A 144,179-nucleotide genomic window follows, 5' to 3' on the forward strand; every position below is an offset into this window, starting at 1 on the left:
AATGTTAACAAAGAGAGAATCCTCAGGGCCACAAGAGACAGACAATCAGTGACCTACAAGGGAGCTCCCATAAGGCTGTCAGAAGATTTCTCAACAGAAACACTTCAGGCCAGAAGGGAGTGGCATGAAGTTCTCAAAGTAATGAAAAGCAAGAACATGCAGCCAAGACTGCTCTATCCAGCAAGGTTATCATTCAAAATTGATGGTGAAATAAAGAGCTTCCCAGACAAAAGAAGGCTAAAGGAGTTCAGTACCACCAACCCAGCACTGCAAGAAATGCTAAAAGGCCTGCTGTAAGAAGAAGAAGAAATATAGAGATTAAGGGACATAGGCATAAAGGGGGAAAATGACATTAAACAAGTACATACCAATAATAACCTTAAATGTAAATGGATTAAATGCTCTAATAAAAAGACATAGGGTAGATGAATGAATAAGAAAACATGACCTGTATATATGCTGTCTACAAAAGACCCACCTGAGTGCAAAAGAATCACACAGAATGAAAGTGAAGTAATGGAAAAAATTAATCCATGCAAATAGAAACAAAAAAAAAGCGAGAGTAGCAATACTTATTTCTGACAAAATAGACTTCAAAATAAAGACCATAACAAGAGACAAAGAAGGTCACTACATAATACTAAAACAAAGGATCCAACAGGAAGATATAACTTTTATAAACATATATACACCCAATATAAGAGCACATAAATATGTAAAAAAATTGGTGGACTTTAAGGGAGAGATCGACAGCAACACAATCATACTAGGGAACTTTAACACCCCACTGTCATCATTGAGTAGACCATCCAGACCAAAAAATCAACAAGGAAACAGAGACCTCAAATGACACACTAGACCTAATGGATTTATTTGACATATACAGAACATTTCATCACCAAGCAGCAGAATATACATTCTTCACAAGTGCACATGGAAAATTCTCAAAAATAGACCACATGTTAGAACATAAAACAAGTCTACAAGTTCAAGAAGATTGAAATAATATCAAGCATCTTCTTGGATCACAATGGCATGAAACTAGAAATCAACCACTATAAAAAAACTCAAAAATATTCAAACATATGGAGGCTAAATAGAATGTTATTAAACAATGAATGGATTACCAATAAGATCAAGGAAGAAATCAAACACTTCATGGCAAAAAATGAAAAATGAACAGACAACAACCCAAAATCTGTGGGACACAGCGAAAGTAGTCCTGAGGGGAAATTTCATAGCATTACAGGCCTACCTCAAGGAACAAGGAAAAGATCTAATAAGCCATCTAACACAACAACTAAAAGAACTAGAATGAGAGCAGCAAGAAAAGCACCAAGGAAGTAGAAGAAAGGAAATAATAAAGATCAGAGCAGAAATCAGTGACCTAGAGACTAAAAAAATATATACCAAAAAATCAATGAAACCAAGAGCTGGTTCTTTGAAAAGGTAAGTAAGATTGATGCACCTTTAGCCAGACTCACCAAGAAACAAAGAGAGAGGGCCCAAATAAATAAAGTCAGAAATGAAAGAGGAGATATAACAACTGACCCAACAGAAATACAAAGTATTGTAAGAAAATACTATGAGCAACTATATGCCTACAAACTGGACAACCTGAGTGAAATGGACAAATCCCTAGAAACATGCAATCTTCCAAAGCTGAATCAGGAAGAATCAGACAACCTGAATAGGCCGATAACAACTAATGAAATTGAAGCAGTAATCAAAAAACTCCCAGCAAATAAAAGTTCAGGACTAGATGGATTTACAGGAGAGTTTTACCAAACATTCAAATGAGAACTAACACCTATTCTCCTCAAACTATTCCAGAAAATTCAAGAGGAGAGAAGACTCCCAAGCTCTCTTTATGAGGCCAGCATCATCCTAATCCCAAAACCAGATAAAGACATGACAAAGAAAGAAAATTACAGGCCAATAACCCTGATGAACATAGATGCTAAAATCCTCAACAAAATACTAGCAAACCAGATCTAGCAATACATTAAAAAGATCATACACTATGACCAAGTGGAATTTATTCCAGGGATGCAAGGCTGGTATAATATTTGCAAATCAATAAATGTGATACATCACATAAATAAAATGAAGGACAAAAATCATATGATCATAGCAACAGATGCTGTAAAACAAAATCCAGCACCTATTTTTGATAAAAACTCTCAGCAAAGTGGGAAACGAGCAAACATACCTCAACATAATAAAGGCCATATATGACAAATCTACATCCAACATCAAACTCAATGGTCAAAAACTAAAACTATTTCCCTTAAAAACAGGAACAAGACAGGGGTGTCCACTTTCACCACTGTTATTCAACATAATACTGGAAGTCCTTGCCTCAGTCATTGGACAGGAAGAAAACATAAGTCTTGCTGGTTTCATTCTTTTTCTTTTTTTCAAATTACAGGAGAAAGTTTATTTAGAAAGTTACAGAGGTAGTAGAAGTGAGCCAGCTGGACATTTCAAATATAAAGTATATAAAAAGTATTTTTATATTTTATATAAACCAACATATAATTTGGTTGTCTTTTCCTAGTAGAATATATTATTGATAAGCATAAGAGAAATTTTCAATATAAAAACTGACTTAACAATGAAATTACGCTTATTAAAGAAATTTCTGAGAAATATGGGGAACTACCAAGAAATGGCTTCTCTGGTATGTAAACAGGATGGCTGGTGACACTGATATAGATTGCCTCCTCGTTTCCCTGTGAATATGCTTTTAAATAGTTTTAGTTTTATTATGCAGACTGCACGATTTAATGATAATGATAGTAGTGATATTCATAACTTATTTGTACCTATAATGTACCTTATATATTATCTACTTTACAGGTAAGCTTTGGATTATCTGTCTAAAGTCAAAATATGAAGAAACCAAAATTCAAACTCGCCAAAAATGACAGAGAGGAAGTGGTGTTAAATTCAGTTTTGTTTTCCATGCTCATTCCACATCACTACGCCAGTCTAATCGATCTGAGAATATCTTAGCTTTAATATAGGAAATGTATGAATAGTATCTGTAAGCATCTTCTACTGTAAGTTACAAACTTCCAAAAGACTTTCAACACAGAAGAGCCTGGTGATAGAGCTGCCAGTGACAGTGAACACTTGTGACAGTTTAAAGTTTCAAATATTTTTGTTTTGTTTTTTCTTTAGATACAAAAATTCTGATTTATGCCAGAAAATGCCCAGTGGTGAATATAGCTATTTACTTTGGTAACTGTACATTTATTGCTATTCTTTATCTTCTATATTGTTATGATTTAATTTTGATGGAGTTTTAAGATCCCAAAAGGTGTTCCCTTGTGTGGTGTTCTGGAGTGTTAATTACATAAAAGTAAAACAAAAAATATCACTCGTTTTAAATGCCAAATGTAATGATTTTTAGTAGTTTTATCTAGTTGTCAGCCATCAGCATAAATCAATTTTAGAACATTTTTACTCTTTCCTCAGAAGTCCCCTTATAACCATTTGGAATTAATTGCCATTCATAACCCCAGCCCCGGGCAACTACTGATGTACTTTCTTTCTCTATAAACTTGCTTTTTAAATACATTTCACAAACATGGAATCATAAAATATGTGATTTCTTGTGGCTGGCATCTTTCACTTAATGTTTTTGAGGTTCATTCATGATGTAGCCTGTGTCAGTAGTTTGTTCCTTCTGTTGCTTAATACTGTTGCATTGTGTGGATATATCATAGTCTGTCCATTCATCTATTGAAGGACACTTGAGCTGTGTCCAGTTATGGAAAATTATAAATAATGCTGCTATAAATATTTCTCTGTAAGTCTTTGTGTGGGCATAAGTTTTCATATCTCTTGGATAGATAGATATCTAGGAGTGGAATTGTAGGGTTTTATAGTATTTGTATGTATAACTTTTTGAGAAACTGCAAATCGGTTTCTAAAGTGGCTGTGCAATTTCACCTTCCCACTAGTAATGCATAAGAGTTCTCCTCTCTCCCTTTCCTTGTCAACATTTGCTATTGTTTGTTTTATTTATTACCACCATTCTATTGGGTGTGAAAGGTTACATCACTGTGTTTTGATCTGCATTTTCCTAATAATTATATTAAACTTAGTTTATGTGATTATTAGCCATTTGTATATCTTGGTGAAATGTCTACTCCTACCTTTTGTCTATTTTTGTTGAGTTACTTTCCTTATTATTGAGTTTTCAGTGTCTTATAAATATTTTCTCTCACTCCACTGCCTTTTTCTTTTACTTAATTGTGTCTTTTGAAGTGTAAATGTTTAGAATTTGTTTCGGCTTCAACTTATTAATTTTCTTCTTTAATGGATCAGGCTTTTGATATTCTATCTAAGACTCTTTTGCCTAACCTAAGGTCTCAAAGATTTCCTTCTATATTTTCTTATAAAGAGTAAATAGCTTCCACATTTAACTCCTACATATAAATTTGTGATCCATTTTGAATTAATTTTTATTTATGATGTGAAGTGAATTTTTATGTAGGCTCTGCATGCTGTTACCCAATTTTCACAGCATCATGTATCAGACTATCCTTTTTTTCACTGAGTTGCCTTGGTACCTTTGTCAAATATCAATTAACTATAAATATAAAAATTTATTTCTAGACTCTCAGTTCTTTTCCATTGATCTATGTGTTTATACTTCTTCCAGTACCATCCTGTTTATAATAACTGTAGCTTTATAATGAATTTTGAAATTGGGAAGTAAACATCCTCCAATTTTATTGTTTTTAAAAAATTGTTTTGGCTTTCTGGTGTTTGAATTCCCATGTAAATTTTAGGATAGGCTTGTCAGTTCCTACAAAAGAGCATGTTGGAATTTTGTTAAAGATTGCCTTGAATATATAGGTCAATTTGGTGAGCAGTGTCATCTTAATAATATTGAGTGAACAAATACATGAAGACAGAATGTCCCTCCATTTATTTATATCTCCCCTAATTCCATCAGGAAAGTTTTATAGTTTTTTCTTAAAATCCTCACCCAAGGATATGTTTTTATTGATTTTTAGAAAGAGGGAGGGGGGAAGAGAGAGACAAAGAGAGAGAGAAACATTTATGTGACATCCTTAGCTTGTCTCCAATCTGGGCCAAAAAGCATTTAGTCTTTAAGCATTAAGTGTGATATATGCTGTGAAATATTAATAGATGCTCTTTATCAGGTTGAGTATTATTCCATGTTTGGTAAGAGTTTTATGATGACTAAATGTTATTTTATCAAATGCTTTATCTACATTTATTGAGGTGATCATAGGGTTGTCTTTTATTCTATTAATATGATGTATTACATTGATTGAATTTTAGATATTAAACCAACCTTGCATTAACAGTAATTTCCACTTAGTCACAGTGTATGATGGTTTCTAAATGTTGGTTCATTTTGCTAATATTTTCTTGAGGATTTGGGAGGTGATATTTTTTGAGATATATATAGCTATTATTTTCTTGTGTAGTAAATTCTTAAAGAATTAACAATAGCCTGTCATGATCCATTCATTTTACTTATAAAGGTTTACCCAAGAGAGAAAAAGCTTATGTTATTCTAAAATATAGGTTTTATTATTATTTAGGCATAGCAAGACCAACAGGTAAGGAGATGATTGTCATTAACAAGGTATTCTGTTATACTCACAGACCCCAAGAGAAATAGAGCACACTGTGCTGGCATTTCACAGACACATGGACCAATGGCAGAGTAGAACTTCTCACAACTAGGCCTGGACAGTTCTCCCATCAAATAAAATGGTCTTCTCAGCACAAGGTGGGGTCAAGGGGAAGAAATGACCCTTACCTCCAGAACCCAAGGCAGGGTAATGAGTACACAGTCTACAAAAGGTTAAGATAACTGGGCTCCATTCTGAACTTTGCTCTTGGGAAACAGCAGGAGCTTAGTCAAGTTAGTGCACTTTATGCAGTAAGTAAACAAAGTGAACATGCACAGTAAGCACACCAAGCACACATATTCAAAATGCAGAGGCACTAACCCAATCATAGGGGTCAGCTGTGTCTCAGGTGGGCCTGGCAATGAAAAGGGACTGGGATTTACCCCAGGAGTCCTTTGCTGTAGTTCCTGAAGCCTTTCCCCTGAAAACCAGCCTTAAGGCATTATTCTTTCTTTTTGACCCTGCCCAGCGCCAGTACCCTGAGCCAGACCCTGCATGGCTCTGTGTCTGGAAGACACACAGGGTGGAAGTGAGTGCTCCCAGGTGTCTCTCATCTGCAGACTCCCTGGAAATGCCTGGGATGGAGAGGCTGAAGGGTTATTGTGAAGTCTGGCTTCAGGGGAACAAACTTCTCCCTTTTGGAGCTGGCTGAAATGGCAATGAGGAATGTCCCCCAAAGGACCCCATTGTGGGTCAGTTATCACTTCATGGCCCAGAACTGAGGCCTGATCCCAGAGAGTCAAAATTCTGAATCAAAGGGAATTCCCAAGAGCAGTTCAAACCCTATCACCTGCCCTCAGACATCAGGCCATCTTGACCTGTTAGATGGGGCTTCCCTCTCTCAACAATCCCTCTTCCTAGGCCCAAAGTTCCCCGCACTGCTTCATGGATGCAGAGGTTTAAATGGTGCTTACCCTGAGATCACATATGGGTTTTTCTCATCATGGGACATGGGGCCTGTCTGGCAATCATAATTCCCAGGTATCTCTAATTCTATGAAACCCTGATCATATATGAAATGGCCATAGATATCTTAAGAAATCTGGGGCCAAGATCCCACAAGTTCTGGGTTTAAGGAAATTAGAAACATTGTTCTGGAGAAGGAAGGACCTTGACAGACACTGTGTCCACCAAAAGTCTTTAATTTGGATCTGGAATGCCTTCAAAATCTTAAGAGAACTAGGTTTGATAGTCATGTGATCTTGATTTAGGATTTTAGCAACTCTTTCCTTGAGAGAAAAGGACCCTGACAGCCTGATGTGTCCCCCAGAAGTTCCTCCTGTCACCTGGTTTATCCTTACCTGGTCCAGATGCAAGAAACAATTAGAGCGAGCCTGAATGCCATTAACCTTGGCACATGCCTGCCCAATTCTCACCCAACCCACCTGTCCCCCAGACGTCCAGGTACTTTAGGGCTGTGTGGACAGGGGACATCCCCTTCTTGCGATCTATCCTTCTGAGACCAGCAGTTCTTTGTACTGCACTCCCAAGGCAGAACATGAGGTGTTTTACCCAGACTCCTGTGGCCCTTTGCTGGAAAGATACACAGGTCCTCTGTGTCAGCCAGTTCTCGAGGAAGTCTGTCTTAAGGGGATTCTGTAGCACTGCCCTAGAAGCCAAGGCTAAGGAGTTCCCTTCGGATCTGCCTTCAGGGACACAGATATCTCTGTTTTGGAGCAGTCTAGACCATGGCATCATGGTGTGTTTCCCTAAAGTCCTTGCCCTGTGGCCCAGCCTATCCCTATGTGGTTCAAAACTGGGGAATAACCCCAGGAAGCCTGGGTGTTGAGTGGCCTATCAGGGGCATGTGCAGTTCCTACCCACACACCTGTCCTGTGGCTTCAGGTCCTCCAGGGCTGTGAACAGGGGATGCCCTCTCCTTGCAAGCCATCTGTCCAGGAATGTTCCATTCACCCAAGCCTCTCAATCACAAAATAGTCTCTTCTCTTGAACATCTAGGTGGATGCTGCTGGCCAGAGGTCTTTGTGTCCCTGGGGGATGGAGTGTGGAGTTTCCCAGTAAGGGAAGGACACCAAATCTTCAGAGTAGTCTTTGTGGCTAAGGTTGTGTGTGGAAGGAGCAAGTCTGGGTCCAGATAGTATGGCTGGGGGAGGATGTGCTGGGATGTGCTGAGCATCTGGGTTGGCTAAGAAGCTGGTAGAAACGGTTCTAAATCCTGTCACCAAAAGGCATCCCAGATAAAGCAAGATTCTCGGGATTTCATAAAAGTGGGTGGGTCAGAGAGTCTTGTGATGAGCAACACTTGGGTGCTGTTTGCCTGAGACCTCTTATCTCAAGCATGTCAGTAAGAAAGTATCTCATGAAAACTTGGGAGCAAACTCAAATCCATGCTGAAGCCTCCCTACCTAGTAAGAGTCACAGTGAGGCAGCACCTCCCCCAGGGACAACACATGTTGTGGGTACAGTATTCTGTTAAAAGGGCAGTGTAGCGGCAGGTCCGCATGAGGCCAAGTCTGGTAAGTGCACTGCGCATGCGCCTGTTGTGAGTGTCTATGCTTAGTGGAGGTTCAGAGCCCAGGAGCAACACCCAGGCTTCATATTTTGGTTCCTAAGGAACCAATCCAAAGCCAGCTAAAGTCCATGATTTTGACAACCCAAAAGTTCTTTCCATTCTGAAATCAGAAAGACTAGTGTTGTCCAGCTAAACGACCTCTCAAAAACAAAAAGAAGAAAGACCAATTTGTAACCTACTTTTGTTTCTATGGTTTCAATGCTTTCAGCTTTCATTGTAAATGCTGTCCTCAGAACTACTCATTCTTAGGTAGTCAATTGTGTTGGGTAGCATTCAGTATCTTTCTTCCAAGTAACTGGAAGGAAAGGGGAATTTTTTGGCAAAGTGGAATATGTGCATGGGCCACATTGTTTATAAATTGGCTTTGCCACAGGTTCAGTTATGCAGAAATCAATTGATGGGGACAAACCCTGTGCATTATTTCTAATTTATTATGACTGGAGTTTTATTGTTTCTGTTGAGTCTCTTCATTCTGCATCTATTATAACATTTACATAATAAAAAGAGAGGCAGTAACAATAATCTAATAGTAAACAACTGAATTTTAGTATGTGATGAAGGCAAAGATCAAAAGGGACAAGCCAATTAAAAAATACATTACAAGTATGTTCATAATTCTTAACTAAGCAATATGTGTTTTCTTCTTTCATCAACAGTGATCTGCAATTTGTGATAACTTTAAGCAGAGAAATTGATAATCTTAGTAAATTTCTGATCAAGAAGTTCTAATTTCTCTTCAGGCCAATCAGTTCTCATTGGGGCACATCATTAGGGGGTTTTAATTCTATTTCTCAGCACATTTGATCTTCAATATCTGTGTTATCATAGGTTTATTCACATCAAATAGAATGACATTGTCTATTAATTCAGTATTATGTCAAATTCTTGTGACATTTAGTAGTAAATTAGCATCATTACAAAACAGTTCAGTTAAAATGATGAAGGAATTTTTGTAACTTTTCCCATATGTCATATGTTATTATTGGGCTTGGTAGACATGATAAGCCAAGTCGGAATTAGTTTGGTGTCCCAAATGGTTTGTGGACACATACATTCACTCTTTTAATTTTCATAATCTGAAAGTGAGATAAGTTCTCATTACCTACTTTTATTTTAATATGGCCCATCTGATTTTTATCAGAATTACTATAGTGTCTTTTAATATTGTTCCAATTCCTTTTAGCTAAAATTGGGGATCATAATTGAGGATTTAATTGGGAGGCCAAAGCTGTGAAGGCATAATAGTGTAGGTTATATTTCCCCTTTAGTAAATTCCAAAGGTCAGGAGAGGGGTGCATAAAGATTCCATAAACTAGTTTCTTGTGCTTCAGTAGCCATTATGGTGGGTATTGTTTCATAGTTTCCATTCAAATTAACATAGTCAATAGCCTTTGTTGTGTTAGAGTGCAACATATTCCCATAACTGGGTGTAGGCATTATTCATTACAAGCTGTTGTGTCTGATTTCCCCACCAAATTAAGGCCTCATTGTCCTTTCAGGATGCTCCCATTTTTTCCCTTCCTCCTGAAATAGTGTCCTTTAAATTCACTATGCAAGGTAAATAACTCTTGTCTTCTGCATGTCTTTCTTCACCAATTGCTGACTCAACTTATCTCAGAATTCCAAGCTCTGCTCCAATTTTTTCTAATATGTCCCTTTTATTTCCTTTTGGAGGCCAATGATGTTTAATCCACAAACATGCTGTTGCCATTGAGTGGTTACAGCTTCAGAGCAATTAAGATATAGTTTTTGAATGCAAAAAGTGTTGAGCTCCCCATATTAATGTGAGGTGGGCAGAGGCAACTCCAAAAGAGGCATCAGGTTGAGTATTGCAAAAGGCCTCCCATAGAAGCCTTTGTCATAAGATAGGTTGGGCATTAATGGGAACATCATTCACCAAGTAATTCTGGAAATTTCCACAGAGATAGGAACTCGTTGATTGTTTTGTGGGTACTCAGCCATATGAGCATGATTGGTAGGTATAAGAGCAAGATATGTTGTGTCGGATTGGGCAAGCTTCCACAAGCTTTTTTTTTTTTAATCATGCCCAGGTACTTTTCTTAGCTTTTCATTGTCTATTCCTAAAGCTATGCAGTAGTCATCTAAATTAGATCCTATAATTTTACCAGGAGAATGATCAGAAAGATATTCCTGGAGATATTTGCCTAGGATGGTCTTTTCATAATAGATATACCTAGAAAAGTAAATTCTAAAAGTTATATTAATAGTAGGAGAGAGTCAGCTGCTAACTAATAAAGAGTCAGTGTCATCATCACAATGAATAAGACAGTGTCTTCTAACAAATGGGAAAGATTAGCAGGCTCCCAGGCTAACTTTTCTAGCTTAGTAAGAAACTGTATACAGTTTCCCTAAAGATATAACAGGGAAAGAGGTATAAGAATTTAAATAGATTTCATTTCCTGTTATTATTTTATTTTATACTAGCTTATTCATGTGTGGGTATTATAGATATGTGAACCAATATTATAAAGATAGTTATAAATATTATTAAAATACAATTGACAAAGACTTATGAAATATAGCATTAGGTTTCTATAAAGTCTTGAAGTTCAAACTTTTAGTGGGTCAGGTCTGGAAACATGAGACAGCTCATTATTCAGATGTTGTGTTTTATTGTCCTTGGCAGTTTCCTTGGCCCTCTTTAATTAAAGATACCTCTCAGAAACAGAAACTGTTGACCATCCTGGATTTGGTGCCTATTTTAAATGAAAAACATGACTCCATGAGTTTACATCCTTTAATTTAGCTGAGCATAGATTCATTATTTAATCCATGGTCCCTTTCACAAGGTTGTAGAGAATTTTTTATTTGATGTCTCTTACAATAAACAAAATCTCCATGTTGTAGTCTGTGATCTTTTAAATCTCTGTCCCTTTTAGTTAATTGGATATCAAAAGAAAAGAAATCTAATGCCTAGGTTATCCTGGTAAGCTTGTTGAGAACCCTGTAAGAAGGCATCAGATTGATTTTCCCAAAAAGGTTTTCATATGTAAATCTTTGTTTCTTAAAGCTGCCTGGTTATACCTGGGACTATGCGTATCTTTCTTAAACAGGACATTCCAGTCAATGTGTGCAAGACCTATACATTGAAGACTGTAAACATTCTGGGGGGAAATTAAAGAAGATGTAATTCACAGAGAGATATGCCTTGCTAATAAGTCGGAGAACTCAATATAATTAAAATCTCAAATCTCCCAACGTAGATATATAGATGCAAGGCAAGCCCTGTAAAAATCCAAGCAGGTCATTTTGTAGAATTTTACAAACACATTCTACAGTATATTTAAATATACAAAGGACAAATGGTTCTGAAAACAATTTTTAAAAATCATATCTTTATTGATTTCAGAGAGAAAGGAAGGGAGAGGGAGAGAGAGAATTGAAACATCAATGATGAGAGAGTCATTGATCGGCTGCCTCCTGCACGCCCCCAACTGGGGATAGAGCCCATAACCTGAGCATGTGCTCTGATCAGGAATCAAACCGCTATCTCCAGGATCTTAGGTCGATGCTCAACTGCTGGGCCACCCCTGGCCAGGCCTGAAAAATAATTTTAAAATGTTTAGAGTACTAACTTTTACTGATTTCAAGTTCTAATATTACTGTGTATATTACATGTGTGATTTGCATAAAATATTTATAAAAATCTGGAAAAGATGAAGGTAGAAAACACAGAATCAACATAGTAAAGAAATAAGTAAACCAAGAATTAAAAGACAAAACTTTTCCTATTCTAAATTATTTTGGTTTATGGAACTAAAATACATTGTGAAGGAATTAGTATTTTAAAAATTGGTTAGTTGATTTCAGTTTGTTTCATAATATGTGTACAGATACTTTATAAAAAGTGATTAAAAGTAATTTATAAGCTATCTAAAACCATGATTTTCAATGAGTGTACTGCAAGAATTTTTAAAACATGCAATACATGACTATTTAGTCAGGAGCACTGACCTCTTTTCCCTTACATTGTCAAAAAGAAAATGACAACAGCCAGCACAACAATAGCTGTCCAGTGTGAATGAATGAAAATTATACCATTTTTTTGTCAAGCTTGGCACAGAATTTCAGTAATTGGTTTATGTGCCATGAGATGAAAAGGGTTGAACAGTGCTGCTTTAAGTTTTTCAAACCAAACCCAGGGAAATCAGTTACAATCTGGAACTTGCTCACCCCGTCACTTTAATAACCTATTTTAGAAGGTCTAAAACTTTTGTCAGAATTGCTTCAGACACCTAGTAATTTTGATATAATTTTGTAAGTTTGGGTGTTAAAAACAACAACAGGAGACATTGTATTTGTTTTCAGCTACAAATCATGATATTCCAGGTCGTATAGGGAAAAGCACCCTCCCACTCCATCTCCACATGGTCTACTCTGACTTCCTTGTCTCTCTACTCTCTATGCACATTGAAAACCTGTGCCCATCATTTTAATTCTTTGAACCTACAGAGTTCTTCCATCATTTGCTGTTCCCTATGCTTACAAGATATTTATTTACCTTCTCTCTTCATGGGACTGGCTTCTAGATAGGTGTTTATAAACTAGCATTACAAGATAGAATTTGCATGTCTATTTAGTATTGAAATGGTACTTTAATAAATTATTGGTTCTCATAAAGTAAGGCCAGGCTCTGCTTACATGCCTCCCTCCCCTGATCACCCCCTCCAAGGGGTTGCCATCCCTCTGCCCATCTTCTCTCACTGCATGGCTTCCTCCACAGCATCCAGCACCTTTCACACTTCTTTATCACCTTGTTTTCCTGTTATTGTCTTTCCCTTACTAGGTGATAATTTATATTCATAGGTCCTTTTCTGTACCTTCACTGCCCTATCAAAGTGCCAAGCATTACACCTAGCACACAGTGGGCCTTTGGCAAAATTTTGTGGAATGATAAAGGAATTCTGTAAGAGTTTTTGAAGATGGTAGCAGATTGAGTAGAAGCTACACTGACACTCTCCCAGGACAAAACTGGAATTACAACTAAAATACAGAAAAACCACCCTGAATAATCAACTGCAACTGAAGACTAGTTGGAGAGCACCCTCATAACCCAGGAGGAAAAGTGGAGACTACATAGAGACTGGTAGGAAGTGTGGAGGTGCAAGAGGGCTGTCTGGACTCCCACAGGCAGCAGCTGAAGGTCCAGAGGGATATCTCAGCTGTGGGAGGTTCCCACTGAAAACTCTGGGGTCTAAACCCCAAGCTGGGCTCCCCAGCCCAGAGCACCAGAACTGAGAAAGATGCCCACATAACATCTGGCTATGAAAAGCAGCAAGGATTCTGTTTCCCAGGGAGAGAGAGCTGGAAATGCAGGCATCCTCTTAAAGGGCCAATGCACAGTTTCATGTGCATCCTCGCACCTTGGGCTCTGGCAAAGGGAAGGCAGAGTGGACTAGAGCAGTGTGAGGAGAATCCAGGGGGGCTAGCTGTAGAAATAGATCTCAGAGGGCACCCATCTGAACACCAATACTGAGTCACCCCCTCCCCCCATACTGGCAGAGGACGTCTTTCTCAGGCAGACATTTACCTTCCAAGTAGATTTTTCCAGGCGGGGAAGCAATTGCCCCACCCTGCTGAAAAACCTCTGGCCCCACCCCCTTGGAGTTTCTATGGCCTGAAGCTCATTAAGAGACTGAATAACAGCCACTGGTTACTTTGAGTCTTTGCCTGGTTTTCTTCTGGACCCAGGGCTTGAAAAAGCAGACCTTGGTGCACATCTTGGTCCTGTCCAACACACCCAGCCCCAGCAGAAGAAACCACAAGCTGTGGAGTGTAGAAAACTTCAAACAGGGTACTCAAGGCCAGTCACAAATAGTGTCTGACATTGGTCTGCACCAGAGACCATCCAAAAGAATGTGAGTCCTAGCAGATCTACCTAATACATAGAAACAAATCCAAACAGGCAGCAAAAATTGGGAGACAAAAAAACAAAGCCCAAATGAAAAAACAAAATAATTCTCCAGAAGATGAACTAAATGAAATAGAGATAAGCAATGTATCAGATATAGAGGTCAAAATACTGATCATAAAGATGCTCAACAGCATGATAAAAGATATAGAAACTATGAAGGAAATTAAGAATGACATAGTAGAAATAAAAATTTAAAAATTTAAAGGGACAAACAGCAGATTAGGGGAAGCTGGAGATTGGATCAGTGAATTAGAAGACAGGATAGAAAAAAATCAATCAGAGAACAAAAAGAAAAAACAAAATCAGGAGGACAGTTTAAGGGAGATGTGGGACAGCATGAAATGTAACAATATTCTTATTGTAGGAGTGCCAGGAAAGGTCTAAAGTAAGCAAGGGTTAGAGAACCTGTTTGAAAAAATAATGGCAGAAAACTTCCCTAACTTGGTAAAGGAAAAAGTCACACAGATCCTGGAGGCACAGAGAGTCCCAAGCAAGAAGAACCCAAAGAGGCCCAAGCCCAAACACATCATAATTAAAATGCAAAAAATCCAAGACAGAGAGAATCTTAAAGGCAGCAAGAGAAAAGCAAGCTGTTACCTACGAAGGAGCTCCCATAAGGCTGTCAGCTGACTTATCAGAAACTCTACAGGCCACAAGGAAATAGTATGAAGTATTCAAAACAATGCAAAACAAGGATCTGAAACCAAGACTACTCTATCCAGCAAGGCTATCATTCAAGATAGATGGTAAAATAAAGAGCTTTCCAGACAAAAAAAAAGCCTAAAGGAATTTATCACCCCCAAACCAGCATTGCAAGAAATGTTAAAGGGACTGCTGTAATAAGAAGTTGAAATAGAAAGAATGAGAAACATAGGCATAAAGAAATCAAACGGCAATAGATAAGTACCTATCAATAATAAACTTAAATATAAATGGGTTAAATACTCCAATTAAAACACATACAGTAGCTGAATGGATAAGGAAACATGACCCAAATATATGCTGTCTATAAGAGACCCACCTCAGAACAAAAGACTCATACAGGCTGGAAAAAACAACAACAAACTTCTAGAGGACTTTAAAGGAGAGATCGACAGCAATACAGTCATAATAAGGGAATTTAACTCCCCAGTGACTTTACTGGATAGATCTTCCAGACAAAAAAAATCAACAAGGAAACAGTGACTCTAAATGACACACTAGATCAGATGGATTTAATTGACATTTACAGAACATTCCACTCCAAAGCTGCAGAATAGGTATTCTCCTCAAGTGCACATGGGACATTCTCAAAGATAGACCACACATTAAGTCACAAAACAAGTCTCTATGAGTTCAAGAAGACTGAAATCATATCAAGTATCTTCTCAGACATTTACACAATGGCATACTATGCAGCTATAAAAACAAAGGATCCCTTACCTTTTGAAACAGCATGGTGGGACCTGGAGAGTATTATGCTAAGTGAAATAAGTTAGTCAGAGAAAGACAAGTGTCCCATGATCTTACTCATATGTGGAATCTAATGAACAAAATAAACCAATGAACAAAATAGATCCAAAGACGTAGAAGCATGGAACAGACTGGCGAATCTCAGAGGGAAGTCAGAGATGGATGGGTAGGTGGGGAGAGATTAACAAGAATTTATATGCATATATGCATAACTCATAGACACAGACAATAGTGGGGTAAAGGCCAGGAGGGAGGGGTATGGAGTGGAAGGGGTCAGTAGGGAGGGAAAAGGGGACATTTGTAATACTTTCAAGAGTAAAGATAAACTTAAAAAAAAAAAAAAAGAATTTAACCTAAGGGTGCCCCTTGACCTAGTGTCCAAGGCTCAGAATTACCTGAGAAAACTGAAACTGATTATAAATCAGTGCTAGGTGACGTTAAGAAAAAAATGAGCCCTGCTGGGAGTGGCTCAGTGGTTAAGCGTTGACCTAGGATCCAGGAGATTGGGGTTCGATTCCTGGTCAGGGCACATGCCAGGGTTGTGGGCTCAATCAATGACTCTCTCATCATTGATATTTCTGTCTCTCTTCCTCTCCTTTCCTCTCTGTGAAATCAATAAAGATATATTAAAAAAAAAAAGAAAAGAAAAAAATGAGCCAGTAGGGTGTGGCTCAGAGGTTGAGCATAGACCTAGGATCCAGGTGGCAGTTCAATTCCCGGTCAGGGCACATGGCCCGGTTGTGGGCTCGATCCCCAGTGGGAGGCATGCAGGAGGCAGCCAATCAGTGGCGACTCTCTCATCATTGATGTTTCCATCTCTATCTCTCTCTCCCTCTCCCTTCCTCTCTCTGAAATCAATAAAGATATATTTTTTAAAAAAAGAAAAAAATGAAATGTGATTGTCAATGCTCTGAATCTTTTCCTCATCAGGCTGAAGGAGCATATAGTAGGGCCTCACTCTCTCTGCACTTTCTCTGGACAGGGTAGCCTTGTGGGCAGCCCCACAGCATTATGTGGGGGGAGCCCCACATGTGTACACAGCCCAGTGGGTACACAAAGCAATACACTGCAGTGCCCAATGAATCAATCTCCAGGTAGAGAAGCCCCTCTTAGGCACGCTATGGTGCACTCCTATTCCTGCTTCATAGGAGGGGTGGCTTGGACATTATACAGTGGCCTACAGGCTGGCCAGAGAACCTCTCCACGTGCAGGGGAAATGTAAGCTATGGCACTCACTGGTTCCTCTGATCTGGATCATTTCCTCAGCTCTGGAGAGCTCTCTTGGTTTCCCAACCTTGTCCAGATGATTTCTCTCTTCCCCCTCTCTTTCTCTCTTACTCTCTCTTGCTTGTTGTGCAGAAGTTGTTCAATTGGCTTTCAGCTGTCACTCAGGAGGAATTGCTCTAAATATAAGTGCACATTCATGTGTTCTTGGGAGCGACAAGCTCAGTGTGTACCTATGCCACCTTCTTTTTGTTTTGCCTTTTTAAAATCCCTGTTTTTATTCCCCAGTAACACTGCATGGGTGGCTACCCTCATCTGTGTGTCCCAAACTGCAACCCTTTTTGACCCCAAATAAATACTTTTCCTTGCTTGATTATTACCTCCAGACAGTTTAGGTTAACTGCATTATTTTATTTACTTCTAATTAAATTAATGATGATTCTGAGTTCCTATTCTATTTAGTTAACAAGAAATACAACCTAAGTTTTATTGTGGGGAAAGGGGATAGGAGATCTCTCCTCCTAGTGCAACACAAGATTCAGTAAGTGTATATGTTGCCTGGGAAAGAAGGTCATCCTGTCCATCCTGTTGCCCTTGAGTTGACAAGTCCTTGTCCAAATCTGCATAGTCATTTGGAATCAGAAGACTTATTTTCCAAAGTATGACAGACCATGGCATCACTGACATGTGTCTGATATTTATTTTGTGTCAGCTATCTGTTGCTCATAAGGGTTGATGCTTTAAACCATTAAGTTTAGGGTGGTGTTTTACAGAGCAATAGTAAATGAAACACAAGAGATGCTGCAAAGGTCTTCGAGGGGCTTTGGAGCCACTGCCTTCTTGGCGCTCCATGAAAGTGAGTGCTTGTTCACTTCAGATGTCCTGCTACTCCAGGAGTGGGGTGTGGGGCCCACTTCTCTTGGGGCCTAGATTCCTTTACCCTTTTGATTTACACTGGAACATGCATTTATCATAGTTAGTCAGTATGGGCTAAGCTAATGCAATAAACAAACAAACAGACCTGGCAGAAACACTGTAACTGAGAACCAGCTCCAATGGTGGTGTTTCCTAACAAGACACTGAGCCTGCGGTAGAGGGGGCTCAGGTGAAGGGGTGTCAATGGGGGAAAAGGGGGAAAAAGTGAGGGAATACTTTAAACAATAAAGATAAATTGGGGGGAAAAAGAGTCACTAAGCCAAAACCACAAGTCAAGCAGCTAAAGCATGCTCAGAGGAGAGAACTTTGACTTCCAGCTGCACCCAGAACCAAAGTTTCACCTCCCTCACAAAACCAAAGGATTGAGACATGACTGGAACTTCCACACTGGAACCCTTTTAGGAGCGAAGGGTCCGATGTGTAGGAAGATTCTTCGCGGATGCTCTGTACCATATCTTCCCAAAAATGGTAAGGTCCCAAATGTCTCCAATCCAAATGCACCACCAGCACTGCCGCACACTAGCTTGTTACCCCTAACCTCAACTTCTTATCTTTTCCATTAAAAACTGTTAATTAAAAGCCACCGGGGAGGATCAGTTTTAAGTGATAGCTCCCCATCTCCTTGCTTGGCACCCTGAAAAATAAACAGCTTTAACGTCTCCATTGCAAATCTTGGTGTTCAGTGTTTGACTTTGCTGCATGGGGTGGGCAGGCCCTCTTCTGGTTACGTAATAATAATACACAAAGTTATTTACCACCTTGATTATTATGCAAACAACAATCATCAGATTAGATTTTTTAAGTTTGTAATAGTTAAGGAATTTGTGACCATTTTTCTAAATTGTGACAGTCAAGTTTTCTTCAAATAACTAACAATCTAATAAATTCATTATTCAAAGCTTTTCTCTGCTGAAAAAAATTATGAGAAAGACAAAATAGTACAGAAATAAACAAATTAGATAGAAAAAGCAGATCTTGAATTAAATTTTAAAAGAATTTTTTTTCAAATAACTTAGTTTACAACCTTATACAAGAAAACAACATAGTGCTGGTTACTGCTAAATGCAGAGTGCCAGGCATGGCAGCAAAGTTTACTGAGAGATCTGCTGAAGGTTTCATTTACTGCAAAATATACATAATCTGAAAGAGGGGTGAATGCTTCAAGAATAAAAAGGGCTTGATTTGTTCCAGTGAAAATAATAAACTTTATTAAAATGCATATTTACCTGAATATCTTGAACAACTTTTTTCTAAAAGATTTTATATGGTGGTAGTTGAATGGGTAGCTCTTCTCATCAAGTTTCTAAATTCAAGACGCAACTGTTAGCCAGTCAGTGTGGCTCAGTGGTTGAGCATGGACCCATGAACCAGGAGGTCACTGGTCTGATTACCTGTCAGGGCACATGCCCAGGTTGAGGGCTCGATCCCTAGTAGGGGGGGTGCAGAAAGCAGCCAATCGATGATGTTTCTCATCGATGTTTCTACCTTTCTATCTCTCTCCTTTCCTCTTTCTCTAAAAAATGTATTTTAAAAAAGAATCAACTGTTAAACTATATGCTATTTCTAAATGGCAAAATGACAAAATTTCATTTCCAATATTCAATTATAAAACTCTGCCTTCTTTGGGCAACTGGGATTTTCTGTTTTATTTTAATTTTTAAATGAAGCTTGCTTGATTTGCTTATCTGCACGAACAGCTTTAATAAGCCAATAATGATAAAGATTTAGAAATAAAAATGCAATGTAACTTTTAACTTCAGACTTTAGAAGCTGAAGTTTATTATTTTATTGCCAGACCAGCACTGAGTGGACATGTCAGAGGCTCAGGTCTATTGACATTGTGGACTGCATAATTCTTTGTTGTCAGGGACTGTCTTGTGCATTGCAGGCTGTTGAGCATCAGCCCTGGCTCCAGCTCTCTAGATGCCAGCAGCACCCACCCAGCCCCGCTCATGACAACCAAATATGAAGGAAAAGTCACCCGTGGTTGATGACCTCTGCCCTGTTGTTATTATTGGGAAACTGACCAAAAGTGAACCTCTCAGTATATAAAAAATAGATACTTATTACCTAGCACTGAGAAAAAGAGGTTCCATGTTATACATCATGTTGCCTGTTCAATAAAATAAATATTTCACTGCTCTCCCTGAAATATTTACTAAGGACTCCATGTAAAAGAGCATAAGAATTTTTTAAAAACTGGAGTGCTCCTCCTACTGGGTGGCTCAGTTGGTGAAGCATCAGCCCCTGAACCAAAATGTGGCAGGTTCAGTTCCCAGTCAGGGCACATCCGTATGTTGTGGGTTCAGTTGGTCCCTGGTTGGGGCGAGCACGGGAGGCAACTGATCGATGTTTCTCTCTCACATCAATGTTTCTTTCTCTCTCTCTCAAAAATTAATAAAAAAAAATCCTCACATGAAGACTGAAAAAAGTTTGAATGCTCATTTGACCCAGTCTGTGCCTCCATGAGATTATGGTAAAATGAGGATTGTAAACATGCATGTAACCGAAGCAAGACAGACAGTAACGCGTGTGCTCACAGGCAGGGTGACGGGCAACACAGGTGAGAGGGGTCGTCTTGTCTTCATAGGTCTCTCTGTCTGCCTTCTCCCCACTCGCCCATCGCCCTGTCATTACCCTCCACGCACACCAACCCAACCACATTCCTCTACAGTTACTTAGCCTTGTCTCTTTCACAACTTAACACGAGGACTCAAAGCGCTTACTGACTTAACTACGAAATTCTCCTTGTCACATAATCACCTACTCTCAAGTTAGATTTCTTTCTCTCATGTACACTATTTTTAATACATTTCAGGTCTGCTCAAAGCACGGCTATGACTTCATGGCCTGATCACTTTAACAATTGCCATGATGATAACAGTGAGTAAATCTCAGAGAACAGTTTGAATGTGTGTTGACAAGAAAAAAATCAATCCTTAGCGACAAATGACATAAACTTTTTACTTAAATACAAACTTTCCAGTCATCTCAAAGTGTTTATATAGGCAAGGAACTCAGTGTAAGTCATTGGCTGCCCCTGACATTAACCTTTCTGACTTTTGCACCTCACACAATTTTCATCTCATGCAAAAGCTGCCCACGCATTGCACCTGGTAATAGCCTCATTTGTACAGATCTGTTATTCCAGGACAGGGGGACCCTAGAGTCCTGACACATTGTTAGGGCCCAAAATAGAGAAAGCAATCAACATGTTTTCCACTGTGTTCTTCACTTGGCTGGAAAACAAGTGTCTTGGCTCAGGTGCTATGCCTGAGGCAGGAAGGTGCCCCAGAGCTGGAGTGAGAGGAAGGATGGGAGCAAAGGGAATCCAAGCCAAGAAGTGTCTCTAACCCACAATTAGGGTGCAGACTTTCTCCGTGAACTCTCTATATACCTTCCTGTGCACCTCTCACCACCTAAGTCTGACACCACAGCATGCACAGCGCAGTGTTTGTGTGGAGGGCAGGCTCTTAGGCATTTGCACTGGGGTGATGCTTTCTTCTCTGGCTAAGGTCTGCTAGCTCCTCAGGCAACCACAGTCTTCTTTCAAGTTTTATATTTTTCTTTTTTTCCCTGCGAGGTGAAAATGCCTGTGATGCCCTCTCTGCTTTTCCTCCTCATGTTCCTGTACCTTCCTGTCTCTGTGTGCCAGTGGGAACAATCCTTATGCTTTTTGGGAATAAAACCAGGTTTCCACAAGGACGGGGACCTTGTCATTAGTGGGTTTTTCCCAGTGTTTACATATGCTCACGATCAAGATGAGCAATGGAATTATTTTCGTTATGGTCCAAGTCCAGAGGTGTTTTATGACCAGTAAGTACCTGATTTCAAAAACATGTTTTCATATGTGTCCTGAAGCTGATAAAAAGTAAAGGCAGACTTATGTTGCATGTTTCTTTTTCTCTTTCATGTCCCCTAAGAGGCTTCTTTCTATCCTAGCAGAAGAGGGAAGTGACTATCCTTCCTACCTTGAATTCTCTCTATTTAGCACCAGAGTTACACCTTTGGCTGCCACTGGCTCCTGAGTGGACTTGGGGCTGAGCGATGCAGGAAATCTCTGCCAGAAACCTCTGTGCCTATCCAGACGTCCTCCTGCTTGCTTCTCACTGCAGGTTACAGGGAAATCTTCAGAGACTAGCACGAGTGGCATGAGGTGATTTAGAGAGTCCGTTTCCTACACCTTGGCAGCTCTGAGCAGAGGCATTATTTTACACTGTGTTGTATGAAATGCATTCATGTGGGAACAGAGATGGCAGCAGGCTCTGTTTCTCCCCTTTATGTATTTTTTGTTTGTTTTAATTGATTTCATCATTTCATGATCTTTTAGTTTCCTTTCCTTATATTTTTTCTCATCTAATGGCATAATATGAAAAGCACTTTGCAGGTTTATGCAGCATATGTTTTTTAGTTAAAGAATGATACCCTGCTGTTGAGAGCAAAGCAGTAATCAAAAGAACTATACTAGAAGAATTGTTTTTTTGGTATAATTGGGATATAAGATCAGTTCTTTTTTCTTTTATCTTACTACGTTACTCCTTTTAAAAGAGTGAAGGGTAGACGTGAGAGCCCAAGACAATGTGTGGCTCTCTCTTTAAAGTATGTGACTGTTAATGCAGGGACACAGAATAGTTCTTAATAGATAAGGCTGGATGCCTTAACATATTATAGGCTCACCTTACATATCTAATAGATGGAATTGGGTTGTCTATCCTATATATTAATGTTTCTCTCATGTCACAATGTATCAGGCCATCATTTAATATCTGCACCAGCATGGTAACAGCTGCATCATTCTTAGAATAATCTATACATGGACCTTAAATATGACTATTTTAACATAAAGCTCAGTGATTACTATCCCTGTATCTGTGCTTTTAATGAATTCTATAATAAATTCCTAGAGATAAAATACTGAGTTAAATTATTGGTATATTTTTAAGGCTTTTGCCTTGTATCACAAAATTTACTCCAGAAAAAATGTCTCAATCATATTTTCCTAAATTAAATTATGAATTGTTTATTTCTTACACATTTCAATTGTAGGAAAATTAAAATTATTTTCAAAATTTTAAATATGGTAAGTAAAAATCATATTGTACCTTTTAATGCTGCATTTATTTATTTATTTATTTTTTTGAGTGGAACAAAATGTATTTAACATACAATACTTAAAAAAAATTAGCCTGAGAACTTTTATCTCATGTAGATTTTGTCAGCAACAGAAATCCCCAATTTTTTTAAATTTTATTTTTGTTTAAAATATTACAGATGTCCCTTTTTCTCTCCAATGACCTGTTCCACCCCTTCCCATCTCCCTCCCCAGTCCCTCTCCCCACCATTGTCCGTGTCCTTGGGTTGTGCATTATATGCATATAAAGCAGCATTTTTAAAGTTGTACTTTTTAGTTTAACATGAGGCTGATCATATTTTTGCAAGCTTACCTTTTTACTCTCATTATTTTGTGATTTTTTTCTTGCTCTTTGAACTTTTTTCTACTGGGTATATGTTTTCTGCTATTTACTTTTTATATAATAAGTATATCAATTATTTGTCTAATACATACACACCGAATATTTCTTCACTTTGCCATTGTCTTTTGAATTTGATTATGATGTTCTAACATGTAAAACATTACATTTTTGTTACTGCATCTCTTCATCATTTTACTTTTTTTCTACCTTCAGTATCAAGCCTTTTACATTTGAAGGTTAACTAAATAGATACATATGTTTTATTCTATTACTTTTTGTTTTAGAATATCTATGCAAATATCTATTTCATCTGTAATTTGTATTGGCTTACATACATGACAGAGTTATAACTTGATATATTTATCTATATACCATTTCTATAAAAGCCACTTCTGTCCTAACTTATTTGAATGCAATATTCATCAAAAAGAAAACATTTAGTCCACTTCTATGCATTTACTTCAGTTTTATGAATATGTCTATTTTGGTATTGTTGCCACGCTTTTATTTATTGAAGCTAGTTATTCCTTAGAATTTCTGTATTTAGGAAGGCAGATCCTTCTCATTTTTATTCTTTATCACAGTTTTATTTTTTCATATAAATTTATCATTCTTTATTGATAATCAAACAAATATTCAAATTGAAATATTGATTACAAATTTCTTAAGTTTTTACACATAAATAAAACTGATCCAAATGTTTTTTCTGGTTTATTAGGTTTTCCTTAATATTTTAAATTAGGCTATTCTAACGTCTTACTTACATATAAATACTGCTGTATAAAGCTTTTCTGTAACTTTATTTTTACTATTAGCATGCTTCTAAAAACTATACTATTTCTACACTGAATGAAACACTGAAACTAGTTTCAGTAGTCTTTTAGTTTGTTTGGTGTGAGTGGTCCAGATAAAAGATGATAAACTTTTATCATCTGCAGAGAGTAATCATTTTTGCATTTTCATATTTGGTTTTTATGCTCAATCATGTATTTTATAATAAGATCTCATCATGTTAGTGATGTTAAATGACTATGGTGAGGATATATTTATCAATCTTTTCCCTAAACCTAGAGAGGTGTTTCTACAGAAATAGTCCTACCCTTTTTTCTGATCCCAAACACCTTAGGGGTTGGCTTCAACCCTGACGATGGCAGTGGCTCACTAAGGCCCAGAGTCTTACTGAGTCTGAGGCAGAGGGGCCTGTGCAGAGGAGTGTAATTAAAGTTGACAGTGTTCTGCTTCTCCAAGGCCAGAGTTCTCTAACTACTCCCCCCACCAGGAGAGCAAGCTCTAGACGTTCAAGCACAAGTTGACATGAATAAGGTTCTGAGTCTGAGGTACCTATCGATTTTTACATATTAATTAAATGCATCTTCTGACATGACTGATTTCTGATAAAAAAGATACGTTGCATTTTATGCATAATTTTCAGCATTTGAAATGAACACAGATTTTTCCTTTTGGACCTAATGAGTTGATTAGTTATTTAATAGAAATCTACCATTACAAATCTTTGCTTTTCCAGATTGAGCCGTTTTGGTTTCAGGTTTCAATTTTCTAAATTGTTATTTAGATATTTAAAAATTTATATTCAAAACTTGGCTAATAACTTGGATAGTGATGTTTGAGACATGCCTTAGTAATTATCACTGCCCAAAGGTGGCGTATCAGAGCTCAAGGATACCCAGCACCATATCAGGTGGCCTGGGCTTTAGTTCCAAAGCAGTGACTTGCGATGAGGATGACCTGTATCAGTGGTGGAACCAGAGATGTCCAATTCAGAACCATCTATGTGCTACATAGGATGCAGATACAAAATGATAGAAAGAAGCTTTGAGCAGACAGTAATTCTTTGATTATTTCAATGGTTATTGAGTGGGTGATAGGCTTATTTAAATAGACAAATAAAATAATCTAAATTATTTTATGCTTTAAATGTTTTTGTCTTATTTTGTTAATTTAGTCTTTGTATTAGTCAGGGTTCTTCAGGGAAACAGAACCAATAGTATTTATACAGATACACAGAAAGAGATTTTCTGTGAGGGACTGGCTCAAACAATTTAGGAGGCTGAAAAGTCTCATGATATTAAGTTTGTAAGCTGAATGCCGAGGGAAGCCAATGGTGTAGTTCTAGTTCGATTCAAAAGGCATGAGGGAGCCAATGGGTTAAGCCTGGGTCTGAAAGCGCCAGAACCAGGAGCACAGATGTCCAAAGTCAGGAAATGGATGTCCCAGCTCAAGCAAGAAAGGATGTTCTCTTTCCTGTGTTTATTTTTGTTTGTTTGTTTGTTCTGTACCCTCCCCCATGAATTGGAGGATGCCCCCCTGCATTGGTGAGGACAATCTTCTTTACTTAGCCTACTGACTTAAATGTTAATCTTTTCTGGATACTCCCTCACAGAGATACCCAGAAATAATGTTTTACCAGTTATCTGGGCATCCATTGACACAGTCAAGTAGACACATAAAATTTACCATAATGATCTTTCTGATTAGTGTTATGGCCTATGTATTCTGCTTTCATCTCTTACTATTTTATGCTTTTTACCCTCATTCTTACATTGTGGGTTGGGATAAATTTACTGATGTACTTTTATAATTTGAATTTTATTCCTTGCCTTCATGAATTTTTTTCCCTCTGATCCATCCTGTTTTTATTTTCTCTCATAAAATAGTCAGCTCTGCTCAGAAAAGCTATTTCAGCAGGCAGGAGGTGTGTGTATGAAGGTGACTGCTGTGAGGATTCGTAGCAGTTGAAGGGGGGCAGTAACATGCTTTACTTGCCCCAGGTAACCCTACTTCAAGGATTCTTTAAAAAGATCCCTGTTTATTTTCTTGCTATTTTTGACAAAATAATATCCAAATGTATAGAAAATTTTTATGACTTTCTCTGAGTTAAAATGTTGAAGACATGCCCAGAAGTCAGATCTCAATGATTAGAAAATGTTCCAAAGAATGGCAGTTTCGCAGCTCACATTGTACAGTGGGAATCAAAGGAGAAAATGGAAGGAAGTTTAAAGGAAATCCATCCGTGGGAATTAAGGATGTGGGAGAAAGCAAAGTGGGCAAATCTGTAGAACCGGATAAAAAGCAAAATGCAAAAACACGTATTTTACATGGGAGGGCACAAGGTAGTTAACATGTAACATTTACAGTACACAGAGATGGCACATAGACAACAGGGTAATGTGAGGCACTTTGTGGTCTCATGAATCTGGTGTTCTGGGGCCAGAGATTTGCCTTGGAGGGTTCTGGAAAGCAAAATTACTCCCACATTTTAAACAGATGCATAAGAACTATGGACAGGGCTCACTTAGGGGAAAGGTTCATCTTTGCTAAGGAAGCTGTAGGCCTGGGATGTGAATACCTGCCCTGACCTGTTCAGTAGGGGATTTATGGTCAGACCGTCCTGTGGTTACTTTCAGTCACTGAACTTTATTATATAGGTTCACTATATACTCCTTTTTTATTCACACTATTCACTTGGTTCTTTTTCTAATTTATCAAACATATATCTATTTTCTATGAGCCAAGCCATAGGCCAAGTGCTAGGCTTAGAGCAATGAGGAAAACCACTTAGACCTGCCCTCACATAACTACTGCAAGTCATGAGTTGAACACCTGCTCTAAGGGAGGTAAGATCATGCCACAGATGCATGCCAGAATTAAAGGTACAGGTTTTCCATCATTTACAACTGCCAGTGAGATTTCCCTGAGGAAATGGTAATAAGACCTCGTAATTTAATGAGGCAAACATTGCTTAGTGTAAAGGCAAACGCCATTTTGAATAAATTAAATTCTGTGTTTGTGAAAATCAAAGGCCAAAGAGAAATTAATCTAGAGAGGTAAATAGAGCTTAGCCATGAGGGGAACTGTAAAAAGGTTTAAATATGCTCATATCTACTTAAGAGCAATGGTACACCACGAGATATGTTCATCTAGAAAGTAAGAGGGATTTACAGTCACCTGTATGATTTCAAAAGATTGTTCTGATTATGAAAGGAAATTTGAGAGGTTAATGAAGAGTGACAGAAACAAGTAAGGCAGTCATTTCGTGAAGCCTATTGGGAGTTGATGGTGACTAAGTGGTGACAGTGGAGGTGGGGAAAGTGGAGAATTTGAAATATTTCAAGGAGACACAGTTTGGATGGATTAGGTATGGGAGGGAAAATGAGGGAGAAAGTACGGTTGAGAATTTTGTCTTCATATGTGGTTTATTTAACTGAATTTATACTGATTGGGAACACCAGAGAAGAATAGATTTGGGGAAGGGAAATAAAAATCACAAAATTGCCTTGTTGCATCTAATGCCAAATAAGCAGTTGGATGTATGAGTCAGACTTTCATGAGAATGGCTTAGTCTAGAGTGAATATATATGAGTTGTTTGTGAACAGATGTTAATTAATGTCCATTGTAGAGCAACAAATATTCATTCATGATCATACCCAAAGCTATTTTAGTGGATAGGTTAGAGTGAGCAAGAACTGACTAGAGGTTAAGACATGGCACAAGTGAGAACAGAGGGCTTTTAATGTGTGCAAAGTGTGGCTAGAAAAGAGTGTAATAGAAATGAGTTTGAGGTGGTAGCTATATAAATAACTTGAGCATTTAAACTTTTACTTTCAACATTTGTTAAAAATAATTTTAGACTTAAGGAAATGATGTATTAAAACAAATAACCATGTTTGTACTTTTACCTTATAGTCTCCAAATGTTAATATTTACTGTTAAATAATATGTACTGCTTTCAGCACCCAGTTTTTGGGCACAGAGATACTAAAACCGTCGTATTTTCCTACATGGTAAGAGTATATGGAGCATTCAGGGCCTATAAAGCATGTTTTGTTCTAATATTTGGGCTTTGGCACTGGTTTCTGAAACAGGGTTTCTAAATCCTTTGGCATTTCCTGGGTGATAGGATCACATTTTGTTTTTATGAGGCCATACATGGTGGGCACCTAGGTGGGGGCTGGTCACCGAAAAGACCAAGCCATACTTAAAAGCTTGGGACTTTCATCCCCATTCCCTAACCTCCAGGAAGAGAAGAAGGGTTGGGAAATGTGTTAATGATAGATCATCCTCACATGATGAAGCCTCCACAAAAATTCCAAAGGTATGGGGTTCAGGGAGCTTCGGGGCTGGGGAATTAGATGTGCTGGAAGAGTGGTTTACCCAGAGAGAGCTTTGAAGCTCCACCGCCCTTCCTACCGGCCTCGCCCTATGAATCTCTTCTATCTGAATGTTCATCTGTACCCTTTATCATTTCTATTTATAATAAACTGGTAATTAAGTAAACTATTTTCCTATGTTCTATGAACCACTCTAAGAAATTAATAGAATCCCAGGAGGCATTCATAAATAGCCAAAGTAAAACCAATGAATCACTAAAGTAATAATAAATACTGTAATTTATTGTAAATTAAGAGCACTTAAACTTGGGATGAGGCTCAGAGACATGAGCAAAGTAGGCAGCTTTTATACCTTTCAGACAAAGAAACAATTATTTGTAAAAAAATGACAAAAGAGTTTGGGCTTAGGGTAGCAAAATGCTGAATTGTTAACAAAATTTGTTTAAACATCTTTATTGGCCCTGAATTCTCTATTTCTGCAAGTCAGGATACCTCACTTTCTCTTGTTGAGAGGAAGGGAGAGTTCTTTCCACATGCCTAATTTCTTTCCTAATTTCAGGGTATACAAAGGAGGCCTTACTGTCCTTTTTGAACAGGCTGTTTCTTAAGTATCTTTATTTCAAATTAATCAATATGCCAAAGTGGAATATTTTGGGGTGATCTGCCATGTATCCCATCCTCAGTCTTGCAAAATAAGCTAAATTAACATTTGTTTGTATAACTAACCTGACTTTGTCTGCCCAGGGAATTTTCAAGGCTGGTCTCTGTCCTTGACTTTAACACTCAATATACCCTTCTATCTTTCTGAGGACGAAACAAAATAATTTCTTATTCTTGTGTTAAAAATACTATGAGCATCTATACTTTATTAAACTTTATGGACAAACACATTTTCCCATCTTTGTGCTAAAGAATAGTGAAAGGAATCATACTTTCCTACATTTACTGAACAATACTGAGAACAAGCCAAAGTAACAACTGCTTGTTGCAGGAAATAACTGCTCCTGAAAAAAAAGATAATGAACTAAAAGAAAAATTTACTTCTTAAGACCAAGAGTTTACTTAACAGCTATGCCTTCACACCCTTGCCTTGCAGTGTCCAGTAATCCAAAGCTGTTACATCATAAACTCTGGTTAGTACTGGCTAGTTCTGTTTCTTGCAAGACCCTCCTTAAAATCACATAGCTCAGTCTCTAAAAGCCTATAAATACCCTGCCTATGTTTCCCTTTTTGAAACAAACTACTAACTATTTGGGAAGGTTGTGTTCTCTCTTATGTGGTAAGTCTATTTAAAATTAGCTTTTCTAATAAACACAATCTAGTGGTCTTTGGGGGGAGTTAACAATGTTACTTCTAAGGATGTCAAAGAACCTTTAAGATATAACTAACTTTGATGTCAGTGGAATTGCTTTTAAATTCAGGCTTAGTCTCTGTCTTGTGTATAATCTTTCTCAGGAATTATTACCGTGTATAAAGTGTGAACATTTATACTTACCAAGAAGTAAACTTGAGAATATCACATGTAATATTTTATGTAATATTAAGCCTACCGTAGAACCTGGGAGTTATTACACTAAAGCATTTCCATCACTTTAAGATAGTCAGAATTTAATTTTTCCACTAAAAATTAGAAACAATAAAATCATTTAATAATTTTATTATTCTATGTAATATTTATTGGAATTATGCATATACTTCAATTACTGGAAAGGGAGATATTTAAAACCTGAAATGAGGCTCCCTAAAGTAAAAAAAAAAGGAAAGAAAAATTAAACTTAGCTCTCCAGCAACCTTGCTTTAGGTGTTTTTATAATACAAAATATTTTTAAGACCATTATATTTTGAGAATTTTCATTATATGATAGACACCTGCAGACAAAGATAAAGTCATTGTCCACCCCTCATATTTTTCTCAGAATCACTTACAATGCAGGCCTCCTCCCACCACTTTCCTAAGAACCCTAAAATCTGGGTTTATCTTCCTGATCTATGAGGTTAAACCAAATGATGTTTAGACATCCCATTTTCTGAAGTCATTTTCCCCAAAATATGTTCTCCCTCCTTGCTTGCCCTGCCTGATCCCTTGCTCTGCAGGATCTCATATATGGACTCTGACCTTTTACCGCAACATCCTCTCTTACCTCGCGCTCACTTCCTACTTCAGTTTCTGTCTCAGCTACCCTTTGAAAGTTATTTCTTCATAAACAAAATGAACAAATACCTTTAAAGTCTTACCACCAAGTGATTCTATGTTCAACTCAACCCATGCTTAATTTTCAGCTTTTAAAATTGTATCCTCCTTGGATGCTGATTCATCAGCCTGATACTCAGCTAATTCAGAGCCTGCTGAGCCCCCATCCCTCATTTCCACACACTCAGGTCAGACAGGAGATGGAACCACCGGATACTGGATGGGAGGCGCGAGGGTCTATCCTCTAAATGCCCATTTTTCTGCCTTAGGAGCTTCCCCAGAGGCACATGCTTTGATCTGCATTTCTAATGGTCTCCTCCCCATGCAGGTTTCTGTACAAGCACTACATTCATGTTTTGGCTTTCATTTTTGCCATCGAGGAGATCAACAGGAACCCACTTCTCTTACCCAACGTGTCTCTGGGATATCACATCTACAACTCCTACCACAGTCATCAGAGGACCTTGGAAGGCCCAGTGCTTTGGCTGTCAGGAGGGAGAGAGGAAATTCCTAATTATAACTGTGAGAGTCAGAGCAAATCTGTGGCAGTTGTTGAAGGAATTACATCAGCATTTGTTCTTCAGCTGGGGACATTACTGGAACTCTACAAATTCCCACAGGTGAGATAGGATGGGGAGGGTCAGAGATATTGCATAGTTGTTTTTTCTGTTGTTATAAGGCACACCAACAAAATGCAGCTCAGAACTGTCTTTGATAACCCCAAACATGATAGAAGATCCCTTCTGCTCTTAGGGCTTATTTGGAGTAAGGAGGAGACAGCATGGGAAGCTTAGGCCACAATGAGACATTGCCTGATGACTTAGCCATGCCAGTTCTGGGAACTACGCATCTGAACAATTACTTTTCTGATTGATTTCACACAAAGTTAAGGTGATAAATTATAAAGAATTAAGTAAGCAAATTATCTCCTCCCTTTCCAGAAAAAAACCCTTCTATTTAACTTTAAAAAAGCAAAATAATTATTGCTTTATTATTTAATATTATGCTGTTACTATCTAACTAGTATACCTTTTTAAGACTTCCTATCATGTAATTCTTTTAAAAGTTGTACCCTTGACTGATAACCAGAAATGGACTTTTACCAGCCTTATAGAATTAAATAATAGCTTGTAGAAAGATCTTGTGAACTGGGATTTTTCTTTTTTTGGCAGAAGAAATCTCAACGTTTGCAACTGTATTACCCTATATAATATTAACTAGTATTTTATTTTATATAAAAATTTTATTTTAACTTGTTTTTCCCCAACTGAATATATGTATCTTTATTTATGACCATTTTATAGACCAGGAATTTGTCTTCCAGAGACTTTCCTCATTAATGAACTGAATAAAACCCTCATCAAGAAAAACTCTGGGAGTTGTTCCATTACCCATCTCGGTCACTCCTCTAGCAATTCACTTAAAGCTTTGAATTTTTCCTAGGAGTATTTTATTGTACTCTTCTCTCTTAAATACCTTCTTCTGAACATAAAATGGATGATTTTTTTTTTCCTTCTCAGATTAGTTATGGTCTGTTTGACCCTTTACTGAGTGACAAAGAACTACTTCCATCTCTGTATCAGATGTCCCCCAAGGACTCATCTTTGGCTCTTGGTATGGTGAAATTATTGCTGCATTTCAGCTGGACTTGGGTAGGACTGATTGTCTCAGATGACATGAAAGGTGAGCAATTCCTCTGGGAGCTGAAAGAAGACATGGCCAGAGAAGGTGTCTGTGCAGCATTTACAGAGAAGGTGTCTACTGCTGAAAGATTTATTCCCTTTTCAAATTGGGTGGCCATGCCCAATATTGATAACCCATCAATAAATGTGACTGTTGTCTATGGTGATACTGACACACTAACAGCCCTGACCATTCTGATAATGCACAGTTTGGATACCTGGAAAGTGTGGATCACCACCTACCAGTGGGATTTCACCACAAATGGGGAAGTTTTCCTGCTTAATCATTTCCATGGGACTCTCATTTTATCGAAGCAGAGCAGAGAGATTCCTGGCTTCAGACAGTTTCTTGAGACAGTTAACCCTTCTAAATATCCAGAAGACATTTTTCTTAAAAAACTGTGGCGCTTTTCCTTTGATTGCTCTTTGTCTGGTCCTGACTGTGAAACACTAGAAGACTGTCCACTAAATGCTTCAGTGGCTTCTGTGCCTTTGCATTATTTTGACATGAGTACATCTGATTTTATTAAGACTACCTATGATTCTGTGTATTCTGTGGCCCATGCCCTCCACGAAGTGCTTCTTTTAAAAACACAAGTGGAATCTGAGGAAAATGCAAACCCACTGGTATTTTATCAGTGGCAGGTAATTATGTTCACTAGTGCCCTGTAGACCTTGAAGCCTTTAGATTCTTGAAACACACAATCATAGATGTGACTTTGTTAAAACTTTAATAATAACTCAGAAAAGCACATTGATTTTATATCCTGAATTATATAAATATGTGTACTTTCCTGAGAGATTTCAGTTGTGGTGAGTATACGTAGAAACCGTCATCAAATGGAAGGTGTCTAAGGCTAGAGGACATCTTGTTATATTCTATTTAAGAGTGAAATGTTTACTCCACATTTCCAGCACTTGTTTTCAGTCTGATTTCTGTAAACCTACATATTGATTCTCTAAAATGACCATGAGAAAGAATTCAGTTTTTCTCTTTTCTTTTTTTCTTTATTTTTAATGTTAACACAATTGCAGATGACCTCATTTTATCTCCTCTACCCGTCCCTCTGGTCATTATCACACTTGTCTGTGTCCATGGGCTATGTATATATGTTCTTTGGTTAATTCCTTCACTTTCTTTTTTTTTTTTTAAAATGTATCTTTATTGATTTCAGAGAGAGGAAAGGAGAGGGAGAGAGAGAGATAGAAACATCAATGATGAGAGAGTCATTGATCGGCTGCAGCCCGCAACCCGGGCATGTGCCCTGACCGGGAATCGAACCCTGATCGCCTGGATCCTAGGTCGACCCTTAACCAGTGAGCCACGCCCGGCCCGGCTCCTTCACTTCCTTTCATCCAGTCCCCCAACCCCTTCCCTTCTGACCTCTGTCAGTCTGTCCCTTGTATCCATGCCTCTGGTTCTATTTTGTTCATCAGTTTATTTTGTTCATTAGCGTCCACATATAAGTAAAATCATATGGTATTTGTCTTTCTCTGCCAGGCTTATTTCACTTAGCCTAATATTCTCAAGGTCCAGCCATGTTGTTGCAAGGGTAAGGTTCCTTTTTTAAGGCTGTGTAGTATTCCATGTTGTAAATATACCACAGCTTTTTATCCACTCATCTGCTGATGAGCACTTGGGCTATTTCCAGATCTTAGCTACTGTAAATAATGCTGCTATGAACATAGGGGTGCATATATTCTTTCTGATTGGTGTTTCAGGTTTCTTAGGATATATTCCCAGAAGTGGGACCACTGGGTCAAAAGGCAGTTCTATTTTTTATTTTTTGAGGAACCTCCATACTGTTTTCCACAGTGGTTGTACCAGTCTGCATTTTCACCATGGTACACTAGGGCTCCCTTTTCTCCACATCCTTGCCAACGCTTGTTGTTTGTTGATTTATTGATATTAGCCATTCTGGCAGGTATGAGGAAATATCTCACTGTGATTTTTAATTTGTATCTCTCTGATTTTTAATGACATTGAGCATTTTTTCATATGCTTATTGGCCATCTATATGTCCTTTTTGGAGAAATGTTTATTCAAGTCCTTTGCCCATTTTTTAATTGAATTGTCTTCCTTTTGTTGAATTGTGTGATTCTTTATATATATTTTGGAAATTAGCCCCTTATCAGATGTATCATTGGCAAATATGTTCTCCCATATATTGTGTTCCATTTTCATTTTGTTGTTGGTTTCTTTTGCTGTGCAGAAGCTTTTAGTTTAATGTTATCATATTTGTTTATTTTTTTTTCTTTATTTCTCTCGTCCTAGGAGATATATTGGCCAAAATGTTGCTTCCAGAGATGTCTGAGATTTCACTGCCTATATTTTCTTCCAGGATTTTTATGATTTCATGAATTACATTTAAATATTTTATCCATTTTGAGTTTATTCTTGTGTATGGTGTAAGTTGGTCGTCTAGTTTCATTGTTTTGAAGGAAAAAAATTAGTTTTGAGCTTTTACTTTTTCCCCAGCCATCTCTATACTGACTATAATGTCTCTTTTAATTCAAAATAAACTTAGAGATATCAATTGCTATTTCTATTTTACATATGAGAAAATCTCATGTTCAGGAAAGTTGAGTAAGATTCTTTTTTTTTTTTTTTAATTTATCTTTATTGTTGAGAGAATTACAGGTGTCCCTTTTCCCCCCTCAATTGATCCCCTCCACTTCGCTCCCTCCACCTTCCCAGGCTTCATTCCATTATTAACTGTGTCCATGGGTTATGCATATAACTTCTTTGGTTAATCTCTTTCCACTCTCCACCCCCCTTCCCTCTTTCCTCTGAAATATGATCGTCTGTTGCATGCGTCAGTATCTCTGGATCTATTTAGTTTGTCAGATTTCTTTGTTCAATAGCTTCTTCTTAAAGAAGACCCTTCAACTTTTCCTGTAGTGCTGGTCTGGTGGTGATGAACGCCTTTAGCTTTCTCTTATCTGTGAAGCTCTTTATTTGACCTTCAATTCTAAATGATAGCTTTGCTGGGTAGAGCAATCTTGGTTGTAGTTCCATGTTTTTCATCACTTTGAATATTTCTTGCCACTCCCTTCTGGCCTGCAAAGTTTCTTTTGAGAAATCAGCTGACAGTCATATGGGTGCTCCCTTGTAGATAACTAACTACTTTTCTCTTGCTGCATTTAAGATTCTCTCTTTGTCTTTAACCTTTGGCATTTTAATTATGATGTGTCTTGTTGTGGGCCTCTTTGGGTTCCTCTTGTTTGGGACCCTCTGTGCTTCCTGGACTTGTAAGTCGATTTCTTTCCCCAGGTAGGGGAAGTTTTCTGTCATTATTTTTTCAAATAGGTTTTCAATTCCTTGGCCTCTTTCTTCCCCTTCTGGCATCCCAATAATACGAATGTTGGGCCTCTTCAAGTTGTCCCAGAGGCTCCTTATAGTATCTTCATATTTCTGGATTCTTTTTTCTTGTTGCTCTTCTGGTTGGGTGTTTTTTGTTTCCTCGTGTTCCAAATTGCTGATTTGATTCTCAGTGTCCTGTACTCTACTGTTTTTTCCATGTAAATTATTCTTCATTTCAGTTCCTGTAGCGTTTATTTCAAATTGGTACTTTATTATACTATCAATTTTCTCAATTATTTCCCTAACCATCTGCTTAAACATTCTTATAAACAAAATTCTGAACTCTGTATCTGTTAGCTTGCTTGGATCTATTTCATTTCATTCCTCTTCTAGAGATTTCTTCTATTCTTTCCTTTGTGACATGTATCTTTGCCTCCACATTTTGGCTGCTTCCAGGTGTTTGTTTCTGTGTATTAGGTAGAGCTGCTATGTCTTCTGGAATTTTTAGAATGGCTTTGTTTAGTAGGTTTTCTATAGGGTCCAGTGACTCAGCCTCCCCACTCACCCTGAGCTGGGCCTTCTAGGTGCTCCCCTGTGTGGGCTGTGTGCACTGTCCTGTTGTAGTTAAGCCTTGGTTGCTGTTGGCGTCCCTGGGAGGAACTGACCCCCAGGCCAATCAGCTGTGAGGACCAGCTGCAAATACAGCCAAAGATCTGCTGTGCTGAAGACAACCTTATGGATCAGGATTTACTTCAGTGGAGCTTTGGTGTTCACCAAGTGCGCCCCTTGAGTGTCGCTCGTGGATGTGGTAGGGTTATAATCCAGCGTGGTCGAGTCTGACCAGGTGCACTGTCTCTGGGGCCTCCCGGGAGGTGCAAAGTCAGCCTATGCCAGTGCCTTGCCCAGGGCCACCCAGCATGAGCTACACAGCAAACCATAGTTGGCAGCTACTTGTGCTGGGCTTTGCGTTGTCCAGGAGAGGCCCAGCTATGAGTCAATGCAGGCTGCTGCTAGTGCCAGGCCTGGGGCCACTTATCAAGCCGTGTGGGGCCAGCTGCTGCTTATTTGAGAGATTTTAGGAAAGTCCTAAGCATGAGACTTGAGAGGCCACTTGTATAAAAAGCCCCTGGAAATGGCCTGGATGAGCCTGCAGGTGGGGAGGGGCGGGGCCTCCGGGAATCACGGGGCGGGGCCAAAGGCGTGAGTCAAGTGCTGGCGATTCAAACATGGCACCTGCCTGCCGCTGTGTGCTGGGAGGACTCTCCAAAGGAGCCATGGCCTCTGCTGGCTCTTCTGCCTGGGAGGAAGTGGTCCCTCCAGTTCTCGTCCGGATCTCAGGCAGGTCAGTTCCTCCCCGAGTGTCCCAGGTCCTTTCAAGCTGCTGCCCGGCGCTGGGCTCAGAGGGAGCATCCGAGTGAGTCCATGCCGGGCCCTTTAAGGGGAGCTGCTGGGGCTCCCGCAGCCTCCGAGACCCTCAGGGACAGTCCCCGCTGGTTTCACAACCCTGAGTTGTGGGGACATCTCTTCCTGGCCCTGGAGCCCTGGCCTAGGGGCCCGATGTGGGGCTGGGACCCCTCCCTCCTCCAGGAAACCCTCTCCGCCGAGATTCCCTCCCGAGTTTCAACCGCGGCACCAGGCATGGGCCTGCAGCACGTGTCTCCGCCCTTCCCACGAGTCTCGGTTCTTCTTCAGTCCCTGGTTGTGGGGCTTCTGTGCAGCCGGATTTCAGGAGGCTCTGAGTGAGGGTGGTTCTGTATTTATTTGTGACTTTGATGTGGTTGCGGGAGGTGGCAGGTGCAGCTGTTCCCTACGCCACCATCTTGTTTCTCGCTCTTGAGTAAGATTCTTAAGACCCACTGCCAGTAAATTGGTCACCAAGAATTTAAAATCACATTTTCTTTCTCTACATCAAATGTGACATTAAATTTAGGTTTTTTGTTCTCAACAATGAGGGAATGATGAAATTCCAGTTAATATTTAATTATATAATCACATAAATATATGCATGCTTTTTGTTAATATTCACATTTAGTTTGATCAAGAGGGAGTAATTGTGCATATTTTGCACTTGTGGCTATGGAGGATAAGAGATTTCCCCAAGGTCATGCATTCAAAAAAATCTCAGAATCAAAAGGTTTAAATTTTTTTTCCTTTTCTTTCTTTAAATTTTTTGGTTACCAAATAATTTTTTTAAAATTACTCTTTACTACATCCATTTTAGCTTCACCAACCACTGAGAGTCATTCAATTTACCAACAGTATTGGAGACCAAGTGACCCTGGATGAAAATAGAAACTGTGTTGCTCAATATGACATTCTGAACTATTGTAATTTGCCTTCTGGTCTCCAACATCTGATGAAGGTAGGAAAATTCGTCCCCCAGGCTCCACATGGTCAAGAGTTAACTATACACAAGGAAATAATAGACTGGGCCATCGGATTTGAAGAGGTTAGTCATAGTTTTAAAGATGGCATTTTTACTGAATATAGATACCAGACTAGACTTGTTTCATGAAAATAATTTCATCCCACTGGATTCTCTACAGTTTTATGCATATCACACATCTCATGTCTCTTCTTATTTACTATTTCTCAATGATTGTCCATTATAAAGAAAAGAAGACTTATTAAACTACATGAGAATAATAACAATAATAGCAAACCATTATAAAGCATCTATTGTGTGTCATACCTTGTTTTAATGACTTTATGAAAATTAAATAGTTATTCAGAACAATCCTATGAGGCAAATGACACTATTATTTGTATTGTTTACATGAGAGATGGATTGCAAAGAAAGGTGAAGTAAGTTACTCACAATTACACAATTAGTGATACAGTCACAATTTGAACCAAAGAAGTCTCCTCTCATAATCCATGATTTTAATCACAATACTGTATAGATTCTCAAATTTTTTATTTTATTTTTACAGTTTTATCATTTTACTCTAGCAACTCAGAATGACTTGGTTTTCTGTAGTCAATGCTATCTATGAATATAAATGTTTGTATATTTCATTTCAAATTTTTGTTTTTTTAACATTTATGAATTGTCTAGGGACTTTACTTAAAGTTGAATGTAAGTGCTGATAATTATTATCTTTGCTTAATCATACTCCTTTAAATGAAATAATTTTGTATTTTATCATTATTTTCTGTATATTTCTGATAACTCCCTTCCATTATTAGGTTACTTTTAAATTCTTTTATAAATTACAATTTTTGTATCTATGAAAGAAACCCATGTGATTGTCTTCAATGACTTGTTAATATGGCCTATAAATTTATTTATTTATTATTAGCTTATCCTTGCTTTCCTGGAATTAACTAAAATTGATGAAGATATATTTTTTATTTTATTTTTTTTATTTTTCAATCACAGTTTACATTCAATACCATTCCACACCAGTTTCAGATGTACAGTAAAATGGCTGGAAAACCATGCAATCTACAGAGTGGTGCCCCTGCTACCCCAAGCACCCATCTGGCCCCCTACCCTGTTATCTCCACATTATGCTGCAATCCACATCTCTGTGGCTTTTCTGCAGTTACCCATTTGTACTGCTTAATGTTTTCACCTTTTTCACCCAGCCTCCCTAACCCCCTACCTCCTGAAAGCTGTCTGTCTGTTCTCTGTATCTATGACTCTGTTTCTATTTTACTTGTTTCTTTATTTTGTTCATTAGATTCCACATATAAGTGAAATCATATGGTATTTGCCTTTCTCTGACTGGCTTATTTCACTTAGCATAATATCCTCTAGGTCCATCCTGCTGTTACAAAAGGTAAGAATTCCTTCTTTTTGTGTAAATGCACCACTGCTTTATTAATAAAATCTACTTTTAGAGCAGTTTTAGTTTTAAAAGTATTGAGCAGGAAGTACAGAGTTTGTGTATGTCTCCACTGTTCTCCCCTCAGTCATTTCCCCTATTATCAACATCTCTCATTAGTGAGGTACATTAGTGACAAATCATTAACTAATATTCATATATTATTATTAACTGAAATCTACAGTTTAAATTAGAGCTCTTTCTTTGTGTTGTACAGTTTAATGGGTTCTGACAAATTTATGATGACATGTATCCACCATTACAATATCAGACAGAATAGTTTCACTCCCCTAAAATTACCCTATGCTCCATCTGTTAATTCCTGCCTCTCAGCCATGGTGTATTTTTAAAACATTATAGTATACAGTCAATATTTATTTAGGGTATTAACATCCATATTCTTAAGTGGAAATGGCCTCCAATATTTCTTTCCCATTCTATAATTTGTTTTGTTATCAAAATTCTACTAGTTTCTTATATTTAGTTGACATATATTTATTCTTTTTCTTATTTATTAAATGACTTAAACTATTTCTTAAATATTTTTTATTATTTAGGTATAAAACCATGTGGTTCTCCTGTGTATTTTATGACTCTATTGTTAGAAACTAACTCTAGTTTAAATCGCTGTTTATTTTTAAATTTTATATGTCTTCTTGGGTTCATTTATATGTACTCTAAAATTTTATATAGGTTTATTATTTTGTATTTAAATATTTTAGTTTTACCTGATGCATGATTTATTTGAAAATGTATTTAACTTTATGAATTCATATGGGTTTGAATTTTTATTATTGATTACTAATTTACATTGTAAATAAAAGAATTTTTCTTTTTAGCCAGTAAATGCTCAGTTTTGTTAAATGGCCCATGAGTTCTACAGGAGAAACAATAGTTACTAACGGGGAATCAGAGTTGTCTGTATGGTTATTAGATCAGTTGTGTTTATTGCGTTGCTGCAATTGCTTCATTATTTCTTAAATTATGTCTAAATAATTTTTTTAGTCATGAGGGAGTTATAGTAATATTTATCATCATGGAAGTAGATTTGGCTATATGTTCTTATGGTTCAACTCTACAATTAATGTTTGAATTGGCATGTGTGCAAGTCAGGACAGATGCTTAATCTTATTATTCTGTGGAGTTCAACTAGTGAAATAGTCACCAATTTAATTTAAATATTTCAATTGTACCTATATGTCTCAACATTTAGCCCATAGTCACCATTTATTAGTACGTTATGTGATCTCTGTATCTAAATTATACAAAAATTGCCCATGTTACTATTTCTAAAGATATTTCTATGACTCTTTATATGTTCGGTAACTCGTGTCATAATTATAATATGAATAGTTATATTTTTCATTTCTTTTAAAATCTTCCTGGTTGATTTTGATAATCTCCCAATTCCTGCTTATGATTTCAATATCTTATTTTATTTCCTTAAAGATTTCTTTAAGACATTCTTTTCACTTTTTTTCTTTTAATCCTCACAGTTTCACTGATTTTTAGAGAGGAAGGGAGAGAGAGAAAAAACAAAACATCCACGTGAGAGAGAAACATCGATTGGTTGCTCCCCGCATATGCTCCCCTGGGGATCGAACCTGCAGCCTTTTGGTGTGTGGGGTGATGTTCCAAGCAACCGTATGAGCTCCCCGGCCAGGCCCACTTCCTGAAAGACCTTTAGCCTGCACATGTTATATTCTGTTTCTGAAAACTGCGAGGGCTACAGTGAGTGTGGACCTTACTCTTTCATTTGTTGTCTCTTCTGCTCCTTGGTTATAGTGCTGTTTCATCATGAGGGAGGGAGATCTGTTTTGCATCAGTTTCAGTGCTGTTTCATTGATGGTTCAGAAATACCTTTAGGGATAATCCCTTCAATGCATTTGCCTGTGTATCAACCAAGCATTTAAGATGCTAATAATCAAAGAACATTCAATTTGCACACGTGTGGTTTTTCTTGACTATAAAAATGCATTAAAATTTAATTGAACACCAGTGCAAAGGCAAGCCTGTGAATAAATACTCCTGAGAAAAGAAATTCTTCTCCTTTGCCATCCAGACTCTAAATTAAGACTGAAAATGTATCTTGCCATTTATCTCTGCTGGAAGGATAATGTTCTTCTAGAACATTACTTACCAAGGAATGCAGCCCTTTGATAGTTTTAGATCTATGAATTACATATCTCACTTTCACCTCCACATTGATCAAGCCCAAGGCCTGTCCTCTGTCTCCTCAATTTGGACACTAAAATCTAAGTTTCCTGATTAACTTAGTTGGTACATGTCAAGATGGTTATAACTCTGGATCAGCTTATGTCCTAGGCTTCTGCTCCTTCCCTCCCTCCCTTCCTCCTTCCTTCTGTTCCCTCCCTCCCTCCCTTCCTCCTTCTTTCTGCTCCCTCCCTCCTTCCCTTCCTCCTCCCTCCCTCCCTTCCTCCTCCCTCCCTCCCTTCTTTCCTTCCTTCCTTCCTTCCTTCCTTCCTTCCTTCCTTCCTTCCTTCCTTCCTTCCTTCCTTCCTTCCTTCCTTCCTTCCTTCCTTCCTTCCTTCCTTCCTCTTTCCATCCTTTTGCTGTGGGGCTTCTCTTACATTATTGGACCTAGGCTATGTTATGTAAGCTCTTGTTGTATTTTTCTATCATTTCTAGGTGTCTCATGTTTTGAATATATGATTTAATTATTGCCAGTAAAAAAAGTCTAAGCTAGTTTTTAAAACAAGATGTCCTGAGGTCAGCAAGGTGATGAAATAGGTAGGTGGTCACTGGCTTCAGTCTCTCTCACAGAAAAATTAGCTACAACTATCCACAGACAAGAGGCTGTAATAAAAACCCCAGGACCTGGGAGTGAGGCTGAAGCACCTCTTGAACCACACACACACACACACACACACACACACACACATACACACATAAAATCACATTAGAAGAATAACCATTAATTTATTAGCAAGGATTAACTTTGACTACATCTTCCCTTCCTCAGGCCAGTACAGTACTGCAATTAGAGGAACACCTCCCGCAAAACTACCGTTTCTCCTGTGGGAAAGGGGAACTCGAGGTGGACATCCAGCTTTCTCTGCATTCTGGAGGACCTCCAGGAAAGTCCACGGCCATGTAGCCTCACAGAGCTCACTGGGGTAGATCAGCCAGGAATGGAAAAGAAGGCAGATAGGAGCAATGAGTATGTAGGTGTTGGCAGACAATATTTCTGTTGGCAGTTTTCCTAGAAGAAAATTTAGGGGAAAAGCTCTTTGACATCGGTCTTGGCAATGATTTTTTAGATTTAACCCCAAAAGCACCAACAACAAAGCCCAAAATAAATAAGTATAATTACACCAAACTAGAAAATTTATGCAAAGCAAAAGAAACAACTAATGAAATTAAAAGGCAACTTATGGAACGGGAGAAACTACTTAAAAAAACAAGAATCCAATAAAGGATTAATATTTAAATTATAGAAGGAACTGATACAACCTAATGACAAAAAAAAATTTTAATTAAAAGTGGGCAAAGGGACCACGCTGGCCATTGTGACTCAGTTGGTTGGAGTGTGGTCTGGTGCACCAAAGGGTCGTGGGTATGATTCTGGGTCAAGGCACATACCCAGGTTGGGAGTTCGATCCTTGGTCAGAGCTTGTGCGGGAGGCAACCGATCAGTGTTTCACTCTCATGTCGATGTTTTTCTCTTTCCCTCCCTCTTCCTTCCTCCCCTCCTCTGTCTAAAACTGGTGAGAGCTTGTCCTTGGGTGAGAATAAAAAAAAAAAAGGCAAAAGAACTAAATAGATATTTTACCAAAGAAGACAAACAAATGACTGTGAGGTACGTAGAAAGGTACCCAACATCACTAATCACCAGGGAAATACAAGTCAAACCAGAAAGAGATATCACCTCACACCTGTTACTATGGCTGTCACAAAGACGACAAGAGATAACCGTGCTGGCGAGGAAAGGAAGCCCTTGTATGCTGTTGGTAGGACTGCAAGCTAGTACAGACACCATGGAAAGCACTACTGAGGTTTCTTAAGAAATTAAAAATACAACTACATTATCATCCAGCTGTCCGCTTCTAGGGTATATATCTGAAGAAAATAAGTCCACCATTTCAAAGAGATATGTTAACCCCCATGTGAATATATATATGTGTATATATAATATTTTATATATATTGGAACATTATTTCATCATAAAGAGGAAGAAAATCCTGTTATTTATGACAACATAGATGCAACTTTAGAGTATCATACTAAGTGAAATAAGTCAAAGAAAGACAAATATTGTATGATCTCACTTATATGTGGAATTTAAAACTCATAGAAAAAGTGTGTAAATTGGTGGTTATCAAAAGCTAGGTAGTTGGGGAAATGGGAAGATTTTGGCCAAAGTGTAAAATCTCAGTTATGAGACAAAGAATTTCTGGGGATCCAATGTACAGCAAGGTGGCTGTAGTTAACAATACTATGTTGTAAAGTTTACTAAGAGGTTAGATGTTAAATATTTGCTTAGATCTTAAGTATTTTCACCACAATATATTAGATCTTAAATACTCGCATCACAAAAATGAGGTAACCATGAGGTGAAAAAGAAAACACAACATACCAAGATTTTCTGAATGCCCAGTGTTGTTCCTGTGGTACTAAAGATAACATCATTATAGATTTCTTGTGCAATTAATATATGGCTTTTAATCACCTGGCTCATTAATTTTATGGAGACATAATTTGATTACTTAGATACTTGCCTTTTATACAGAAATATGATTTTATTTGTATCAAAAACAGTATTTATGTGTCTACTTAATTTTAATTTTCAGTATGCATATTTTAGATATTTCTAAAAGGTATTATACCTTATTAAAATATTCCAACTAAGATAACATTATTAATCTACAGAAACTATATAAGTCATCTATGCTAAATGTATTAGCAACATCTATCATCACTTTATTTTCTTCAGGCTCCCCTCTCTGTGTGTAGCACAAGCTGTGGTCCAGGATTTAGGAAAACCCCACAGGAAGAAAAAGCTGTATGTTGTTTTAACTGTATCACGTGCCCAGGGGCTGAAATTTCCAATATGACAGGTAAGAGTCAACAACAGATTCCTCTCAATCTGCTCTTCATTTTCCTCACTAACGTAAAAGTTGGTTAGAGTTTGGGTTTGGCTCAGAAAATGTCACTCCTTCCTTCACTTAATCATCCATTTGATCCCCTTTTTAACATTATAATTAGTATAACCCATTACCCTTGTATCCAGGGTGTGATGGGATTGTGTGACAGACAAAAAGCTGCTTGCATGGGGCACCTGGGCTGAAACCACAGGGGACGTGCCATTTTTGCTAACTCCTCACTAAAGCGAGCAAGCAGTCATGAGTCTTGCTGTATTCTGGAGGAAGAGACTCCAAGATGGAAGCAGCAGAAGTACAAAGGGCCGGGGACAGGAGTTTGTGTAGTTGAAAGTAAAGCAGGCCGGTTGGTGTGGGTGGTTGGAAGATGCAGTTCAGAGCTACTGTGGTAGGAGGTGAAATCTGGGGTTTAGGAAGATATGTGGGTTTTGACTTTAAGTGTAATTAGAAGCGATTGGAAGGCTTGGAGTATGGCAGGTAAGTGATCTGACTTGATATTTAAAGAACGGCTGCCTGTTCCCTGCAAAGTAATTGAAGGGGAGGGGATTTGAAGGCAGGAAGTCAGTTCACAATATTACCATAATTCAGTTAAAGATACAAAGTATTTTGGATCAGATATGAAAAGTGGAAATGATAAGAAATGATTGATATCAGAAAATATTTTGATGGGAGAGGCAATAGAATTCACTAATAGATTTGTTTTTTGTGAGAAGTGAAAGATCGTGGTTTTTAGCAGTGCAACTTAATATCTCATGGGCAATCTAATGAGAGTTTGAGATGCTTATGTAAAAATGCATTTATGTCATGGTCATTACAACATTTATACCAGAAACAGTTAAAGCTCCTGTGTAAAATTAATGCTTTTAGGGTATAGCCTGGAAAATAGATATTTGAAATTTCTTGAAGAGTATAATAGTTTCACTGCCAAAAAATAATTATAGTACAAACTTCTATGCCAAAGATGAGAAGAAATCATATTTCCATACAAAAAATAAGAAAGGTATGGACATGGCTAAACTGGAATTAGTGCATTCACAGCATCCTGAAAGTTTTTTGAGTATGGAGCAAAAGTGTGACCTAAATTGGCAAAAATGATCATTTTTCAGTTCTGTGCAAAAAGGAAGCACTGCAGATCCTTAGGCAATGAGTCTCTGCTCTTTTTCCCCCCAGATTCTGATGATTGTACAAAATGCCCAGATGACCAGTATCCAAACAGTGGGAGGAATCACTGCCTCCCAAAGGCTGTAACCTTCCTGGCTTATGAAGATCCACTGGGGACAGCACTGGCCAGCGTAGCTCTTTGCTTTTCTGTCCTCACAGTTGTGGTTCTTGGGGTCTTTGTGAAGCACAGACACACCCCCATAGTTAAGGCCAATAACAGGACTCTCAGCTACATTCTCCTCATCTCCCTCTTCCTGTGTTTCCTCTGCTCCTTACTCTTCATTGGCCGACCCAACACAGCCACCTGTATCCTCCGACAGATAATATTTGGAATCATGTTCACTGTGGTTGTTTCAACCATATTAGCAAAAACTATCATTGTACTTTTGGCCTTCAAGGCCACAACACCAGGGAGAAAGACTAGGTGGTTTGGGGGATCAAGAATATCTAGCTCAGTCATTTTCATCTGCTTCTTTATCCAAGCAACTCTCTCTGGAATTTGGCTTGGAATTGCCCCTCCATTCATTGATACTGATGCGCACTCTGAGTATGGACACCTCATCATCGAGTGCAATAAAGGCTCTGTCATTGCCTTCTACTGTGCCCTGGGATTCATGGGCTCTTTGGCCCTAGTGAGCTTCATCTTGGCTTTCCTGGCCAGGAACCTGCCTGACACCTTCAATGAAGCCAAGTTTTTGACCTTCAGCATGCTGATGTTCTGTAGTGTTTGGATTACCTTCCTACCTGTGTACCATAGCTCCAAGGGGAAGGTCATGGTGGCTGTGGAGATATTCTCCATCCTGACTTCCAGTGCTGGGATACTAGGCTGTATCTTTGCTCCCAAATGTTATATTATTTTAATAAGGCCAGATAGGAATACCCTGCAAGGCTTAAGAGAAAAGACCAAATTTTCGCATTTATGAATATTTATCTCTGTCTCTGAAAAAAAAAGATAAACATAAAAATAAACCACATCTTTTGCATGCAGATCATACAATGCTATATTGTCATATTTAATCCTGGCTTATTAGTCCTTCATCTTGCAACCATATAGTAATCGAGTGAAATGTCAATAACGCATCATCAAGTTTTGTGAATATAAATATTAACTTTGATGTGTTCAATTTAGATTAAATCTATTGTTAAGTTTAGTCCTTCATTATATGCATAGTAACCCTTTTTTTCTTTACCTTTATCTACTATTTTGACCTAGACACTAGTCTTAAACAAAAAGTATTGAAGCAATCCTTCACTTATCAAATTTCATTTTCTATCTTTTTTCTAATCATTGACACAGCACACAGATTTATAATTTTTATTAGGACTTATTATCATATGTTTATGTGCTTTCTTCTGACAAACAAATATAAAATCATAAAATTCATCTGAACTTATATATCTTAATTGAGGGATATAAGGATTTAATATATTTTTAAATTTATCATTATTGTTGAAAGTATTACATATGTTCCCTTTTTTCCCCATTGATCCCTTCCACCCTGTACCCCTCCCCCCAGGCCTTCACTCCACTATTGTCTGTGTCTGTGAGTTAGGCATATATGTATATAAATTCTTATGTTAATCTCTCTCCACCCACCCCACTCCAGCCTTCCCTCTGAGATTCATCAGTCTGTTCCATGCTTCTATGTCTCTGGATCTATTTTGTTCATTGGTTTATTTTGCTCATTAGATTCCACATATGAGTAAGATCATGGGACACTTGTCTTTCTCTGACTGTCTGATTTCACTTAGCGTAATACTCTCCAGGTCCCACCATGCTGTCTCAAAGAGTTAGGGATCCTTTGTTTTTACAAGTACTTAGTATGCCATTGTGTAAATAAATGTCTGAGAAGATACTTGATATGATTTCAATCTTCTTGAACTTGTAGAGACTTGTTTTGTGTCCTAACATGTGGTCTGTCTTTGAGAATGTCCCATGTGCACTTTAGGAGAATGTATATTCTGCAGTTTTGGGGTGAAATATACTGTAAATGTCAATTAAATCCATCTGATCTAGTGTGTCATTTAAAGTCTCTATTTCCTTGTTGATTTTTTGTCTGGAAGATCTACCCAGTAAAGTCGTAGAGTGTTAAAGACCCCTATTGTGACTGTATTGCTGTCGGTCTCTCCTTTAAAGTCCTCCAGAAGTGTGCTTTTTTTTTTTTTGGTTTCTGTTTTTCCCCAGGCCCTGTGAGTCTTTTATTCTAAGGAGGGTCTCAAGACTCAGCATATATTTGGGTCTTGTTTTCTTGCCTATTCAGCTACCCTATGGTTTTTTATTGGAACATTTAATTCACTTATATTTAAGGTTATTATTGATAGGTACTTATCTATTACCATTTTATTTCTTTATGTCTATGTTTCTCATTCCCTCTATTTCAACTTCTTATTACAGCAGTCCCTTTAACATTTCTTTCAATGCTGGTTTGGTCGTGATAAAGTCCTTTAGCCTTTTTTTGTCTGGAAAGCTCTTTATTTTACCATCTGTTTTGAATGATAACCTTGCTGGATAGAGTAGTCTTGGTTTCAGATCCTTGTTTTGCATTACCTTGAATACTTCATGCCATTCCCTCCTGACCCCATAGAATTTCTGATGAGAAATCAGCTGTTACCTACAAAGGAGCTCCTTTGTAGGTAACAGCTTGCTTACGTCTTGTTGCCTTTAAGATTCTCTCATTGTCTTGGATTTTTGGCATTTTAATTATGCTGTTCCTGGGTGTTGGCCTCTTTGGGTTCTTCTTGCTTGAGACTCTCTGTGCCTCCTGAACTTGTGTGACTTTTTCTTTGACCAGGTTAGGAAAGTTTTCTGTCATTATTTCTTCTAACAGGTTCTCAATATCAGCCTTTTTCTTCCTGTGGGTGGTGTAGGTGGGTGGGAGGTGTCCTCTCCTGGATCCCGAGGACACATAGTGAATGAGGTAAAAGCCCTCTGACAGGTCCATCTTGTCAACCCCTAAGTAGCACATTCATGCTCAAATTTGCATAGCCATTCAGAGGCAGGGGACTGGCTTCTGCAGTGTTGCAGACTGTGACATTGGCAACTTGTGTCTGATATTTATTTTGTGCCAGCTACCTGTTGCTCATAAGGGTTGTTGTTTTAAGCCATTAAGTTTGGGTGGTGTTTTACAGAGCTATGGTAAATGAAATGCAAGATATGCTGCAAAGGTCTTCACAGGGCCTTGGAGTTGCTGCCTTCTTGATGCTCCGTGAAAGTGAGCGGTCCTCACTTCAGATGCCCTGCCACTCCAGGCAGGGAGTGTGGGGCCCCCTTTCCTGGGTCCTAAGCTCCTTCATCCTTTTGACCCACTGGAAACTCATCATATTCATTACATTAAGCCATGATCGGTTAAGCTAATCAATAGTGCAACAAGCAAACACCTAACCAAGAGGCTAAACACTTAAAGTTTATTTATTTCTTGATTAGTATGCAAACTACAATAATCAGATTAGAATATTTAAGTTTGGAGTAGTTAAGGGTTTTGTAACATTTTTCTAAAGTTTGAAATCAAGTCCCCCTCAAATCTCTAAACATCTGATAAATGGATACATTTATGACTCAAAGTTGTTCTCTGCTGAGGAAATTATGAGGAAGACAAAACAATACAGAAAAAGAACAAATTTGATAGAAAAGCAGAAATCAAATTAAATTTTAAAAAGGAACATGTTTTTCAAATAAATATCTTCTCAATTTTATACAAAGAAACATTATAGTGTAGATTACTGCTGAATGCAGAGCACTTGGCATGGCACCAAAGGTTAATGAGAGACCTGTCAAAGGTTTCATTTACTTTAAAATACATATAATCTGGAAGAGAAGTGGATGCTTTCAGAAGAAAAAGATCTTGACTAAATCCTGTGAAAATACAGACTTTATTAAAATGCATATTTATCAGAATGACTTGACCAATTTCTTTACCCAACTTTATTTAGATAATTGAGTGAGTAGCTTTTCTGACCTAGTCTCTATATTCAAGGCCTACTCTTAAACTAACTACTTTGCTATTCCAAATGGCAAAACAAACAAACACCTCTTGTTTCAAATCTTCCAATAAGAAATGCATATTCTTGCTTGGTGAGATAAATGAGAGATTTTAGTTTAGTTTAGTTTTAAAATAAATTCTGCTTAACTAGTTTATCTTTATTAGCAGCATTCATAACCAAATTCTAAAGATTCCTAAATAAACGTACAAAACAATTTTTAATTTTAGACTTTTTAAGCTGAAATTTATTTTATTGTCAGCTCATCACTGAGTGAACATGTCAGAGTTTCACAACCTCAGCTCTATTGACATTGTGGGCTGCATAATGCTTCGTTGTCAGGGACTGTTTTGTGCATTGTAGGATATTCAGAGCATCCCTGGTTCCACCCCACCAGCCAAACTTATAAAAACTAAAATATCTCTAGACACTGCCAAGTGTCCTCAGGAGGTAAGATCACCCCTGACTGAGAACCACTGGCCTGATGTTATCATTGACTAACTGACCAAGCCCAAACCTCTCAGTTTATTGAAAATAAACACTGACTAGTTAGTCTGGAGGATTAAATATTATATTATCTGTTCAATAACAATACATATTTCAATACTGTCCATAAAATATTTAACAAGGGCTCTAGGGGAAAGAGCATACGACATTTAAGAAATGTGAATGCTCATTTGACCCAGTCTGTGCCTCCATGAGATTATGGTAAAATGAGGATTGTAAACATGCATGTAACCGAAGCAAGACAGACAGTAACGCGTGTGCTCACAGGCAGGGTGACGGGCAGCACAGGTGAGAGGGGTCGTCTTGTCTTCATAGGTCTCTCTGTCTGCCTTCTCCCCACTCGCCCATCGCCCTGTCATTACCCTCCACGCACACCAACCCAACCACATTCCTCTACAGTTACTTAGCCTTGTCTCTTTCACAACTTAACACGAGGACTCAAAGCGCTTACTGACTTAACTACGAAATTCTCCTTGTCACATAATCACCTACTCTCAAGTTAGATTTCTTTCTCTCATGTACACTATTTTTAATACATTTCAGGTCTGCTCAAAGCACGGCTATGACTTCATGGCCTGATCACTTTAACAATTGCCATGATGATAACAGTGAGTAAATCTCAGAGAACAGTTTGAATGTGTGTTGACAAGAAAAAAATCAATCCTTAGCGACAAATGACATAAACTTTTTACTTAAATACAAACTTTCCAGTCATCTCAAAGTGTTTATATAGGCAAGGAACTCAGTGTAAGTCATTGGCTGCCCCTGACATTAACCTTTCTGACTTTTGCACCTCACACAATTTTCATCTCATGCAAAAGCTGCCCACGCATTGCACCTGGTAATAGCCTCATTTGTACAGATCTGTTATTCCAGGACAGGGGGACCCTAGAGTCCTGACACATTGTTAGGGCCCAAAATAGAGAAAGCAATCAACATGTTTTCCACTGTGTTCTTCACTTGGCTGGAAAACAAGTGTCTTGGCTCAGGTGCTATGCCTGAGGCAAGAAGGTGCCCCAGAGCTGGAACAAGAGGAAGGGATTCCACTGGATGGAGCAAAGGGAATCCAAGCCAAGAAGTGTCTCTAACCCACAATTAGGGTGCAGACTTTCTCCATGAACTCTCTATATACCTTTCTGTGCACCTCTCACCACCTAAGTCTGACACCACAGCATGCACAGCGCAGTGTTTGTGTGGAGGGCAGGCTCTTAGGCATTTGCACTGGGGTGATGCTTTCTTCTCTGGCTAAGGTCTGCTAGCTCCTCAGGCAACCACAGTCTTCTTTCAAGTTTTATATTTTTCTTTTTTTCCCTGCGAGGTGAAAATGCCTGTGATGCCCTCTCTGCTTTTCCTCCTCTTGCTCCTGTACCTTCCTGTCTCTGTGTGCCAGTGGGAACAACTCTTATGCTTTTTGAGAATAAAACCAGGTTTCCACAAGGACGGGGACCTTGTCATTAGTGGGTTTTTCCCAGTGTTTACATATGCTCACGATCAAGATGAGCAATGGAATTATTTTCGTTATGGTCCAAGTCCAGAGGTGTTTTATGACCAGTAAGTACCTGATTTCAAAAACATGTTTTCATATGTGTCCTGAAGCTGATAAAAAGTAAAGGCAGACTTATGTTGCATGTTTCTTTTTCTCTTTCATGTCCCCTAAGAGGCTTCTTTCTATCCTAGCAGAAGAGAGAAGTGACTATCTTTCCTACCCTTGAATTCTCTCTATTTAGCACCAGAGTTACACCTTTGGCTGCCACTGGCTCCTGAGTGGACTTGGGGCTGAGCGATGCAGGAAATCTCTGCCAGAAACCTCTGTGCCTATCCAGACGTCCTCCTGCTTGCTTCTCACTGCAGGTTACAGGGAAATCTTCAGAGACTAGCACGAGTGGCATGAGGTGATTTAGAGAGTCCGTTTCCTACACCTTGGCAGCTCTGAGCAGAGGCATTATTTTACACTGTGTTGTATGAAATGCATTCATGTGGGAACAGAGATGTCAGCAGGCTCCGTTTCTCCCCTTTATGTATTTTTTGTTTGTTTTAATTGATTTCATCATTTCATGATCTTTTAGTTTCCTTTCCCTATATTTTGTCTCATCTAATGGCATAATATGAAAAGCACTTTGCAGGTTTATGCAGCATATGTTTTTTAGTTAAAGAATGATACCCTGCTGTTGAGAGCAAAGCAGTAATCAAAGGAGAACTGTACGAGAATACTTGCTTTTTGGCACAATTGGGATATAGGGTCAGTTCTATTTTTCTTTCATCTTAGTCTGCTACTCTTTTTAAAGGAGACAGGATAATAGAAGGTAGGCTTGGGAGCCCAAGAGACAATGTGTAGCTCTCTAAACCATGTCAATGTCAGTTCATGGACACTGAATAGTTCTTAATAGATAAGGTTGCATGCCCTAACGTATTATAGGCTCACCATTGCAGACCTTGTAGATGGAATTGGATTGTCTAGACTGTATATTAATGTTTCTTTCATATCACAGTATATCAGACAATCATTCAATACCTGCACCAGCGTAGTGACAGCTGCATCATTCTTAGAATAACCTATAGATGGATCTTAAATCATTACTATTTTTAATATACAACTCAGTAATTACTATCCTGGTATCTATGTTTTTATTCATTTTATAATAAATTCTTAGAAATAAAATATCTGGGTTACATTATTGGTGTTTTAAGGTTTTGTTCTGTATCACAAAGTTTACTCCAGAGAAAAATGCCTCAATCATAACTTCCAAAATTAGATTATGATAGTGTTTCATTTCTTACATTTCCAATGCAGAAAAATTAGAATTATTTTTTAAACATTTTAAATATGCTAGGTAAATAATCATACTGTACTTTTTCATGTTGCATTTTTAAAAGTTGTATTTCTTAGTTTGACATGAGGGTGATTATCCTTTGTACACCTTTTTGAAAAATTATTTTGTGAATATCTTATTTATACTCTGACCCTTTTTCTACTGGGGTGTGTGTCTTCTGCTTTCAGTTTTTATATAACAAATGTAATAATTGTTTGTCTAATATATGAGTATGTAAATATATATATAAACACCAGATATTTCCTTACTTTGCTATCATCTTCTAAATTTAATTATGATGTTCTAACATGTAGAACTTTACATTTTTGTTACTGTATCTCTTCATCATTTTACTTTTTTCTGCCTTCAATATCGTCTTGTACATTTAAAGATTAAATAAACAGAAACACATGCTTTATTCTATTGCTTATAGGTTTAGAATATCTATGCAAATACCTATTTTATCTCTAATTTGTATTGGCCTTCACATATGATAGGGATAAAACTTAATATACTTATCTGTATGCCACTTCTTGAAAGGCCAGGTTTGTTCTCATTTATTTGAAATGCAATATTTATCATGCAGAAAGTTTTTAAAGTACGTTATAGTCTATTTCTACAAATTTTGTTCATGTGTATCAATATGTCTATTTTGATTTGGTTACCACACTTTTATTTATTAAACCCAATTATTTATTAGAATTTCTGTATTTAGTAAGAATGATCTTCCTCACTTTTATTCTTTTTTCATAATTTTATTGTTCCAGAAGAATTCATCATTCTTTACTGATAATTTAAAAAACTTAAAGTGAAATGTGGATACATTTTCTAAATTTTTATGACTATAGACCTGATCTAAGCTTTTTCTTGGTTTATTATGTGTACTTAATATTTTAAATTAGGTTATGCTAACTTTTTTTAATAATGTTTTTTATTTACTTCAATATTTCTAAATACTATTATTTCAACAAGTAACAAATATAAAACATTGAGATATTTACATCTTCATTACTAAATCTTTGACATCTGGGGCATATTTTACACTTGGAGAGCATCCTAATTTAGACCAGTCACCTCTCAAATGCTCAGTAACCACATGTGACTATTATGTTGGACAGTCTAGCTTCAGCAGTTTCTTTAGAGGGTCTGTGACTAACAAGCCTCGTGTGTGTGTGTGTGTGTGTGTGTGTGTGTGTGTGTGTGTGTGTCTAACACTATAAGCTGGTGTAGCCCGCAGAATCACTTGGCTGCTATGTGGAGCCCTGGACAGACAATTAAAGAGAGCTCAGTGACTACTGCATTAATCCAGATTTGAAAGGAGACTAAATGAAAGGAGATGAAATGATGGAAAGGAAGGGACAAAACCAGAATGGTCTAGTTATCAGCTGGTGAACTTGATCTTCTGTTGCTCTTTCTCCTTAAGGGTTCTAAGATCCATTATTCACACTCATATTCTTACCATCTGCCTGTCCATGCACTAAGGCAAGCCTCAGAAATGGGGGGAGGGGACTGGTGGGTGGATGACTATGGGCAATCAAGCCTTCACGAATGGCAGTGGTGGTCTAGTTCTGGTAAGGGCACCACCTCAGTCTCCCAGCCCACTCAAGGGAAACTTAGTTGCCATTTTCATCTATAGAAGTAGTGTTAGTACTAGTGAGACCAGGAGCTACTACTTGTGAGGTGAACATTCTCTACATACAAATCAAACACATTTGGAGACATACTGATTTAGGCAATGGGAATAATAATAGATTTTTACTCTGGTACAATAAGTAGACCTGAAGTTATTTAACTTAATTAATTAACTGGCCTAGGATATTATTATCTTTAAAACTTGTTTCTTATATTCTAGATAATAAATTCGCACTGTGTACTAATGCATTAAAAAAGTAATCCAATAGAAGGCAGAAAAATGGAAAAAGAACAGATGGGGAAAACTGAAAACCAATAGCAAAATTATTACTTTAAACCTAAGTATAAAATAGTCCAAATTCCCCATTTAAAAAAGATTTGTCAGATTTGATAAAATTGAAAACCAACTATATACTCCCTATAAAACATATGCTATAAATAGAAATATAATTTAAAAGTAGATGATTGGGGGAATTATATGCTAACACTAATCAATAGTGTTAATACCAGACAAGAGAGATTTCAGAGCAAAGAATAATACCAGGGATAGAAAACGGATGAAATGTGAGGTTATTTGGAGAATTAAGTGAAATAAAACATGTGCCCCCCTAGCACAGGTGCTGGTTCAAGAAATGTTAATGAGGCTCAGTGGTTAGAGTGTCAGCCCAGGGACTGAAGGGTCTCGAGTTTGATTCCGGCCAAAGGCACATATCTCAGTTGCAGCCTCCATCCCTGGCACCAGTTTGGGTGCATGCAGGAGGCAACCAATCCATGTGTCTCTTTCACATTGAAGCTTCTCTCTCTCTCTCTCTCTCTCTCTCCCTTACACTCTCTCTGAAAAGCAATGGAAAATATATCCTCGGGTAGGGATTAAAAAAAAAAAGTGAGGATTAAAAAAAAACAGAAGAGACATTCGAGCTCTCTCTTTCCATGAGCTTACAACAAGGAAAGGTCATGTAAGCACACAGGGGGGGAAAAAAAGTTGTCTACAATCTGGTCAAAGAGCCCTCACCAAGAACTGAATTTGCTGACCCCCTAACCTTGGACTCTAGCTTCTAAAACTGAGAAATAAATGTCTTCTGTTTAAGCCAAAAAAAAAAAAAAGAAAGAAATGTTAATGATAATTTTTTGTAGTTTAATAAAATGAAAAATGCTAAGCAAAGTATAAAAAGTTTTCAACTTTAATGTAGCCTCATTTCTGGAAATCTTAAGTGCATATTAATAATAGTTGCCATTTATTGACTACCTAGTCAGGTGTGTTTTCTTTCATCCTCACTACAATTCTTGTATTATCTTTATTTTATAGGTGGATAAAACTAAGTTTGAGGGAAGATGGCCTTAGTCTGTTAGACTTGTAGTAACATGTTTTATTTACATGCACACATACACATACAAATGCTGTTCATATAAATCAAGTTTTTCTATATTTTTATTTTTATTTTTGACATATTTCTGAAAGCTATTGCTATTTCTACATTGACCAGAACACTTATATTAGTTTTAATAGTTGTTTAGTTGGTTTGATTTGAGTGTTCCAGGCATAAATTTTTATCATCTGCAGAAAGCAATGTGTGCTTCTTCATCTTTAGTTTTTATGCTCAACAATGTACTTTAAGATTTTATCAGTTTCTACTATGTTAGTGATGTTAAATGACTATGGTAAAAATATATTTAGCAGGTTTTTTCCTGAATCTAAAAGGATCGCTTCTACACAAATTCTATCCCTTTCTCTGCCCCCAAACACTTTAGGGGTTGACTGCAACCCTGTTGGTAGCAGTGGTTCCCTGAGGCCCAGAGCCTTACTGAGTCTGAGGAGAAGGAGACTGTATTATGCTTGCAAAGAGGAGCGGTTGACTGTATTATGCTTGCAAAGAGGAGCGGTCGCTACTATTCTCCTTATAATAAGGGCAAATTCTAGACATTCATAAATACGATGACATAAATAAGGCTCTGAGTTTGAAGTACATACCAATTTTTACACATTAATGAAGTGCATCTTCTTACATGAATGATTTCTGATCACAAATACACATTGGATTTTATACATGATGTTCAACATTTAAAATGATGATACAGATTTTTTTGGACTTAATAAATTGATCAGTTATTTAATAGATATCTTCCAATACAAATCTTCGTTTTTGAGCCACTTGGTTTCAAGTTTTAATTTGTTAATTTTTTATTTAGGATTTAAAAATCTATATTCAAACATGAAACTGGTTTATAACCTGGTTAGTGATGTGTTTGAGACATATCACTGCCCAGAGCTGGGGTCTTATTGCTCAGAGATGCCCAGTACTAGAAGAGATGGCCTAGGTTTTAGTTTGCTGTAAAGGTGAAATGTACAAGTGGTGGAAACTACATAGAATGCAGATGTAAATGACAGAAAGAAGCTTTGAGAAGACTGTAAAGCTTTGATTATTTTAGTGGTTATTTGAGTGGGAGAACAGACACATTTAAATAAACAAAAAAATTTATCTAAATCATTTTGTGGTTTTTAAAAAAATTTATCTTTATTGTTGAAAGTACTACAGATGTCCCCTTTTTTCCCCCATTGATCCCCTCCACACCTTATCTGCACTCCCCACCAGGCCTTCACCACACTACTGTCTGTGTCCATGAGTGATGCATATATGCATGTAAGCTCTTTGATTAATCTCTCCCCACCCACTCCCCCACCTCCACTTTCCCACTGAGATTCATCAGTCCATTCCAGGCTTCAATGTCTCTGGATCTATTTTGCTCCTCAGTCTATTTTGTTTATTAGATTCCACATATGAGTGAGGCCATGTAAAACTGAATCAGGAAGAATTGGAAAACCTGAATAGACTAATAACAACTGATGGAATCGAAGCAGTAATGAAAAAACTCCCAGCAAACAAAAGCCTTGGTCCAGATGGCTTCACAAGGGAGCTTCCTAATTCTTTAAGTTGTAGGGTTAGATAGTTTACTAAAAATTTTTCTTGCTTTTTGAGGTACACTTGTAGCGCTATCAACTTCCTTCTTAGGACTGCTTTCACTGGGTCCCATAGATTTTAAGGTGTCTGTTCATTTTCATTTGTTTCCAAGAAGTTGTGTGTTTTTTTTAATATATCTTTATTGATTTCAGAAAGAGGAAAAGAGAGGGAGAGAGAAAGATAGAAACATCAATGATGAGAGGGTCATTGATCAGCTGCCTCCTGCATGCCCCTGACTGGGGATCAAGCCTGCAACCTGGGCATGTGCCCTGACAGGGAATCGAACCCCGATTGCCTGGATCCTAGGTCCACGCTCAACTGCTGAGCCATGCCTGGCCGGGCTTATTTTCCTTCTTGATCTTATTGGTAACCCATTCATTGTTTAAAAACATGCTATTTAGCCTCCATGTGTTTGAATGTTTTTGAGTGTTTTCACTGTAGTTGATTTCTAATTTCATGCTGTTATGATATGAGATGCTTGATATGATTTCCAACTTCTTGAATTTAGAGACTTGTTTTGTGTCCTAACATGTAGTCTGACTTTGAGAATAACCCATGTGCACTTGAGAAGAATGTATATTCTGCAGCTTTGGGGTGGAATGTTCTGTAAATGTCAGTTAAATCCATCTGATCTAGTGTGACGGTTAGAGTCACTGTTTCTGTGTTGACTTTTTTAGGTCTATCCAGTGGAGTCAGGGGGTTGTTAAAGTCCCTGACTATGACTGTATTGCTGTTGATCTCTCCCTTAAAGTCCTTAAGGTTATTATTAATAGGTTGTTATTTATTGTCACTTTAATTCTTTATGCCTATGTTTCTCATTCTCTCTATTTCTTATTATTACAGCAGTCCCTTTAACATTTTTTGCAGTGCTGGTTTGGTGGTGATAAACTCCTTTAGTATTTTTTTTTTTTTTTTTTTTTGTCTAGGAAGCTCTTTATTTCACCATCTATTTTGAATACCTTTGCTGGATAGAGTAGCCTTGGTTTCAGATCCTTGTTTTGCATTACCTTGAATACTTCATGCCATTCCCTTCTGGCCTTTAGAGTTTCTGATAAGAAGTCAGCTGACACTCTTATGGGAGCTCCGATGTAGGTAACAGATTGCTTTTCTCTTGCTGCCTTTAAGATTCTCTTTGTCTTGAATTTTTGACATTTTAATTATGATGTGTCTGGGTGTGGGCCTGTTTAGGTTCTTCTTGTTTGGGACTCTTGGTGCCTCCTGAACTTATGTGATTTATTCCTTCACCAGGTTAAGGAAGTTTTCTGCCATTAGTTCTTCAAACAAATTCTGCATCCTTTGTTTGTTCTCTTCCCCTTCTGGCACTCTTATAATGCAAATAATGTTGCATTTCATGTTGTCTCACAGCTCCCTTAAACTGTTCTCCTGTTTTTTAATTATTTTTTCTTTTTGGATCTCTGATTGAGTGATTTTTTTTACCTTGTCTTCTAATTCACTAATCCAGTCCTCAGCTTCCTCTAATCTGCTATTTATTCCTTCAAAAGTAATCTTTATTTCTGCTATGTCATTCCTCATTTCTGACTGGTCGTTTTTCATAGTTTGCATATCTTTTCTCATGCTGTTGAACATCCTTACCATCAGTATTCTAAACTTCATATCTGATAGATCACCTATCTCCTCTTCATCTAGCTGTTTTTCTGGAGACTTCTCTTGTTCTTTCATTTAGAGCTTATTTTTTTGTCTCCCCATTTTGGCTGCCTATTTGGGTTGTTTCTATGTATTAGGTGGATCTGCTAGGACACTCAGTCTTTTTGGAGAGTCTCTGGTGCAGGCCAATATTAGACATTCTTTGTGACTGGCCTTGAGTACCCTGTTTGGAGCTATCAACATCCCGCAGCTTGTGGTTCCCTCTGCTGGGATGGCATGTTATTCCTTCTGTTGGGGCTGGGTGCATTTGGACAGGACCAAGATGCATTCCAAAGTCTGCTTTTCCAAGGCCCTGGTCCAGAAGCAGATCAGGCAAAGACTCAAAGCTCCCAGAGGTCTGCCTTTGCCTGCAGGCTGATTGATCTTAGTCTCTTAATGAGCCTCAAGAAATGGGTAAACTCCACAGGGTGAGACAAGAGGTTTTCCAGTGGGTAGGGCAATTGCTTCCCTCCATCCGAAAACTGCCTGACTGGCAAAAGTCTGCCTGATATAGATGTCCTCTGCAGTCTGAGGGAATGACTCAGCACAGAAGTTACCTCTGAGCTCTGTCTCCAGAGCCCCAAAGCCCAGATTCTTCTCACACCTCTCTGGTCCACTCTGCCCTCCCTCTGCTGCAGCTCAATGTGAGTGTCTGCACACAAAACTTTGTACATCGGCCCTTTAAGAGTGTGCCTGCATTTTTAGCCATCTCTCCCTGGCAGACAGAAACCTGGTTCTTTTCTACAGCCAGATGTTATGTGAGCATCTTTCTCAGTTCTGGTGCTCTGGGCTGGGAAGCCCAGCCTGGGATTTAGACCCCAGAGTTCTCAGTGGGAACCCCCTAGAGCTGAGATATCCTTATGGACCTTCAGCTGCTGCTTGTGGGAGCCCAGCCAGCCCTCTCGCACCCCCTCACTTCCTACCAGTCTCTGTGCAGTCTCCACTTTACGTCCTTGGTTATGAGGGTGCTCTCCAGCTCATCTTCAGTTGCAGTTGATTTTTCAGGATGGTTTTTCTATATTTTAGTTGTAATTCCACTGTGGTCCTGGGAGAGTGTCAGTGGAGTTTCCACTCAATCTGCTGCCATCTTGGAATCTCTTATTTTGTGCTCTAAATGTTTTTGTCTTACTTTGTTAACCTTTGTATTAGTTGTGGTTCTCCAGAGAAACAGAACCAATAATATACATAGAGATATGCAGAAAGAGACTTATTATGAGGGATTGGCTCTAGCAATTATGGAGGTTGAGAAGTCCCAAGAGCATTGGTGTGCAAGCCGGATGCCCAGGTAAGTTGGTGTAGTTCCAGTTCAAATCAAAAGTTGGGAGGAAGTCAATGAATTAAGTCCTAGTCTTAGTCTGAGGGCCCTGGAACCCGGAGCACAGATGTTCAAAGTCAGGAAATTGGTGTTCCAGCTCAAGCAAGAGAACACATTATTCTTATCTTTACTTTATTGTTCTACACAGGCCCTCAGTGGACTGGATGATGCCCACCAGCATTGGTGAGAGCGGTCTTCTTTACTCAGTCCACTGATTCAAATGCTAATCTCTTCTGGAAACACCCTCACAGAAATCACATTTTACTAACTATCTGGTTATCCATTGGCACGATCAAGTTGACGCATAATATTTGCTATAACAATCTTCTTGATTAGTGTTCTGGGCTGTTTTCTGCTTTTAACTCTCAGCATTATATTATACTTTTACCCTCATTCTTACATTTTGGGTTGTGGTACATTTATATATTTACTTTTCTCTTTTGAATTTTATTATTTTACACCTTTTGTCTTCATAGATTTTTTCTCTCTAACTTGTTTCTTTTTTATTTTCTCTCTTGTGAAATGGTCAGCACTGCTCAAAAAAGTTATTCCAGCAGACAGGAAATGTGTGTATGAAGGTGACTGCTGTGAGGATTCACTGTAGCTGAAAAGGGAGAGTGGCATACTTTATTTTCTCCAGGTAATCCTACTTCAAGAAGTCTTTAAAGAGGTTCTTAGTTTTTATTGTTATTATTGATGAAAGATCAGCCAAATCTATAGAAAAATGTTATAGGAGTTCATTTGAGCCAAAGTTATGAGAACATGCCCACAGAAGCAAGATCTCAATGGATTGAGAAATTGTTTCAGAGAATGGTAATTTTGCAGTTTGTTTTATACATTAGAATAAAAGGAGAAATCATAAAAAAGATTACATGAAATCCATTGGTAGTAGATTAAGAAGGTGAAAGAAAGCAAAGTGGGGAAATCTCTAGGATTAGATAAAAAGCAAAATAGAAAGATACATACTTTTTTTACACTGGTGGGTACACTGTAGTTAATGTTTAACTTCAAGAGTATATGGAGATGATATGCGGGCAACCAAACAATACTGAGGAACTTTGTGGTCTTGTCTTCTGGTGCCAGTGGTTGTGCCTTTAAGGGCCTGAAAATGAAGATTACTCTGAAATTTCTAAGGTATATTACCTTAGATGCATAAGGACAATGAACAGAGCTCAGATAAGGTAAGACTGATCTTTGCTAGGGAAGCTCTTAGCCTGGGAAATGACTACCTGTCATGATCCATTCATCCAGGAATTTATAATCAGACCATCCTGTGGCTACTTATGGTCACTGAGCTTGTCAGGCCTCCAAAGTAGCCCTTGAGTTGGTCATGTTTATTACATAACCCCTTTGTCATTCACACTATTAACTTTGTTTTTTCCTAATTTATCAAACATATGTGTTTATGATCCAGATCATAGGCCTGGTGCCAGGCCTAGAGCAATGAGGAAAACCATTTATACCTACCTTCACATAATTATTGAAAGTCATCAATAAAACAACTTCTCAAAGAAAGGTGAGATTAGAGCACAGATACATGACAAGATTGAAAATATAGGTGTCCTTTTATACTTTTTTTTTCTCTCCAAAAATGGATGTATAACTGTGACATTAAATACTAATTTTCTTGTTAGGAGGGAAGTTGACTCTCATTTCGCATGTGTCATACTCATTTGTATTTCCTCTCTGTGAACTCTCTGGTCTAATTCTTTCTTAATTTTTGGATGGATTGTTGGTCATTACCTTTGTTGAATTGTAAAGCCCTTTAATAGGAGTTACAAATATTTTCCCCATTTTTTCAATTGTCCTTTGACTTTATTTAGAGACTACTTTGCCAAAATGTCCATATATTTTCTCTCTTGCTTCCAGATTTTGTATCATACTTTAAAATACACTTCATATCCTGAGATTATTTTTTAGAATTTCTCACACATTCTTCTAGCACTTTTATGAGTTTATTTTCCACATTAAAATGTTTAATTATCTGGAACTTCTCTGGTATAAACACAGATATAGGAATATAATTTTTTTTTAAATATTACCCAAGTATTCCCCACCATTTATTGAAAAATAATATTTGGGTTAATTTCTGGAGTTTCTCATTAGTTCCATTGATATTATGTCTATTCATTTATAGTATTTTTTAAAAAATATTTTCATTGATTTTTAGAGAGAGAGGAAAGGAGACAGAGAGACAGAGAAACATCGATGTGAGAGCACATCAATCAGCTGCCTACCTCCTGCACACCCCCGACAGGGGATCTAGCACAAAACCCTGGCATGTGCCCTGACTGGAAATTGAACTAGCAACCTTTTGGTGCATGGGATAACGCCCAAAAACTGAGCCACACCAGCCAGGGCAGTACCACTGTATTTTAATGATTGCAGCTTTGTATTTTTAATATCACTACAGCTGGATTGCCAAATACTTTTCTTACTTTTTTTAAAATTTATATTTATTGTGGAAAGTATTACAAATGTCTCCTTTCCTCCACCCCCCATTGACCCCCTTCACTCTACACCCCTCCCCCCAGGCCTTCACCACACTATTGTCTGGGTTATGCATATATGCATATAAATTCTTAGGTTAATCTCTCCCCACCCCCACCCCTACCCCCACCCCCTGCCTTCCCTCTGAGATTTCAGTCTGTTCCATGCTTCTATGCCTCTGATTCTATTTTGCTCATTGCTTTATTTTGTTCATTAGATTCCACATATGTTCTTTCATACTTTATAATTATCAGAGAGACTTCCCTAAGGAGATGGTAATAAGACCTCATAATTTGATGATGTAAACATCATGTTTCATGTAAGAGCACACACTTTTTGAATACACTGAAGAAAAGTCTATGTTTGTAGAAATCAGAGACCAAAGAGAAGTTAATCAAGAAAGATGACTAGTGGTTACCCATGAGGGGAACTGTAAAAAGGTTTAAATATGTTCACATCTACTTAAGAGCAATGGTATGCCACGAGATATGTTCATCTAGAAAGTAAGAGGGATTTACAGTCACGTGTCTGATTTCAAAAGATTGTTCTGTTTATGAAAGGAAATTTGAGAGGTTAATGATGAGTGACAGAAACAAGTAAGGCATTCATTTCGTGAAGCCTAATGGGAGTTGATGGTGACTAAGTGGTGACAGTGGAGGTGGGGAAAGTGGAGAATTTGAAATATTTCAAGGAGACACAGTTTGGATGGATTAGGTATGGGAGGGAGATGAGGGAGAAAGTACGATTGAGAATCTCATCTCCATATCTGGCTTATTTAACTGTGTAGATGCATTTTGGGAACATGGGGAAAGTACAGATTTGTGAAAAATGAGTAAAAATCATAAAATTGCTATTTTGAATCTAATGCCAAGTAAGCAGTTGGGTGTATCAGTCAGGCTTTCATGAGAAAGGCTTATTCTAGAGTAAATATATGTGAATTGTTTGCAAACAGATATTGATTAATGTTCATTTTAGAGCAACAAATATTTATTCATAGCCAGAGCAAAAGTTACTTTATTGCACTGATGGTAGATTAAACTGAGTAAAAAACTGATTAGAGGTGAAGAGATAAAAAAAGTGAAAGTAGAAAGTGTGTGGGTAAAGTGTGGCTAAAAAAGAGTGAAATAGAAAGAAATGAGGTTGAGGTGGGTAGCTATGTAAATGACTTGAGCATTGAAATTTTTATTTTCTTTAACATTATTTTTAAATAATTTCAGACTTAAAGAAGTTATGCATTAAAACAAAACCCTTGTATTTTTTTATGTAATAAGAGCACTAAGAACTTTTTTGTTCTAACATCTGGACTTTGATGCTGGTTTCTGATGCAGAGTCCCTAAATCCTTTGGGATTTCCTAGGTAATAGGATATTTTGTTTTTATGAGGCCATGCATGGTGGGCACCAGGGTTGGGGCTGGTCACCAGAAAGCCCAAGCCATAATTAAAACTTTGGAACTTTCAACCTTATTTCCTATTTTCCAGGAAGGGAGAGGGCTAGAAGCTGAGTTAATGATGGAACATACTCATGTGGTAAAGCCTCCATGAAAATCACAAAGGTATGGGGTTCAGATAGCTTCAGGGTTGGGGAACTTAGGTGTGCTGGGAGAGTGGTTCACCGAGAGAGAGCATGGAAGCTCCATGGCCTTTCCAACGGGCCTTGCCTTATGAATCTCTTCCATCCGGGTGTTCATTTGTATTCTTTACCATGTCTGTTTAGGATAAACTGGTGAACAATAAGTAAACTGTTCTCCTATGTCCTGTGAGCCACTGTAGCAAATGAATAAAAACCAAGGAGGGTTTTGTGGGAATCTCAGGTTTATAGCAAATGGGTCTGAAGTAAAGGTAACAACCTGGACTTGTGATTGGCACCTGAAGGGGGAGGTGGGGGGAATCTTGTGGGACTGAGACTGTGGGATTTGATACTACCTCTTGGTAGATATTCAGAATTGAGTTAAATTCTAAAATACAGGGTTTGTGTCACAAATTGCTTGGTATGGGGAAAATCCCTACACACCTGGTGTCAGATGTTTTATGAGTATGGTAGTAGTGAGAGAGTAGAGGAGAAACACAAGAGTACTGTAGTTTTTACAATGCAATTAACAACTTGTTCTTCTCTCTAATACATATATATCTATGTGTGATTTAATGTACCTTTACTCCTAAATAATTTGGGGTTTATTTTCTTAAAATAAGAACCTTTTACATAATCATAATGCCATTGTTCAAATCATAAAATTACTAATAATACAGTACATACTAATGACTAATATCTATCTAATATAATCATTATATTCAAATTTTCCAGTTTCCCACTAGTGTTCATAAATTAAATTTAAATAACAATAATTCTTTGTCTAGGATCTAGTCTGCTTACCAAAAATAATTTTAGAATTTAATAAACAATAAAAAAGAAACAAACATTTATTTGAGCAAAATGAGCTTTACCCCCGCAAACACTGATTTAGGTAGCAGCCCAAATTGTTCCCCACCAAGACAAAGAAGAGACTGACTTTCAAAGCAAAAGCTCCTGCCCAAATTCCCAATTATGTAAACGAGGTATCTAAACTGTGCAGTTGTGAATGAACAAGGCAGGTCTCAGTCCATTGGTAGGAAGACCAAATCTGGTTTTCCCTGCAGACATTGACTCAGCATAAAAACATGAGCATCATGTAGGATGCTAGGAGTTCAGTCTGAGATTCTTTCTACTATACAGAGAACATGAGGAGCCCCTGTCAGCAAACGGCAGATAGACTTTTATTATTTCTCTTTTTTAAATTTGTTTTTATTGTTGAAAGTATTACAGATGTCCTCTTTATTCTCTCTTTACCCCTTCTAGCTCATACCTGCACTCCCTCAGGCTTTCACCACACTACTGTCTGCGTCCATCCACCCACCTCCACCTTCCCTCTGAGATTTGTCAGTCTATTCCATGCTTTTATGTCACTGGATCTATTTTGTTCATCAGTTTACTTTGTTCATTAGATTTCACATATGAGTGAGATCATAGAAGAATCAGAAAACCTGAATAGACCAACAACAACTGATGAAATTGAAGCAGTAATCAAAAAAACTCCCAGCAGAGGGGGGTTGGGTGGGTGGAGGGGAAGAGATTTACCAAAGAATTTACATGCATATGTGCACAACCCAAGGATACAGACAATGGTGTGGTGAGGGACTGGGGAGGGGGATGGGGTGGGGTTGAATAGGTCAATGGGGAGAAAAAGAGACATCTGTAATATTTTGAACAATAAAAATAATTATAAATAAATAAATATAGACCTCCCAGCAATAAAAGTCCTTGTTCGGACAGCTTCACAGGGGAGCCCCACCAAGCATTCTAGTTCTTATTACAGGAGTCCCTTTAACATTTCTTGCAATGCTGATTTGGTGGTGATAAACTCCTTTAGCCTCTTTTTGTCTGGGAAGCTCTTTATTTCACCATCTATCTTGAATGATAGTCTTGCTGGATAGAGTAGCCTTGGTTTCAGATCCTTGCTTTGCATTACCTTGAATTATTCATGCCATTCCCTTCTGGCCTTTAGAGTTTCTGATGAGAAGTCAGCTGACAGCCTTATGGGACCTCCCATAAGGGAACAGCTTGCTTTTCTCTTGCTGCCTTTAAGATTCACTTTGTCTTAAATTTTTGACATTTTAATTATGATGTATCTGGGGGTGGGCCTCTTTGGGTTCTTCTTGCTTGAGACTCTCTGTGCCTCCTGAACTTGTGTGACTTTTCCTTCACCAGGTTAGGGAAGTTTTCTGTCATTCTTTCTTCAAACAGGTTCTCTATCCCTTGTTCACTTTCTCTACCTTCTGGGTCTCCTCCTATAATTCAAATATTGTTACATTTCATGTTATCTCACAGCTCTCTTAAACTGTCCTTGTGTTTTTTAATAGTTTTTTTTCTTTTTGGATCTCTGATTGAGTGATGATTTTTTTTTTACCCTGTCTTCTAATTTGCTGATCTGATCCTTAGGTTCCTCTAATCTGCTATTTATTCCTTACAATGTATTCTTTATTTCTACTATGTCATTCTTAATTTCCTTTATAGTTTCCATATCTTTTCTCATGCTGTTGAGCAACCTTCCAATCATTTTTCTGGACTCTATATCTGATAAATTGTTTATCTCCATTTCATTTAGCTCTTCTTCTGGATCTCTTGTTCTTTCATTTAGGGTTTGTTTTTTGTGTCTCCAGTTTGCCTGCCTGTTTGGGTTTGTTTCTATGTATTACGTAGATCTGCTATGACTCCCAGTCTTTTTGAAGGGTCTTTGGTGAGGACAATGTCAGATGTTGTTCATGACTGGCCCTGAGTACCAGGTTTGGAGAGTTCAGCAATCCATATCTTGTGGCTACCTCTTCTGGGGTTAGGCTTGCTTGGAAAGGACCCAGCTGTGGACTAAAATCTACTTTTTCAAGCCTCAGGTCCAGAAGCAGATCAGGCAAAGACTCAAAGCATGCAGAGATCCACCTTTGCCTGCAAGCTGATTGTTATTCTCAGTCTTTTAATGATCCTCAAGCTGTAGACCACAGCAAGGTATAAACTCCACAGGGTGGTGCAAGAGGTTTTCCAACAGTGTAGGGCAATTGATTCCTCCACGTGAGACAAAAGCTGCCTAGATGATAAAGGTCTGCCTGAGGAAGATGTCCTCTGCAGTCTGGGGGAATGACTCAGCACAGAAACCTGAGCTCTATCTCCAGAGCTCCCAACCTTGGATTCTCCTCTCACAGCTGTAGTACTCTGCCCTCCCTCTGCCAGAGCCCAGGGTGAATGGCTACACAGGAAATTTTGTGTTTTGGCCTTTAAGAGAGTGCCTGCATTTCCAGCCATCTCTCCCTGGCAGACAGAAATCTCACTGCTTTTCACAGCCAGATGTTATGTGGGCACCTTTCTCAGTTCTAGTGCTCTGGGCTGGGGAGCCCAGCTTGGGGTTTAGACCCCAGAGTTCTCAGTTGGAACCTCCCACAGCTGAGATATCCCTTCAGCTGCTCCCTGTGGGAGCCCAACCAGCCCTCTCATGCATCCACACTTCCTACCACTGTCTATGTGATCTCCACTTTTACTCCCTGGTTATGAGGGTGCTCTCCAGCTAGTTTTCAGTTGATTTGTCACGATGGTTTTTCTATATTTTAGTTGTAATACCAGTTTGGTCCTGGGAGAGTGTCCGTGTAGCTTCCACTTAACCCACTGCCATCTTGGAATCTCTATTATTTCTAAAATGTGGGCCCTCAGTTGACTACTGGGAGTCTATTTCAGCAGATAAATTCTTTCTTAGAGTTCACATAAAATGAGTCCTTCTTCTCAAGGTCCACAAGTCCATAATCACATGTCATGTCTTGTCGTGTCTCTTTAGTCTCCTTTACTAACAAACAGTTCTTTAGTCTCTTTCATTACTTTGATATTTTTAAAGTGAATAAGTCATATACTTTGCAGACTGTACCTCAACTATTTTCTTATAAAAATAAAATTTGTCTTTTTTAAAGATAGTGAAAGGGATTTTAGTAGCTGTATGAAAGCTTGTAATCACCACCACAATCAAAGTATATGATATTCCACTTCCCCCAAAAGTTTCCTCTTCCTCTTTTAATTGATTTCCTCCCTTCTCTGGTCTCTAACATTCACTATCCATTGATATGTTCTCTGTCACTATGTGTTTGCCTTTTCTAGAATTTCATATAAATGGAATCATAAAGTGTTTAGTCTTTTGTGCTTGACTTTTTAAATTAGTATAATGTTTTAAAATTTATTTATATTGTTTGTATTAATATTTTGTCTTTTCATTTCTGAATAGTATTTTATAACATTGTTCATCCATTCACTTGTTGATGGTCATTTAAGTTTTTTCAGTTTGAGGCTATTATGAATAATGCTTTTATTAAAATGTACTTAAAAGTCTTTGTGAGGATTTTGAAAGTTTAGCTAAACTACTCCATGATATTGCAGCTTTGCTATCCAATTAGTATGTCTAACAGGCCTGCAGGGGTCTTGAACTGACACTGGCCCCTCCCTCCAGTACATGCCCTACATAAAAGTCCCAAGAGTCACAACTAAATATAAGTTCCTGATATCATTCCCCAAATAACGCTTGTGATAAACAGTTTCTTCTGACTTCCCAGGCCTCCCCTTATGGGCCCATTGGAGACAGAGGTTGATTGTACAAGGGTAAAAATTTGGAATTGACATTGAGAAAGCCCAGAAATTAAAATCCAAAACATAAGAGGCATTGGCCTTTGTTGTGACTTTGTTAAATGAATGGCTATTAAGTATAGTTCCATGGTGTTGGATGATAAACCAAGGTTCAACAAAAGACCACAGGAAATTGAAATAGAAAAGTTTATTACTCACAAATCCTGAAGGAGGTCCACTGTATGCCTCCAGGGCCCTTACTGGAAGGTCAAGGCAGGGTGCAGGCAAAGAGAGCAGCAAGACCTGAGACACAAGCCTTTATAGAATTAAAGGGCAAAATACTTTTGGGATCCTAGGCTAAGGCCAGACTTGCTAATTCAAATTAAAAGAGCATGGCTTTGGTAAACTTCAAGGGCATATTATCTAAGTGGCGCACAAAGAAAATACCCGTGGAGGCACAGAGACCATTGATCACAAGGGGGTTAGGAAGTAATCTCAGAAACTTACATTTACTTGTGACTCTGTGGGTGCTATTCAGGGCACATGATGAATGAAAAGGCTGATTTAATCATTATTATTTCTTATTTTCTTCCTTCTGCTAGCTTTGAGTTTAGTTCGTTTGGGGTTTTTTTTTTGTTCCTTTTTGTACTTCTTTAAGTTGTAAAGTTATGTTGCTCATTTGAGATTTTTTACATAAGCATTTATGGCTACAAATTTTTCCCTTGCCAGTGCTTTTGATGAATCCTGGAAATTTTAGTATGTCATATTTTTCTTTTCATTTACCTCTATTTTAAAATTTCCTTTGTAACTTTTTGATCCATTGGAAGTTTAAGAATGTGCTATTTAATTTCTGCTTATTTCACATATCATTTTCTTGACTTTTACCATATCTTCTTTTAGTTCTTTGAGCATTTTTTTGTGTTTTAGTGATTTTTATTTATTTTTTAAAATCACTTTTAGATTTCAATTACAGTTGACAGACATTATTATATAAATTTTAGGTCTACACCCCAATGATTTCACATTACATAACTTACTAAGTGATCATACTGATTGAATCCTGCATTCATCTGACACCATACATAGTTTTTAGCACATTACTAAATATATTTCCTACGCTGTACTTTACATCCCCATGACTATTCTGTAACAACTAATTTGTAATTCTTAATCCCTTTATATTTTTCACCCATTCCCTCCAACACCCCTCCCATTTGGCAACTGTCAAAATGTTCTTTGTATCTGAGTCTGTTTCTGTTCTGCTTGTCCATTTATTTTGTTTTTTAGATTCAATCATTGATAGATATGTATTTATTGCTATTTTTGTTCATATTTTTTATCTATTGTTTTTCTTCATAAAGAAGACCCTTTAATATTTCATATAATATTGAATAAACTCCTTTAGCTTTTTCCTGTCTGAGAAGTTCTTTATATGTCCTTCAAATCTAAATGATAGCTTTACTGGGAAGAATAATCTTAGCTGTAGGTCCTTGTTTTTCATCATTTTCAATATTTCTTGCTAGTTGCTTCTCATTTACAAAGATTCTGTGAGAAACCAGCTGACAGTCTTATAGGAGCTCCCTTGTAGGTAACTGACTGCTTTTCTCTTGCTGCTTTTAAGATTCTTTCTTTGTCTTCAACCTTTTGCATTTTAATAATAATGTTTCTTGGTGTGGGCCTCTTTAAGTTCATCTTACTTGGGACTCACTATGCTTCCCGGACTTGAATGTCTATTTCCTTCACCAGGTTAGGAAATGTTTCTGTCATTTTTTTTTCAAATAGGTTTTCAATTTCTTGCTCTCTCTTCTTCTCCTTTCATGACTCCCATGATGCGAATGTTGGTGTACTTGAAGCTGTCCCAGAGGCTTCTTACACTATCCTCATTTTTGGATTCTTTTCTCTTTGTGCTGTTCTAACTGGGTGTTATTTGCTTTCTTATATTCCAAATACCTGATTTGATTCCTGGCTTCATCTGCTCTGTTGATTCCCTATAAATTATTCCTCATTTAATTTAATTTATCGTTCATTTTTGTGTGGTCCTTTATTTATGCTGTTGATGTTCTCACTAAGTTTATTGAGCATACTTATAACAGTGTTTTGACCTCTGCATCTGGTAGATTGCTTGTCTTCATTTTATTTATTTCCTTTTTTGGAGTTTTGTTCTATTCTTTCATGTGGGACATGTTTCTTTGCCTTCTCAATTTGGCAGCCTCTGTATTTCATTTCTTTTTTTAATTTTTAAATTTTATTTTTGTTTAAAATATTACAGATGTCCCTTTTTCTCCCCATCCCATTCCCATCCCCAGTCCCTCTCCCTAGCCTTGTCCGTGTCCTTGGGTTTTGCATATATGCATATAAATTCTTTGGTTACTTTCTCCCCCTCCACCCACCCCCCTCCTCCATCCCTCTGACATTCATCAGTCTGATCCATGCTTCCATGTCATTAAATCTATTCTGTTCATCAGCTTATTAAGTTCTTCAGATTCCACGTATAAGTGAGATCATGTGATGTTTGTCTTTCTCTGCCTGGCTTATTTCACTTAGCATAATTTTCTCCATGTCTATCCATACTGTCCCAAAAGGTATGAGATTCTTCTTCTTTACAGCTGTGTAGTATTCCATGGTGTATATATCCCACAGTTTTTTATCCACTCATCTACTGATGGGCACTTGGGCTGTTTCCAGATCTTAGCTATTGTAAACTGTGCTGCTAGGAACATAGGGGTACATATATTCTTTCTGATTAATGTTTCAGGATTCTTAGAATACATTCCTAGGAGTGGAATCACTGGGTTAAAGGCAGCTCCATTTTTAATTTTTGAGGAACCTCCATATTGTTTTCCATAGTGGTTGCTCCAGTCTGCATTCCCACCAACAGTGTACTAGGTTCCCCTTTCTCCACACCCTCGCCAGCACAAGTCTTTTGTTGATTTGTTGATGGAGCCATTCTAACAGGTGTGACGTGATACCTCATTGTGGTTTTAATATGCATCTCTCTGATGATTAGTGATGTTGAGCATTTTCTCATGTGTCTCTTGGCCATCTGTATGTCCTCTTTGGAGAGGTGTTTATTCGGGTTCTGTGCTCATTTCTTAATTGGGTTGTTTGTCTTCCTCTTGCTGAGTAGAATGAGTTCTTTGTACACTTTGGAAATTAGCCCCTTATCAGGTACATCTTTGGCAAATATGTTTTCCCAGCCATGGGGTACCTTTGTATTTTGAGGCTGTTTTCTTTTGCTGTGCAGAAGCTTCTCAGTTTGATGTAGTTCCATACGTTTATTTTTTCTTTTGTTTCTCTTGCTCTAGGAGATGAATCAGTGAAAATTCCACTACATGGGATGTCTGTGACTTTACTGCCTATGTTTTCTTCCAGGATCTTTAATGTTTCACAACTTACATTTGAGTCTTTTATCCATTTTGAGTTTATTTTTGTGTATGGTGAAAGTTTGCGGTCTAGTTTCTTTTTTTTTTTTTTTGCATGTATCTGTCCAATTTTCTCAACACCACTTATTGAAGAGACTGTCTTTACTCCATTGTATGCTCTTGCCTCCTTTGTCAAATATTAACTGACCATAATGGTGGTCTATTTCTGGTGTCTCTGTTCTGTTCCATTGATCTATATGACTGTTGTACCAATACCAGGCCATTTTGATTACAATGGCTTTGAAATACAGTTTGAAATCTGGTAATGTGATCCGTCCCACTCTGTTCTTTTTTCTCAAGATGGCTGCAGCTATTCAGCATCTTTTTTTGGTTTCATATAAATTTTCAAAATGTTTGTTCTAGGTCTGTGAAATATGCTGCTAGTATTTTAATAGGAATTGCATTGAATTTATAAATTTCTTTGGGTGGTATGGACTTTTTAATGATATTAATTCTTCTAATCCATGAGCCTGGTGTATTCTTCCACTTGTTTATATCTTCCTCTATTTCTTTTTTCAGTGCCCCATAGTCTTCCAAGTACAAGTCTTTTACATCCTTGGTTAAGTTTATTCCTAGGTATCTTATTTTTTTAGTTGCAATGGTAAATGGTATTGTTTTTTTAGTTTCTCTCTCTGAAAGTTCATTGTTGGTGTATAAGAATGCCATTGATTTCCAGATGTTGATTTTGTATCCAGCCACCTTGTCAAATTTGTTTATCAAATCTAGTAGTACTTTGGTTGAGTCTTTAGGGTTTTCTATGTACAATATCATGTCATCTGCAAATAATGACAGTTTTACTTCCTCCTTTCCAATTTGGATACCTTTTATGTTTTCTTCCTGTCTGATAACTATGGTGAGGACTTCCAGTACTATTTTGAATAAGAGTAGTGAAAGTGGACATCCATGCCTTGTTCATGTTTTTAATAGAAATGGTTTTAATTTTTGCCCATTGAGTATGATGTTGGCTGTAGGTTTGTTACATATGGTCTTTATTATGTTGAGGTATGATCCCTCTATTGCCACTTTGCTGAGAGTTTTTGTCAGAAATGGGTGCTGGGTTTTGTCAAATGCCTTTTCTGCATCTATTGATATGATCATCTGATTTTTGTCCTTCATTTTGTTTATGTGATGTATCACATTTATTGATTTGTGGATGCTGTACCAGTCTTGCATCCCTGGAATAAATCCCACTTGGTCATGATGTATGATCTTTTTAATGTATTGCTGGATCCGGTTTGCTAGTATTTTAGTGAGGATTTTACCATCTATGTTCATCAGAGATATTGGCCTGTAATTGTCTTTCTTTGTAGTGTCCTTATCTGATTTTGGGATTAGGATGATGCTGGCCTCATTAAAAGAGTTTGGGAGTTTTCCCTCCTCTTGATTTTTCTGGAATAGTTTGAATAGAATAGGTGTTAATTCTTCTTTGAATGTTTGGTAAAACTCACCTGTAAATCCATCTGGCCCAGGACTTTTGTTTGCTGGGAGTTTTTTGATTACTGCTTCAATTTAATTAGTTGTTATCAGCCTATTCAGGTTTTCTGCTTCTTCTTGATTCAGCTTTGAAAGGTTGTATGCTTCTATGAATTTGTCCATTTCCCCCACATTGTCCAGTTTGTTGGCATATAGTTGCTCATAGTATTTTCTTACAATCCTTTCTACTTCTGTTGGGTCCGTTGTTATATCTCCTCTTTCATTTCTGATTTTATTTATTTGGGTCCTCTCTTTTTCTTAGTGAGTCTGGCTAAAGGTGCATCAATCTTATTTATCTTTGCAGAGAACCAGCTCTTGGTTTCATTGATTTTCTGCATTGTTTTTTAGTCTCTATGTCATTAATTTCTACTCTGATTTTTATTATTTCCTTCTTTCTACTTCCTTGGGGCTTTTTTTGCTGTTCTCATTCTAGTTCTTTTAGTTGTTGTGTTAGATGGTTTATTAGATCTTTTTCTTGTTTCTTGAGATAGGCCTGTAATGCTATGAATTTTCCTCTCAGGACTGCTTTCGCCATGTGCCATAGATTTGGGGTTGTTGTCTGTTCATTTTTGTTACATTCCAAGAGGTGTTTGATTTCTTTCTTCATCTTATTGGTAACCCATTCATTGTTTAATAACATGCTATTTAGCCTCCATGTGTTTAAATATTTTTGAGTTTTTTTATAGTGGTTGATTTCTAGTTTCATAGCATTGTGATCCGAGAATATGCTTGATATAATTTCAATCTTCTTGAATTTGTAGAGACTTGCCTTGTGCCCTACCATGTGGTCTATTTTTGAAAATGTTCCATGTGCACTTGAGAAGAATGTGTATTCTGCTGCTTTGGGATGAAATGTTTTGTAAATGTCAATTAAATCCATTAGGTCTAGTGAGTCATTTAAGGTCTGTGTTTCCCTGTTGATTTTTTGTCTTGATGATCTGTCCAATGCTGACAGTGGGGTGTTAAAGTCGCCCACTATGATTGTGCTGCTGTCAATCGCCCCCTTAAAGTCCCCCAAGAAATTTTTTATATATTTAGATGCTACTATATCAGGTGCATAAATGTTTATAAGGGTTATTCCCTCCTCTTGGATTGATCCCTTTAGTATTATGTAGTGACCATCTTTGTCTCTTGTTATGGTCTTTATTTTGAAGTCTATTTTGTCAGAAATAAGAATCGCTACTCCAACTTTCTTTTCCTTTCCATTTGCATGGAATATTTTACTTTATCCCTCACTTTTAGCCTGTGTGAGTCTTTTGCTCTCAGGTGGGTCTCTTGTAGACGGCATGTATTTGGGCCCTGTTTTCTTATCCGTTCAGCTACCCTATGCCTTTTGATTGGATCATTTATTCCGTTTACATTTAAGGTTACTATTGATATAAACTTATTTAATGACATTTTTCCATTTATGCTGATGTACCTTCCTCTCAGTATTCCTTCTTTTTCTTAAAGCAGTCCTTTTAGCATTTCTTGCAATGCTGGTTTAGTGGTACTGAACTCCTTTAATCTTTTTTTTTTTTTTTTTGCCTGGGAGGCTATTTCACCTTCAATTTTAAATGATAGCCTTTCTGGATAAAGCAATCTTGGTTGCATGTTCTTGCTTTTCATTACTCTGAGAACTTCATGCCACTCCCTTCTGGCATAAGAGTTTCTGTTGAGAAATCAGCTGTCAGCCTTATGAGGGTTTCCTTGTAGGTCACTGCTGGTCTCTCTCTTGCAGCCCTTAATATTTTCTCTTTGTCCTTGACATTTGCCATTTTAATTATGATGTGTCTTGGAGTGGGTCTCTTTGGGTCCCTCTTGTTTGGAATCCTCTGTGCTTTTTGAACTTGTGTGGCTTTCTCCCTCACCAGCCTAGGGAATTTTTCTATCATTATTTCCTCCACCAAGTTCTCTCTCCCTTGCTCTCTTTCCTCCCCCTCTGGCACTCCTATAATGCAAATGTCATTTCTCTTCATGTTGTCCCAAAGCTCCCTTAGACTGTCCTCATGCTTTTTAAGTGTTTTTCCTTTTTGTTGCTCTGATTGTGTGATTTTTTTCTACCTTGCCTTCTAAGTCACTTATTCTATCCTCTGCTTCACTGAGCCTACTTTTAATTCCTTCCAGTGTAGTCTTGATATCAGATACAGCATTCTTTATTTCTGTCTGATTTTTGTTTATGTTATGTATCTCTTTTTTCGTGTTTTCCCTAAAGTCCTCCATCTTATACTCTATTGCCTTGTTTTTCCTCTTTAAGTTCCTTGAACATCTTCATCATCAATACTCTGAACCGTGTTTCAGATAACTTGCTTAACTCCATCTCATCAAAGACTTCTTCTGGCAATGTTTCTTTTTCTTTAATTTGGGAGTTGTTTCTTTGTCTCCCCATTTTGGTAGGTCTTAGTGTTTGTATCTATATATTAGATATATTTGCTGTCCCCCAGTCTTGTGGGATGGGATTTTGTCTTGTGGGTCCAGTGGAGCCCAGAGGTGTGTTTTCCTTATACTTCTGAGCTCTTTGCTCTAGGCATGTCCCTCTTGTGGTTGTCCCTTTTGTGGTTTCTTCATGTTCTCCTGTTGTGGTTGGGTCTAGATTGTCACTGATTAGTCCTTCAGAGGACCCTCCTCTCAGGTTGCCTACCTGTGTCTCAGCCCCAACCTCGTCTTGTAAGCTGTTGTACGGGTGCTGGCAAGGCAGGACAATACACAACTAAACTTCCAGGAAATAAGAGGTATCTTACAAAATATCTTGACAGTCACAATGAAAACAACCCACGTGAAAATAAAACTGGGAGAGTGAAGGGAGAACACACACACACACACCAAAAAAAAAGCTTAAAAAAAGAAAGAGAGAAAGAAAAGTAACGCTTAGAGAGAGAGATGTATATTGTTGTTAATAGAGGTGAAAATTTAGAAAATAATCATAAACTAAAATGTAAAAAATAGAGAAGCTACTGGGAGATAACAGAAGCAGAGAAAAGATTCTGAAAGAAGGACAAGCAAAAAATTAAGGGAGAGAATAGGAATAGGATAATAGTTGAAAATGAGAAAATAAAAATACAATAAAGAGAATAAGAGAAACTAACAATTGAACAAAAAGACAGGAAGACAGAGGATAGGATAACAAAGAACGAAAGAAAAGAAGAAAAAGTTATGCCAATAGATTGAGAGGAGAGAAAGAGATATAGCCCAGGCAGGGAGGGAGTCCGGTAAGAGATTTGGTGGAAACTATAGAGGAAAGCAGTAAACTTGGTTATAATAATAAAGTCCCAGTCGTTAAACAGGGATATCAAGAAAGTATTGATAGTAGAAGCAAGGATAAAACCAAACAAAGCAAATAAATGAAACTAAACTAAAAACAAGCTAAGCAAGACAAAATTCTTTTATAAAAAGGAGAAAAAAATTTAGTTAAAAATGTTTTTTTAAAAAATTTAAAAATTATTATAAAATTTAGAAAAGAAAAAACAAATAAATTTGCCCCCCTTTCTCTTCTTCCTAAGGAAAAAAGAGAAAAAACAAACAAACACACAAACAAAAGCAAAAACAGAAGAGAAAAAGACAGTCAATCAGGTGGTTTTTTTCTGGGCAGCTTATGTTGTCTGAGGCTGTTTTGTGGGCTGGTTTCAGTTCTCCTGGGAGGTACTTGTGTATCACCCAATGTTAGGAACCGTCTCCGTTTGGCTCTGGTGTCCTTAGGTAGATGGTTGATCTGAGGCTCTCTGTGGACCACCTCCTCTTGTCAGCTATTTTGCAACCTTGTAGTTGCCTGGTCTTACTCCAGAGTCTTCTGTAGAGTCTTTAGGGTGCAGGGTGGCTAGTGTAGCCCAGGGTATCACTCCCCTTAGAGGTGTCGCTGTCAGGCGTTCACTCTGTGGGAGTTAGTCTCTGCTCCACCGCCAGCTCCTCAGTCCCTACCCTCTCCCCTGATTCTAGTTCCCCAGGCTCTGTCCTGCTGCAGCTTCAGATTGATTTCAGCCTGCCGCCTGTTCTGTATGGGCCATTTCAGCAGCCTGGGCTCAGTGCGTTCGATTAAAAACACATTCTGGTGAGCCCTTTGCCTGCCCAGCCCCCAGCAGGGGTTTTCAGCTTTTCCTCCAGTTCCCGAACCACAGTCCCTGAGGGTCTTGTTCTTGTGATGTCCTCCTGTGAGCTGCTCTCCCTTCCCCCTTGGGACTGTGCCCTTCGGGGGTGTCTGGTGTTTCAGTGAGTGGGACCCGCCCCTTTCCTGTTGGGGGCGGTGCTCCCAGCTGCAAGAGAGGCCAGCAGGCTCTGCCCCTCCCTGCTCAGCTCTGGTTGGCTGGTCTCACCAGGCCCGCCCCTCAGACCGTCCACTGGGCAGACCCCAATGGCAGCCTCCGCTGGTCTGTCCGCGCAGTGCATCCCGGGAAGGTGGGAACCAGTTCCACAATCAAACTCGCAAACGCACAAAGCAACACATAGGCCGAGAGTCCGCCCTGCAAGGTTCTGTGCACCAAGGCACCAAGGCCCCCAGTGGGAGGGGACCCAAAGTCAGCTCCACACAGCGCTCCACACAGCTCCCCATACTGCTGGTCTCAGCAAAGCTGGGGCCGCTCCATGTGCCACCACGGGGCCCCTCAGGGCTGGTCACAGATCCCAGCCTCTCGGCACCAGGAGCTCAGGGCAGGAGGGCTCCTCCCCTCCCCTGTGCCCCACAAGTTCAGTGATTTCTGGGGCTCAACATGATGCCCCACAGGGAGGCAGAGGGCCCCTGTGTGCAGCTGCTCAGCACAGTCCTCTGGTCCTTTACCACTCGGGTGCCACACACTTTGGGACAGCCTTTCTTATGGTCAGCACCCTGAGCACTAGACGCTGGTCGCAGCCGCCACTAGAGGCTTTGTTTCCTATAAGGCACCGTTCCCTCCTCCGGGACTCACCACTCCCCTGAGTCCCTCTGCGCTGTCCGTGGGGCACTCCTTCCCCTCTAGTCGCTCCAGGTGTGGGATCCCCGGTTTTGGATGCAGGTCCACACCCCAAGGGGAGGGAGCTTTGCAGCCTCCAAGCTTCTGGGCTCAGAGCCCAGCACAGGCTTCAGGGGGGATCCCCCTTTCTACACCCCGCCGTTACCGGACTCTGTGATATCTCTTCAGTGCTCCTCACTCACACTCCATCCACTCAGGTATGTTTCTCTGGTTTTTCCAAGCTGGCTACTTAGGATTTTAGGAGAAAATCAAGTCTGTGGCTGGGAGCGGGGGAGCTCTGCTGCTTCTCACAGGGCCGCCATCTTCCCCTCTACCTGTATTTCTGTGTATTAGGTAGAGCTGCTACAGCTCCCAGGCTTGGCAGAGTGGCATAATTTAGTGGTGTTCTTTAAAATCCACTGGCACAACTCCTCGATCACAGAAGCTGGGCACTCAAAGTATACCCCCGTGTGGGCTGTGTACACCCTCTTCTTGTAGTTGAGCCTTGATTGCAGTTGGCACATCAGTGGGAGGGATTAATTCTCTGGCTGATCAGCTGCAAGAAATGGCTGCAACTACCAAACACCAACCTCTGAAAACTGTGAAGGATCAGCTATATAGGTTCCCACTCCACAGATCAGGACTTCTATTGGTGGGGGGTCTGGTGCCCACTGATTCCACCCCTTAAGTGTTTTGCTTGTGGAAATGATTGGGTGGTGATGTTTTGACATGATCTGAAGCTGTCCACTGGTTGCACCGTCTCTGGGGTCTCCTGGGAGGTACAGGCTAAGGTCAGCCACCACCTGTGTTCTGTCCAGGGTCACCTGGCATGAGCTACAAAGCAATCTGCAGATGGCTGCTCTTGTGCTGGACTTGAAGGTACCTAGGCAAGTCTAACCTGCAAACCAAGCTCAGGTGCTGCTAAGTCAAGCCTCAGGCCACTTAGCAAAATTTACGGGACACATTAAGGGCAAATGCTGCTTGTTTGAGAGATTTTAGGAAAATATGATGCATGAGCCATGACATGCCATTCATATGGAAAACCACTGGAAACAGCTTATGTGGGCCTGAAAGTTGCAGGTTTGGGGCCTCAGGGAATCATTGGGTGGGGGAGCAGGGGGCACATAGTGTAAACCAGGGTAATGGAGTCTCAGATATGGTACCCACCTGCCAGCTCTGTGAAGGGAGGGCTCATCAGAGGAACAATGGCCTCTGCCAGCACTTCTGTCTGGGAGAAAGCTGCCCCCTACATTTTGCCCTGATGCCAGACAATTCCGTTTTTCCCTGTATGCCTCTCTGGTGTCTTTCAAGCTGCTGTCCCAGCACTGAAACTCAGAGAAAGTGAGTCCCAATAAGTGTGTGTGGGCCCTTTAAGAAGAACTGCCTGGGATTTCAACAATCTTTTATCTACCTCAGCCTCAATCACTGCTGGTATTTACAGTGAGAACTTATAGGGAATTTTCTTCCTGGCACTGGAACCCTGGTCTGGGGGCTTGTGTAGGGCTGAGTCCCCTCACTCCACAGGGTGGACATTTGCAACTGAGACATCCCTCCCAATTCTTATCCACCACGCTTGAGTGAGGGACCAGTCACTCCTGAGTCTCCACTTCTGCAAATCTCAATGCAGCTTCTTCTTTAATTACTTCATTGTAAGACATCCATTCAGCCAGATTACGGGTGGTTCTGAATGAAGGTTATTCCATAGTTTAGTTGTAATTTTGATGTAGTTGCAGGAGGAGGTGAGTACTGTGTTTACCATTCACTGTCTCTTCTCTTTGAGCATCTTAAGAGAAATATTTTTAAGTCTTTTTCTAGTATATCTATCATCTACTTTTCTGGGAAATTATAAGTTTGTTAATTTTTTATGGTGAATGGGCAATATTTCTGTTTCCAGCTGCCTCATGATTTTTTTCTTTGAAAAATGAGCATTTGAAACCCTAGAAAAAATATGCTTCTCCTATTTCAGGTTTGCCATATGTATTTAATTAATTCATTTATTTATAGGCTCTCTCTATGCCAAGAATCACTCTGAGGTTTAAACTTATGATCTTCTTAAGTATTTTCTGAGCTTGTGTTTTTCCCTGGATGTCAACTGTTACTTTTTAATTTCTCCTGTATACGCATTTTTTTTTGAATGTCCTAGTGTTTAATATCTGGCTCCCAAAAGGGAAAATGAGAAAAAAAGTGGTGAGAAGTAAAGTATCAGTCTTTTAAACCTCCTAAAAGACACTTCATTTAAAGAAGGGCTTGTAACAAAGAAAGGAGGTGCCAAAATAATGACTCCACTTACCTTTGTCTGTACCTCTGAGATCAGAAGCAGCAACCAGCAATCAGGGCAGATCCCTCATATTTGGAGGCCGGGGTCCTTTTTGCCTACCTTGGCTCATGCAAAATTCATGCAAGATCTTCCTGGAACATGTGCACTGCTGCCTGCCATAGGGCTGGGGGTCGAATATGAGGAGCTGATACTGTGCTAGGATACAAAATTCACCGAAATTTGCTTTCTAAGCCTTCTTGAAGTTGTAATGTTGTCTCCAGTTACATGACACAGATCCTGACAGTGCAATTGTTTGAGTTGAGACAGATTGCTGATCTTTCCTGCTCTACCATCTTCCCAGAATCCTCCACCTATGTCTTATCTTTTTAAAATTTGTTTCCCCAATACAAATAACATGATACCAGGTATTTTAGTGTGTATTGCTCTTTCCTATAAAATTTGTGTCTAGAATATTCTGTGCTTGGGCACATAAAAGACACTTGATGAATATTCATTGAATAGATGAATAAATGACCCAAATATTCTCACAAACATCACTGGAATTCCTTGGATCTTCATTATAAAGATCTCATTTACTCTTTCCAGCTGAAGTGGGTAGTTCCTCTTTTCAATGTATGGCTGCCATTATCTAGAAAGCTGTCCGGTACTGTCATCAATCTGGTCACAATTTAGTTTAGATTAACTGGGATTACTTAGTGTATGATTCCTGAAGGTTTATTGTAAATAATGCTATATTATTCAAAGGAAAATTGTAAATATACAGAGAGCCATTTGACTCCCTGAACATTTTTGCATCTCAGTAATTAATGTTCATTTACAAGATTGCATCTAAATATTGCTTAGATTTCAACATCTTTTTTCATTTAAAATCCCTTAATTTTTAACACATATAAAATATGGCATAGAGAAGGTAAAAACATCTATGTAAATTTTATTAAATATCAACTTACAGCAGAGTTTTTCTATCTATTTAAGGCTATAAATTTATATTCCTCCCAACTCTTTTTTTTTTTTGGTATGAAATTTTTTTTTCTGACCAGCACAAATATGAGCACAAATTGGTATAGAGTGTGTCTTCAAATATAATGCCTTAAATTTTCAGATCCTAAACCATCCTATATTTTTACCACAAGAGTTTAAGGCATTTAATAATCATAATTGCTAAAATGCACACACAAAAAACAAAACTGAATGCCTAGAATGTCTCAAAAACCTTTAAAGATCCTGGTTTATAAAGAACTTTGGAGAAACAATGGAAAAACCTTAACAGTTTCTAAAAGCTTGGAAATAAAATTACCATAAGCAATAAGGATGCTAAGCAGCTATTTTGCAGAATATTTAATTAGTCATCTTAATGTCTACAAATTACAGTTATTCATTTAAATTATCATTCTCTTTTTAGAAAATCTAAATCAACAAAAAAGAAATATTTACATAGGTAAGATTTTAAGCTCCTAGGATTTAGGAATGATCAAGGAGATGATTTCATAGGTCTGAGTAACAATTATTTCTGTATATGTATCCATCTTGATTTGTGTGAGTTTGCATATGTACATGTGAGTATTTGTATGTGCATAGGTGTATGCATGCATTTTATGAGTTAATTTTGTTTTTGCTTTGAACTTCACGTGAAAAGTTCATAAATGGCCAAAGTAAAACCAATGAATCATGAAAGTAATAATTAGTGATAATTTATTACAACCTGGAAGCACTAAAAAAAACGTAGAATGAGGCTTTAAAAAGTGAGCAAAGCAAGCAGCTTTTATTTTATTTTTTTATTAAATCTATTGAAGTGATATTGGTTATTAGGGTCATACAGGAGTGTACATTACTGCCCGGGCGTGGCTCTGCAGTTGAGCATTGACCTGGGATCCAGGTGATCAGGGTTCGATTCCCGGTCAGGGCACATGCCCGGGTTGCGGGTTCGATCAATGACTCTCTCATCATTGATGTTTCTGTCTCTCTCTCTCCCTCTCCTTTCCTCTCTCTGAAATCAATAAAGATATATATATATTTTTAAAGTGTACATTACTATGATACATGATTTGTATAATGCATTGTGTACCCACCACCCAAAGTCAAATCACCTTCCATCACCGTATATTTGACCTTCTTTACCCTCTACCACCCCCTTCCTTCTGGTAACTACCATACTGTTGTCTTTCTGTGTCTGAGTTTCAGGGGGGTTTCTTGGTTTTTGTTTTTTTTCTTTATTCCTCACCTGATGATATTTTTTCCATTGCTTTTCAGAGAGAGTGGAAGGGAGAGAGAGAGAAAAACACTGATGTGAGAGAGACACACCATTGGTTCTCTCCCAACCAAGGCCAGGGATCCAGCCTGCAACCGAGGTATGCGCCCTTAGGCCGAAATCGAACCCGGGACCCTTTAGTCTGCAAGCCAATGCTCTAGCCACTGAGCCAAACTGGCTAGGGCCTGAGTTTCAGTTTTATATCCCACATATGAATGAAATCATATGGTTCTTATCTTTTTCTGACTAATTCATGTTGCTTAACTAAAAATTAGAAATAAAATGATTTAATACATTTATTATCCTATGTAATATTTATTGGAATTATGCATATATTGCAGTTTGGGGGAGGGAGACATTTAAACATGAAATGTGGCTCCCTATAAGTCAGAAAAGGATTCAAAAATAAAAATTAAACTTAGATCTTCAGCATCCCTGATTTAGGTGTTTGTATAATAGAAAATATTTTTAAGGCCATTATACTTTAAGAATTTTTGTTATCTGATAGACACCTGCAGACAAAGATAAAGTCATCGTCCACCCCTCATATTTTTCTCAGAATCACTTACAATGCAGGCCTCCTCCCACCACTTTCCTAAGAACCCTAAAATCTGGGTTTATCTTCCTGATCTATGAGGTTAAACCAAATGATGTTTAGACATCCCGTTTTCTGAAGTCATTTTCCCCAAAATATGTTCTCCCTCCTTGCTTGCCCTGCCTGATCCCTTGCTCTGCAGGATCTCATATATGGACTCTGACCTTTTACCGCAACATCCTCTCTTACCTCGCGCTCACTTCCTACTTCAGTTTCTGTCTCAGCTACCCTTTGAAAGTTATTTCTTCATAAACAAAATGAACAAATACCTTTAAAGTCTTACCACCAAGTGATTCTATGTTCAACTCAACCCATGCTTAATTTTCAGCTTTTAAAATTGTATCCTCCTTGGATGCTGATTCATCAGCCTGATACTCAGCTAATTCAGAGCCTGCTGAGCCCCCATCCCTCATTTCCACACACTCAGGTCAGACAGGAGATGGAACCACAGGACACTGGATGGAGGCGTGAGGGTCTATCCTCTAAATGCCCATTTTTCTGCCTTAGGAGCTTCCCCAGAGGCACATGCTTTGATCTGCATTTCTAATGGTCTCCTCCCCATGCAGGTTTCTGTACAAGCACTACATTCATGTTTTGGCTTTCATTTTTGCCATCGAGGAGATCAACAGGAACCCACTTCTCTTACCCAACGTGTCTCTGGGATATCACATCTACAACTCCTACCACAGTCATCAGAGGACCTTGGAAGGCCCAGTGCTTTGGCTGTCAGGAGGGAGAGAGGAAATTCCTAATTATAACTGTGAGAGTCAGAGCAAATCTGTGGCAGTTGTTGAAGGAATTACATCAGCATTTGTTCTTCAGCTGGGGACATTACTGGAACTCTACAAATTCCCACAGGTGAGATAGGATGGCGAGGGTGGGGTGTCAGAGACATTGCATGTAGAGTTTTTTATGGCTATTATTATAAGGCATGTCAACAGAATGCAGCTCAGAGCTGTTTTTGATAACCCCAAATGAGACCAATCAACCTCACGCACACAGAGAAAACCTTTGTGCCATTAGGGTTCATTTGGAGTAAGGAAGAGGCAGAATGGGAAGGCCAACGAAGCATTGCCAGAAGACTTAGCCATGCCAGCTCAGGGGAGTCTCTGTCAGAATATTTACTTTTGAGATTGATTTCACCCAAAATTAAGATGATAAATTATAAAGTATTTAATAAGAAAATTCTCCTCACCATTTCCAAAAAAAAAGCATTCTATTCAACTTAAATAAGGCAAAATAATAATTGCTTTATTGTTTAATATCATGCTGTTACTATCTAAGTACTATATCTTTGAAGGCTTCCAGCACATCATTTAACTCTTTCAAAAGTTGTGCCCTTGACTGATAATCAGAACTGAACTTTTACAGAAAGACAGTGATAAATCAGGTGCCTCACTGCTTATCAGCCTTCTTAACCCAGAAGTCTAATAACTATTTCCATACTTAAATTATTCATTTCAATTGTGTCAACCATTGAGAGAGGACTTCATACTTGCTGACTCACTAATTCTGTAATGAATTTGTAATGTATATAAAATATGTAAAGTATCTTACAATGCTTTGCTTCACAAGTCATAAATTTGGGTTTTTTAACTGGGCATTTTTGATAAAAAGATAAGTGCATTTGTATATTTTAGTCATTGTAACCTAAGGCTGATTAGAGCTAAAGAGGAAAAAAAGGACTTTCCAAATCAAAATAATAATACCCCTTATTTCCCACAACCCTCTCTTACCCCAAAATCTCTTCACCGTAAACTTTCTTTAAACTTTAGGGGGGAAAAAAGAAAGAACTGGGTTTTTACTAGCCTTGTAGAATTAGATAATAGTTTATACAAAGATCTTGTAAGCTGGGATTTTATTTTATTTTTTCAGGGAAGTTTGGTAGAGAGGAAAACTCAAAGTTTATAATTGTATTAGTCTATATAATATTAACTAGTTTTGTATTTTGCATAGACATTTTATTTTATCTTGTCTTTCTCCCACTGAGTATATGAATCTTTGTTCTATAACTGCTCTTCAAAGCAAGAACTTTCTCTTCATAAACTTTCCTCATTAATGACTTGAGTAAAACCTTCATCAAGAAAAACTGAGAATCTTCTCCTTACACATCTCTCTCACCCTCTAGTAATTTACTTAAAAGCTTTGTTTTTTTTTTGTTTTTTTTTTTTAGGAGTGGAAATTGGCATGCCCAATTCATTGTTTTATTGTACTCTTCTCCCTTAAATCACTTCCAAAGATAAATGGATGATGTTTTTTTCTTTCCCTCTCAGATTAGTTATGGTCTGTTTGATCCTTTACTGAGTGACAAAGAACTACTTCCATCTCTGTATCAGATGTCCCCCAAGGACTCATCTTTGGCTCTTGGTATGGTGAAATTATTGCTGCATTTCAGCTGGACTTGGGTAGGACTGATTGTCTCAGATGACATGAAAGGTGAGCAATTCCTCTGGGAGCTGAAAGAAGACATGGCCAGAGAAGGTGTCTGTGCAGCATTTACAGAGAAGGTGTCTACTGCTGAAAGATTTATTCCCTTTTCAAATTGGGTGGCCATGCCCAATATTGATAACCCATCAATAAATGTGACTGTTGTCTATGGTGATACTGACGCACTAATAGCCCTGACCATTCTGATAATGAACAGTTTGGATACTTGGAAAGTGTGGATCACCACCTACCAGTGGGATTTCACCACAAATGGGGAAATTTTCCTGCTTAATCATTTCCATGGGACTCTCATTTTATCGAAGCAGAGCAGAGATATTCCTGGCTTCAGACAGTTTCTTGAGACAGTTAACCCTTCTAAATATCCAGAAGACATTTTTCTTAAAAAACTGTGGCGCTTTTCCTTTGATTGCTCTTTGTCTGGTCCTGACTGTGAAACACTAGAAGACTGTCCACTAAATGCTTCAGTGGCTTCTGTGCCTTTGCATTATTTTGACATGAGTACATCTGATTTTATTAAGACTACCTATGATTCTGTGTATTCTGTGGCCCATGCCCTCCACGAAGTGCTTCTTTTAAAAACACAAGTGGAATCTGAGGAAAATGCAAACCCACTGGTATTTTATCAGTGGCAGGTAATTATGTTCACTAGTGCCCTGTAGACCTTGAAGCCTTTAGATTCTTGAAACACACAGTCATAGATGTGACTTTGTTAAAACTTTAATAATAACTCAGAAAAGCACATTGATTTTATATCCTGAATTATATAAATATGTGTACTTTCCTGAGAGATTTCAGTTGTGGTGAGTATACGTAGAAACCGTCATTAAATAGAAGGTGTCTAAGGATAGAGGACATCTTGTTATATTGCTTTTTGAAGGTGAAATATGTGCTTTCATTCCCAGCCCTCTAATTTTCAGTCTTATTCCTGTAGACCTATATATCAATTCTCTAAAATGACCATGGAAAAGAAATTACTTTTCAGTTTTTACTTTTTTTTCGGCCTTCTATATGTTGACTGCATTTTCTCTTTTAATTCAAAATAACCTTACAAGATATGAATTTCTATTCCTATTTCACATATGAGAAAATCTCATTCAGAAAAGTGAAGTAAGCGTCTTAAGACCCACTGCCTCTAAGTGTGTCACCAAGAATTTGAAACCACATTTGTTTTTATCTACACCAAAGAGTAACATGAAATTTGAACATTTTGTCCTCAACAATCAGATAGTAATGAAATTTCTGTTAACATTTCATTATAAGAGCAAATGCAGGTGTACATGCTTTTTGTTAATATTAACCTTTAATTTGATCAGGAGGGGAATAAGTGTGCCTATTTTGCATTTGTTGTTATAGGTGATAAGATAAACCCCAAGGTTTAAAAATAATTTTTTAAATTTTTTGGTTACCAAATGATTTTTTCTGTAGCTGTTTTTTATTCTTTCTTCTTGTTGTTACTCTCTGATGCATTTCTTTTAGCTCCACCAACCACTGAGAGTCATTCAATTTACCAACAGTATTGGAGACCAAGTGACCCTGGATGAAAATAGAAACTCGGTTGCTCAATATGACATTCTGAACTATTGTAATTTGCCTTCTGGTCTCCAACATCTGGTGAAGGTAGGAAAATTCGTCCCCCAGGCTCCACATGGTCAAGAGTTAACTATACACAAGGAAATAATAGACTGGGCCATCGGATTTGAAGAGGTTAGTCATAGTTTTAAAGATGGCATTTTTACTGAATATGGATACCAGACTAGACTTGTTTCATGAAAATAATTTCATCCCACTGGATTCTCTACAGTTTTATGCATATCACACATCTCATGTCTCTTCTTATTTACTATTTCTTATTGATTGTTTATTATACAGAGAAAGAACACATATTAAACTATATAGTAATAACAATAATAACAAACCATTATATAGCATTTACAAAGTACCATGCAGTGTTTTAATGGATTTATGCATATTAATTATGCTATTCAAAACAATTATATGAATGAAGCCCTATAATTTTGTGTTTTTTAGATGAGAGATGTGTTGCACAGAAAGGTTAAGTAACTTACTCATGATTACACAGAAAGTGATAGAGTCACAATTTGAACCAAACTTCTCTCCTGTCATCATCCCTGGTCATTATCCTAATAACTTGAAGGTTCTCAGAGTCTTTGTTAGCTTATTTTCTTTTTATATTTCATCTCAGGTCTATTCTTTTTTTTAAATTTTATTTTTGTTTAAAATATTACAGCTGTCCCTTTTTCTCCCCAATGACCCATTCCACCCCGTCCCATCCCCTCCCCAGTCCCTCTCCCCACCATTGTCCGTGTCCTTGGGTTGTGTATATCTGCATATAAATTCTTGGTTATTCTCTGCCCCTCCACCCACCCGCCCGCCTCCATCCTTCTGACATTCGTCAGTCTCATCTATGCTTCCATGTCATTGAATCTATTCTGTTCATTAGTTTATTAAGTTCTTTAGATTCCACATATAAGCGAGATCATGTGATGTTTGTATTTCTCTGCCTGGCTTATTTCACTTAGCATAATTTTCTCCAGGTCCATCCATACTGTCCCAAAGGGTACGAGATCCTTCTTCTTTACAGCTGTGTAGTATTTCATGGTGTAAATGTCCCACAGATTTTTTATCCACCCGTCTACTGATGGGCACTTGGGCTGTTTCCGGCTTATTTTCATGCTTATCATTTCATTCTAATCATTAAGATCGGTTTGCTTTTTTATAGTCAATGCTATCTCTGATTATAAAAGTTTTAATTTTTATTTAAAGGCCTTATGTTTCTTTAATATTTATGAATTAACTAGAAATTCTACTTAATGTTGAATATAAGTGCTGATAATGTCATCTTTCTGTAATCATCCCCTGTTTAAATGTAATAGTTCTTATATTGCATGTTCTGTATATTGCTGGGAATTCTATTCCATCTTAGGTTACTTAGAAATTCTCTTAAAACTACAAGTTTTGTATCTATGAAAACATTTTATGTGATTTTCTTCAAAGACTTGTTAATATGGCTTATTAAATATATACATACATATATACCTCTCTGTGCTTTCCTGGAATGAACTAAAATTGATAAGATGTGTTTTTTATTAATAGAATTTATTTTTAGAACAGTTTTAGTTTAAAATATATTGAGCAGAAAGTACAGAGCTCAAGTATACCTCCTGTCTTCTCCCCTATCCTATCATTTCATTAATATATATATATATATATATTATTAACTGAAGCTCATAATTTACATAGGGCTCCTTCTTTATGTTGTACAGTTTTATGAATGTTGACAAATTTATAATGGTATGTATTCACCATTACAGTATCATACAGAATAGTTTCACTGCCCTAAAAATACCCTATGTTCCATCTGTTTATTCTTCCTTCCATACCATGATGTATTTTTAAAACTTTCTAATATACAGTCAACATTTATTTAGGGTATTTACATCCATATACTTACGTGGAAATGAATTCAAATTTTTCTTTTCTATTATTTGTTTTCTTATCAAAGATCTACTAGCTTCTTAAATTTAGTGGGACATATCCCTAAAGCTATTTCTTAAACATTTTTATTATTAAGGCATAATCCACATGGTTCTCCTGGGTATTTGGGGGTTCGATTGTTAACAACTAACTTTATTTTAAATTGTTTACTTTTAAATTTTGCATTTCTTCTCAGATTTATTTATATGTGTTCCCAGTTTTTATATAGGTTTAAATATTTTGTTTTAAATTTTTATTTTTTAACACATGAATTATTTAGACATGTATTTAAATTTATGGGTTTTGATTTTTGTTATTGGTGACTAATTTAATTACATCGTAAATAAAAGAGTCTTGCTTTTTGGCCAGTAAATGGTCAGTTTCCATAAATAATCCATGTGTTCTTCAGAGGAAAAAGTAAGCCCTAAATTGGGGAATCAGAACATCAATCTCATTTATTATGTTGCTTAAATTACTAATATATTTTTGTTTTGACATTAATTTTTTTTATTACAGTTGATATTCAATATTATATTAGTTTCAGGTGTGCCACCCAGGGATTACACATTATATAACTTACTAAGTGATCATCCAGATAAATCTCATACCCATCTGACACCTTATAGTTATTAGAATATTACTGACTATATCCCCTATGCTGAGCTTCACATTCCCATGACTATTCTGTAAGTACCAGTTTGTACTTAATCCCTTCACCTCTTTCACCCATCCCCCCAACCTTCTTCCTATCGGGCAACCTTCAAAATGTTCTTTGTATCTATGAGTCTGTTTTTGTTCTGTTTGTCCACTTATTTTGCTTTTTAGATTCAATTGTTGATAGATATGTGTTTATTGCCATTTTATTATTCATCATTTTTATCTTTTTTCTTCTTTTTCTTCTTAAAGAAGACCCTTTAATATTTCTTATAATACTAGTTTGGTGGCGATGAACTCCTTCAGCTTTTTCTTGTCTGGGAAGCTCTTTAGCTGTCTTTCGATTCTAAATGATAGCTTTGTTGTGTAATCTTGGTGTTAAGCCTTTGTTTTTCACCACTTTGAATATTCCTTGCCACTCCCTTCTGGCCTGCAAAGTTTCTGTTGAGAAAGCAGCTGACAGCCTTATGGGAGCCCCCTTGTAGGTAACTAACTGCTTTTTTCTTGCTGCTTCTAAGAGTCTCTCTTTGTCCTTAACCTTTGTCATTTTAATTATGATGTGTTTTAGTGCAATTCTCTTTGGGTTCATCTTGCTTGGTACTCTCTGTGCTTCCTGAACTTATATGTCTATTTCCTTCACCAGGTTAGAGAAGTTTTCTATTAATATTTTTTCACATAGGTTTTTTTTTGTTTCCATGTTCTCTCGCTTTTCCTTCTGGCACCCCTAAGATGCTAATGTTGGTACACTTGAAGTTGTCCCAGAGGCTCCTTATATTATCTTCTTTTTTTGTATACTTCTTTCTTTTTAGTGTTCTGATTGGGTGTTTTATTTAGCCTTTTTCTAAAGTTTGTTCTGTTCTTTCACTTGGGATATATTTCTTTGCCTCCTCATTTGGCAGCCTCCTTGTGTTTGTTTCTATGTATTAGGTAATACTATGCTACATCTCCAAGGCTTGGTAGAATGACCTTATGTAGTAGATGTCCTGTAGAATACAGTAGCAGAGCTTCCCATTCACCCAACCTGGGCATTCCATGTGTCTACCCCAACCACCATATAAGCTGTGTACACCCTCCTGTTTTAGTTGAGACTTGACTGCTATTGGCATGTCAATGGGTGGGATTTACCTCCAGTTCAATTGGTTGCAAGACTGGCTGAGACCACCATGGAGGATCAGTTGTGCAGGGGCCCACACCTCAAAGCAGGACTTGCTTTAGCAGTGCTCTGGTGCCTGTCATTTGAGTCCCCCCCCCCCCTTTAGTGTATCACTTGTGAAGATGGTAGGGTTGTGCTTCATTGTGGTCTGAAGCTGTCCACTGGGTACACTGGCTCTGGGGCCTCCTGGGGGGTGCAGGCCAAGGTCAGCTGCTACCTGTGTTGTGCCTGGGGCCACCCAGAATGAGCTACAAAGCGTCTTGTATATGGCTATTACCTGTGCTTGGGCTTGGAGGGGCTCAGGAGAGGCCAAGCTGTAAACTGAGGCTTGTTGTCTCTAATGCCAGGCCTGGGACCACTTATTGAGATGTATGAGGTACACCAAGGCCAGATGATGCTTGTTTGAGAGATTTAAGGAAAGCGTGAAGCATAAGCCAAGACAGACCTTTAGTATGGAAAGGCCACTGGAAACAACTAGGGTGTGCCCACTAGTTGGGTGAATCAGGGTCTCAGGTACTCACCAGGGTGGGGCACACAGTGTGAGCCAAGTTGATGGAATCTCAGATGTGGTGCTTGCCTGCCAGCACTCTGGGAGAAAGCTGCCCCCCAGCTCTTGCTCAGGTGCCAGAAAATGCAATTCTTCCACATACATCCCTGCTTCCTTTTGAGCTGCTGCCCCAGCACTGAAGCTCAGAGTGTGTGAGTCTGAGTAAGTCTGTGTACAGGCCATTTATTGAAATGCCTGCGACTTCAGCAGTCCTTCAGCTCACTTGGCCCCAACCCCAGCTGGTTTTTACACCCAGAAGTTATGGGGTCTTCTCTTCCTTGCACCAGAAACCTGGGCTGGGGGCTTGGTGTGAGCCTGGGACACTTGGCTTTTCAGGGGGCACCTCTGCATCCCAGATACCCTTCTCGATTTTTTTCTGCCACACGTGGGTGTGGGACTGACCAGGTCAGTGCCTCTGCCCCTTTTATTACTCTCAGTGTTGCTTCTTCTTTATATTTTTTAGCTGTAGGACTTCTGTTCAGCTAGGTTTCAAGTAGTTCTGAATAATGGTTATCCTGTGGTTTAGTTGTAATGTTGATGTGATGTGGTGTGAAAGTATTGCTACAGCTATGCAGCCATTTTGACCTGATATGCCATTAACGTTTATCATACATTTACCATTTCTCTGTATTTCTATATAATCTGTCTATCTAAATTATACCCCCCAAAAAAATCATGTCACTATTTATTATTTATTTATTTATTTATTTATTTATTTATTTTATTATTGAGAGTATTACAGATGTCCTTGATTATCCCCCCTTACCCCTTTCCACCCATCTCCCACCCCACCCTATGCCTTCACCTGTCTATTGTCTGTGTCCATGGGTTATGCATAAAAACTTATAAGAATTTTAATTAATCTCTTCCTGCCTTCCTTCACAACTTCCCTCTAGTTCTATCAGTCTGTTTCATGCTTGCATGTCTCTGGATCTATTTTGTTTGTCAGTTTATTTTGTTCATTATATTCCACATTTAAGTGATATCAGGTGATATTCGTCTTTCTCTGCCTAGCTTATTTCAGTTAGCATAATACTCTCCAGGTCCATCCATACTGTCCCAAAGAGTAAGGGATCCTTCTTCTTTACAGCTGCATAGTATTCCATGGTATATATGTCCCACAGCTTTTTATCCACTCATCCACTGATGAGCACTTGGGCTGTTTCTAGATCTTAGCTATTGTAAATAATATTGCTATGAACATAGGGATGAGTATATTCTTTCTGATTGGTGGTTGGGTATTCTAAGGATATATTCCTATACTTAAGATCACTGGGTCAAATGGCAGTTCTATTTTTAATTTTTTGAGGAAATGCACACTGTTTTCCATAGTGGCTACACCAGTCTGCATTCCCACCAGCAGTGTATTAGGGTTCCCCTTTCTCCACACCCTCACCAGCACTTGTTGTTTGTTGATTTGTTGATGGAGCCATTCTGGCAGGTGTAAGGTGATACCTCATTGTAGTTTTAACTTGCATTTCTCTGATGATTAGTGACACTTAGCATTTCTTCATATGTCTCTTAGCCATTTCTATGTCCTCTTTGGAGAAGTATTTATTTAATTCCTCTGCCCATTTTTTAATTGGATTGTTTATCTTCCTTTTATTGAGTTGTATGAGTACTTTATATATTTTGGAAATTAACCCCTTATCAGATATATCATTGGCAAATATGTTTTCCCATACAATGGGTTCCCTTTCCAGTTTGATGCTGGTTTCTTTAGCAGAAGTTTTTAAGCTTGATGTAGTCCCATTTATTTTCTCTTTGTTTCTCTTAGCTAAAGAGATGTATCAGTGAAAACAGTGCTATATGAGATGTTTAAGATTTCACTGCCTGCGTTTTCTTCCAGGATTTTTATGGTTTCACAACTTTCATTTAAGTCTTTTATACATTTTGAATTTATTCTTGTGTATGGTGTAAGTTGGTGGTCTTTTTCATTTTTTGCACATACCTGTTCAATGTTCCCAGCACCATTTATAGAAGAGATTATCTCTACTCCATTGTATGCTCTTGCCTCCTTTGTCAAATATTAATTGAGCACAATGGCTTGGGTTGATTTCTGGGTTCTCTATTCTGTTCCATTATTTATATGCTTATTCTTATGCCAGTATCAGGCTGTTTTGATTACAGTGGCTTTGTAGTATAGCTTGACATCCAGTATTGTGATCCCATTTGATCTTTCTTCTCAAGATTTCTGAAGCTATTCAGGGTCTTTTATGTTCCATATAAATAATTTCTGCTCATAATTTTGATGTCTTGTTTTGTTTACTTTAAAGATTTTTATCTTACATATTTATATTCCATATCTGAACATTACAAGGCCTAAACTGCCTATTGGTCTTATTTTGTTATTTATTTCTTCTGTTTCTTGATTATAGTCTGCTATTTGATTGTGTGGGATATATATGTTTGACCTCAGTTCAGTGTTACTTCATTGGTGATTACATCATATTTTTATGGCTAATGCCTTCCATGGATTTGCCTATGTTTCAACCAGGCAACTGGGATGCTAATAATAAAAACATTCAATTTATGCATTTAAGGTGTTTCTTGCCTATGCAAATGGATTTAAAATTGAATTTACCACCAGTTAAAAAGCAACTTTGTGAATAAAATTTCTCAGAAGAGACATTTTTTCTTTTGCTACCCAGATTTCAACATTAGGCTGTAAAAATAACTTGCCATCTCCCTTTATTGGCAGGATAATTTCATTCCTAAAACATTATTTTCCCAGAAGAGTAGTGTCTTATAGTTTTAGATCTATAAATTATGAGTTTTACCTCCATTTTAATCAAGTGCAAACCCTTGTTTTCTGTCCCATCAGTTTTTTTCATTAAAATCTGAAGTCTCCTGATTACCTTAACTGACAAATGTTGTTTATGGATAGCTTATGGATCAGCTTTCCTGTGCTCAGATTCTGTTTCTTCATATTTTAGTCCTGGGGCTCCTCTTATATTATTGGAGAGAAGCTATGATCTTTTAAGCTCTTTTTGTATTTATCTATCACTTCTCAGTGTTTCATATTCTGCATACATAATCTACTTATTGCCAGTAGAAGTCTAGGTTAGTTTTTAAAACAAAATGTCTTGAGATGAGCAAGGTGACTTCTGACTTCAGAAAAAGATGGACTAGCAAATATCCATAGACAAGATGCCTTTGTGGAAACCTTAGAGCCCAGGAGTAAGGCTGGAGCACCCTTTTGGACACCAAAATCTGAGAAAAATCACATTAGAAGAGTAAGCTAAGCTGATTTGGTTTGGCTGTATCCTGCCTTCCCCAAGATAGCACAGTACTGCACCAAGAGGGCCCCCTGGGTCTACAGTCCCGCCAGTGAAAAAGGGAGAACAAGGTAGGAGTGCAGCTTTCTCTGAATTCCAGCTGTCTTCAGGAGGCTGCCTTTTTTCTCATGGAGATCCTTGGAGAGACTGGCTAGACGTACAGAAGGATGGGGCTTTTAGCAACCCATGTGCGAATCTAACAGACCACATTCCTGCTGGCAGTTCTCCTGGAAGAAAACATAAAGAAAAACTTTTTGACAGCAATGATTTTTTTTATATTTATTGTTGGAAGTATTACAGTGGTCCCCTTTGGCAATGATATTTTGGATTTGACACATAAAGCACAAGCAACAACACAACAACAACAAAATTGTAACTAAACAAAAGTGAAAAGCTTCCATAAAGCAAAAGAAACAATCAATGAATTGAAAGGGGAACCTATGGAATGAGAGAAAATATTTACAAACTGCATATCTAATAAAGAATTAATATTTAAAATATATAAAGAACTCATACAACTTATTAACAAAACAAAACAAAATCTGATTTCATAATATTAATAATGGGAAAAGGACCTAAATAGATATTTTTTCAAAGGAGACAAACAAACAGCCATGAGGTACATGAAAAGGTGCCCAACATTACTAATCACCAGGGAAATGCTAATCAAAATCAGAAAGAGATATCACCTCACACCTGTTACTATGGCTATCACAAAGAAGACCAGAGATAACAGTGTTGGTGAGTACATGGAGAAAAGAGAATTCTTGTGCACTGTTTGTGGGAATGTAAACCAGATCAGACCCTATTACAAGCAGTATGAAGGTTTCTCCAGAAAATAAAAATGCAACTACCATATCATCCAGCATTCCCACTTCTGAGATATATATTTGAAAGATATAAAACCAATATTTTGAAGAGATATGTTCACCCCATGTTCATTGCAAAAATATTTACAACAGCCAAGACACAGAAACGCCCTAAATATTGTTGATGAATGAATGGATAGAGTAAATGTTTTATAAATAAATATATAAATAAATATATGTGAATATTATTTAGTCATGAAGAGGAAGAAAGTCATGCTATTTATGACAACATGGATTAAACTTGAGGGTATTACACTACGTGAAATTAGTCAAAGAAAGACAAATATTGTATGATCTCACTTATATATGGAATTTAAACTGTGAAACTCATAGAAACAAAGTGTAAATTGGTGATTGCCAAAAGCCACAGAGTAGGAGATATGGAGGAATGTTGGCCAAAGTGTTAAAATTCAGTTATGAGACAAGTTCTTGGGATCTAATGTATGTAGTCTAATGTCTATAGTTAATATTATGTTGTAAAGTTCACTAAGAGTATATATAGATCTTAAATATTCTCATCACCAAAAGCATGATACCTATGAGGTAAAAAAATTAAACCACACACTAAGATGTTATGAACCCAGTGATAATGCTGTTGTAGTAGAGATAACATCATCATAAATTTATTGTGAAATTAATTAACATGTTGCTTTTAATCACCTGGCTCATTAATTTTGTGAAGACATAATTTAAATTACTTAGGTGTATGCCTTTTATACAGAAATGAGATTTTGTATTATTTTTATACAAAACATTTTTTGTGTATACTTAATTTTAATTTCCACTATGCATGCTTTAGGTAGTTCTAAAATATATTATGCCTTATTAAAATATTTCAGCTAAAACAATATTATTAATACAGAAATTATATAATTCACCTATTTTAAATTTATTAGCATCACCTATCCTTAATTTATTTTCTTCAGGCTCCCCTCTCTGTGTGTAGCCCAAGCTGTGGTCCAGGATTTTGGAAAACCACACAGGAAGGAAAAGCTATATGTTGTTTTAACTGTACCATGTGCCCAGAGGGTGAGATTTCCAATAAGACAGGTAAGAGTCAACAACAGATTCCTCTCAATCTGCTCTTCATTCTCCTCACTAATGTGAAAGTTGGTTAGAGTTTGGATTTGACTCACAAAGCAGCATTCCTTCCTTCATATATTATTTATTTGGTCACTCACATAACACACTTTAATATTATAATTAGTATAAACCTTTCCTCTCAGAGCCAGGATGTGATGGAATTGTGTGACAGAGAAAGCTGCCTAATAGGCGACATGGGGCTGAGGGTATGAACTTTTGCTAATCCTTCACTAAAGTGGGCAGGCAAATGAGTCATGTTATATTTTGAGGAGAGAATTCAAGATGGAAGCAGAAGTACAAAGGGCCTGGGCGGGAGTTTGTGTAGTTGAAAGTAAGTCAAGTCAGTTAGTGTGGGTGGTTGAAAGAAGCAGTTCAGAGCTATTGTGGTAGGAGGTGGAGTCTGAGGTTTAGAAAGATGGTGCAGGGTTTGATTTGATTTTAAGTGTAGTTAGAAGCAATTGGAAGGCTTCGTATGTGGCAGTTAAGTGATCAGACTTGACTGTTAAACAATGACTTCTTGCTTTCTGCAAAACAGGCTGAAGGAGAAGAGATTTACAAGCAGGGAAGTCAGTTGAGTGTGTTACAATAATCCAGTTAAAGATACAAAGGATCAAAGTGGCTAAGTGAAGTGAGGCTAAATAATTGGTATCAGGAAATATTTTGATGGTAGAGTCAAGATAATTTACTGGTAGATTTGTTTTTTTTGAGAAAATGTCATGGGTAACACCCAAGTATTGAGTGAGTGCTACTTAATAACTCATGGCCAATCAAAGGAGAGTTTGAGATGTTTATATAAAAATGCAATTATGCCCTGGCCAGGGTGGATCAGTGGTTAGAACATCAACCTGCAGATGAAAGGGCCACAGGTTTGATTCCCAGGCAAGGGCACGTACCTGGGTGGCAGGTTCCTTTGGTGGCCCCTGTCGGGGTGTGTGCAGGAGGCAACCAATTTGATGTCTCTCACATAGATGTTTTTCTCTTTTTTCCCCTCCCTCCCTCCCACACTCTCTAAAAATTATTAGAAAAAATATCCTCGGGTGAGGATTAATAAAAAATTTAATTTTAATTTAAAAAAAGGCAATTATATCTTGCTCATCACAATATTTCCAGATTTCAACTAAAAACAGATAAAAACTTCTTGCAAAATAAATACACTTAAGGTATAGCCTGAAAATAGATATTGAAATGTCTTAAAGATTGTACTGGCTTCACTTTAAAAAAAATAAGGTAAGTACATACTTCTATGTGGAAGATGAGAAGAAATGATATTTCACTATAAAAATGAGAAAGGTATGGACACTGATATACTGGAATTAGTGGCTTTAACTGACAAAAGTGATCATTTTTCAGTTCTGTGCAAAAAGGAAGCACTGCAGATCCTTAGGCAATGAGTCTCTGCTCTTTTTCCCCCCAGATTCTGATGATTGTACAAAATGCCCAGATGACCAGTATCCAAACAGTGGGAGGAATCACTGCCTCCCAAAGGCTGTAACCTTCCTGGCTTATGAAGATCCACTGGGGACAGCACTGGCCAGCGTAGCTCTTTGTTTTTCTGTCCTCACAGCTGTGGTTCTTGGGGTTTTTGTGAAGCACAGACACACCCCCATAGTTAAGGCCAATAACAGGACTCTCAGCTACATTCTCCTCATCTCCCTCTTCCTGTGTTTCCTCTGCTCCTTACTCTTCATTGGCCGACCCAACACAGCCACCTGTATCCTCCGACAGATAATATTTGGAATCATGTTCACTGTGGTTGTTTCAACCATATTAGCAAAAACTATCATTGTACTTTTGGCCTTCAAAGCCACAACACCAGGGAGAAAGACTAGGTGGTTTTTGGGATCAGGAATATCTAGCTCAGTCATTTTCATCTGCTTCTTTATCCAAGCAACTCTCTCTGGAATTTGGCTTGGAATCGCCCCTCCATTCATTGATATTGATGCGCACTCTGAGTATGGACACCTCATCATCGAGTGCAATAAAGGCTCTGTCATTGCCTTCTACTGTGCCCTGGGATTCATGGGCTCTTTGGCCCTAGTGAGCTTCATCTTGGCTTTCCTGGCCAGGAACCTGCCTGACACCTTCAATGAAGCCAAGTTTTTGACCTTCAGCATGCTGATGTTCTGTAGTGTTTGGATTACCTTCCTACCTGTGTACCATAGCTCCAAGGGGAAGGTCATGGTGGCTGTGGAGATATTCTCCATCCTGACTTCCAGTGCTGGGATACTAGGCTGTATCTTTGCTCCCAAATGTTATATTATTTTAATAAGGCCAGATAGGAATACCCTGCAAGGCTTAAAGAAAAGCACCAAGTTTTTGCATCAATGAATATTGATCTTCTGTCTCTGAAAAAAAGGGGAAACTTAAGAAATAAATCACACCTTTTGCATGCAGGTGATACATAGTCATTTGTTGTCAAATTTAAATCTGACTTAACATTTTTTAACCTTGCCATCATAATCTAATTGTGTGGAATATATAAAACCTTGAATCAAGTTTTATGACTATAAATATTAACTTTAATGTGAGTTATTTTGTTCAACTTAAATCTGTTGTTAAATCCTATATCTTTTTCTTCATTATATGTATAGTCACCCCTTTTTTCTCTATCTTTAGCTACCATACAGTCCTAAATATTCATCTTAAGCAGAAAGAACTGAAGCAATCCTCTATTTAATATTCTATTTCATTTTTTTTTTTTTTTGGCCTTTTTTCTATTCAGTGAGATTTCTACCCTCTAGATTACCAATTAATAAAAAGATATAAAATCAACAAACAGATGGAGAACATAGGGCAAAGTCCCTAATAAAGAAGCTTGTGTCTTTGTGGAGTTTGGGGCCCAGAATTGTGGCAGTAGGAGCGTTTTGGCTCCCTACTCTGAAAGTTCCCCGTACTGCATTCTTTGGGTTTTTACAGAGGCTTCATTCCATTGGCACTGCTGATTAAATCATTGACCATTGGTGATGGATTCAACCTCCAGTTCCTCTTCCCTCTGCTCTTGGAAAACAGGGTTTAAGACTAAAAGTTCCAACTCCCTATTTTTGGTTGGTACCTTTGGCAACCAACCCCCAGCCCTAGGTGTATTCCAAAAGTCACTTCATTAACATTATCTAGTTGTAGTGGAAAGGGGCTTGTTATGATTAACAAAACACCCATTTTACTCTATGGCTTTGAAGTGATTTCAGAAACTGAGGACAAGAAACCAAGTATTATAACAAAAAATGCTCTGATTGCTTTATCACTAAGGGAATTCCAAGTGTGTTGGAAACTACCAGCTAGAAAATGGGGACAAAGACCAAATAGATATGAGAAATATAATTCTTATAAATCACAATATAACACATACCCAGAACAGAGGTCACATTTTGATATGATAATATTAAAGTCATGATTTCCACATAAGAAGAATAATTGCAAGGGTATGTATTTTAGAGAATAAGCATATTGGTGTAGACAAAAAAAGAGCTACAATTTGACAGGGTTAGGGGAGGTTTGCATGGTGGGCTTTACAAACTCAAAGACTGAAAGTAACTACATAGGATGGTCTGAACATAAAAATTCCTAACTAAAAGTGAGTCATGGCAGGTAGTCAAATCCTAGGCCTGTGACATCCCTGACAAAGGTCAATCTGTACCTTAAGCAAGCCTGTCTATTTTCTTTTTGCACCAAAGTTAACACACCTTTGAAATGTGAGAGTGATCTTTTCTAAACCCCTCAGGGCACAACCACCACACCAGAGCACAGACTATAGAACCCCTCATTGTTATCTTTTTTTCTCAAACACCATCTCTATGTGCTGGAAATATTCATTATTAACTACATTTTACCTACCAATATGAAAGAAGTATGTGTCTCTCTGTTTTAATTTTTATCCAGTCCCAGAGATTTCCTCACTTTGCTTTCTCCTACCCCCTAAATCTACCACCAACAGATTTTATGTAACCCTCTTTTTGTCTTCTTTTATTCTAATATACTGTAAAGCTACCATTCTTTAGAGACTTTTCTCAATACTGAGATTTTACTTTCCAGCAACTGTCATCATTTTGGAGCTAGATATTAGGAAGAAAGTAACTGAGCCTGTTTTCTTCACCAGGAAGCTACAGCTTCACATTCCCCCCCAGGGAACCACAAGTCCATTCTCGCAGAACTCTGGGGGAAAGGATAGAACAAAAGGGGAAGGTAAGCACATGTGCAGTAAAAGTAAAAATGGCAGGGGTTGAGAGGTGCTTGACCATAGAGGCCTGTCAGTCTAACCTGAGATAAAGATCATTCACTAGGTATTGGACCCAATGCAAGCCCCTGAAATCTTGGGAAGCTGATTGGTTATTTTGAAAAGGCTTCTGGTTAAAGCCCTAGGTGAACAAAGAGCTCTCTCTCTCTCTCACATTTGGTGACCTGCACTCACTTCATTTTTTCACATTCTCTCCCACTTGGGAACACACGACCAAGTAGGTCTAGCCGCAGCTGGGGCCCACAGACTGTGTGGGCTCCAAAAGACTAAGATTTAATATGAAACAGAAACTCTGGACACTGGCCTTTGTCTTGGCCTTGCTGAAGATAAGATTGGACTTTTTCATGGCAGAATGGAGGGAGATGGGACATTGAAAACCCAGGCCTGGAACTCCCTTGATTTTGCATCACAAATAAATCACCCTGAGACTATCTCCCATGCACTGATTCTTGAAATGCTTTTCTCATGATCAGAAGAGCCTAATTTCCACCCACAATAGAATGAGTTCTAAGGTTTGGCAGAAAAAAGTTGTTGAGAAAAGGAGAAAAAGTATTAGGATTTTATTTTCACAATCTAACATCTTGAATAAATACAGAAGGAAAATAATGAGAAAAAGAGGAGTATACAAATAATATCAAAAGCAAAGTGTAATCATGTTATCCTAATCATGGATCTATACTTGAAATGACTTGAGTGAAAACTACATGTGCCTCTACACACACACACACACATACTGAATATACTTTATGTTATTTTATTGATCTGTAAGATGTTGGGAAGGAGTTGTTCTACCCCTGGAAACTATTTGCCCCATCATTAGATTTTACATGAGTCTGGATATTGTCAGGGAGAAAAAATTATTCTCTACCCTTCAAGGTTCTCTTGTCTGGGCTTCTGTTAATTAAATTGACATAAGACAGATCAGCAGGAGAAAAGTAAATTTAAGTTTAATAATATGTTTACCTCCTGTAGAGATGGGAGAGACCCAGGAACACTGAATAACTCATCAAAATGTAAGAAGCCATCAGCCTAAATACCACATTCATTTAAAAACTAAAGGAGATGTTGGGGCTGTAGAGTCAGTTATGGGAGGTTACCAGGAAAAGCACAGTGAACAAGGCTAAGGTTGTTACGCATTTAAGTTCATGCCTTCTCCACTGATAGTGGAGACAGGCCTGGTAGAGTGAGAAAAATAGCCTTACAGATGGAGATTTCCCTTACAAATGCAAATGTCTTTTATAAAGGGTAATTTCTGCTTGGTTTTCAGAACTTCTCCCATGTCTGCTTAAAATTTACCAGGCTAAAATAATCAATATCCCCAGAGAAGCATATTTTGAGTGGCAAACTCCTCTTCCCTTCAATGTCCAGGTAACAAGATCCTAATCATTTCTACCCTTGGAATCATGTCCTCACTAGTATTTGTCATTGTTAACTGGGAATGGCACCTGAGGTTAGACTTCAGTTCAGCAACCTCAGTACTTGAATTTGGCAAAGATCTCAGAGCCAAGGAACTCAAATTACAAGAGAAAGTTTATTTAAAAAGTCACAGAGATATAAAATGTGAGCCAGCTGGGCTACGTGGATGCAAGAAATGAGTTATGGAGGCAAAAGAAGGGGCCTTGGAGCTTAGGAAAAAGAAAGGTGGAGAAAACATACCTGGAGGGAGGAGAGGTGGAAAGGCACAGGCATGCTCCATAGAGCTAGAGCTTTCCCGGGGGAAATAAGTGGGTGGGGAAGGGCACCGGCATGCTCAAGAGAGAAAAAGAGCTCTCGCTGGGTCTTTCATCTTGATGCCTTTATCTGGGTGTCTCAGGAGAGGGTCTCAATAGACTATTAATCAGCTTTCCATATGTGTGTCCTCAGGGTCATGGTCTCTACTGATTGGTTAGCACCAAAGTAGGGGTCGTTAGCCTTCCCAGCTGCTCCTGATATCAGCCATGGTGTTGCCTCACCTGGCCTTGCTGCTTTTCTGGGCCTGAAGATAAAACACAACTGAGGTCTAGATGTTCTTTCTAGGGCTTAATGCTTAAAGGAGTGGTCATGTAAGGGCTTGTGTGGAAGTCATATTAGACTATTCTCCAGCCCCTCCTTGTTCCTCTTTTAAGGGCATCTACCACATGGCTGCTGATATGCCAGGAGAGGACAGGTAAAGGGAGGATCAGAACGACGTGACCAGGGAGACAAAAGGTCAGGGGGATTAAATCGCATGGCCGGTGATATGGAAGGGGAGGAAAGGTCACCCTGTGGTGAGGTCCCTCTATAGTTTTGCCTGCTGTTAGGTATCTGGAGATTTTCACCCTGGTGACCTTCCATACCTGGCCTATCATTCCTACACTGCTTATGTCTGTCTAACTGCTTACTACATGGAGCTTAAAAAGATTCTTTGTGACTAAAATAAATGGTCTTTTACAGCATAGTTCTGGGTTTGATGGTGTTTATTCCAGTAAATGTAGCATCCTGGAGGGATGCATCCAATCACATTCCTTTGAAAATGCACTTTGTATTGTACACAAGCTGTGAACTCAATGATATGGAATCTGCCAGATGAATTAAGCCAAGCTTCATGTATCTTTTTGTCATATTTATCTATGAGTAGAACTTTAGATCATATATAAGCTTCAATAAAATAATTTCTTTTTCTCTGCAAAATTATTTTAATATCTTTAATTTGGTAACTGAGTAAAATGTTATTGTAAATATTTAAATGACTCTTAAGGCAACAATTTCAAACTTTACCTATTTTTAAAATTTTTCCTGTGTTATGTTAAGTATAATTAAGGTACATTTTTCGTTATCCATTAAGCATTTGACACTGAACTAAAAAGGTCTGTTCACTGGTGGTCATCAAAGCTCAATAAATTGTGAACAGAAGTTTGCAGCAAAGAAAGTAAAATTTTATTCATAAGAAAATGGTGCCAAACCAGAAGTCATAGGTAAATAATTGGTCTAAAAGTTACCAGAAAGGGAACCTGGTCCTTGGAAGATTTGCCTAAGGCCAGCCAGTAGTGTGTGGATTCTTGACTTTGTGCAGGAAAAATTTCACAAGTCCAGATGACTATCAGGGAACATTTATTAAAGCTGGTGACAATAAAGAAAGGGCTTAGTATAGAAGAATCAACAGGAGAGCCTTGGCTGGGCCACCCTGGCTCTCTGGGAAGTCAGTGAAAAGGAGGCCTTGGGGTCAGGTTCAGGGGACTAACCTTCAACAAGCTGCCACTGCCCCCATTTCTTCCCTAGTTGTGAGTCTCATGGGGTCCCTTAGAGTTTAGTATATGCATGCTTGTGTGAGAAGAAAAGGGATAAGTAATGGTGGGGGGATGCTCCCCAAAGGGAGATCACGTGCCGGGTCCTTTGTCTTGGGACTTTACTTCTCTTTTGCAGGCAGGGATCTTAAGGGAGGTCTCAGGGGAGGGTTTCAACAGAATATTCATCGGTTTACTAGGTGTGCTCCTTCAGGGTTGTGGTCTTCACTGATTGGTCAGTGTCAGGGCAGGGGGTCCTCAGTCACTACAGCTGGTCCTGGTGTTGCCTGTTATGTCCAAGAATCAGATCCCCTATGCAGCGGAAAGACAATCACTCCAGAACTGATAATGTAACAGCAAAAGGGACTTTTATTCCAGCTAGCTGGGGTTCAGTCGTATCCAATGCAGTGGAATTCTGACTCGAACCCTGATCTAAATTTACAACAAGCTTATATAGGGCTACAGTGAGCAAGCAATCATTGTCCTTACAAGGGTTATAAATTCTTTAGGAAGGGTGGGCTCAGGATGTTTCTCAACCACAGGCGCCTGAAGCTTGAGTGCACCTGGTATTTGTCAAACCCACTGATTTAAGTTAATTTCTGGAACTGCCTCCACCCTCTGCAGTTTACTGAGTCACTCATGTATGCCTTTTGTCCTGCCCCGGGTCCTAGGGGCCTGCCTCTGTCTTGGTGGGTCTTCACATTGCCCACCAGGTTTTGCTGCTTTTCTGGGTCTGGAGCTGAAATATAACTGAAACCTAGATGTTATTTCTAAGGAGGTGACCTGTATCTACTGTAAATTGCTATCAATTTGTTCAGCTATCTGCCTCAGTTTCCCTATTCCACTTATCCTGGCTTACTGGCCCATCTCAGTACCAGGCTCCCCAATTAATCATAGCAACTGAAGGAGTTAGGGCCATTGTCTCTACTGATTGGTCAGAGCCAGGATATCGGGTAGTTTATCATTGTATCTGTTTCTGATGTCAGCCATAGCATTGTTCTGTCTGGTTGTGCAAAGGTGTGGTTAATTGAGATCCTTTCTGAGTTTGGAGCTGAAACACAACTGAGGCCTAAATGTTATCTTTAGTTGGATTAAAACTCTGTCTGTGATCAACATGTCACCAGAAAGGGATCAGGACTGAGGAGAGGCTGCCCCAGCACAGTCTGTAATGTGTGGGTTCTTGAAATTCTGCAGGAAAGATTTCACAACATGATTCCAGGTGATTTTGAGAGTATTTTTTTAAATCTGGAGACAAAGAAACAAAGGACAGTCTTAAGATTGGGGGGAGCAAGATCACAGCAACAGGAGTGAGCATAGGCAGAGCTGCTTTTTGTCTCACTCAAAAGTTAGGCAAAAGAAGGGCCCTTGGAGACATGTTGGGGGTTAACGCAAGAGAAGCTGCCTCTGTCTGCTGCTCCCCTGGTTGCAAGTCTCTTCAGGACCCTTAGAGATTAGAGGAAAGAGAACAAAGATGTATGACTGAGGAAGAGCCAAAAAGGCATGTACATGCTCCAGGAAAAGCACGCACTGGGTCCTTTGTCTTAAAAGTTTTCAAAATAAATGAACAAGGAATCTAATGAACAAAATAAACATGAATAAAATGGAACCAGAGGCATGGAAACATGGAACATACCAGAGAATCTCAGAGGGAAGGGTGAAGGGGGTGGGAAGAGAATAACCAAAGAACTAATATGCATATATGCATGACACATGGGAACAGACAATAGGATGATGAAGGCCTGGGGTGGGGAGGGATCCAGGTGGAGGGGGGCCAGTGGGAGGAGAAAGGGGGACACCTGTAATACTCTCAATAATAAAGTTTTTATTTTTAAATTTTTATCTGTTTCTAAAAGTGAAAATTTTAGAAGAGGTTGCAGGATATCAATAGAATATTTATAAGCTTTCCAGGTGTGTCCTTGAATATGCTGATTCTTTAAAATGTGCATATAGGTTCACTCTCTGATCAGTTTCACCTTCAAAGAAAGTCACTGAAGAGAGACCAGACCAAGGCAAGTCTGCCCTGTCAGTGTCTGGAATGTGTAAACCATTTGCTCCTAAGTGTCCTTGGCTGAGGAAGATAAGATTTTGTGATTTATTATCTAGCTGTAAAATGCTTGGCCATTTAGCAATCTGTCTGTTTTCCCATTTTACTTGCCAAGAAACTTTCCTAGCTTCTGCTATCTTGCCTCAAACAGACACAATGCTTTCTTCACAAGATAATTTGAGTGCTCCCTTTGGCAGAACATATACTAAAATTGGAACAATACATGGAATATTAGCATGGCCCCTGCACAAGGATGACACACAAATTCGTTAAGTGTTACATATTTTTACCTGCACCACTTCCATCAAGGGGCCTCCTGGATTTGCATTCCCAAAATCTTGCCACAACACCAGCCAAGTGCAGACAGAAAGGGAGGAGGAATTACAGGTCAAAACTGGGGTATCTGGAACCACCCCCTTGGAGGTCTATATCAGGGCCTCTGGCAGTGAGCTGCAAGGAAAGAGAGGGATGACAAAATCTCTCTCACCCCCCACAAGAATAGGTGTTACCCCAAGTGGAGGGGGCAGTCTTGAACTATTGCTCCAAGCCCCGCCTGCATTGTCCTGCAGGTGCAGCCTCACAGCGTAAAGGAGTCACAAATCGGAACTGTGAAATCTGGTATGCCCCCCTAGGATCTTCCCTTCTAGAGCTCTGGCATGGAGCTTAAAGGAGAGCACCTACCTCTTCTCTTGAGGACTAAGGACCCTTGAACCTCAAAAGGTGGATTAGACTAGCATCACAAGATTCTGCTGGCAATGCCCTGCTAACCTCATATCCACTGGGGGAAGGGGGGTGTAAAGCAGAGTTTGGACAATGGACATGACTCAATAGGAGCACTCCAACAGGGCCTCTGGAAGAGCACTGCAGAGACAGAGGAAGTGAGCAGTTCTCTCTCTCTCCTCCCAAGGGAAGGTGACACCCCAAGTGGAGAGGAAAAGCCTTGTCTTCTTCCTCCAAGCTCTGTCTGCACATTCCTGCTGGGGAAGCCACAGAAGGGAAAGGGGACATATCCCAGAGCTGGAGCATCTGGAGTGGCCCCCTCAGAGCCTCTACTCAGAGTTTCTGACAGGGCAACACTGAGCTAGAAGGCAAGCAGCTAGCTCCCCTCTCGAGGTGTGAGGACCTGTGTCACCCCATTCGAAGGGAGGATTGGATTTGCATTCCAATTGTCAGCTAGCTGCATCCTGCTAAGTTCAGTTCTGTGGGCTGAAAGTCTATCTCACCCAAAAACGGGCCAACAACAATCAGCTCCCAATTACAACAGGAGGATCCACATAACCCACACAAGGGACATTACTAGAGCATTCAGGAGTTCAAGGAGACTTTACCACCATGTAACACAGGACATTTACTACATAAGGTCACGCCACAGAGACTGAGTATCATAGTAGCTCTATCTTACACATAGCAACAAAAGCAAAGAGAAAACTAAAAAGAGGCGACAAAGAAACAACCCCCAAATGAAAGAAAAGGAAAAATCTCCTGAAACAGAACTAAATGAAATGGGACTATTCAATTTATCAGATATAGAGTTAAAAATAATGTTTATAAGGATACCCAAACAACTTAGTGAGTACCACAAAGAATTCAATGACAACTACATCAACGTAAAGAAGGAGACACAAATTCTAAATAAAAACCAGTTGGAAATAAAGAATACCATATTTGATATCAAGAACACACTGGAAGGAATTAAAAGTAGGCTGGAAAAGCGGAGGATAAACTCAGTATTTGGAGGACAAGTAGAAAAACAGACAAACAGAGCAACAAAAAGGAAAAAGAATTAAAATGAATGAGGATAGTTTAAAGGGACCCTGGGACAGCATGAAATGTAACAACATCTGCATCATAGTGGTACTAGAAGGAGAAGAAAGTAAGCAAGGGATAGGAAAACTGTTTGAAGAAAAAATCACAGAAAACTTCGCTAGCTTGGTAAAAGAAAAAGCTACACAAGTTCAGGAAGCACAGAGAGTGCCAATCAAGATGAACCCAAAGAGATCCACAGCAAGACACATCATAATTAAAATGGCAAATGTTAAGGACAAAGAGAGAATCCTAAGGGCCACAAGGGAGAGACAATCAGTGACCTACAAGGGAGTCCCTATAAGGCTGTCAGTGGGTTTCTCAACAGAAACACTTCAGGCCAGAAGGGAGTGGCATGAAGTTCTCAAAGTAATGAAAGAAAGAACCTGCAGCCAAGACTGTTCTGTCCAGCAAGGCTATCATTCAGAATTGATGGTGAAATAAAGAGCTTCCCACACAAAAGAAGGCTAACGGTACCACCAAATCAGCATTACAAGAAATGCTAAAAGGACTGCTCTAAGAAAAAGAAGAAATAAAAAGAGAAAGTCACATTGACATAATGGTGGAAAATGGCATTAAACAAGTACATATGAATAATAACTTTAAATGTAAATAGATTAAATGTTCCAATCAAAAGGCATGGGGTAGCTTAATGGATAAAAAAACAAGACCTGTGTGTATGCTGTCTACAAGAGACTCACCTCAGAACAAAAGACTCACACAGGATGAGAGTGAAGCGATGGGGAAAAAACATTCCATGCAAATGGAAACAAAACAAAAAAGCTAGAGTACCAATACTTATTTCTGACAAAATAGACTTCAAAATAAAGACCATAACAAGAGACAAAGAAGGTCACTACATAAATACTAAAAAAACAGATCCAACAGGAGGATATAACTTTTATAAACATATATACACCCAATATAAGAGCACATAAATATGTAAAAAAAATTGGTGGACTTTAAGGGAGAGATCGACAGCAACACAATCATACTAGGGAACTTTAACACCCCACTGTCATCACTGAGTAGATCATCCAGACAAAAAAATCAACAAGGAAACAGAGACCTTAAATGACACACTAGACCTAATGGATTTATTTGACATATACAGAACATTTGATCACCAAGCAGCAGAATATACATTCTTCTCAAATGTACATGGAAAATTCTCAAAAATAGACCACATGTTAGAACACAAAACAAGTCTACAAGTTCAAGAAGACTGAAATCATATCAAGCATCTTCTTGGATCACAACTGCACAAAACTAGAAATCAACCATTATAAAAAAACTCAAAAATATTTAAACACATGGAGGTTAAATAGCATGTTATTAAACAATGAATGAGCTACCAATGAGATCAAGGAAGAAATCAAACACTTCCTGGAAAAAATCAAAAATGAACAGAAAACAACCCAAAACCTATAGGACCTGGCAAAAGTAGTTTTGAGAATAAAGTTCATAGCATTACAGGCATACTTCAAGAAAGAAGAAACAGCTCTAATAAACCACCTAACACAACAACTAAAAGAATTAGAAAGAGAACAGCAAGAAAAGCCCTGGGGAAGTAGAAGGGAGGAAATAATGAAGACCAGAGCAGAAATCAATGACCTAGAGACTAAAAAAAATACAAAAGATCAATGAAACCAAGAGCTGTTTCTTTGAAAAGGTAAACCAGATTGATGAAACTTTAGCCAGACTCACCAAGAAACAAAGAGAAAGGACCCAAATAAATAAAATCATAAAGGAAAGAGGTGATACAAAAACTGACCCAAGAGAAACACAAGGGATTGTAAGAAAATACTGTGAGCAAGCATATGCAAACAAAGTGGACAACCTGGGTGAAATGGGAAAATTCCTAAAAACATACAACCTTCCAAAGCTGAATCAGGAAGAATCAGAAAACCTGAATAGGCTGACAACAACTAATGAAATTGAAGCAGTAATCAAAAACGGCCAGCAAATGAAATTCCAGGACCAGATGAATTTACAGGAAAGTTTTACCAAACATTCAAATGAGAATTAACACCTATTTTCAAACTATTCCAGAAAATTCAAGAGGAAGGAAGACTCCAAAGCTCTTTTTATGAGGCCAGCATCATCCTAATCCCAAAACCAGATAAAGACGCTACAGAGAAAATTACAGGCCAATATCCCTGATGAACATAGATACTAAAATCCTCAACAAAATATTAGCAAACCAGATTCAGCAGCACAATAAAAATCTCATACACCATGACCAAGTGGGATTTATTCTGTGGATACAAGGCTGGTATAATATTCATAAATCAATGTGATACATCACATAAACAAAATAAAGGACAAAAACCCATATGATCATATCAATAGATGCAGAAAAAGCATTCGACAAACTCCAGCACCCATTTTTGATAAAAACTCTCAGCAAAATGGGAATAGAGGGATCATACCTCAAAATAATAAAGGCCATATATAACAAACCTACAGCCAACATCATACTCAGTGGGCAAAAATTAAAACCATTTCCCCTAAAAACAAGAGCCAGACAGGGTTATCCACTTTCACCACTCTTATTCAACATAGTACTAAAAGTCATTGCCACAGCGATCAGACAAGAAAAAAACATAAAAGGCATCCAAATTGGAAAGGAGGAAGTAAAAACTATTTATAAACTGTCAATATTATGTCATTAGATAACATAATATTGTACATAAAAAACCCTAAAGACTCAACCAAAGTACTACTAGATTTGAAAAATGAATTCAGCAAGGTTGCTGGATATAAAATTAACATCCAAAAATCGATGGCATTTTTATACACCAACAATGAACTCCCAGAAAGAGAAACTAAAAAACCAATACCATTTACCATTGCAACTAAAAAAATAAGATGCCTAGAAATAAACTTAAACAAGGATGTAAAAGACCTGTACTCGGAAAACTACAGGACACTAAAAAAAGAAAAAGAGGAAGATGTAAACAACTGCGAGAATATACCATGTTCATGGATTAGAAGAATTAATATCATTAAAATGTCCATATAACCTAAAGCAATCTATAGGTTCGATGCAATTCCTATTAAAATACCAGCAACATATTTCACAAAGCTAGAACAAATATTGCAAAAATTTATATGGAACCAAAAAGACCCCGAATAACCCCATCAATCTTGAGAAAGAAGATCAAAGTTGGAGGGATCACTTTACTGGATATCAAAGTATACTACAAAGCCACTGTAATCAAAATAGCCTAGTATTGGTACAATAACAGGCATATAGATCAATGGAACAGAACAGAGACCCCAGAAATCGACCCACGCCATTATGGTCAGTTAATATTTGACAAAGGAGGCAAGAGCATACAATGGAGTAAAGCCAGTTTCTCCAATAAATGGTGTTGGGAAAATTGGACAGCTACATGCAAAAAAAAATTAAACTAGATCACCAACTTTCACCACACACAAAAATAAATTCAAAATGCATTAAAGACTTAAATGTAAGTTGTGAAACCATAAAAATCCTGGAAGAAAACATAGGCAGTAAAGTCACAGACATCTCACATAGTAGAATTTTCACTGATACATCTCCTAGGGCAAGAGAAAGGAAAAAATAAACAAACGGGACTACATCAAAAAGCTTCTGCACAGCAAAATAAATCAGCCTCAAAGTAATAAAGACATCCCACAGTATGGTAGAACACATTTGCCAAGGATGCATCTGATAAGGGGCTAATTTCCAAAGTCTACAAAGAATTCATGCAACTCAATCATAAGAAGATAAACAATCCAATTAAAACTGGGCAAAGAACCTAAATAGACACTTCTCCAAAGAGGACATACAGACGGCCAAGAGACATGAAAAAATGCTCAACATCAATAATCATCAGAGAGACGAAAATTAAAACCACAATGAGGTATCACTTCACACTTGTCAGAATGGCTCCATCAACAAATCAACAAATGGCATGTGCTGGAGAGGGTGTGAAGAAAGGAGAACTCTGGTACACTGCTGGTGGGAAAGCAGACTGGTGCAACCACTATGGAAAACATTATGGAGGTTTCTCAAAAAATTAAAAATAAACTGCCTTTTGACCCAGTGATCCCACTTCTAGGACTATATCCTAAGAATCCTGAAACACTAATCAGAAAGAATATATGCAACCTTATGTTCATAACAGCACAATTTACGATAGCTAAGATCTGTAAACAGCCAGAGTGCCCATCAGTAAATAAGTGGATAAAAAAGTTGTGGGACATTTACATCATGGAGTACTATGCAGCTATAAAGAAAAAGGATCTCCTAAAAATTTTAAAAACAGGTCCTAGGGTATAATGTCTAATCTTCATCAACAGCCCTAATGGAAGAAGGCAACACGTCTGTGGACCTTGAGTTGATGGACTGTTTTATACATCAAGATGTAAGTTGTTTTGAAAGAACTTGTTTTGACTATGGATAAAGGGAGCAGAAGAAGGTGAAGCTGAGCTTGTTCTGGGACAGGTGTGAAACCAGAGACAATGAGTCTAAGCTGCCTGTTGCTACTTCAGCCGACTAAGCATAAAGGTTGAGTCAGATATGAGCGTTTTATTCTATTATTGCCAGCAAAATGGGAAAGCAGAGGGATTCATCCACATAAAACCTGCTTTGTCCTTCCCTTATTACCTGTCTGGTTATCTAGAGATGGGGAGGAAAGGCTGCATACAATGGAGGAGTGTGGGCAGGATGGTTGCAAGCTCTGTGGTCCCTGTGTCTCCTTCCAGGATCTTGAAGTCTGATAACAAAGTAGTTAATTTTCAATTATGTTAAAACCCAGTTCTCCTAGTTCATGGGACCTGAGAATGGTCAACATTCCTGAGGCAAACTCCCAGAGTGGGGTCAGGCTCCAGGAACAGTAACCAAAACAAAGTGCATTCTGTCCTTTGTTCTTAAAATGCATTTTCTTTTCTGAGCAACGGACCCATCCAGGCCCCAAGGTGTCTCATCTTTTTACAGCTCCTTTTTTCTTCCTGCAGCACATCCTCCAGTTTCCCAGGGTCTGTAGGAAAACTTCTTATCTATAGTTAGTACGGTGAATAATCATTAAACAACTATGGTCCTATTCCTATTAGGTGCCCTCCCCTGTTTCACAGTCATGGTCAACAGCATCATCAACATCTCTGCCCCCCACAGGTGCAGAGTCTCTAAGGAAGAAGCATTTGCTGTTTGGACGGGTGGTGGACAACAATTGGGAGTGTTCCTGTGCAAGCAAGAAGCAGAAGCTATTGCTGCCTACTCTCTTTAGATAACCAAGAAATCGCCATCTGGAGTTAATTCAAAGCTTCAACATACATGCAGAAATGTAAGCTATCTTTTGTTTGTTCTGCCCTACAATTGTTAACTAATTAATCTCCCTTGTCTCTTTCTTCCACTTTTCAGCCTGCTATAATTTAATTTAAAACATCTCAAAAAATGTTTTTCTTGTCCAGATGCTGTGTTGCCTTCAAAGTCATTAATTATTTTGAAGTTTTCCCTAAAAAAGTACCCAAAAAAATTAGAAAACTCCTATATATTAACAGCATGTCAAAGTTATTTTAAAATGTTAATGTTTATCTATCAAAAGTAGATTAATCTAAACTTAAGCAGGATTACATGCTTATACTAGATGTATGAGTTAAGCATTTGAGGAAAATTAGGCATTGGTAAAGGTGCAGCTTCTATAACAGTTACCCAGAAGTTATCTCCCATACTGTAAAATGTATATCTTAATTGTTTCAATATCACATCATGTTATTCAGGAGAACATTAATCCAGTCATAAAGAGAGAAAACAACGGTCTGAACAGTCAGTAGGTTCCCAAAATATTCACTTATATTAAGAAGAAAAAGTAGAATCAGGATTTGGGATTTTACCCTACTTGTAAAGTAATAAGTTAGCCTGTTCCCGTATTGTGGGTGCTGGCAGAAGACACACTAGTCCTGTGCCAGAGACAAAGGGCTTTATGACTCAGGCAAAGCAAGCATGAGCTCATGTTTGTGTCAATTCCCTGTGTCTTTCAAGTTCACAAAGAAAAGCAGAGGGGTCCAAGTCAATGTGGGCACAAAATGGGTTTGTGTAGTAGCAGTTGAAGATCACTGAACTTGGGCAACTACTTTTTTTAAACCCTAAACAGACCAGCTTAATGTCCCCAAAAAAAGACATTATCTCACTGCTGCAAACCGAACCCAGAGAAATGGTATGGGTTGTTAACCAAAAAATAAAAGACCAAAGTGAGAGGCAACAAGCATTCATTTAAGATCAAAAGAAAAGTTATTTGGGTGCACTGATTCAGGCAGAAACCCCAATAATGTCTCCATTTAGGAAGCGAAGGCAAAGGGTATGTATGAGAAAGGGAAAGGTAACCATTACATCAAAGAAGGGGAAAAATTGCATCAGCAGCAGTGAAGTATTTTTACAAGTGCAGATAACACAAATAGTGATGCAAATTCTAAAGAATGCTTTTAATGTTTAGTCCAGTATGATCAGTCCTATAGTCATAATATGTGCTTTCGTATTATTTTTGCAAACAGTTGTTTTGGATACAATGCTGATTTAGGCCCAGTCCAAAGATTGGTTAGTCCTGTTTTTACATTCCAAAGGTGTGAGACATAAGACATGCAGTTCCTCTGGGGTGGTGGCTGCAACTCCATTTCAGAGTGTCTTTGTTTATTATTTTTCACAAAGTAGAGAGCACTCAAATACATGCATTCTTTTTTTTTTTTTTTTCACAATGAATTTTATTTGTCCATAATTATTTATTTCATATATTTTTAAATTAAATTTATTGGGTTGACATTGGTTAACAGGATCATATAGGTTTCAGGTGTAGATTTCAATGTTACAAGCTCTGTATATTGCATTGTGTGCCCACCACCCAAAGTCAAATCATCTTCTGTCACCATACATTAGACCCTGTTTGCCCCCCACCCCTTTCCCTCTGGCAACCACCTCACTGCTATTTGTGTCCACAAGTTTCAGTTTTGTATTCCACATATGAGTGAATTCATGTGGTTCTTAGCTTTTTCTGACAGACTTATTTCACTTAGCATAGTATTCTCAAGGTCCATGAATGTTGTTGCAAATGGCAGTATTTCATCTTTTTTTAAGGCTAAGTATTATTCCACTGTGTACATGTCCCACATCTTCTTTAACCAATCCTCTATTGAAGGACACCTTGGTTGTCTCTATGTCTTGGCCACCATTAATAATGCTGTAATGAACATAAGAGTGCATATATCTTTGCAAATACATGTTTTTTAGTTTTTTGGGTATATACCCAAGACAGGGATTGCTGGGTCATATGGTAGCTCTATTTTTAATTTTAAGGAATCACCAGACTGTTTTCCATAGTGGCTGTAACAATCTACATTCCAATCAGCAGTGAATGAGAGTTCCCTTTTCTCCACAACCTCTCAAACACTTATTACTAGTCTTGTTGAGGTGGTATCTCATTGTAGTTTTGATTTGCATTTCCCTAATTGCTAGTGAGGTTGAACACCTTTTTGTATAGCTGTTGGCTGTTTGTATGTCTTTTGGGGAAAGGTGTCTGTTCAGTTTTATTTCCTTTTTTTTATTGGTTTGTTTGTTTAGTGTTGAGTTTTATGAGTTATTTATATATTGGTATGTTAAATCTTTGTTGAAGCTGTTGTTTGCAAATATCACCTCCCATTCTGTCATCAGCCTCTTTGTTTTGTTGTGGGTTTCTTTTGCTGTGCAGAAGCTTTTTATTTTGATATTGTCCCATTCATTTATTTTTGCCTTTATTTCTCTTGCCTTTGGAGTCAAGTTCATAAAATGTTCTCTACAACCAAGGTCCATAAACTTAGTACCTGTGCTTTCTTCTATGTAATTTATTGATTCAGATCTTATATTTAGGTCTTTGATCCATTTTGAGTTACCTTTTGTAAATTAGGAAAAATGCTAATCTAGTTTCATTTTCTTGCATGTGGCTTTCCAATTTTCCCAGCACCATTTATTGAACATGTCCTTTACTCCATTGTGTGGTTCTGGCTCCTTTGTCAAAAATTATCTCCCTATATACATATTGTTTTACATCTGCGCTCTCAATTATGTTCCATTGATCTGTGTGTCCATTTTCTGCCAATATCTTGCTGTTTTGATTAGCATAGTTCTGTAGTATAGTTTGAAGGCAGATAGTGTGATGCCCCTGGCTTTGTTCTTTTTTCTCAAGATTGCTTTGGCTATTTAGGATATTTTGTGATGCCATACAAATCTTATGGTTTTTGTCCTATTTCTTTAAAGAATGACATTGGGATTCTGATGGGGATTGCATTAAATCTGTATATTGCTTTGGTTAATATAGCTTTTTAAACTATTTTCATGTTTCCAATCCATGAACAGAGGATATTTTTCCATTTGTTGCATCTTTTTCAATCTCTTTTAATAGTGCTTTGTAGTTTTCAGTATATAGGTTTTTCATGTTCTTTGTTAAGTTGATTCCTAAGTATTTTATTCTATTTGTTGCTATTGCAAAAGGAATTGTGTGTGTTTTTTAATCTTCCCCCTAGGATATTTTTTCCATTGCTTTTCGGAGGGAGTGGAAGAGGGAGTGGAGAGAGAGAGGGAGAGAGAAGCATGGATGTGAGAGAGACACATCTGTGGGCTGTTTCCCACATGGCACCCTGACAGGGGTTGAGGATCAAGCCTGCAACTGAGGTACATGCCCTTGGCCAGAATCAAACCCTGGACACACCTCAGTCCTTGGGCTGACGCTCAAACCATTGAACCAAACTGGTCAGGGCAGAATTGTTGTTGTTTCATTTCCTTTTTTGAAGTTTTTTTGTTAGTATACAGGAAGGCAGTAGATTTTTGCCCATTTACTTTGTATCCTGCAACTTTACTGTATTTGTTTATTGTTTCAAATAATATTTTGGTGCAATCTTTAGGGTTCTCTATGTACAAAATCATGTCATCTGCAAAAGATAACACTTTTCTCCCTTTCAATTTGGATGCCTTTTATTTATTTCTCTTGCCTTATTTCTCTGGCTAGTATTTCCAGAACTATGCTGAGTAAGAGTGGTGAGAGTGGGCATCTTTGTCTTGTACCTGATTTTAGAGGAAAAGCTTTCAGTTTTTCACCATTGAATATAATATTGTCTGAGGGTTTGTCATATATGGCCTTTATTATGTTGAGGTACTTTCAGTCTATTCCTATTTTATTTAGTGTTTTAGTCATAAATGAATATTTAATTTTATCAAATGCTTTTTGTGTATCTATTGATAAGATATGATTTTTTTATCCTTTCTTTTGACAATGTGGTGAATTATATTGATTGATTTGCATCCTTGTGCCCCTGGAATGAACCCCACTTGATTGCAATGTATTATTTTCTTGATATATTGTTGTATTTGATTTGCTAGTATTTGGCTTAGGAATTTTGCACCTGTATTCAATAAAGATATGGGTCTGTAATTTTATTTTTTGTTATCCTGGCCAGGTTTCAGTATCAGGGTTATGTTGCCTCATAAAATGTGCTAGGAAGTATCACCTCTTCTTCAATTTTTTGGAAAAGTTTGAGAAAGCTGGATTTTAAGTCCTTCTTGAACTTTTGGTAGAATTCACAGATGAAGTTATCTGGTCCTGGACTTTTATTTTGGGGGAGGTTTTTGTTGGTTGTTTCAATTTCCTCACTGCTGATCAGACTATTTAGGTTTTCCAATTCTCCGTTATTTAGTATATAAAGATTATACATTTCTAGATATGTATCCATTTCTTCTAGATTATTAAATTTTGTGGCATATAGTACTTCATGTGTATATCTGTGATGTCTGTGGTGATTTCTCCTTTTTCACTTCTGACTTTGAGTATATGAGTCTTTTTTCATCAGAGTCTAGACAGGGGTTTGTCAATTTTATTAATCTTTTCAAAGGACTAGCTCTTTGTTAAATTAATTTTATGTATACTCATTTTGTTCCTATTCCACTCAATCTGCTTTAATTTTTATTGTTTCTTTTTTACTGCTGACTTTGGGTGATTTTATTCTTTTTTCTCTAAAAACAAACCCAAACAGGTAGACAAAATAGGAAAATTTAAAAAGCAAACCCCAAATGAAAGAACAAGAGAATTCTCCAGAAGAAGAGATTAATGAACTAGAGATAAGCAACCTATCAGATATACAGTTCAGAATAATGATTGGAAGAATGCTCAACAGCATGAGAAAAGATATGGAAACTATGAAGGAAATTAAGAATGACATAGCAGAAATAAAAAATACACTGGAAGGAATAAACAGCATATTAGTAGAAGTTTAAGATCAGATCAGTGAATTAGAAGACAGGGTAGAAGAATAACTCAATCAGAGTACCAAAAAAAACCAACAATAAAACAGGAGGACAGTTTAAGAAAGCTGTGGGGCAACATGAAGTGTAACAATATTTGCATCATAGGAATGCCAGAAGGTGAAGAAAGTAAGCAAGGGATAGAAAACATGTTTGAAGAAATAATGGCAGAAAACTTCCCTAACCTGGTGAAGGAAAAAGTCACACAAGTTCCGCAGGCACAGAGAATCCCAAGCAAGAAGAACCTAAAGAGGTCCATACCCAGACACATCATAATTAAAATGCCAAAAATTCAAGGTTAAGAGAGAATCTTAAAAGCAAGAGAAAAGAATCTGTTTCCTACAAAGGAGCTCCCATAAGGCTGTCAGCTGATTTCTCACCAAAAACTCTACAGGCCAGAAGGGAATGGCATGAAGTATTGAAGATAATGAAAAGCAAAGATGTGAAACAAAGACTACTCTATTCAACAAGGATATCATTCATAATAGATGGTGAAATAAAGAGCTTCCTATATTTTTTTAAAAAAGGCTAAAGGAGTTTATCACCACCAAGCCAGCATTGCAAGAAATGTTAAAGGGACTGCTGCAATAAGAAGTAGAAATAGAGAGAGAAACATAGGCATAAAGAATTAAAATGATAATACATAAGTACCTATTAATAATAACCTTAAACATAAATGGATTAAATGCTCTAATCAAAAGACATAGGATAGCAGAATGAATGAGAAAACATGACCAAAATACACGCTGTCTACAAGAGACCCACCTCAGAACACAACACTCACACAGGATAAGAGTGAAGGGATGGGAAAAATTTTTCCATGAAAATGGAAAAGAAAAAAATCTGGGGTGGCAATATCATATCTGACAAAATAGACTTCAAACTGAAGGCCATAACAAGAGACAATAAAGGTCACTACATAATACTAAAGCGATCAATCCAACAGAAGGATATAACCCTGGTAAACATATATGCACCCAATATAGGAGCACTTAACTATATAAAAAACTTCTGGAGCACTTTAAGGGAGAGATCAAGAGCAATACTGTCAAATTATGGGACTTTAACACCCCACTGACCTCACTGGATAGGTCTTCCAGACAAAAAATCAACAAGGAAACAGTGACTCTAAATGACACACTAGATCAGATGGATTTAGTTGACATTTATAGAACATTTCACCCAAAAACAACAGAATATACATTCTTCCCATGTCCACATGCAATATTCTCAAAGATAAAACCACATGTTGGGACACAAAACCAGTCTCTACAAGTTCAAGATTATTGAAATCATATCAAGCATCTTCTCAGATTACAATGGCATGAAATTAGAAATCAACAACATTAAAAATACTTGAAAACATTCAAACACATGGAGGCAAAATAGCATGTTATTAAACAATGAATGGGTTACCAATGAGATCAAGGAAGAAATAAAAAACTTCCTAGAAATAAATGAAAATGAACACACAACAACCCCAAATCTATGGGACACAATGAAAGCAGTCTTGAAAGGGAAGTTCACAGCACGACAGTCCTACCTCAAGAAACAAGAAAAACTTAATAAAATATCTAATCCTACAACTTAAACACTTCAAAAGGGAAAAACAAGAAAAGCACAGAGTAAGAAGAAGGAAGGAAATAGTAAAGATCAGAGAAGAAGTAAATGACATAGAGACTAAAAAAACAATACAAAAGATCAATGAAACCAAGAGCTGGTTCTTTGAAAAGGTTAACAAGATTGATGAACCTTTAGCCAGACTCATCAAGAAACAAAGAGAGAGGACCCAAATAAACAACATCAGAAATGAAAGAGGTGAAGTAACAACTGATCCAACAGAAATATAAAGGGTTGTAAGAAAACACTATGAAAAACTCTATGCCAACAAGATGGACAATGTTGATGAAATGGACAAATTCCTAGAAAAATGCAATCTTCTAAAGCTGAATTGGAAAGAATCAGAGAACCAGAATGGGCCAATAGCAGCCAATGAAATTGGAGCAGTAATAGAAAACTTCTCAGCAAACAAAAGCCCTGGCCCAGATGGCTTCACAGGAGTGTCTTAACAAGCATTCAAAGAACTAACACCTATTTTCCTCAAACTATTCCAAAAAATACAAGAGGAGGGAACACTTTCAAGGTCTTTTTATAAGGCCAGCATTATCCTAATTCCAAAACCATATAAAGACACTACAAGGAAAGAGAATTACAGGCCAACATTGCTGATGAACATAGATGCTAAAATACTCTACAAAATACTAACAAATAGGATCCAGCAATATATTAAAAAGGTCATACATCATGACCAAGTGGAATTTATTTCAGGGATGCAAGGCTAGTACAATATTTCCAAATCAACAAATGTGATACATCACATGAACAAATTGAAAGATAAAAATCATATGATCATATCAATAGAGGCAGAAAAAGCATTCAACAAAATCCAACACCCATTTTTGATAAAACTCTCAGCAAAGTGGGAATAGAGGGATTATACCTAAACATAATAAAGGCCACTTATGACAAACCTACAGCCAACATCGCATTCAATGGATAAAAACTAAAACCATTTCCCCTAAGAACAGGAACAAGACAGGGATGTCCATTTTCACCACTCTTATTCAACATAGTACTGAGTTCAAGCCACAGGGATAAGACAAGAGGAAAACATAAAACGCATCCAAATTGGAAAGGAAGAAACAAAACTGTCATTATTTGCAGATGACATGATATTGTACATAGAAAATCCTAAAGACTCTACCAAAAAATTACTAGATTTGATAAATTAATTTGGCAAGGTAGCAGGATACAAAATTAACACCCAGAAATCGCTGGCATTTTTATACACTAATAATGAACTCTCAGAAAGAAAAACTAAAAAAATCCCATCTACCACTGCAACAAAAAAATTAAGATATGTAGGAATAAACTTAACCAAGGAGGTAAAAGACCTGTACCCTGAAAACTACAGGTCATTGCAAAAAGAAATAAAGGAAGATATAAACAAGTGAAAGAATATACCATGCTCATGGTTTGGGAAAATTAACATCATTAAAATGTCCATACTACCCAAAGCAATCTATAAATTCAGTGCAATCCCTATTAAAATACCAACAACATATTTCACAGATCTAGAACAAATACTCCAAAAATGGATATGAAACCAAAAAGACCCCAAATAGCCATGGAAATCTTGGGAAAGAAGAACAAAGTTAAAGGGATCGCAATACCAGATACCAAGTTATACTACAAAGCCACCGTAATCAAAACAGCCTGGTACTGGCACAAGAACAGACGTATAGATCAATAGAACAGAACAGAGAAATCAGAATTCAACCCAAGCCATTATATTTAATATTTGACAAAGGAGGCAAGAACATATTATGTAATAAAGACAGTCTCTTCAATAAATGGTGTTGGGAAAATTGGACAGGTACATGCAAAAAAATAAAACTAGACCACCAACTTACACTGTACACAAAAATAAACTCAAAAAAGATAAAAGACTTAAATGTAAGATGTGAAACCATAAAAATCCTAGAAGAAAATATAGGCAGCAAAGTCTCAGGCATCTCTTGAAGCAATATGTTTGCCAATACATCTCCTAGGGCAAGAGAAACAAAAGAAACAAAAAACAAATGGAACTACATCAAACTAAAAAGCTTCTCCACTACAAAAGAAACGACCAACAAAATAAACGGAAACCCACTGAATGGGAGAACATATTCTCCAATGATACATCTGATAAGGAGTTAATTTCCAAAATATACAAGGAACTCATACAACTCAACACCAGGAAAACAAACAATCCTATCCAAAAATGGGTCAAGAATAGACACTTCTTCAAAGAGGACATACAGATGGCCAAGAGACGTGAAAAAATGCTCAACATCGCTAATCATCAGAGAGATACAAATTAAAACCACAATGAGAAGAAGCAAGATGGCAGTGTAGGTAAGAGCTGTACCCGCCACCTCCCACAACCACATCAAAATTACAACTAAAATACAGAACAACTAGCACCCAGAACCTCCTGAAATCTAGCTGAACAGAAGCCCCACAACCGGGGAACTGAAGGAGTATCGAGACCAGTAGGAGGTGCAGAAACACGGGTGGATCAGGGCTGAATCCTGGAGACGTGGCTGCGGGCCCACACCTGGTGTGGTGGTTTAAACCCAGGAGGGATATCTCGGTGGAGATTTCCTGGAGGAGCAAGCGGTCCCAGCCCCACATCAGCGCCCCCAGCCCAGGCCTCCAGGGCCGGGAAGAGAAATCCCCACAACTTTGGGCTGTGAAAATTAGCAAGGACTGTCTCTGAAGGATGCAGAGGGTGCAGGAGCCCCAGGCTTTCTTCTTAAAAGGCCCACGAATTGACTCACTCAGATGTGCTCCCTCTGAGCTCCAGCACTGGGTAGCAGCTTGAAAGGAACCTGGGACATTTGGGGAGGAACTAGTTGCCTGAAATTGGGGCAAGAGGTGGAGGTGCAGCTTTCTCCCAGACAGAGGAGCTGGCAGAACCATTGCTCCTTTGGCAAGCCCTCCCCCCACACAGCTGGCAGGCAAGAGCCATATTTGAATCACCAGCACCTGACTCACACCTTTGGCCCCACCCTGGTGATTCCCAGAGACCCTGCCCCTCCCTACCTGCAAGCTCATCCAAGTCAATTCCAGTAGCTTTTCTGTGCAAGTGGCCTCACAAGCCTTATGCTTAGGACTTTCCTAAAACCTCTCAAACAAGCAGCAGTGTGCCCCATACATCTTGATAAGTGGCCTCAGGCCTGGCACTAGCGGTAGCCTGCATTGGTCCATAGCTTGGCCTCTCCTGGATAACGCAAAGCCCAGCACAAGTAGCAGCCAACTACAGTTTGCTGTGTAGCTCATGTTGGGTGGCCCTGGGCAAGGCACAGGCAGAGGCTGATTTTGCACCTCCTAGGAGGCCCCAGAGACAGTGCACCTGGTGGTCAGACTAGACCAATCTGGATTACAACCCTTCCACATCCGTGAGTGACACACTCAAGGGGAGCACTTGGAGAACACCAAACCTCCACTGAAGTAAATCCTGCTCCGTAGAGGTGTCTCCAGCACAGCAGCTCTTTGGCTGTAGTTGCAGCTGGTCCTCACAGCTTATTGGCCTGGGGGTCAATTCCTCCCAGTGACACCAACAGCAACCAAGGCTCAACTACAACAAGTCAGAGCACACAGCCCACACAGGGGAACACCTAGAAGGTCCAGCTCTGGTGGCTGGGGAGGCTGAGCCACTGGACCCTACAGGACACTTATTACACAAAGCCATTCTACAAATTCCAGGAGACATAGCAGCTCAACCTAATACATAGAAACAAACACCTGGAAGCAGCCAAAATGTGGAGGCAAAGAAATATGCCACAAAGGAAAGAACAGAAGAAATCTCTAGAAGAGGAACTAAATGAAATAGAACCAAGCAAGCTAACAGATAGAGTTCAGAATTTTGTTTATAAGGATGCTCAACCATATTAGTAAGAATATTATGAAAACAACTGAGAAAATCGATGACATAATAAAGTACCAATTTGAAATGAAGGCTACATGAACTAAAATGAAGAATAATTTACAGAGAACCAACAGTGGAGTAAAGGACCCTGAGAATCAAATCAGCAATTTGGAACATGAGGAAACAAAAAACACCCAACCAGAAGAGCAACAAGAAAAAAGAATCCAGAAATATGAAGATACTATAAGGAGCTTCTGGGACAACTTCAAGTGGCCCAACATTTGCATTATTGGGGTGCCAGAAGGGGAAGAAAGAGAGCAAGAAGTTGAAAACCTATTTGAAAAAATAATTACAGAAAACTTCCCCTACCTGAGGAAAGAAATGAACTTACAAGTCCAGGAAGCACAGAGGGTCCCAAACAAGAGGAACCCAAAGAGGCCCACAGCAAGACACATCATAATTAAAATGCCAAAGGTTATGCCCAGCTGGGCGTGGCTCAGCAGTTGAGCCTCAACCTAGGATCCAGCCGATCAGGGTTCAATTCCCGGTCAGGGCACATGCCCCGGTTGTGGGCTTGATCAATGACTCTCTCATCATTGATGTTTCTGTCTCTCTCTCTCTCCCTCTTCTTTCCTCTCTCTGAAATCAATAAAGATATGTTAAAAAAAAATAAAATAAAAATAAAATAAAAAATAAATAAAATGCCAAAGATTAAAGAAAAAGAGAGAATCTTAAAAGCAGCAAGAGAAAAGCAGTTAGTTACCTACAAGGGAGCACTCATATGACTGTCAGCTGATTTCTCAACAGAAACTTTGCAGGCCAGAAGGGAGTGGCAAGAAATATTCAAAGTGATGAAAAACATGAAACTACAACCAAGATTGCTCTACCCAGCAAAGCTATCATTTTGAACTGAAGGCCAGATAAAGAGCTTCACAGATAAGAAAAGGCTAAAGGAGTTCATCACCACCAGACAAGCACTACAGGAAATGTTGAAGGGTCTTCTTTAGGAAGAAGCTAATGAACAAAAGAATCTGACGAACTAAAAAGATCCAGAGACAATGACGCAGGCAACAGACAATCATATTTCAGAGGAAAGAAGAAAGGGGGTGGAGGGTGGGAAGAGATTAACCGAAGAAGTTATTGGCATAGTCAATAATGGGGTGAAGGCTTGGGGAGGGGGTGGGAGCGAGGTGTAGGGGGTCAATTGGGGGAGAAAATGGGACACCTGTAATACTTTCAACAATAAAGATAAATTTAAAAAAAACACACAATGAGGTATCACCTCACACCTGCCAGAATGGCTACCATCAACAAACGACAAGTGCTGGTGAGGGTGTGGAGAAAAGGGAACCTAATACAATGCTGGTGGGAATGCAGACTGGTTCAGCCACTATGCAAAACAATATGGAGTTTCCTCAAGAAATTAAAAATGGGCCCTAGCCAGTTTGGCTCAGTGGTTAGAGCATCGGCCCACAGACTGAAGGGTCCTGGGTTTGATTCCAGCCAAGGACACATACCTTGTTGCAGGCTCACCCCCAGCCCCAGTTGGGGCACATTGGGGGGGGGGGCAACCAATAGATGGATCCCTCTCACATTGATGTTTCTTTCTCTTTCTCTCTCCCTTCCACTCTCTCTGAAAAGCAATGGAAAAAATATCCATGGGTGAGAATGTAAAAAAATTTTAAATGGAGCTGCCATTTGACCCAGTGATCCCACTCCTGGGAATATATCCTAAGAAACCCAAAACACTAATCAGGAAGAATATATGCTCCCCTATGTTCATAGCAGCACAATTTACAATAGCTAAGATCTGGAAGCAGCCCAAGTGCCTATCAGTAGATGAATGTATAAAAAAGCTCTGGTACATTTACATCATGGAGTACTATGCAGCTGTAAAAATGAAGGATCTCTTACCCTTTGGGAAAGCATGGACGTAGCTGGACAATACTGTGTTAAGCAAAATAGGCCAGTCACAGAAAGACAAGTATCACATGATCTCACTCATATGTGGAATATAATAAACAAAATAAACTGATGAATAAAATAGATACAGAGACATAGAAGCATGGAACAGACTGAGGGATCTCAGAGAGAAGGCAGAGGTAGGGGAGTGGGTGGGGAGAGATTAATCAAAGAATTTATATGCATACATGCATAACCCATGGACACAGACAATAGTGTTGGGAAGGCCTGAGGGGGTGGATTCGGGGTGGAAGGGACCATTGTGGGGAGATATCTGTAATACTTTCAACAATAAAGATAAAAAATTTTTAAATCACCTGAAAAAATATAAATAAATAAAAGTCACATTTGATATAAAAAATAATAAAAAAGCTGTGGTACATTTACACAATGGAATACTACTCTGCCATAAAAAGGAAAAAAACTTACCCTGTCAACAGCATAGATAGACCTGGACTGGAGAACATTATGCTAAGTGAAATAAGCCAGTCAGCGAGAGAGAAGTACCATATGATTTCATTCATGTGTGGAATTTAATGAACAAACTGAACTACCAGCAAAATAGAGACAGACTCATAGACAGAGAGCAGGCACACAGATCTGTGGGGAGGATTGGTGGAGTTGATGGCATAGGGGGGATAAGTGGTGATTGGGAAAAAAAAAAAAAGAGATTTTTTTCAAAAATATTTTCCAGCAATGTGACTAATGTATAATAAATCCTGCTTCTAGTACTGATACCATTTTAATTAACCTAATTGTTAATGACAGGAAAGGAGCAGAGGGAAGGCCAAATATTATAGGGATGTCATTAGTGCAGCTTTACCAGGAAGCTGCAGTTTAACACTCCCCAGGAAGCCACCTGTCTATTCCCCACAGATCGCTGGGGGAAGGAACAGGATGGAAGGAGATAGACTCATGCCCAGTAAAGTGTGGGTGATGTAGGGAAGGTACTTGTCTGTCTGTCACACCTGGGAACAGGTCGTTGGCCAGAGTAAGCATGCCCACTGAAAGCTTAGGAAGCTTTGGAATATTTAATCCCCAAAGAAAGGAGTTTCTTGGTTTCTTGGTTTCTTGGCTCCTGGCCTGCTTGGTTGCTCTTGGTTCTCTTGGGACTCTTGTAGCAGGAAGTGTGCTCTCTTGGCTCCCCTGCATTTACCCACATGGCCCACAGCCATGTGGACCCCACACGTAATGAACTAATTGACTGCAACCAGCCTGATGCTCTACTGGACCCAATTCCAACATGGAATGGAAACTCTGGACACTGGCTATGCATCTTGCTCTGCGGAAGCCCCAGCTCTCTTCTTTCAGGGCTGGATTAAGGGAAATGGGACTTTGGAAACCTAGAGTAACTAGAGGGCCTCGATGCAAAGAGGACAGCTTCTTGGGAGAATTGATCCTATTATCCTGCCTTGAGGAAATGTCATTATTCATTTATTCCACATACATTGGGTACCTCCTCATGTCATAGGCATGGGGTAACATGTGAAATAAGGATATAACACATGTCTGCGGTGTAACAGTGCTAGAAAGGCTAGCTGTGGTCATGGTCATTACCATTAGTGTTGTTTCACTGTTTCCCAAAAAGGGGATATTGGGCCTGCGTTTGCCTTATTTATCTCTGTAGCTCCAGTGCCTAGAACAATGCTTGACTTTAAATACTCAAATGAAAAAATGAGTACAGGGTTCTTCATCCACCTCTGGAAAAGACCTTCCTGCATCATGTATTATTTCACATGATACCCCCTCCCCCAGTTCCTGAACTGTTCCTGGCTCCTTCTGAGGAAACAACTTTACCCCAAAACTATTATTTCCCAAATTTCATGCACCCCAGGAGCTGAGGAAGCTGTTAACATTATTGCCTTTTTACGCTTTTCTTCCTTTTTCTGATTCGTGCAACACCCGCCCCAGGTATCAATAACCAGGGCCTTCCTGAAGGGGCCCGCAGCCTGGCAGCACAGCTTGCTTCCCTCTTCTCAAGAAACCCTGTACTCGGCCTCTAATGTGGGACCTCCACAAGCCCTCGCCAGTATATGGCTGGGGTTTACAGGTGGTAGGTGGCCGTTAGCTGCCTTTCACACATGTAGCCAGTGTTCCTGCCGAGCTCTGCTGTGACCACAGGCGTGGCTGTTGTCTGGCTGTTTTCTGCCTACAGGGTGCAGGGTGTTGACCTGCCGCCTGCCCCTGTTGCTGGCTGCATACAAGGCCTAAGGGTTTGGGGTTTCTTGGGGGAGCCTTCACTGAATCTTCACTGATCCCCAGTTCTCCTATAGGTGCCTTTAGGACCCCAGGTCCTGAAGTTCCCACACCAGGTCAGCCTCCTGAACCTGAGTATGGCCCAAGGGCAGGGCTGAGAGACTCTACACTAACCCTCAGGGCAGGTCCTGCTACTACAGATTGTAGGGGTGTGGTGGTTCCAGCAAAGCTTCCCAAGAAGCCTGGTGTTCAGCTCCTCCTGCCAATGCAGCATCTGGAGTTAAGTCCCCAAGGTGTCTCCAGCCCCAACCCCCAAGCCAGAGCCCAGGATCCCTCCGCAGCCTGACTCCAAAGCTCTCCCTGCCACTGCAATCTGGCTCCTGAGGCCTTTGTGTGGTTTTTCCGTACCCAAGATCTTTGCTGTCAGACCTGGGTTCCTTGTCCTCTGGGCTACCTTTTCTACATGCAGAATAAATCTTTGGTTTGCACCCCACTGCACCCAGGTGTGGTGACCTACAGAGGCTCTCTAAGCATATTGTTACTTCAAAACTGCCCTGAGGAAGGTAGGCAGGCAAAAGAGGAGGGTGGCATGAAGCATGCATAAATAAGAGCCAGGTGGGAAGGCAGCTGTTTCAGAGCCTGCAAAACCATGCACCAGGATTCACCTTGAGAACTCCACATTTCAGTGGGCAGCTTCCAGGGCACAGAAGACCACATCCGGGGCACACTCATTCTTTATTGGCTCAGAAGCCACTTGACAGAGGAGTTTTTTTCCGAGGTGCTATTTAGGTGTTATTACCAAGATGCTCACTAGATGGCAGCAGAAAATCCTTTCCTGGTGACCTGCACTTAGGTGTTATTTCCAAGATGCGCACTAGATGGCAACAGAGAAGAACTTTTCCTGGCTGTCTCCCCTCAGATGTTATTCCCATGATGAACACCAGAGGGCAGCAGAGAAAAGCATTTTTGGTAACCTCACGTTTTTCTGGAGTTTGTCGCTTACTATATAATAAAGGCATTGAAGCCCTTTGGAGCTGCTCCTGGTCAGAGGACAGTCCCCCTGATCCCTTGACTTTGTCTCTTTCATTCCCACCGCTCGACCTCAGGTTTGTTCGTTTCTCAGGCTGGTTCCTGACAAGCAGACCTGAGGGTCTCTGCCAAGGGCTCTGCCCACATGGAATTAAAATTTAATGAGAATCCAGACCCAATACTAACCTCACGTTGAGATGCAGCCAGTTTTAGGCTCTTCACATTTCTTATCTCACCTACAGTTCTCATTAGCCAGTGAGACAGGGACAATTTTTATCTCTAATTGTTATACCCGTATCTCTATTAAACAGGTATTTAAACTGATGACTGATGCTAACACATTTCTGAGTCCTGTACTGAGGCCTAAATGGACCAGGATGGGCCAGAAGGACATGCACACGCAGTATTCTGGACAAGTAGTCATGCAAATAGTCCTGGCAGCTTTGGGTTGAACCTTGGTCATTCTATTTGAATAAAATCTACACATTACCTAATGCTCAGCTTGCCATGCACTCACCCAAGCTCTTCTAGGGGGTAGGACTTAGGTAGGCTGCTGGGGGTGGGGGTGGGGGAGGGAGGAGGGAGCCTAGCCCTTCACAGGAGTACAGCCAGAAGCAGAGACCTGGAACAGTAACTCCTGTACTTCTGCACCCTGCCTGTCCCCAGCCTTTTAAAATCTGTTCTTCCTCAGTGAAGAGCACTAAGAGAGGGGAAATTAAAAGTTGATTAATATAAATCTATTGCATCAAACTGGAAACCTAGAGGAAATGGGTGATTCCCTACTAAAAATAAACATTAATAAAATGAATCCTAAGATAAGGAAAATTCAAACAGACTAATTAGCCATCCAGGGACCTCTTTCCCTGCTGGGTCTCCTCTCACTGTTCTGGGGTTTTCCTGTCACTGAGCAGGGAAAGAACAGGGACAGAGCTGTTGGGCATCTCTCCTGGTACCTGACCCCATCCAGTGTCTTCATCTCCCCCAGGCATGCCCATGTAGTGTGGGCACCCTGCAGGGGGGCTCTCAGGGATATTGATTCTGATGTGTTTGTTGGCCGGGAGTTTTTTGTTGTTGTTTTGTTTTTAAATATATCTTTATTGATTTCAAAGAGAGAAAAAGAGAGGGAGAGAGATAGAAACATCAATGATGAGAGAGTCGGCCATAGATCAGCTGCCTCCTGCACGGCCCTGACTGGGGATCAAGCCTGCAACCTGGGCATGTGCCCTGCCCAGGAATCGAACCTTGATCTCCTGGGTCCTAGGTTGATGCTCAACGGCTGAGCCACACCTGGCTGGGCGGCCAGGAGTTTTTGATTGCAAGGGACTGGACACACTTACTGAGGTAAAATACATTAATCATTTTTAGGTGGTAGAAATAAATGAATACTTGCAAGAGGAAAGCTTAAACCTGGTTTGTACCTGGCAGATCCAGGGGCTCATACTCTCAAAGTGGGACCTGGTCCCTCTCCAGCTCCCCATCCTGCTAAGTGCCTTTGGGGAGCTCCACTCAGGGGCACAGTCTCTCTCACTGCGTTTGGGGCCTCCAGCAATTCCAGATTGACACCACTCACCAACCATTCTACTGGGAAGGGCTTCACCTTCCTGAGGGTTCTGTCAAAAGTCACAGCTTTAAATGCCTGTGGCTGGGCTTGGGTCACGTCTTCACCCTGGAACACCCGCCCCCCCCAGCCGCCGGAAGATGAAACAGGAGGATTGGCTACATGTGGGACCAGCCCTCTGCAACTGTTTGGTCTGGAAGCAGATGAGATGTAGTTCCCAAAGGAAAGCTGAGGTGCAGGACTTGAGCATCAGAACAGGGAAACCAGCAGACTTCACAGCACTAATGGCCCACTGCACAGCTGCAGACCTGAAGCCCAGGAAGGAAGGATTTTACTTCAGATGAGGGGCTGCAGCCAACCATCCAGCTCCCTTGCTGTCCTCACACAGTGGCAAGAAGCAATTCCACTTGCTAAAAAGACAGCGTTGCTGTTGGTGGTAAACCGTCTCCTGCCTTGGGCATTGGGTCCTTGCATCAAAGAGGCTGGCCCAGAATAGCTCATGTGCCCTTAGGTGGCACCCAGACCTCATCAGTGTCCCTGGAAGGTGGGACCCAAGAGTCCTATCTGGCCCCTGGCCACATTAACCAGCCATCTCCAAAGAACAAAGTGGCTCATTTTTCAGTTTCTTTCTCTTCTTTACAAAGAGCAGAGACCAAATGTGAGGGTGGTAAGAAAATTCTTGCCAGTGAAGTAGTGTGAGGCTCAGTGGTTATTCCATACCTGGGAACCTACAACTGGTCCACTTACTGAAGACCCAAGGGGCTGGACCATGGACACGTGTGGCTCTCTGAGTCCACGCAGCCTCCACGTGAAACAGCCTGTTGGGAGATGCAGTTGCTCCCAATCTTTGATTCTCAGTGAGTGAAAATGGCAAAGGTTTGTTACAACGGGAAAGGGTCAAAGGATTGCAGGTCCAGTCTGCTGGCTGGTGGCTGTGTGCGGGGCTAATACCTCTCTTGGAAGGCTAAGAGGCCCTGAGGGAGGTGGTGCTTGTCTCATCCACATGGATGTTGAAAATTGAAAAATCCCAACGGGCTGCTGACGCTGCTCAGGCAGCAGTTCAGTCGCCCAGAAGCACGGTCAGCTCAGTTATTGGCCACGGAGGTCGACTGGGTCCAGGCTGGCCTGAGCTGAAGGAGCACATATGCCTGCCTGGATGGCAGGGAGCCAAGGGCTGTCCTGTCTCAGTCCTGACTGTGTACTGCTGGCCACTCAGATGGGACAAAGGATCCCGCCAGTCCTGGGAGGGCCCCGTCTGCCCTTCGGAAGGTGTACCTGGGGGGTGGCAGGTCATTGCACCCTGTATAAATCTACACTTGTCTACTGAGCGCCCTCGTGTGTCAGGGCTGTGTTGGAACCTGTCTAGACACAGTGGGGCCAGCACCACCCTTCCCAGGTGCTAGGACAGAAGAAAACCCTGTGACCTCTGAGGCCCTCCACAGCCGTGTACTGTGGTTGAGTTGGATTTGAAACAAAGGCCAAAGCAGGCATTTTATTCTTCTACTATCAGCATTCAGACCGAGGGACAGACAGCCAATGGTCCAGCTCAACCCCTGACTCATGTGTGACTCTGGGCAAGTCCTGTCCATCCTGAAGGCCTCAGATAGATGGAGAAGGGAGATGGGAAGTGTGTCAGTAAAGCTTAAACCTAATCCTAACCTTCTAATCCTAGCCTCCTAATCTCTACCCAAGCCCTTTAACTTCTAACCTCAAACCCTAAACTCTAACAATGCTAACCCAGGACTCCAAGACCCTTGACACTGACCCCTAAACTCTAAACTCTAACCCTCACCCTGACCACACCATTTTAATCCTGACCCTGACATTAAGCCTCTTACCATGGCCCTTACCTTAACCCTAACCTAACCCTGACCCCAAATTCTAACCCTGACTCTGACCCTAACTCTAACCCTACCCCTAACCTAAAGAAAGCAAAGATTGAGTGACATGTGACCACTGCTGCCAATGTGGTTCTCTTCTGGATGACAGTCAGAGCAGTTTAGACAAATGGATGCCCAAAAGTGCATTAAGTTGTTCCTCCTGGGCTATGTCACCAGGCACAAGAGTTATTACATATCGCTACATGCAGCTTCACAGTCCTGCAGTGGGCCTCAGGAGCTTCACAGTCCTGCAGTGGAAATCCTTTGGGCACCCTCGTTTCCCACAGCCCTGATTCGCCCTGGAAACTGACATGTCTCTTTCTCTTTGGAGATATTGTCTTACCTCTCTTTTCTCTAGCAAATCACAACCCCAGAAGGCTGAGCCATGCCAGGGAAAGCCTGGGATGTCAGGAATCAGGATCACACTCAGCTCCTGGCTCCACCGAGAAGGCCACCCTGGCAGAGGCCAGCCTGCTGTGTCTCAGTGACACAGGCTTTGAATAGAGGGGATAATTCACAATTGCCAAGCCATTCATCTGGCCTTGCTTTTATAGAGTGTTTATGGGGGAATATGTTCAAAAGGCCAGGTTATAACCCATTAGCTCCTGATCATGGAGTGGGTCCTCAGGGCAAGCTCAGAGCAGTGTCCATTTCCACCCAGGCTGGGAGCATTTCAGTGTTAGAACAGGTAAGGCTGTGTCCATGCCCCTGCATCATCAGTTTTATGACATTCCACTGACCTCCCTGCACTGCCCCTCTCATGTCTCATCTATCAAAGCTGCTAACAGGAAAATCATAGCCGCCATGCCATGACCACAGCACATGACTGTGGAAAACAGCAGAGCCACAGCCGGGCTACGAGCTCTGTGGGCTCGGGCCAGCTACCAGACTAGACATGTCAGCAACAACATGAGTGAATGTGTAAACTGGTGATTATCTGAGAGCATGAGCTTCAGAAACACCCCCCCCCCCCTCAGAATTTACCTTCATCAGCAAGGGGGTTTCCTTGGCCAAGGATATGGACACATTCTGTCAAATGAGAACCAATCCCTGATCTGTCAGGTCCCAGGCAGGGAGGCATGGCCACAATGTACCTTGGGGCCTCTAGGGAGTTTCTAACTTGAAGAGAATTATACCAGGAAGGGCAGGGAGGCTGACTATCCCAGTTCACAGGTAACATACATGTTTGTGGAACGAGACCCAGCTGTCGCCCTAACAGCTGCATCACAAATCATTTCCCGGGATAAGAAACATGCAGGAAAAGGAATTGGGACGTCATGGACCAATATCCCAGGAGCAGTCACATCCAGGTAAAGGGTGGACATGGAGCCCCTACAGGGTGCATGAGGATGGAAAGTCCGCCTCCTCTTGGGCCGTTTGATAATTACCTTCCCTTGGCCCTGTCTTTCCCACATGCACAGTTGGGTCACTTACATGTTTTTCCTGACTTAGTGCTGATGCAATTCTAGAGACTAAACTAGAAAACTACAAGTTCCTCTTATTTTGTTAAAAGAAACTCAAAGAGAGATGCAGAGAATGTTTTCTATTCCTCAAAGATTAGAAAAGTAGCCACTGTCATGGTGCAGGAAGTGCTATCACTTTATTATTTTTTTCAATTTTTTAATTAAAGTTGACATTCAATATGATATTAGCTTCAGGTGTACAGAATAGTGGTTAGATACTTATATAATTTACAAAGTGATTATCAAGAGTGATCATTCTAGTACCCACCTGGCACCATAAAAGTTATGACAATATTATTGACTGTATTCCCTATGCTGTATTTTCCATCACTGTGGCTATTTTGTGACTTCCAACTTGTACTTTTAAATCCCTCCAACACTCTCACCCAGCCCTGCAAACCCCTTTCCACCTGGCAACCATCAGTTTATCTTATGTATCTATGAGTTTGTTTCATTTTGTTTGTTCATTTTTTTTTTTTTCAGATTCCACATATAAGTGTAATCATATGGTATTTGTCTTTTTCTATCTGACTTATTTCACTTAGCATAAAACACTCTAGGTCAGCAATTGTCAACCAGTGTGCCGCAAGAATTTTTAAAACTTGCAATACCTGACTATTGAGTCCAGGGCATTGACCTCTTTTCCCGTAGCTTTTCAAATTAAAAAAATGTCAAGAGCCCGGCTGGCAGGACTCAGCGGTTGGCCACTGACCCAAGAACCAGGAGGTCAGGGCTTGATTCCCAGTCAGGGCACATGCCCGGGTTCTGGGCTCGATCCCTAGTAGGGGGCGAGCAGGAGGCAGCTGGTCAATGACTCATCATTGATGTTTCTACCTCTCTCTCCCTCTCCCGTCCTCTGTCTGAAATCAATAAAAACATATTTTTTTAAAAATGACAACAGCCAACACAACACTAGCTGTCTGGTGTGCATAAATCAAAATTATAACAATTTTTGTCAGATAGATAATTTTTTACCAATATATATTATATTGGTGGGACAAAATTTAGTAATTAGTTTGTGTCCCATGAGATGAAAAGATTGAAAATTGTTACTTAGATCCATCCTTGTTTTTTGCAAATGGTCTGATTTCATTCTTTTATGGCTAAGCAATATTTCATTGTCCATATGTACCACATCTTTATCCAGTCGCATATCGATGGACACTTAGCTTGTTTCCTTATGCTTTTCCTCCTGGCTTTTACTCGGCCACCACAGATACATAAAGAACTCTTATAACTTAATGGGTAAACAGTTCAATTACATTGGGCAAAACTTTAATAAGTTACTTCACCAAAGAAGATGCATGAATGGTCAATAAGCACATGAAAAAATGCTCAGCATTATTGGTCATCAAAGAAAATTAAAACCACAGTGAAAATAACTTCACCTCTGCCTTGGAGGGGTAATCTCAGTGTTTATGTTTGTCAGGCCAATAAACAAACAACTCTTGGTTCTCCAGAATTAAGTTCATACTTTTCTCTTGTCTCTCTTTCTTTCTTTTTTCAAATGAAGGCTTTAAAAACTCTATCATGATTTTCATTTCTTTAAGAAAAAAAGTACGTTGTTCAAAGAACATTGAAGATGTGCATAACTTCAGAATTAAACAGTCCTTTCTAACTGAACAAATTTTAAGAGAAACTTATCGTATCATCCTTACTGTTCCATTACCCTGTAGACCTAGATCTCTGCTAGTCCTTGGACTAACATTTGGAATTACTGTGTAAATAAAGCAAATATGGCCAGGAGCCAGCTGCAAAATTCATCCGTGTTGTAGCATGTAAAATTTTCTTCTTTTTTAAGGCTAAATAATGTTCCATTATATGCATAGACCACGTTTTCTTATCCATTTATGCATCAGTGGACATTTGGGGGTTTTCCATCTCCTATTATAAACAATCCTGCAAATAATACAGGTATGTAAACAACTCCTGAAGATCCTGCTTTAAATTATTTGGTACATATTAAGAAGCAGAATTTCTGATCAGATGGTAATTCTATTTTTAATTTTTTGAAGAATCCTTATACTGTTTGTATAGCAGCTGCCTCAGATTACATTCCCCCCAACAGTGAACAAAGGCTCCAAGTTCTATTCCAATGTCTATTCAAGTCCTTTACCTATTTTTAAGTTGGGTTTTCTGTTGCTGTTGGTTTGTATGAGTTCTTTATATATTTTAGATATTAACCCTGTATCAGATATACAATTTACACATGTTTCCTCCCGTTTTACAGGCTGCTTTTAGGCTCTGCTGATGGTTTCACGGATGCGCCAGCAGCTTCCAGCGGGATGCGGCCTCCTCCGTCGATTTTTGCTTTGCGGCCTGTGCTGTTAGTGTCATATCCAAGGAACCCCCGCCAAATAGCGTCATGAGGCTCGCCTGCTGTTTTCTTGTAGGAGTTGTATAGTATTAGGTCTTATGTTAGATTATTAATCAAATTTGAGTTATTTTTTGTATATGGTTTGAGGAAGGGCCCAAATCCATCCTTTCGCACGTGGATGTTGTTTTCCAAGCCATTTGCTGAGGGGCCTGTCCTTTCCCGTGTAGTGGTCTGGGCACCCTTGTTGAAGAACATTTGACCATATAGTCAAGGGTCTGTTTGGGGGCTCTCTGTTTCAGTCTGTCTGTCTTCACGTCAGTACCACACTCTAAATTACACTGTAGTTTTAAACATATTATACAATTCTGTGAAATGGATGTTCACTTGTATTTATGCTTTATCTCTGATAAAGGTCGCCAAGTGCTCAATTGAAGTAACTCTTGATGTTTCAAAATATATTGATTACATTTCCTAACAGAAAAAAAATTGCATCAATATTTCAAACAACAGAATCCCTTGAAGCATTTTTTTTATTAATCAATAAATGTGTCTGGATTGGAAATATCATCACAAACACAATTGATTTGGGGAATATAATAAAAATGCTGCCTTAGGTAAGACAGAAGACTACATCTTTTCTTCAGTTTCGTGGCTGGAGCCCGGCGGGGCGGGGAAGCCCGGGGGGGGGGGGGGGGGGGGGCGCTCGGGCCCTGCGGGGCACGAAGGGGAGGGGACCTGGCGCGTTATCCGCGCTCCGAGGTGGCCAGGGGGCCCCTCTCCTGCCCGGCTAGTCCACCAGGGCGCAGGGCCCGTGCTCCCCTCGGCGGCTCGCGTGCTCCTGGGCCCCCGCCCCCAAGCCATTTATTACTGAAAGTGGAGAGACCCTCGGCCGCCGGGGCGGGGCTGGGACCGCCAGGGGCCCCGGGCGCCCCCGCCCCGCCTCCGGGCGCCCCCGCCCCGCCCCCGGGCGCCCCCGCCCCGGGCAGGTTTCCCTTCAGGTCGCGCCGCCGCCCCCCCGCAGCCGAACACAGCGCTGCGCTCCCGAAAGCAGCGGTTCACAGGGTCAGATTCGGCAGCAGAACGTGAAGTCCCCGCAGCCACCGCGCAGCTACCACCAGCGGAGGCAAAGTCCCGCAGGGGCTGGGAAGCTTCTCCAAAGCGCGGGGAGCCGCGGACGACCCCGAGCGCGGCTGGAGTTCCTGTCCTCTGCCTAAGGGCAGGATGCCTTTCACGATGAATATTGGCACTGCTGTGTGCCCCTGAGACCGGGCATTTAAAATACTACGGAAACTCCAGCAGTCGGTGCAGTGCTGCAAGGCGGCCGCCCGGCCTGCGGCTCCGGGCTGCGCGCGGACGCTCCCAGGCGCCGTCTTACAGGCCTTGGCCTGTCGCGGCCCCAGCGCGGCAGCTGGGCCGTCTCGGTAAACGGGTGATCCCGCTGTTTTATTACTGAAGGATACTTCTGACAGTTCTTTCTGAGAACATTTGCAAGATTAAATTTATTTGTCTTTAAAAATTAAAAGGATTATGGATCATACATGGCTGGTTACTTGACTGGATCTGACTTGCAAATTCAAAAATAGTTGAATTCTTAATTATATACTGTTTATGATAAAGGACATAGACATACCAATGAATACTTAACTGTCTTAACTTTTTACATTTAGGTAGTTTTTTAAGTTTCAAGCTTCATATAAATTTTAACTTAATACCAGAGAGCCAAAATTTGAATTTTTTTTATCTAACCCCTGTGTGTAAAATTGATATCCCTCACCAAAGTTTTAACTATGTTCTTGCAGAATCCAATACTTGGTATTGGTAAGAACTGGTTATGGTAAAAGTTGAAAATAAAGTAGAAGCACCCTTTGATGAAAAAAAAAAAAAAGTCTCACATATTTCTCCAGCCTAAAGGAACAGTTTTCCATCCTTTCATTGCCCAGGACAGTTCACAGGTAGTGTGACAGAGCAAATTCTCACCATATATTTCTTCTTATACACCTAAGAGAGTATGGGATTGAGCAAATGGCCATTCGCAGATCTAAAGATGTACAGCCCGGCCGGGCATGGCTCAGTGGTTGAGCATCGACCTAGGATCCAGGTGATCAGGGTTCGATTCCCCATCAGGGGTTGTGGGCTCAATCAATGACTCTCTCATCTTTGGTATTTCTATCTCTCTCCCCCTCTCCTTTCCTCTCTCTGAAATCAATAAAGACATATTTTTTAAAAAGAAAACTTAAAAAATAAAGATGTACAACATCCCAAGGTATTTATTTTTTAATCTTCTTTATTCTCTTTTTAAAGTAAAATTATTTGCATTTTTCTTTTTACAAATTTTTGCAATGTTTTGGGAGATAAATGTTATTAGCACTATTGATAATTTTCCTCACATCTTCAACTGATAAAACAATGATATTTTATTCAACAGTGTTGATGTGTTGACAAGCCAACATGCAGTCTTTTCTAGATGATTGTTGTTGTTGCTCTGGGGTGCTGGTGGTGGCTAATTTAGAGAGAGGTATAGTGAATATTTATTTAAATACTTTATCTCTAATCTTTTAAGAATATTGATTACTATTACTGAACAATTTGAACAGTGCTATATACATAAAACTGGTTCAAGTAGATACAATTAGTATTGCATTTTCAACCAGTTTCTTTGGAATTATAACAAGAGAACAACTTTTCTCTTGATTGGTTATAAATTTTAACGTGGTGCATGGTTTATATTCCACATATATGTTTACAATTTTGTACACAAAACCAATTACATGCATTAAACACCCAACCACTTAGACTCAAAGACAGTGACTTACCCTTGGAATTGTTCCAACCTATAGCCTTTCCAGGCTTTAGGCTGCCCAGATCTTCTCCATAAGCCATCCCTGCTTCAAAAACTGGAGGAGCCATTTAGACCCATGACTTTCCCTAGATACACAATCAAAACCTCCGTCCTTATAAGAGGCCAAGTCTCAGCAGAGAGAATGGATGCTGCCCTCCTCCCCCGGCTTTTTTGGGTTATAAGGCCTCAGCACATGGGCCCATAATGTGGCTCTGTTCCCAACAGCATTAGGCATGGTTTCATTACCCTAAAGCTTTCTGACAAACTAATAACTAGTTCTAAACTGTCTCAAAACTTAATGTTATGGTGGACATAGATATAAGGTGATATTCAAAACATTTAACCCCCAGTATGGAATAAGCAGTAATCAATAAGACATTGATGTAGGGCTGGAGTAGGTTCTAAAGAAATTTAGCTACCTGGAGAGTAGGAAGGTTATAGATAGTTCCAGGTGAGAGGAGAGTGAACAGAGCAGCAGGGAGCAGCACTCAAGGCTCAGGGAAGAAGCTCTTTACCAACCAGTTCAAAAGTGCTGTAATTTTTTACAACTTCACAACTTCTGTGTGCCAACTAAATATCAGCTCAAATAATATATTGTTCTGTTTTATAATTTGCTAAACGTTTTTATTTGGAATGGATATGGGGTTTTGTCAAATGATTTTTGTGTATTTACTCAGATTGTTTCTCTTCTTAATCTATTCATAAGTCTAATTACATTGATTTTTGAAGATCAAACCAACCTGGAATTCCTAACCACCACTTGTGTACGTACTAGCCTTTTTAGATATTGTTGGATTTGCTAAAATTGTGTTAAGAACTTTTCCATTTATACAGGGGTGGGCAAAAGTAGGTTTACAGTTGTTTGTAGGTGGGATAAACAAATGATTCCATAATTAATAATAATACAAAAATAAACTATACCTGTTTTTGCCCACCCCTGTATTCATGAGGGATACTGGTCTGCAGCTTTCTTTTCTTTTAATGTCTTTGGTTTTAGGAGCTGGATAATGCTGGCTTCATAAATTGGTAAGCAGTACCATCTCTTCCAAATTCCATCTTTTCTAGCATTATTTCTTCCTAAATGTTTGGTACAATTCACCTATGAAGCCATCTAGACTTAGGGTTTTCTTTGTGGGAAGGTTTTAAACTACATATTTAATAGATACGGGGCTATGCTGGCTATTTCTTATTGAGTGAAACTAGGTAGTTTTGTCTTTTGAGGAATTTGTCCATTTTATCTTAGTTATTAAATCTGTTGGCATAATGTGCTTATAATTACCTTATCTTTTTGATACCTGTAGAATCTGCTATGTTACTTATTATGTCTTTTCTGATCAGCCTGAGTAGATGTTTATAAATAATATCGAATTTCTCAAAAAAGAGTTTCATTATTTTTTGTATTTTTTTTTTGCTTTTCTATTTTGTTGATTTCCACACTGGTATTTTGTCAGTATGATTTTACCTTAGTCTCCCCCCCCCCCCATTAAATGTATTGGAATGATACTGGTTAAAAAAATTATATGTTTCAGCCCTAGCTGGGTTTGCTCACTGGTTAGAGCGTCGGCTCACAGACTGAAGGGTCCTGGGTTCGATTCTGAACAAAGGCACGTACCTCAGTTGCAGGCTGGATCCTCAGTCAGGGTCAGGACAAGTGTAGGAGGCAACCAATGTGTTTCTCTCACATCAATGTTTCTCTCTCTCTCTTCCACACTCTCTGAAAAGCAATGGTAAAAATATCCTCGAGTGAGGATTTTTAAAAAATTATATAGGTTTCAAGTATACAATTCTATGATACATCATCAGTATATTGCCCTGTGTGCTCAACACCCAAAGTAATATCTTCCATCACCGTATATTTAACCTCCTTTACCCTTTACTATCCCCACCCCCTTCCCTCTGGTAACCACCATACTGTGTCTATGAGTTTTTGTTTTTCTTATTTGTTCATTTGCTTTCAGCCATGTGTGACATGGATGGATCCTGAGAATGTCATGTTAAGTGAAGTAAGTCAGAAAAAGTCAAAACCATATTTCACTCATGTGGGACACACTGAAATTTTTTATTTTCTTTATTCTGCACCCTTTTGGTTATATTTGCTTTTCTTTCTCTGGTTTTTAAGGTGGAAGCTGAAGTCACTGATTCAAAATGTTCTGTTCTAACATAATCATTTAGTGCTATAAACTTCTAAGTACTCAATGAGGGAGATCCCACTAATCTTGAAATACTTCATTTTCATTCAGTTCAAAATACTTTGTAATTATTTGGTTCTATTTCAACCCATGAGTGATTTATAAGTGTTTTACTTGGTTTTCAAGTTTGTGAAGAAATTCTAGAGATCTTTCTGTTACTGGATTCTAACTTTACTCCATTGTTGTTGTACTGAAATACAACAAATTCTATTCAATTTGAGAGAAGTATCTCTTCCACTGTGACAACCAGCATATATATTCATACTATTTTTCCAGGTAGGTTATAAGCTCCACATGGGCAGAGCATATTACCAATACCTTGTATCATGTTTGTTATGTATGTGTTTAATAAGTGCTCATTATAATAAATATTCAAAAGTCCCACACTTCAAATTCCATCACATTGGGGACTAGGGCTTCAAAATATGCAGATTGGGGAGACACCAACATTCAGCCTATAGGACAAGGAATGAAAAAGGAATTCACATACAACTCATCCCTACTTCACAACAATTTTCTTTTTCAATACCAGATCTGGAAGTCCCTTTAATGGGCCTAAAATTAAGTCCAAGACTCTAGACACATTCCCAAACTAGAAACTCTGTCTATTACTTTGACTACTGGTAAGAATCCCAAAGGGATTGATGGGCTGGATAATCTCCCTGTATTTCACCAAGTTGGGCCTGACCATACAATTGTTCTGTTGCCTAGTAGATGGGATATAGCAGTATTTCTCTGCACTTTTCCAATTCAACCCTATTATGACTGGGAATGGCCCAAAGAGGAAGCCTTGGTCATTTCATCTTGTTACCATTACTATCAGTGACTGCAGGAAGAAAAGTTGATTTTACAATTAATGGTAAATGGGGGCAATAGTGAGATTGTGGCTGAGTGGAGGGGAGCCAAAAATGGGTGTTACAAAGGCAAAAAGTCTAAGATAACATTAGTGCCTTAATAGAGACTTAGAACAAGTGAAAAATACGCTCTTAGCTTAGACTCAGATGCATCTTAGAAAAGACCGCCAAAATTTCCTCCACTTTTAACTAAATGGAGCTGTACAATGGCGAATCTAATAAACATACTTTCAGGATTTATCTGTGTCCTCCTTCCTAATCAATAAACAGATCAGAGCTCAGGATACCAATGTGGCTGTCTCTTGATTCTCATTTCATAGAACATTATGCCTATGAGACAGAATAGGCTTGAAGATTTAGATTTAAATGACAGATTCATTAGAATTTTCTTAGCTAAGACTATACTATATTGTTTCTCCAAAAAATGAGTTATTTTCAATACCAATGTGATGCTTCTGACATGGAAGTAGGCCTGATTTCCTTCCAATTCTAAAACCTGCTATCCAAGCAGGGCAGAAATCAACTAGTTTGCAATGCTGCAGTATAAGCAAGCATCATGGGATTGGGAAAAGATCCTATACAGGATGCTCAGGCTACATGCATACAAGAGAGCTAAGACAGCTTGCTTTGTAATTACTCAGTGCAAAATTAACCACTACAATGGTATAAAATGAAGACCAAAAGAGCATGTAAGAATCAACACCCACCACACACACACACAGAATCCTTGAGAAACCTTATGGCTCTAGGAAAACAGGGCCAGACCAATATTCAAACATACCAGACAGGCCAAAATCTAACAGCATCAAGCTGAGGGAAGCCAACAGAAGGGGCACATAGACTGTCACTCAAAAAAGAGAAAAGGTCCAGACCAGGTTTGGCTACTGCCTTCTCTTGTTACATAGACTCACAGATGTACCACATAACTCAGAGACTGGTCACAAACATTTATTGTGGTGTCCACAAAATTCAAGTTATTCTTCTATCTTTAAAATATCCACAGTGAGTTTGTGCATAGGTAAATATTTTCTTACATATTTTCTATAAAACTTAATATTACATATAAAACATGTTTTAGTATATCAGTTCCAGGTGAAGATTTTACCAATTCTGAAACTGATACATTTTCTTAGAAAAAAATTATCTGATGCAAACTCAATGTGTTAAAAATGTCACTTATCAAAATATAAAATTTTAATCTAATCTTAATTATTCGATGTTTAATGAAGTTCACTTGGAAGTAAAGGCTTTTGT

General features: G+C 38.9%; 4 protein-coding genes and 1 non-coding gene across 5 annotated transcripts in view; 4 read left to right on the plus strand and 1 right to left on the minus strand.

The window, feature by feature from the left end:
* Nucleotides 1–20,260: 20,260 nt before the first annotated feature.
* Nucleotides 20,261–42,493, plus strand: LOC107538161 (vomeronasal type-2 receptor 26-like). The gene is made up of 6 exons (XM_016214320.2): nucleotides 20,261–20,327; nucleotides 21,457–21,580; nucleotides 30,888–31,179; nucleotides 32,080–32,886; nucleotides 37,767–37,994; nucleotides 42,359–42,493. The coding sequence occupies exons 1-6, from the start codon at nucleotides 20,261–20,263 to the stop codon at nucleotides 42,491–42,493; spliced, it is 1,653 nt and encodes a 550-aa protein (XP_016069806.2).
* Nucleotides 42,494–45,586: 3,093 nt separating this feature from the next.
* LOC148091762 (vomeronasal type-2 receptor 116-like) lies at nucleotides 45,587–46,579 on the plus strand. Its single transcript, XM_087823148.1, has one exon. It carries the CDS (start codon nucleotides 45,587–45,589, stop codon nucleotides 46,577–46,579), a length of 993 nt encoding a protein of 330 aa, XP_087679274.1.
* A 13,798-nt stretch (nucleotides 46,580–60,377) lies between these two features.
* LOC107538160 (vomeronasal type-2 receptor 116-like) lies at nucleotides 60,378–99,882 on the plus strand. Its single transcript, XM_087823149.1, has 5 exons — nucleotides 60,378–60,469; nucleotides 84,594–84,885; nucleotides 86,301–87,107; nucleotides 87,952–88,179; nucleotides 98,905–99,882. The coding sequence occupies exons 1-5, from the start codon at nucleotides 60,378–60,380 to the stop codon at nucleotides 99,880–99,882; spliced, it is 2,397 nt and encodes a 798-aa protein (XP_087679275.1).
* A 7,370-nt stretch (nucleotides 99,883–107,252) lies between these two features.
* LOC148091763 (U6 spliceosomal RNA) lies at nucleotides 107,253–107,359 on the plus strand. Its single transcript, XR_015715470.1, has one exon. It is a non-coding gene; the product is annotated as a U6 spliceosomal RNA (small nuclear RNA).
* A 36,498-nt stretch (nucleotides 107,360–143,857) lies between these two features.
* The window catches only part of ZNF658 (zinc finger protein 658), an 18,750-nt gene continuing 18,428 nt past the window's right edge, over nucleotides 143,858–144,179 (minus strand). The window contains 1 exon segment of the mRNA XM_016214331.2: nucleotides 143,858–144,179. This exon segment is cut by the window's right edge and continues 1,190 nt beyond it. The gene's annotated coding sequence lies outside the window, so the exon portion shown is untranslated.

Source organism: Miniopterus natalensis, chromosome 12 (genome assembly GCF_054644295.1).
Source record: "Miniopterus natalensis isolate mMinNat1 chromosome 12, mMinNat1.hap1, whole genome shotgun sequence".
NCBI lineage: Eukaryota > Metazoa > Chordata > Mammalia > Chiroptera > Miniopteridae > Miniopterus > Miniopterus natalensis.

What these genes read in the sequence shown, in the direction of transcription:
- LOC148091762 (XM_087823148.1), top strand. Translation starts at nt 45,587, where the DNA reads ATGATCATTTTTCAGTTCTGTGCAAAAAGGAAGCACTGCAGATCCTTA.
- LOC107538160 (XM_087823149.1), top strand. Translation starts at nt 60,378, where the DNA reads ATGCAGAAAGAGACTTATTATGAGGGATTGGCTCTAGCAATTATGGAG. An exon ending in AACTCTACAAATTCCCACAG is followed by an intron (nt 84,886 to 86,300) that starts GTGAGATAGGAT and finishes TTTCCCTCTCAG; the next exon opens with ATTAGTTATGGTCTGTTTGA. An exon ending in GGGCCATCGGATTTGAAGAG is followed by an intron (nt 88,180 to 98,904) that starts GTTAGTCATAGT and finishes ATCATTTTTCAG; the next exon opens with TTCTGTGCAAAAAGGAAGCA.
- LOC107538161 (XM_016214320.2), top strand. Translation starts at nt 20,261, where the DNA reads ATGCATGTAACCGAAGCAAGACAGACAGTAACGCGTGTGCTCACAGGC. An exon ending in CCAGAGGTGTTTTATGACCA is followed by an intron (nt 21,581 to 30,887) that starts GTAAGTACCTGA and finishes CTCCCCATGCAG; the next exon opens with GTTTCTGTACAAGCACTACA. An exon ending in GGGCCATCGGATTTGAAGAG is followed by an intron (nt 37,995 to 42,358) that starts GTTAGTCATAGT and finishes TCCCTTCCTCAG; the next exon opens with GCCAGTACAGTACTGCAATT.